The sequence below is a fragment of the Erythrolamprus reginae genome, chromosome 2 (assembly GCF_031021105.1).
Source record: "Erythrolamprus reginae isolate rEryReg1 chromosome 2, rEryReg1.hap1, whole genome shotgun sequence".
Taxonomy (NCBI): Eukaryota; Metazoa; Chordata; class Lepidosauria; order Squamata; family Dipsadidae; genus Erythrolamprus; species Erythrolamprus reginae.
In genome coordinates this window covers 10,450,658-10,570,123 of record NC_091951.1, presented here as the reverse complement: position 1 = coordinate 10,570,123, position 119,466 = coordinate 10,450,658, and the positions used below count along the sequence as shown (strand labels likewise).

At 43.0% G+C, this 119,466-nt stretch overlaps 4 protein-coding genes and 1 pseudogene across 5 annotated transcripts; all 5 read right to left on the bottom strand.

Annotated features, from left to right (window-relative positions):
* Positions 1–2,669: 2,669 nt before the first annotated feature.
* Positions 2,670–18,977, bottom strand: LOC139159654 (major histocompatibility complex class I-related gene protein-like; annotated as a pseudogene).
* Positions 18,978–20,571: 1,594 nt separating this feature from the next.
* On the bottom strand, positions 20,572–38,948 carry LOC139159689 (zinc-alpha-2-glycoprotein-like). Of its 2 annotated transcripts, XM_070737016.1 has the most exons (6): positions 38,845–38,948; positions 30,263–30,508; positions 28,988–29,254; positions 25,245–25,529; positions 22,098–22,169; positions 20,572–21,027 (listed from the first exon to the last, which is right to left on the bottom strand). In XM_070737016.1, exons 1-6 carry the CDS (start codon positions 38,915–38,917, stop codon positions 20,894–20,896), a joined length of 1,077 nt encoding a protein of 358 aa, XP_070593117.1. In that variant the 5' UTR covers positions 38,918–38,948; the 3' UTR covers positions 20,572–20,893. The 2 variants fall into 2 exon arrangements, with proteins under 2 accessions (XP_070593117.1, XP_070593118.1); XM_070737017.1 differs by lacking the exon at positions 22,098–22,169 and having other exon boundaries at positions 38,845–38,938.
* A 9,716-nt stretch (positions 38,949–48,664) lies between these two features.
* Positions 48,665–59,252, bottom strand: LOC139159133 (major histocompatibility complex class I-related gene protein-like). Its single transcript, XM_070736490.1, has 4 exons — positions 59,064–59,252; positions 57,280–57,525; positions 52,758–53,033; positions 48,665–48,987 (listed from the first exon to the last, which is right to left on the bottom strand). The coding sequence occupies exons 1-4, from the start codon at positions 59,149–59,151 to the stop codon at positions 48,665–48,667; spliced, it is 933 nt and encodes a 310-aa protein (XP_070592591.1). The 5' UTR covers positions 59,152–59,252.
* Positions 59,253–68,996: 9,744 nt separating this feature from the next.
* LOC139159682 (major histocompatibility complex class I-related gene protein-like) lies at positions 68,997–101,088 on the bottom strand. Its single transcript, XM_070737008.1, has 8 exons — positions 101,048–101,088; positions 94,263–94,532; positions 89,823–90,098; positions 85,970–86,251; positions 76,668–76,742; positions 73,666–73,701; positions 72,890–72,921; positions 68,997–69,229 (listed from the first exon to the last, which is right to left on the bottom strand). Exons 2-8 carry the CDS (start codon positions 94,489–94,491, stop codon positions 69,116–69,118), a joined length of 1,044 nt encoding a protein of 347 aa, XP_070593109.1. The 5' UTR covers positions 94,492–94,532; positions 101,048–101,088; the 3' UTR covers positions 68,997–69,115.
* Positions 101,089–106,025: 4,937 nt separating this feature from the next.
* On the bottom strand, positions 106,026–113,889 carry LOC139158320 (major histocompatibility complex class I-related gene protein-like). The gene is made up of 6 exons (XM_070735623.1): positions 113,486–113,889; positions 112,353–112,628; positions 111,538–111,825; positions 110,008–110,079; positions 107,449–107,577; positions 106,026–107,059 (listed from the first exon to the last, which is right to left on the bottom strand). The coding sequence occupies exons 1-5, from the start codon at positions 113,577–113,579 to the stop codon at positions 107,462–107,464; spliced, it is 846 nt and encodes a 281-aa protein (XP_070591724.1). The 5' UTR covers positions 113,580–113,889; the 3' UTR covers positions 106,026–107,059; positions 107,449–107,461.
* Between the last annotated feature and the right edge of the window lie 5,577 nt (positions 113,890–119,466).

Genomic DNA, 119,466 nt, shown 5'->3' with positions numbered 1-119,466 from the left:
TGCCCCAAACTTACGACCACAGTCGAGAACCCCAAATTTAGATCGCTGAGTGAGACATTTGTCGAGGGAGTGGTGGTCCCGTTTTATGACTTTTCTCCCCACCTTTGTTAAGTGAATCGCTGCTGCTGTTGAATTAGCAACACGGTTGTTAAGTAAATCTGGGTTTCCCCATGGACTTCGCTTATCAGAGGATCATACAAAAGGGGGTCGCATAACACAGGACGCTGCAACCATCTGTTACCAAGAATCTGAACCTGGTTGGCTTTCCCATGGACCACATATTTTCACATGGCAAAAATCTTGGGAAGCAGGTATATATGTATTTGTACGTTTATGTTTATTAATGTGTTGCAAAATCAAAACCAGAAGCACACACAGATGACTAATTCAGCTGGATTCAATAACTTCTTTATAAACATAATAATATATATATTTATAATACCACAAGTAGAATTCTTCTTCAATGAGTTACAGATAAACACAAGCAGGAGAGTTAGTTTCATTTCAGCAAAGTTCACAGTGGAAGAGTACAGAGTGTGAACAGAGTGCAGAGAGAAGAATGAGCTACGCCCAGCTTTAAGCTTCTCAGTTTTGATTCTCTGCACAGGCTCAGATATGTTTAGCTCCCATTGACTGACTTAGTTGCTATGTCTATTCATTGGCTGACCTTGTTAACACTGGGTATCCCAGTCATCAATATTCTAACAATATTCTAACACAAACACACACACACACACACACACACACATTCTGGCAACTGCAAAATGCTTTCTTTTGCCTGTTCCTACTGCTGAAAGAGAATGACTGGCCTCAGATGGGACTGGAATCCAGTGTCTTCCCATTTCTAGCCTGCTGCCTTCACCATTATTTGTTTATTTATTTATTTATTGGATTTGTATGCCACCCCTCTCCGTAGACTCGGGGCGGCTAACAACAATGATAAAAACAACATGTAACAATCCAATCCAATACTAAAATAACTAAAAAAAACTTAGTATAAAAACCAATCATATATACAAACATGCCATGCGTAAATTGTAGAAGTCTAGGGGGAAAGAATATCTCAGTTCCCCCATGCCTGACAGCAGAGATGGGTTTTAAGAAGCTTAAAAAAGGCGAGGAGGGCGGGGGCAATTCTAATCTCTGGGGGGAGTTGGTTCCAAAGGGCCTGGGCCGCCACAGAGAAGGCTCTTCCCCTGAGTCCCACCAAACACATTGTTTAGTTGACGGGACCCGGAGAAGGCCCACTCTGTGGGACCTAACTGGTCGCTGGGATTCGTGCGGCAGAAGGTGGTCCCTGAGATAATCTGTCCGGTGCCATGAAGGGCTTTATAGGAAATAACCAACACTTTGAATTGTCACCGGAAACTGATCGGCAACCAATGCAGACTGCGGAGTGTTGGTGTAAAATGGGCATATTTGGGGAAGCCCATGACTGCTCTCGCAGCTGCATTCTGCACGATCTGAAGTTTCCGAACACTTTTCAAAGGTAGCCCCATGTAGAGAGCATTGCAGTAGTCGAACCTCGAGGTGATGAGGGCATGAGTGACTGTGAGCAGTGACTCCCGGTCCAAATAGGGCCGCAACTGGTGCACCAGGCGAACCTGGGCAAACGCCCCCCTCGCCACAGCTGAAAGATGGTTCTCTAATTGGAGCTGTGGATCGAGGAGGACACCCAAGTTGCGGACCCTCTCTGAGGAGGTCAATGACTCCCCCCCCCCCAGGGTGATGGACGGACAGATAGAATTGTCCTTGGGAGGCAAGACACACAGCCACTCCGTCTTATCTGGGTTGAGTTTGAGTCTGTTGACACCCATCCAGGCCCCAACAGCCTCCAGGCACTGGCACATCACTTCCACTGCTTCGTTGACTGGACAAGGGGTGGTTCGTTCATTCCTAACTGGTTCTCTTTAGTTTTAGATAAGACTTGTTAAATGCATATCCCACATTTTATTTAGGGCATATGAGGCATTCAACACAAGGCTCCATGTTTATGGAGATTCTCAGTTATCCAGGTCATGGTGGTTCCCAAAGGTGCTTTTTTTTCAAGAGGCAACTTGGCTTTTCTCTTAAGACATTTTGCTCCTCATCCATGAAGAGCTGAAGAAGCTTCTTGGATGAGAAGCGAAATGTTTTGAAAGAAAAACAAGAAAGTCTAGTTGCCTCTTGAAAAATAAAGCTCAATTGGAACAAGGCTCCATGCTTCAATTTTTCTCCAGGACAACTCTGAAAATTGGTCAGGTTGAGTGAGAAAGTCTCCCGGAGAATTTCCACCACTAAAGAAGGACTTGTTCATGGATCTTCCTGCTTCCAGGTTGAGGGTTTAACCACAATGGCTCTCTTCATCCCTCTTTGTCCTTGTCCAACTCAGCATGTCACACAATCCCAACATGTTTGGCTATATTTCTTTGAATGCTGTTAGGAAACAGGCTAACAGTACCTCAAGGTAAGTATGTAAACAATCTGAGCTCTTCCTGATTAGTAGGACACACCAACAAGTTCCAGCTACACACCAGATCCTTCAGGAGCTACATAATGATTCACAGCATGTCCTCAGTGGAGATCCCCTTTGCTTTGTTTTGACCTGTCAAGTGGACCTCATGAGATAGGCAGGTGAGAGAGAAAAGTATGTAAACTTCAATAATGAAACAATAGACGTAGGTAACAGACTGGTAAACTGCTTGGGTCGTTTGTTCAAACTTTCACCTAAGGGTAAAAACTGCTTTAATTGGAGATAAAATGTATACACTTCAGCTCTGTGGAGAAAAAAAGACAAAAAACAATTAAAACAATAAATAATGGGACAGGGAAAATACTAGAGCACGACCATTCTGTGCCAGGCGGAGTTGTTTTCAGTGAGATGGGTGACTACAGGTAATGAATGGATGATGAATGAATGAATCTATGAATGAATGAATGAACGAACAAACAAACAAACAAACAAACAGTGAAATGGTTGACTAGGCATTTGATGAATGAACAAATGAATGAACGAACAGTTAGATGGGTGACTAGGTGTTTGATGAATGAATGAATGAATGCATGAATGAATGAATGCATGAATGAATGAACGAACAGTGAGATGGGTGACTATAGATATTTGATGGATGAATGAATGAATGAATGAATGGTGAGATGGGTAACTATAGACATTTGATGAAAGGAAGGAAGGAAGGAAGGAAGGAAGGAAGGAAGGAAGGAAGGAAGGATTTAGACTTGTATACTTCATCGTGCTTTCCAGCCCTCTCTTAGAGGTTTACAGAGTCAGTATATTGCCCCCAATAATATGGGTCCTCATTTTACCCACTTTGGAAGGATGGAAAGCTGAGTCAACCTTGAGCCTGGTGAGAATCGAACTGCCAAATTGCAGGAAGTCGGCAGTCAGCAGAAGTACCCTGCAGTATTGCATTCTAACCACTGCACCACCATGATTCAGGAAGGAAGGAAGGGTGGGGAGGGAAAGAAGGACAGGAAAAGGGAAAAGGAAAGGAAAGGGACATTTTGTTGCAGAGCTGGAAATTTTATTTTTTCCTCTCTGATGAAAGATGTATGATCTTATAGCCCTGCATGACCTACTTACCATTTGAGGAATTTCAAAATCTTGGCTGGTGGCTGTAAGATAAAAAAAAAGTCAAGATTCAGGCCACAGTGGAGCTTCCTCCTTAGCCAGACAATATATCAAATGGGGCACACTCACACAACAAATGCAAAGTCCCGGATATCTCCCATATGCATACTTTTTTTTTTCAAAACCAGAGTGTTTCCTTTTGCCGTTAGTCACCACAAACCAATCATCAGGTAGAACCGGGTTTTTCAAAATATGTTCTGCAAGAACTTAGTGAACATATTTCTTTTTAAAGTGCACTCAAACACAGCTGGATCTGGACTATATTTTATATAGCAAAAAAAATATTAGATTTATTAGATTTCTATGCTGCCCTTCTCGAGGCGAAAGGCCAAACTAATGGTCACTATCATTGGCTATCAAAATATCTTCTAGTTGGAATCACGTGAGTCCTCATGCCCTAGTGCTCTTTCTTTTTCCTTGAACAAGCTCTTATGGAAGGTTTCAGGGGGATTGTTATGCACAGTCGACAATTAGTTTCATATAGTGTCAGTGTTCTATCTTTAGAGCTTTGCCTCTTCAACAGCCCTCAGGGGAAAAGAGTTAACCACACTGTGGTTGAGCAATGGGGCCTAACTTTGGCGCAGCCTGTATACGTTTCAATTTTTAAAAATGTGTTTTATTTAACACACTGCCATCGGGTCAGTTTAGAAATTTTAATTAACATACTCTATACTCTGTATAGTATATTAATTGTTGGGATAGGTTTTACGATTGGATGGAAAAAAGGGGAAAAAAGCAAAAACAGAGAGTTAATAAATGTTAGAAAATTTGGAGAGTAAATGTCAGAGGTCATAAAAGGAAAAAAAGAAAAAGCTTTATCTGAATAAGATCATTGCTAAGACTTGATGTATATTATGTAAATTTAGGAAAAGCAAGTAGGATGCTTGACTGCACAGCTAGAGGTATAACAAGCAGGAAGAGGGAGATTGTGATCCCTTTATATAGAGCGCTGGTGACACCACATTTGGAATACTGTGTTCAGTTCTGGAGACCTCACCTACAAAAAGATATTGACAAAATTGAACGGGTCCAAAGATGGGCTACAAGAATGGTGGAAGGTCTTAAGCATAAAACGTATCAGGAAAGACTTCATGAACTCAATCTGTATAGTCTGGAGGACAGAAGGAAAAGGGGGGACATGATCGAAACATTTAAATATGTTAAAGGGTTAAATAAGGTTCAGGAGGGAAGTGTTTTTAATAGGAAAGTGAACCCAAGAACAAGGGGACACAATCTGAAGTTAGTTGGGGGAAAGATCAAAAGCAACGTGAGAAAATATTATTTTACTGAAAGAGTAGTAAATCCTTGGAACAAACTTCCAGCAGACCTGGTTGGTAAATCCACAGTAACTGAATTTAAACATGCCTGGGATAAACATAGATCCATCCTAAGATAAAATACAGAAAATAGTATAAGGGCAGACTAGATGGACCATGAGGTCTTTTTCTGCCGTCAGTCTTCTATGTTTCTATGTAAATATAATCTGTGCAATAGAAAATAAGCACTGTTAGAGACACAACAATTGAATTTACACCTGATTTTTTAAATTAGGAATTATGAGAGGAGCTGATGTTAAAAATGTAAGATATTTAATATTACACATTGTAACAGTGCCAAGAATTGCGTTCACGCAAAAATGGAAGAGCTCACAGATACCTGAAGATAAAGAAATAATTTTTAAAAATTACAAATGCGCAGAAATGGACAGATTAACCATCAAAAGGACTCGGACTATTATTCAATCTGGACTAAATGGTACACTTGGACTCAAAAAAGGAACAAGAACTTACAACAAGAGATGGAATAAGATATTCATAAATGCAAATATAATTAAAGATAACAGGATGAATCTCTCTATATAAGATGTTGATCCACTTGTAAATATCAACATGTAAATGTTTAGAAAAACAAAACCAATAAATATATTATTAAAAAAAAGAAATGAAAAGAAAATAAGCACTGTTAGAATTGTATTACTGTTATAGGCACGTCACAAATTGTCCCACTCTTATTTTAATGGTTTTTTTTGTTTTGTTGTTTGTGTTTTGTGTGTTACAAATAGTCTATTTTTAATTTTTTTTTAAAAAGAAATTTTAATTAACAAATCAATCAATACACCTACAGGCAGTCCTTAAATTACAACAGTTCATTTAGTGACTGCTCAAAGTTACAACGGCCTTGAAAAAAGTGACTTATGATCTTTTTTTTCACCCTTAAAGCCATGTTAGCATCCTTATGGCCATGTGATCAAAATTCAGATGCTTGGAGAATGACTCGTAGTTATAACGCTTGCAGTGTCCCAGGGTCATGTGATTCCCTTTTGTGACCATCTGATAAGCAATGTTCAGATTCAATTAATGATCATATGCTGCTAATTCAGCAAACTGCAATGATTCGCTTAACAACTGTGTCAGGAAAGGTTGTAAAACAGGACTATGCGCATTTAACAAGTGTCTCACTTAGCGACAGAAACGTTAGGCTCAGTTGTGGTCATAAATCGAGGACTACCTGAATACTGTACATACAAGCCTATGCTCAGCAGGAACCTCTAAGACCAGGGAAGTATTAATACCATTGTACTACGCCCTGGTCAGACCACATCTGGAGTACTGCATCCAGTTCTGGTCACCACACTTCAAAAGAGACATTGAAACTCTGGAGAAGGTGCAGAAAAGAGCAACCAAAATGATTAGGGCACTAGAAACCAAGACATACGAACAGAGATTGTGGGAACTGGGCATGGATAGCCTTGAGAAAAGGAGGGCCAGAGCGGACATGATAGCTGTATATAGGTATATGAGGGGTTGCCACAGAGAGGAGGGGGCCACTCTATTCTCCAGAGCACCAGAGGACCGGACGAGGAACAACGGCTGGAAGCTGACCAAGGAGAGATTCAACCCAGAAGTAAGGAAGAACTTCCTGACGGTCAGAGCGATCAACCAGTGGAACAACCTGCCTCTGGAGGTTGTGAACTCCCCAACTCTGAACACTTTCAAGAGGAGATTGGACTGCCATTTGGCTGGGGTGCTTTAGGATTCCTGCTCAGGCAGGGGATTGGACTTGATGACCTGCATGGTCCCTTTCAACTCTAAAAATAAACAAACAAACAAATAAATAAATAAATAAATAAACAAATAAATAAACAAATAAATAAGTAGTTGAGGGGAAGATCAAAAGCAACATGAGAAAATATTATTTCACTGAAAGAGTAGTAGATCCTTGGAACAAACTTCCAGCAGACGTGGTTGGTAAATCCACAGTAACTGAATTTAAACATGCCTGGGATAAACATATATCCATTGTAAGATAAAATACAGGAAATAGTATAAGGGCAAACTAGATGGACCATGAGGTCTTTTTCTGCCGTCAGTCTTCTATCAATCAATCAATCAATCAATCAATCAATAAACAAACAAACAAACAAACCCATATTTTTTGTCACAGGGAAGCTATGAATCTGCCACAGCTGGATCGTCCCCACTTCTGCTCCCCCAAAGATGGTACCAAAAATTACATTTGGGGGTCGCTCACCTGATGCTGTTCTGTAGGCATTTCTGCCACGTTTTTCTGCAAGACAGAATCAAGAAATTAGAGAGGATGTTTCTGCTCAGAGATCCCTCAGTTTTCTCTCAGCCTTTGGTAGAGCTTCAATGCTTCAGCACTGCAGAAAAAACAATTACTGTACTGCCAAATTACCTTCCATTGAGGACCTGTACACTGCATGAGTCATAAAGAGTGCTGTGAAAATATCTACAGACCCTTCAGACCCTGCACATAAATTATTTCAACTCCTACCCTCAAAAGGATGCTTTGCCAAGTTCACCTTAGTGCCACTACCAGTTAGGCAAAAGATCTCCCAGATCCCAGGCTAAAGTGACCACATTCAATCAACATCCCCACAAGCAAATCAGTCTAAATATACTGCTCAATAAAATAAACACATGCTAGATCTGAATGAATGAAATATTCTCATTGAATACAGTACTTCATTCTGTACAAAGTTGAATGTGTACAACAGCATGGGAAATTGATTGTCAATCAATGTTGCTTCCTAAGTGGACAGTTTCATTTCACAGAAGTTTAATTTACTTGGAGCTTTATTATTATTATTATTATTATTATTATTATTATTATTATTATTATTATTTATTAGATTTGTATGCCTCCCCTATCCGCAGACTCAGGGCGGCTCACGGCAACAATAAAACAATGTACAACAAATCTAATAATTTTTTAAAAAAACACTAAAAACCCCTTATTAAAAAACAAACATACACACAGACATGCCATGCATAAACTGTATAGGCCCGGGGGAGATGTCTCAATTCCCCCATGCCTGACGGCAGAGGTGGGTTTTAAGGAGTTTAAGTGTTCCTTTTATTAATTTTAGCAGTGTATTACCACTTAAGGCTGGGTTTTGGAGCCTTGGCAGCTTGAAAGCACATGGACTTCAATTCCCAGAATTCCCCACCCAGACATCCATGCATTTTTAAATGCCAAGGCTAAGAAACACCAGCTCATATGGACCAGTTCTCCAAGACCTTCGGAATTGGAGATTGTGTTCAAGGAAGCTTGTGGGAAACGCTAGGTTTGGGGGCACTGAGGTTGACAGCATGTTGGCTGGGGGGTTCTGGAGTTAAAGTTCTTAAATCTTCAAACTGCCAAGGTTGAGAAATACGATTTTAGGATATTGTGTAGACCAGGTCCCCGGGACCTTCAGGAAATTTAGAAACCATGTTCATCGTGAACCTGATAAAGGCTGCTTGTGGAAAACACCAGATTTGGAGGTATGGAGATTGGCAGCACCTCCCACGTGTTTTGAGCAGTGTTCCCTCTAATTTTTTTTCGGGGTGAGCGGAAAAGTATAGTGTCTGAGCGGCAGTCCCTTTGGCACTGGGCAGCATGTAAGTATAAATAAATAAAGAAATAAAGAAAGAAAGAAAGAAAGTGTGGGCGTGCGCTATCACACATGAGCAAGTTCTTGCATCCATAATTCTATCCTTTCTATCTCTCCCTCCCTATTTCCTTTCTATCTCTCCCTCCTTCTTTCCTATCTCTTCCTCCCTCTTTCCTATCTCTTCCTCCCTCTTTCCTTTCTATCTTTCTCCCCCCTGCCTTTCTCCAAGCCCTTCCTTTTCCCTCTCCCTATCCTACTACCCCCCTCTCCCGCCTTTCTATCTCTCTCTCCCTCTTTCCTTTCTATCTCTCCCTCCTTCTTTCCTCCCTCCCTCTTTTCTTTCTATCTCTCCCTCCCTCTTTCCTTTCTATATTTGTCTCTCCCTGCCTTTCTCCAAGCCCTTCCTTTTCCCTCTCCCTATCTAACTACCCCCCTCTCCCTCCTTTTTATCTCTCCCTCCCCCTTTCTCTCTCCCTTCCTTCATCTTTCTTTCCCGCTCTCTTTCCATCCCTCTTCCTTTCTCTCTTCCTTCCTTCCTTCCTCTCCTTTTTGCTCTTTCTCTCTCCCTCCTTGTCTTTCCCTCTCCCTCCTTCCCCCTCTCTTTCTCTCTCTCTTGCTTTCTTTCCCTCTCTTTCTCTCTTGCTTTCTTTCTCTCTCATTCTCTCTCCCCTCCTTTTTCTCTCTCTTTCTCTCTCGTTCACCACACCGGCAACAGAGAGAAAAAGAGAGAGAAAGAGAGCCAGAGAGAGAGTGGAGGGCGCTGTTGTCTTCACCTCTGCCCGGCGGCTCTGCAGCGAAGAGGAAGCAGCCATGCACCCCCTTGCTCTCTCAGGCATCCCCGGCGCCCGAACACATTCCGCCTCCCGGTATCCCGGACGACTTTTGGAGCTGTTTTGTTTTTGGCTGGGCGGAGGCGGCGCGCGGAGGCGAAGACACAGCGCCCGAACACGCTCCGCCTCCTGGGAGCCCGGCCAACTTTTGGAGCCGTTTTGTTTTCGGCTGAGCGGAGGCGGTGCACGGAGGCGAAGACACAGCGCCCGAACACGCTCCGCCTCCCGGGAGCCCGGCCGACTTTTGGAGCCATTTTGTGTTCGGCTGGGCGGAGGCGGTGCGCGGAGGCGAAGACACAGCGCCCGAACACGCTCCGCCTCCCGGGAGCCCGGCCGACTTTTGGAGCCGTTTTGTTTTCGGCTGGGCGGAGGCGGCGCGCGGAGGCGAAGACACAGCGCCTGAACACGCTCCACCTCCCGGGAGCCCGGTCGACTTTTGGAGCCGTTTTGTTTTCGGCTGGGCGGAGGCGGTGCGCGGAGGCGAAGACACGGCGGCTGAACACGCTCCGCCTCCCGGGAGCCCGGCCGAAAACAACGGCTCCAAATGTCGGCCGGGCTCCCGGGAGGTGGAGCGTGACCGGGCGCCGTGTCTTCGCCTCCACGCGGCTCTGCAGCGAAGAGGAAGTAGCCACGCACCGCCTCTGCCCGGCCGACTTTTACCTGCTCTGGAGCCGTTTGTCTTCGTGGCGCAAAGCCACACAGTCCCAGATCCCGGATCGCTCGCTTCTCCGGCCAGCAAGCCGGCTGCCCAGGAAAGCATCGTGCTTTTTCAACGCATGGCGCTTTCCTGGGCAGATGACTTTGCTGACCGGAGAAGAGAGCGATTTGGGAGTTCCGGGACTGTGTGGCTATTCGGCAGCAGGTAAAAGTCGGCCAGGCGCCGTGGATGCCTGGGAGGGCGAGGGGGTGGATGGCTGCTGTCACTGCTGGGCCTGGCTCGCGGTGCACCTCACACAAGGGCCCCCGCAGAGAAGAGGCCCGCTCGTCGCACCCCACCCGCGCCACCAGCCCTTTTCGTCGGCACCCCCCCCCCCATGGAGGCTTAGAGGCCTAGCGGCAGAATGGCCACCAGCCCTCTTTGTCAGCAGTCCCCCCACCCACCCAGGGAGGCTTACCGTTTGGCTGCCGATGGGCATGGCCGGGGAGGGGAAAATCTGGAGTTTAAGGGGTGGGAAGAAAGCGGGCCTGCAATTGGCCGGCCCCTTTCTTTCCCGCCTTTCCTAAGGAACTGTTGCTGCCCTATGTTGTAGAGCAGCAGCAGTTCTCATTTCAAATTTCAGCGCGGAGGTCAGTCCTCCACGCTAAATTTGAAATTCCCTGGGCTGAGAGGTAAAAACCTCTGCGCTATAGCGCACTGCGCAGCTTAGAGGGAACTATGGTTTTGAGAATGACACACCCTGTATCACCCAATAATTACTTACTGATGTAGACAGTCACTCCAGCAGCAATGAGGACCGTGGCCACAACAATCCCTATTATTCCAGCGATGAGTCCAAAGTTGGATGTGAAAGCTGTGTTGGAGAAAAGGCAAAATGACTAGGGAAGGAACCGGAGTGGCGCAGCAGATAGAGTGCTGTACTGCAGGCCACTGAAGCTGACTGTAGATCTGTAGGTTCAAATCTCATCACTGGCTGAAGATTGACTCAGCCTTCCATCCTTCCGAGGTGGGTAAAATGAGGACCTGAATTGTGGGTGCAATATTCTGGCTCTGTTAAAAAGTGCTATTGCTAACATGTTGTAGGCCGCCCTGAGTCTAAGGAAAAGGGCGGCATAAAAATCAAATGAATGAATGAATGAATGAATGAATGAATGAATGAATGAATAAATAAATAAATAAATAAAAAATAAGTTCCAGGTTGCTTAGGGGGTTTCTCTTCCCTGTAATTTCCTGGACTTGCTGAGAGGGCAACCAAGACTGAGTTAACCTATTCACTCTTTCTACACAGCAGGCAATTGCTGAGCCATCAAACCACACCCAGCCACCAGTATTTATAGAAGGAAGGCAGCTCAGGTCTCGCTGTGTTCGCCCTAGAACAAGGACAGAAGCACCAGCCCGAAGATGACGAGTGGGACCTCGTCGAAACGTCGCCAGAAATTTCCGAATCCTACACGGGAAGAAACCTGAATATGCCAAGACTGTCATACCTGTACCCGTGAAAATCTACATATATATATATTTGTAGATCATTGTGTATTGGACAAAATAAAATAAATAAATAATAAATTTTTCCACTGCTCGCCAAACCAGGAGCAATCACCGATTACCCATGCCCTTGAACTGGCTCTAATGGCAGCACCATAGATGCTGCCATCTTGTTTTTTTGCTTCTCTGCATGCTCAGAAGCTAGGTTTTCAGCACTGCTCATGGTGAGTAAATTACAACCCATCCCTGGTGAGGTTTCAGGGACACCTTTGTTTATAACTGGCGACATCCCCACCCCCTTTCTCTCACCAGGCTCTACCCAGGCCAAGATAAGAGGCTCTTGCAGTCCGGCGTGGTCCACATAGCACCGAAAACGGTCCCGCTCCTTCGGATCAATTTCGATGCTCAGCCAGGCATGGTAGGTCCCATCTGAATTTGGAAGAATACCACCCCGGAAAGTGTCCTGCTCCCAGACTTCTCCATCTTTCCTCCAGGTGGCATCTATCTCTTCGGGATAAAAGCCATAGACTCGGCAGACAAGGGTCTCCATACTGTTGTACTGGATCCTGCGAGATACTTTTGCCAATGGGGGCTCTGTAGAGAATACAAGACTAGCGTTGTTCTGACCCAGTTCCCCAAACAGGACCAACCCTCTGAAATTAACTCAAATATTCCTTATTGAACTCACTGGAAATCAAGAGTGCAATCACCCTGGGGGGAGGAGTCATTGACCCCCTCAGAGAGGGTCTGCAACTTGGGCGTCCTCCTCGATCCACAGCTTACATTAGAGAACCACCTTTCAGCTGTGGTGAGGGGGGCGTTTGCCCAGGTTCGCCTGGTGAACCAGTTGCAGCCCTATTTGGACCGGGAGTCACTGCTCACAGTCATTCATGCCCTCATCACCTCGAGGCTCGACTACTGCAATGCTCTCTACATGGGGCTACCTTTGAAATTCGGAAACTTCAGATCGTGCAGAATGCAGCTGCAAGAGCAGTCATGGGCTTCCCCAAATATGCCCATGTTACACCAACACTCCGCAGTCTGCATTGGCTGCCGATCAGTTTCCGGTTACAATTCAAAGTGTTGGTTATGACCTATAAAGCCCTTCATGGCACCAGACCAGATTATCTCAGGGACCGCCTTCTGCTGCACAAATCCCTGCAACCAGTTAGGTCCCACAGAGTGGCCCTTCTCCGGGTCCCGTCAACTAAACAATGTCATTTGGCGGGACCCAGGGGAAGAGCCTTTTCTGTGGTGGCCCCAGCTCCCCCCAGAGATCAGAATTGCCCCCACCCTCCTCGCCTTTCGTAAGCTCCTTAAAACCCACCTCTGTCATCAGGCATGGGAGAATTGAGATATTCCCTTCCCCCTAGGCCTATACAATTTATGCATGGTATGTTTGGGTGTATATTTGGTTTTTAATAAGGGTTTTTAGCTATTTTAAATATTAGATTTGTCCTATGCTGTTTTTATTCTTGTTGTTAGCCGCCCCTAGTCTACGGAGAGGGGCGGCATACAAATCTAATAAATAAATAAAATAAATAAATAAAGAGAAAATAATTGAGAAGCACTGGCCCACGCTCTGTCTCTGCCTGCTCCATTCCCTCTTCCCCTTGCAGCTCTCAGGTTGCCCTAGTGCTGATTTTGATGCTCTGCCTCTGCCTCCTCTGATTTGACTGCCCTGGGGCCAATGGCCAAGAGGCCACAACAGGTATGTTTTAGGACTGCATTTCTGTAGGGTGGGGACCTTGCCCCACAAATCGATAAGGTCCCACAGAGTTGGCCTTCTCGGGGTCCCGTCGACCAAACAATGTCATTTGGTGGGCCCCAGGGGAAGAGCCTTCTCTGTGGCGGCCCCGGCCCTCTGGAATCAACTCCCCCCAGAGATTAGAACGGCCCCTACCCTCCTTGTCTTTCACAAATTACTCAAGACCCACCTTTATCACCAGGCATGGGGGAACTGAGACATCCTCCCCCAGGCTTTTATATTTTATGTTTGGTATGTATGCGTCGTATGGTTTTTAATTGTTGGGGTTTTAGATATGTTTTACTTTAATATTAGATTTGTCTCACTGTTTTATTGTTTTTGTATTACTGTTTTGAGCCGCCCCGAGTCTTCGGAGAGGGGCGGCATACAAATCTACTTAATAATAATAATAATAATAATAATAATAATAATAATAATAATAATACCCAATGTTCTCCTGCAACAGCACCAACCCTTGCCTCCCTCCTTCCTTTCTCACCTTTCCTTAACAAAGAATCTTTTCCATATGACATGCACGTCTGAAGTAGCTGGATACATTCCTTCTCCAAAAAGTTATTTGTGTTCTGGGTGATGAAAGGCTCCGCTTCCCACCTCCTCTTGGTCACCTGAGCACGGACATCGACCGCGGTCCAGGTGAGGGTCTTCTGATCCAAGCTGATGAAGTCCTCTCCATCGTAGCCGTACTGGAAGTACCCCCCGTCTGTGGCCGTCTTTGCTCAGCTGGCAGCCGATCATGCGCTGCCAGCTGTGAATCCCTGCAGAGAAAAAGTCGTACAGTTCTTGACTTACCACCCTTTTCCTCAGTTACGATGGGACTGAAATATTGGGACTTCGGACCATTCGTAGTTACAACCTTTGCAGCTTCCCCATGATCATGCGATCAAAATTCAGATGCTTAGCAATAGGTTCATAATTATGACCATTGTTGTGTCCAAAGTCATATGATCCCCATTTGTTTGTTTGTTTGTTTGTTTGTTTGATTGATTGTTTGATTGATTGATTGATTTCTATGCTGCCCTATTCCTCAGACTTAGGGCGACTCACAACAAAAGTGAATACATAGCATATAGAAATCTAAAATTAAAACATACTGGTCCAGCTGCACATATACTTGCAGCACATGGAGTTAAAGTTGTGCATAAATCTGACCAAACACTGAGGTGGAATGTGCTCAAAAGAAATTCTATGGAGGAAACTTCCTCAGTCATTTACTGTATAAACTGTAGAAATTGCGCAAGCCACTATGTAGGAGAAATGGCTAAACAATTAAAAACCAGGGTGCACAAGCATAAACTAGCGGTTCAATGCCAAGAACTGTGCTCCCAGTTCTGAACCCATATGTAGGAGCAGGGCCATGAATTTAACTTCCAGGAGACCGAGGTTCTGGCCCATGACGAAACAAAGGGATTTTCTGTAATTTTTTTTTAAAAGATGTTTCACTTCTCATCCAAGAAGCTTCTTCAACTCTGAAGACCTGAAGTCCAGTTGCCTTTTGGGGGGAAAAAGGTCACTTTGGGGGCAACATTGACCTGGATAGCAATAGCATTTAGACATATACTGCTTCATAGTGCTTTTACAGCCCTCTCTAAGCGGTTCACAGAATCAGCCTATTGCCTCCAACCATCTCAGTCCTCATTTTACCCACCTTGTAAGGATGGAAGGCTGAGTCAACCTTGAGCCCGGCAGTGAGATTTGAACTGTTGAACTACAGCTAGCAATTAACTGAAGTAGCCTGCAGTTCTGCACTCTAAGCATTGCGCCACCCTGAATGACTGAGAATCTCCATAACTTTAATAAATATTGTTCTTTTTTTAAAAGCCATCTATTCATTCATTCATTCATTCATTCATTCATTCATTCAGACTTCTATGCCACCCAGTCCCTGAACTACAAATACAGTGGTGCCTCTACTTACGAACTTAATTCGTTCCGTGACCAGGTTCTTAAGTAGAAAAGTTTGTAAGAAGATGCAATTTTACCCATAGGAATCAATGTAACAGCAAGTAATGCATGCGATTGGGGAAACCACAGGGAGGGTAGAGGCCTTATTGATTTGATTTGATTTGATTTGATTTGATTTGTATACCGCCCCTCTCCGAAGACTCAGGGCGGCTAACAACAATAAAAAAGACAATGTAAACAAATCTAATATTAAAAATAATCTTAAAAACCCCAATTTAAAGAACCAATCATACATACAAGCATACCATGTATAAATTCTATAAACCTAGGGCGAAGGGAAAATTTCAATTCCCCTATGCTTGACGACAGAGGTGGGTTTTAAGGAGCTTGTGAAAGGCAAGGAGGGTGGGGGCAACTCTGATATCTGGGGGGAGCTGGTTCCAGAGGGTCGGGGCTGCCACAGAGAAGGCTCTACTCCTGGGTCTCGCCAAACGACATTGTTTCCTCCCAAGAGATTCCTAGAGAGGCCCCATGGAGTATTCTCCCCGCCTTTTCCAGCCCTGTTTCCTCCCAGAAGATCCCTAGAGAGGCTCCACAGAGGCTTCTCCCTGCCTTTTCGGGTTACAGTTTTGGAGGCTCGGGTTTGTAAGTGGAAAATGGTTCTTGAGAAGATCTTGAACACCCAGTTTTTATCTAGAAAAGTTCATAAGTAGAGGCATTCTTAGGTAGAGATACTACTGTAATTCCTACCTGTTCAGGAGGAACAGCGATATGGGGAGGCCAAAATCCATGGTTTTCAGCCCCCCCCCCTCCACCTGCCTTACCTCTGCTGGAGTTGTGATAGCTGTGCAAGATGGCGAGGTCGCTTTTGAGCTTCCGCTCCGTGGTGCTGACTCTCTGAGATATAAAATCCCAAAAATGCAAGTCCTCCTTCTTCACGTTGAGGAGCCAGGGCACTTGGGGTAACATTCTTCTTGTGCCGGGGTCAAAGCGTGAAGCCAGCTGGTTGTCCAGGTACCCTACTACAATGTACTCGGGCTCATCCTGATTGGGGACCAGGACCAAGGTATAGAAAATACGCAACGAATGGGAGGAGGAACCTGGGGGGGGAAAAGGGGGGGGGGAGAAACAGGAAATTTGGGAGAGAGGTGTCCAAAGGCACACTTTTAAACCCCAGCCCCAGCCACATACCCCTCCCCCATTTTGCTTTGGAATCAGCCCCCTTCCTAGCCTCAATACTCTAAAACAGTATCAGGACCCCTTTGGGGATCAAAAGATCTTTTCATAGGGACAAATTCCCCATGGTGTTAGGATCTAAAGCTTCTATTCTGGCACCTTGGAACATATTTTTACAATTTGACCAATCATAGAAACATAGAAGTCTGACGGCAGAAAAAGACCTCATGGCCCATCTAGTCTGCCCTTATACTATTTCCTGCATTTTATCTTAGGATGGATATATGTTTATCCCAGGCATCTTTAAATTCAGTTATTGTGGATTTATCTACCATGTCTGCTGGAAGTTTGTTCCAAGGATCTACTACTCTTTCAGTAAAATAATATTTTCTCATGTTGCTTTTGATCTTTCCCCCAACTAGCTTCAGATTGTGTCCCCTTGTTCTTGTGTTCACTTTCCTATTAAAAACACTTCCCTCCTGGACCTTATTTAACCCTTTAACATATTTAAATGTTTCGATCATGTCCCCCCCTTTTCCTTCTGTCCTCCAGACTATACAGATTGAGTTCCTGAACTCTTTCCTGATACGTTTTATGCTTAAGACCTTCCACCATTCTTGTAGCCCGTCTTTGGACCCGTTCAATTTTGTCAATATCTTTTTGTAGGTGAGGTCTCCAGAACTGAACACAGTACTCCAAATGTGGTCTCACCAGCACTCTATATAGCGGGATCATAATCTCCCTCTTCCTGCTTGTTATACCTCTAACTATGCAGCCAAGCATCCTGCAATCAGGTGTTTACAGTGGGGGTGTCCGTCTGACAGCAACGGGGCACCATTCACGGCGCCACCGGAACGGGCCGGCGTGCTAGCATGCGCAAAAGCTGAATCTTGCACGAGGATGGGGGGGGGGGTTGCTTCCATGCATGCACAGAAGCAAAATGTCTCAAAAACCTTTCAAAATAAGGTAAGTGACAGCCACCCATCCGCTTGCCCGCCAACAGCGCTGCTGCTGTCAAAGGCCACAGGGCTACATCGTTGCACTGAGAGATGCCTGAGGTGTGGGAGAGAATAGAGCAGGCTGCGCAGCCATAGCTCGGGCAGGACACTATTGCTGCTGGCCCCAGCTGCTGCTCTAGGTGCAGCAGCTGAAATCTTGTGTAAATGTCCTTCTAGCAGCAAGATTTGGGCAAAAATCGCCAATTTCTTTGCTTCTGCACATGTGTGGAAACAAAAAACCCAGCGATTTTTACAGGAATCGCACCAGCTCCATTTCCACTCCTGGAACAGCATCCCCCACTCTTGTATAGGGCAGGGCATACCCCTGCCCTCTGCCCTTCCTGCCAATCAGCTTAAAGCTATGTTGGGAAAATTGGCGCTAGACTTATGGTTGGGTGTCACCACAACATGAGGAACTGTATTAAGGGGTCGCGACATTAGAAAGGTTGAGAACCACTGCTCTAAAACAAGACTCTCAAAACTCAGTCATTTTAAGACTTGTGGACTTCAACTCCCAGAATTCTCCAATCAGTATGGTGGGCTAAGGAATTCTGGGAGTTGAAGTCCATGAGCCTTAAAATTGTCACGTTTGGCTTGGCTCCCTGCTTTAAAATTCTTGAGTGCCTAGGGAGGCCTATTAGGAAAGACATCCTGTAGCCATGGTACTCCAAACAGGGTGGACTAGATGCTCTCTAGTAAGCCCTTTCTTTCCACAGGATATATAAAACTATGCAAAAAGGATATTGAGACTCTAGAAAAAGTGCAGAGAAGAGCAACAAAGATGATTAGGGGACTGGAGGTTAAAAACATATTAAGAACGGTTGCAAGAACTGAGCATGGCTAGTTTAATGAAAAGAAGGACCAGGGGAGACATGATAGCAGTCTTCCAATATCTCAGGGGTCACCACAAAGAAGGAGTCAACCTATTCTCCAAAGTACCTGAGGGTAGAACAAGAAGCAATGGATGGAAACTAAACAAGGAGAGAAGAAACTTAGAACTAAGGAGAAAATTCCTGACACTGAGAACAATTCATCTGTGGAACAGCTTGCCTCCAGAAGTTGTGAATGCTCCAACATGGGAAGTTTTTAAGCAGATGTTGGATAACCATCTGTCTGAAGTATTGCAGGGTTTCCTGCCTAAGCAGGGGGTGGGACCAGAAGACCTCCAAGGTCCCTTCCAACACTTTTTGTTGTTGTTGTTGTTGTTGTGGTGTTGTTGTTGTTGTTGTTATTATTATTATTATTATTATTATTATTATTATTATTATCCTACAGAAGATTTTACAAGGTGTATTTATTTCAGATTGGTAGGGTGGGGCTCTCTAACGCGACTCCCCAACTGGGCGAAGCCCCTGGAACTCCTGCCACAAGAAAACCAGGCTGACCAACCTTCATTTTTAGTCTACGGAGAGGGGCAGCATACAAATCTAAGAAATAAATAAATGAATAAATTTTTAATCCCACCCCTTCAGCAACTCACCTGCGCATCCTCCCCACAGCGACAGGAGGGCTGTTGCGCACAGAAACCCCAAACGCGCAACCGGGAACTCCATCTGGGTCCAGTCCCGATCAGCTGTTTGTGAAGGATCGGAACGAGACTTGACCGCGAAGGAAGTTTGTAAAAGGCGCTGGTGGGCCTGAACGCTGGAAAATGAAAACGAGAGAGGATCGTCTCCCTTCGGAGTAAAGGAAGAGGGGCGCGAGAGAATCGAGAAAGGGAAAGAGCCGTAGGGAAAGTCTATCCGATCCCGTTTAGATAGGGGGCGAGGCATCGTGAGAATTTCAGCAGTTAGTTAGTTAGTTAGAATTTCCGCAGTTAGTTAGTTAGTTAGTTAGTTAGTTAGTTAGTTAGTTAGTTAGTTAGTTAGTTAGTTAGTTAGTTTGTTTGTTTGTTTGTCTAATACACAATAATACACAATGAAGGTAATAGAGGACATCTTCGAGGAAAATATATTAGATAAATAATAGAAGAGAGAATATAGGAATAAAATATATCAATGTGAGAATAGAAGAAAAGATATAGGAATAGAAGATATATGGGATATAGGAGAGACAATAGGACAGGGATCGGAAGGCACTCTAGGGTATTTATGAACGGGTCAGCTCAGCTTCCCTGGTTCCCCAAGACAGAGGAAACCCTCCTGCTCGCTTCACGGGTGGATGATACCACTCCAACCTCCTTCCCCTCGGGGGACTACACTCCCCATTGCCCCCCTGGTGACGACGGTAGTTCTAACACCTGTGAAAAGCGCCCGATCGCCTTTGGCAAGTGGATCGGAGTTGGCTGTGCTTTAGACCAGTATTTCCCAACCTTGGCAACTTGAAGATATCTGGACTTCAACTTCCAGAATTCCCCAGCCAGCATTCGCTGGCTGGGGAATTCTGGGAATTGAAGTCCAAATATCTTCAAATTGCCAAGGTTGGGAAACACTGCTTTAGACCGATTAAAAAATGAAATCCGTCCCTTTCTCACCTGCCAGCCCTTCCCGCTTCTTGTCTTCACTTTTGCTGACTTCTGAGGCTGGTAGCCCACCAAAGGCGAAAACGTACCCAGGAATGACAAAAACGAAAGCAAACTGTGTATTGTGGCTTGAACCGTTCCTGACCTTCAGTGTTAAATGCCAGCCCCTCCCACAGGCTCAGGCGTCTTTCGCTGTCTGAAACTCAGAAGGAAGAGGGGGGGGGGGAGAGAGAGGAGGAAGCAAGGGAGGGAGGGAGATAGAAGGGAGGGAAAGAAAGAAAAAAGAAAGGGAAGGAAGGAAGGAAGGAAGGAAAGAAAAGACTGGCTCTCTCCTCTCCCTTATTACTCCTTCTAGGCTACCTTCCCTCCTCCTTTGTTGATCCTTGTTTAACAAGTTTTGCTGGGTAATAAGTAACCAATTCTCCTTTGTATTTCTGAGCCGAAAGTGAAAGTAGAGTAATTCAGAGCTGTGCTCTCCCCACCTCCTTCCCCCCATTCCTGGTAAAGGCTGTGCCTCCCCCCAGTCCCATCCCCCCCCCATTAGAAACATCTCCTGGACAGGAATGTGATGGAGAATGGCTTCTTCCAAATGCCAATGATTGGAATGCATGCTTGATTGTATGAATGAGATTACTGGATTTAGAATATTGTTACTGGTTTTTTAATATGCTGTAAGCCACACTGAGTCCTCAAAAAGAGGTGGCATATTGAATGAATGAATGAATGGAATGAATGAATGAATGAATGAACAGACAAACAATACCAGTATTTGGGAGAGTGCCAAAAATAGGAGGTGGTCAATTTATTTTCCAAAGCACCAAAAGGCAAGACAAGAAGCAATGGATGGAAACTAATCAAGAAGGGAGGCAACCTGGAATTAAGGAGAAACTTCCTAACAGTGAGGACAATTAACCAGTGGAAGAGATTGCCTTCAGACATTGTGGGTGCTTCATCACGGGAGGTTTTTAAGAAGAGTCTGCACAGCCACTTGTCTGAAATAGTATAGGATTTCCTGCTTGAGCATGGGGCTGGACTAGAAGATCTCCAAGGTCCCTTCCAGCTCCATTCTGATTCTGCTATTCAGTCCCGGTTAGACATCTCCAACTGCCTTGCTCAAGAGTTCCACCTTTTGAGGCACTGCTGATTCCTTTCTTGCCTGTGTCATATTAGCAGAGCAGTTTCCGGAACCTTCAGGAGCCTCCAGCCGCCATAGGATGCCTTGTGCTGCACGGAGAGAAAATTTATTCATTATATATTTATTTATTTATTGGATTTGTATGCCGTCCCTCTCCGCAGATTCGGGGCAGCTAACAACAGTGATAAAAAGCAGCATGTAACAATCCAATACTAAACAACTAAAAAAAACCCCTTATTATAAAACCAAACATACATACAAACATACCATGCGTAAATTGTAAGGCCCAGGGGGAAAGAATATCTCAGTTCCCCCATGCCTGACGGCAGAGGTGGGTTTTAAGGAGCTTATGAAAGGCAAGGAGGGTGGGGGCAGTGCTAATCTCTGGGGGGAGATGGTTCCAAAGGGCCGGGGCCGCCACAGAGAAGGCTCTTCCCCTGGGTCCCGCCAAACGACATTGTTTAGTCGACAGGACCCGGAGAAGGCCAACTCTGTGGGACCTAATCGGCCGCTGGGATTCATGCGGCAGGAGGCGGTCTCGGAGATATTCTGGTCCGATGCCATGTAGGGCTTTATAGGTCATAACCAACACTTTGAATTGTGACCGGAAACTGATCGGCAACCAATGCAGACTGCGGAGTGTTGGTGTAACATGGGCATATTTGGGAAAGCCCATGACTGCTCTCGCAGCTGCATTCTACATGATCTGAAGATTCCGAACACTTTTCAAAGGTAGCCCCATGTAGAGAGCATTACAGTAGTCGAACCTCGAGGTGATAAGGGCATGAGTGACCGTGAGCAGTGACTCCCGGTCCAAATAGGGCCGCAACTGGTGCACCAGGCGAACCTGGGCAAACGCCCCCCTCGCCACAGTTGAAAGATGTTTCTCTAATGTGAGCTGTGAAATGGAGACCTCAATCCAACACATCCCCAAATATTAGGGAGGTGTGTTTACTCTCCCCTCCTTAAATCTCCCCTCCTCCTCCCCAGCAACCTCAACAGGTCAAAGAAGAAACAGCCAAAGAAGAGAAAGGTTTACAGTTCTCCATGTAAACTTCTCCTGATCCTTCCTGGAGAGAGGAATTCCTGGAGAACAGTCCACATTGACTTCTACACAAAAAGACACAGGGGTGACTTTCAGAGGTTGTGTTTCACTCACATCTCAGGAAGAGAATCCAAATTCCAATGTTTATGGCAGCCACAATTGCCACAGGGATCCACCACATTGTAGCTAAAGGAGGAGAAATTCAGAACTTCTGATTAGACAAAGGCTGGGGCTCCTGAAGGACAGGAGAGAGGAAAAGAAAGAGGAATGGAAAGGAAAGAGGAGAGGAGATGAAAGGAGAGGAGAAAAGTAAAAGGAGAGGAGAAAAGAAAGATGAATGGAAAAGAAAGAAGGAAAGGAGAGGGGAAGGGAGGAGAGAAAGGAAAAGGAGAGGAGAGAGGAGAGGAGAAGAAAGGAAAGGAAAAGAAAGAAAAGGAAGCATTTCCAACAAAGGAAGCATTTCCCAACCCCTCCTGGCCTCCAGGCTGTTGTCCCATCTGAAGGAAGCTACCTGTTTAACTTCTATCTGTCAAGAAAGATCTCCTTAGTTCTAGAACCAACCTTTAATTTATAACTGCCAGGAAAATTCTTCTTAGTTCAAGAAGCTAACTCTAACTCCTGTCAGGAAAGTTCTTAATTCTAGAACCAACCTCTAACTTCCAATGATCAAGAAAGTTCTCCTTAGTTCTAGAACCAAACCTTTGTCTACCCACTGCCGGATGACGGACCATATATATTAAGCATCCATGAAAGAGACCTAAAACAAGATGGCGCAACAACACCAGCAACGAGCCGGGGTGGCACAGCAGGTAGAGTGCTGTACTGCAGGCCACTGAAGCTGACTTGTAGATCTGAAGGTCAGCGGTTCAAATCTCATCACCAGCTCAAGGTTGACTCAGCCTTCCATCCTTCTGAGGTGGGTAAAATGAGGACCCAGATTGTGGGGACAATAGCCTTGCTCTGTTAAAAAAGTGCTATTGCTAACATGTTGTAAGCCGCCCTGAGTCTAAGGAGAAGGGCGGCATAAAAATAAAATAAATAAAATAAATAAAATAAATAAAATAAATAAAATAAATAAAATAAATAAAATAAATAAAATAATAAATAAATAAAATAAATAAAATAAATAAAATAAATAAAATAAATAAAATAAATAAAATAAATAAAATAAATAAAATAAATAAAATAAATAAAATAAATAAAATAAATAAAATAAATAAAATAAATAAAATAAATAAAATAAATAAAATAAATAAAATAAATAAAATAAATAAAATAAATAAAATAAATAAAATAAATAAAATAAATAAATAATTATGGGCCCAATTGGCAAAAGGAAGCTCAGGAACGTATTGGTTGGAAACATGTGGAAGAGGCCTTCATCCTGTAGTGCAGTGATTTTCAACCTTTTTTGAGCCGCGGCACATTTTTTACATTTACAAAATCCTGGGGCATACCACCAACCAAAATGACACAAATCTAATAAATAAATAAATAAATAAATAAACAAACAAACAAACAAACAAACAAACACATACATACATACATACATACATACATACATACATACATACATAAATAACCCCCTCATATATACAATCCCATGTAACATCCTCTTATAAATACAGTCAATCATCAATCATCCCTCCTCAAATTTATACCGCTCTCTCATTTCTGGGTACTTCTCCTGTCTTTCCCCCTTTTCTCTCTCATGTTTCTCATTTCTCTCTCTTCCTCCCTTTTTTCCCTCATTCCTTCTCCCTCTCACTTCTCCTCTTTTTCTATCCCTGTCTCTCTCCCCCCTTTATGCGTGTGTGTGTATACACACTTGAACCATTTCCAAAACCAGTTGAGGGCTGGGTTTTCTTCCTCTTTTATTCTTTTCAAAAACAGGTGTGGGCTGGGGTTTTTTTCTTATTATTTGGGTGCTTTTTACCATATGCTTCAAGAAGCACCTCTCTCTCTCTCTTTTGCTCTCTCTCGTTCTCTCTCTTATTTTCTTTCTCTCTCATGCTTTCTCTCTCTTGTTCTCTGGTGGGATTAGTCATGTTGTCCTCCTGATGCTGCTGACATGGTGCCAGGGACAAAACGCCCACCCACTCCTGAGGGAAAAGACGGACTGTTTGGGATGGGAATTAGCATCTCTCCCGCCGCATTAAGTAGGCAAGGCAAGGCAGAAACTCGCCGGACGCGGAGCCCCAAAAAAGCGCCTCAGGAAGGCAGAAGCGAAGCGCCCCCACCGCCCGCTCGCTTTCCAACGCTGCGCCCATTGCGCCGGGCTCTTTGCCTGAATCCGCCTCCTTTCTGAGGCTCGAGTGAACCTCCTTCGCCGGCAGCCGGGGGGTCGGCTTCGCCCCCTGCCCAGCCGAAAGTGTGCGTGTGAGGGGGGAGAGCTTGCTTCTGCAACCGCATGGCCAGAGAGAAGTGGGATAGCAAGCATTCTTCTGCCTGGCCTGGGCGCTCTGCTTGGTTTTCCCGGGCTTCCCGCAGCATGTAGGTGGCCGAGAAGACTGAGTGGGACTGTGAGAGGGGTGGGCATTCCCACAGCGCTCGGAGCGGCTAGCGGACGGATCGCCAGCGCCGCTGCAGCCACAGCTGTGGGAGGAGCCGCGCCCCAAGAAAGCCGGAGAGAAGGACGGATCGGGCGGGGACAGACACAAGTGGAAGCCTCAGCCCTGGAGCTCCCACTTGCAGAAGCCGCCTCTGCCCCGGCTATTGCCCGCCGCTATTAGCGAGGAGAAGACATGCGCGCGAGGGGGGTGACTTTCAAAACAACCTTTGCTGGCCTCCGCCTCGCGGCACACCTGACCATGTCTCGCGGCACACCAGTGTGCCGCGGCACACCGGTTGGGAAACACTGCTGTAGTGGATATACAATGGCTAAAATGATGATGATTTATCATCTATATTTTGACCTTTTCTCTCAAGTTACTACTTGTATTATAACCTTCTTGTCAGAAATCCCTTCTCTCCAGTGATGGACTCCTACATGAATGGTCAGGAACGCAGTTCTGGGAGCAAAATTTGGAGCTCCACCACCGAGCACTCAATTTGCACTGAAACAAAATGCATAAGCCACGCCCACGGTGTGGTAGTAAAACTTTTGGTAGCCCATCACTGCTTCTCTCCCATCACTAAATGTAGCACCACATTTGCTGTTTCCCCATCTGAGAATTCTGAGATGGTGCAGCAGCAGATTTTTTCATGCTTTCCAACATTGGTGAAAAATCTTCTACGCACCACAACCCCTCAGCCTCTCACCTGTTTCCTCCTTCCAAGTCAAGACCAGAGGCTCCTTCAAGCCCTCGGGCTGCAGGTAACACTGAAAACGGTTCCTCTCCTTGGGGTTGATTTTAGTGCTGAGCCAGATGTAATAGGTCACGTCTGAGTTGGGAGCCACGTTCCTACGGAGGGTCTCATTCCAGACCTCTTTGTCCTTCATCCAAGTGGCCCGGATATCCTTGGAGTAGAAGCCAAAGGCCTGGCAGATGATGATCTCCAGGCTGTCAATCGCCACTTTGTGAGTTATCTTCCCCACTAGGGATTCTGCAGAAACAGCAAAGCCAGAGTTCTTGGAATCTCTAATCTTTCTGTTAAGATGATTTAATAACAGGGAAGATCTCGTTTGGCCATCCTCTAGAAACATAGAAACATAGAAGACTGACGGCAGAAAAAGACCTCATGGTCCATCTAGTCTGCCCTTATACCATTTGCTGTATTTTATCTTACAATGGATATATGTTTATCCCAGGCATGTTTAAATTCAGTTACTGTGGATTTACCAACCACGTCTGCTGGAAGTTTGTTCCAAGGATCTACTATTCTTTCAGTGAAATAATATTTTCTCACGTTGCTTTTGATCTCTCCCCCAACTAACTTCAGACTGTGTCCCCTTGTTCTTGTGTTCACTTTCCTATTAAAAACACTTCCCTCCTGAACCTTATTTAACCCTTTAACATATTTAAATGTTTCGATCATGTCCCCCCTTTTCCTTCTGTCCTCCAGACTATACAGATTGAGTTCATGAAGTCTTTCCTGATACGTTTTATGCTTAAGACCTTCCACCATTCTTGTAGCCCATCTTTGGACCCGTTCAATTTTGTCAATATCTTTTTCTAGGTGAGGTCTCCAGAACTGAACACAGTATTCCAAATGTGGTCTCACCAGCGCTCTATATAAGGGGCTCACAATCTCCCTCTTCCTGCTTGTTATAGCTCTAGCTATGCAGCCAAGCATCCTACTTGCTTTTCCTACTGCCCGACCACACTGCTCACCCATCCTCTCCCACTGTTCCCTTCTCCACGTTTGAACCTGTGTGAGAGCCTCAAAGATGGGGCATTGAAATTCTTTAGTTTTGAAAGATACCTGTGTTTCACCAGAATTCCTATGAAAATCATTAAGTGTTGTACCTCCTGTTTCTTGACAAATGTATCTTTTCTTTTATGTACAGTGAGAGCATATGCACCAAAGACAAATTCCTTGTGTGTCCAATCACATTTGGCCAATAAAGAATTCTATTCTATTCTGACTTTGGGTTGAATGGTCTTTTAATGTTGGATTTTAAAAAAAATTGTACGGTCTTACTTTGAATGCTTTTTTATACCTAGAGTTTTTAAATTTGTCCGCTTAATGTTTAACATCTTGTTTATTAAGTGGATAATTACAAAAGAAATAGCGGTGTTAGTTAAACAAAGAGAACTGAGAGATTTTAAAGAAATAAAAACTGCAGCACTGGAAAGCGCTCAAGCAGTAGTGGTATTGGGTTGGAAAGAGGCTAAAAAATGGACATTACAGAATTGGTACTGGTACATGGTGGATCACACTCACTTTGAAATTATGGAAATAAGATTAAACAACTTTAATGAAAACAAACTGGAGAAATTGATGGAACAATGGGACAAGGTGAAAGACTATATGTTAAGTAAAATTTGTGACGAAAAGGTGAAAAATAAACTCCAGTCACTCTTTGAATTGTAAATAAATGCAAATCAGAGCTGAGGAAATAACAGAATATATACAGTGGTACCTCATGATACAAACTTAATTGGTTCCAGGAGGAGGCTCGTAAGGTGAAAAGTTTGTAAGATGAAACAATGTTTCCCATAGGAATCAATGTAAAAGCAAATAATGCGTGCAAATCCTTCAGGAAAATCCTAAACTTTAGAAGGGAGGCGAACAGAGGGCAGGGAGGAGCAGCTAAAGGGGGCGGGTGGAAGAAGCAAGGCTAGGCTAAAGGGTGAGTGGGAAGGAAGAAAGGCAAGGGGGGCGCCCCTCCCTTTTCTTTCTTCAAAAAAGGGGGAAAAAAGAAACCCCTTCATCCCAGCAGCAGCTGCTTGGGTTCATAAGGTGAAAATAGTTCGGAAGAAGAGGCAAAAAAATCTTAAACACTGGGTTCGTATCTTGAAAAGTTTGTTAGAAGAGGCGTTCGTAAGATGAGGTACCACTGTACTCGTAAATAATTGAATCCCCCCAATTGGTGGTGGGGAATATATGTTTAGTCGGGTGATGGGACACATGCACAGAGCACTGTTGTATGTTGTTTGTATTGTATTATGTATGTGCAAAACCCAATAAAATATATTTTATTTTAAAAAGAGTTTTTAAATTTGTATAGTTTTTACCTTGTACGCCGTCCTGAGTCCACTGGAGAAGGGCGGCCTATAAATGTAAATAACAACAACAACAACAATATTCTATTCTATTATTCTATATCAGTGATGGCGAACCTTTTTTCCCTCAGGTGCCGAAAGAGCATGGACGCATGCTATTGTGGATACACGAGTGCCCACATCCATAATTCAAGGCCTAGAGAGGGCAAAAACAGCTTCCCACAGCCCTCAGAACCCCTCTGGAGGCTGGAAACGGGCTGTTTCCCAACTTCTGGTGGGCCCAGTAGGATAATTTTTCACCCGCCCCAGGCTCCAGAGGCTTCCCTGAAGCCGGGGATGGGTAAAATCACTCTCCCCTATCCCCTCAAATAATCTCTGAAGGCAAAAACACCCCCCGAGTCTCTGTGTGAACCGAAAATCAGCTGGACGGCACATACATGCATGTTGGAGCTGAGCTAGGGCAACAGCTCGAGTGCCAGCAGATTTAGCTCTGTGTGCCACCTGTGGTACCCGTGCCACAGGTTCGCCATCACTGTTCTATATAGTCTATATATTCTATTCTTTCCTATTCCTATTTCTATTTCCATTATTTCCATTTCCATTTTCTACTCTGCTCTGTTCTACTGTATTCATTCTGTATAGAAATAAGGGACAAACTGATTTTTTTATTCTGATCCAATGTTCCAAAGTCCAAAACTTCAGCATTAATTTCTTAGTTGTTGTTGTTGTTGTTGTTATCATCATCATCATCATCATCATCATCATCATCATCATCAATACAACACAGCAAACAAGATCACTATGCTGGATTTCGTATTTCATCACCAGTCGGGCGCTTCCCAAGCCCCTAGGACTGCGTGATGTAGCAGCGAATTATATTTGCCGATCCCAGTAAATGGCCTTTTGCAAGTGACAGATGGAGATTTTGTCAATTCCGATGGTTTTCAAATGTCCGCTGAAATCCTTTGGTACTGCGCCCAGCGTGCCAAGTACCACTGGGACCACATTCACTGGCTTATGCCAGAGTCGTTGCAGCTCAATTTTTAGATCTTCGTATTTCACTCATTTCTCTAGTTGCTTCTCCTCCAATCTGCTGTCCCCTGGGATTGCAATTATTATTATTATTATTATTATTATTATTATTATTATTATTACTACTACTACTACTACTACTACTACTACTACTACTACTACTACTAATTAAATTTGTATGCTGCCCCTCTCCATAGACTCCGTAATTAATTTCTCTGTCTTTGAAATCCTTCTGTTGTGTGATATGGGATAGTGCCTGATATTTTTCTACAAAGCGTAGCCTGGCTATGAAAGGAAGAAATAATATTGGGAGGGGAGGAGCCTACAGAAACATGTTTGATGGAGGCCCCCTTTGCCACTCACCGTTCGGCAGAGTCTTGTAGGAGAGGTATCTCTGGAGCGACTCAATGCAGGTCTCCTCCAGGAAGACTTTCACTTTCTCTGACCACCCTGGGTCCTCCTTCCCCTTCTGCTTGATATTCTCAGCCTGGGGCTCAGCTGCCCCCCATCTGTGCGTCTTGTTCTTGAATTTGATGAAATCCCACCTGTTGGAGGCATAGTGCAAATACCCTGTGTGGCTCCCACCTTCCTGGAGCCCACAGCCCAAAATCGCCTGCCAGACGTGAAGCCCTGAAGGAGAACCAGAGAAAGGTGGGTGAGAAGGGCTCAGGAGTACTCTCCTCAACCCCCTTTCTCTCCAGAAGGGCCATTAAGGAGTCTCAGGCAAGGAGCCTTCCCTTCTGTTGTGGTTAGCTCTGGCCCAGCTCCTGCCCCAAGGACTGTGGATGTGGGGGAGACATCCACATGCTGCAGGCCTGTTTTGCCCCCGGTGGAATCTGATGATGAAGGCTCCTCTGACTTAGAAGACATGAGTGACAGGGAGGAGGAGAGTGAGGCAGACAGCTCAGAAGGAGATCGATTATCTAGCTCCTCCTTGGATTCAGAACAAGAGTTAATGATACAGCCACGCATGTGGAGAGCGATGCATAGGCAGCAACAACTCAGAGATTATTATCAAAGAAAATGAGGCCACCTGTGGTTGGGTGGGGCTGTGGTAATTAGTGAGGCTGCTATAAAGAGCAGCCTGTGGGTTTGACCATTGTGGAGGATTATCTGATCGTTGTGTTTCGTGACTGCTTTACTGACTTTGACCTTTTGTGTGCTGATTTTTCCCCGCTTTGAAATTAAACCAGGGCAAAGTGTGTTTCACTTTGTGGAAGAAGAAGGACTGTGAATTGCCTCACAGCTGCAAGCTAAGTATCACAGAACTGATAAGGGACTTGTACAAATTAGCAGTTTGTTTGGAGACGAGTGCTCTTTGCTATACCAAAAGAGGGCTTGGTTTAAGTGAATTTTCATTATAAAGAACATTGTTTTGAATTTTCAAACGTGTGTGTGTCTGAAATTTGTACCTGTGAATTTTGGGGAGGAGTCTACCTGAGAGCCCGACAGAACACCTTCTTTATCCCACAAGGAGCAACATCTTTTTGGGTTGAGAGAGGGTATAGTCAAACCATGAAGAATGTCCAGGTGAGGGAGAAAATTCAAGTTATGGATGTGTTTGTGTCTTTCCTTTGCAAAGCAGGGGATGTAACGCATGCACTGGAGGCCAAAAGTGAGGTCACTGCCTTTGCTCACCTCCACCCTGGTGGTCCTGTTTTGATAACTTCTCCAGGTCAGTCCTGAAAACCCACTCAGGGGCAAGAAAGGTCTGGTCCTCTACCTTCTCCACCCAGGGCATCAGAGGCTTCATCTTCTTGGTGAGGTTGTCAAAGTGAACGATGGGCTGCCCATCCAAGTAGCCTCTAATGGAGAACTGAGGTGGCCCTTGGCTGGGCTCTACTAGCTGGAGGTAGGTATAACAAAGGGAGTGTGAGAGAGAGCCTGGAGAGGGAGGAAGAAGAAGGGCAGAATTAAGAAATCTGTCCCTTCCAATGTTCCATTATCACCCAGCACCTCCAACAATGCAGCTACCCTCTTTCTGCTCTGCTTGAAAAGGCTCCTCCATTCAAACCTGAGGAATAATAATAATAATAATAATAATAATAATTATTATTATTATTATTATTATTATTATTTAGATTTGTATGCCGCCCCTCTCCGAAGACTCAGGGCGGCTCACAACAATGATAAAAACAATGTTATAATGGCACAAATCTAATATTAAAAAACTAAAAACCCTATCATAATTAAAAACCAAACAGCACATACATACCAAAAATAAATTATAATAAGCCTGGGGGAAAGATGTCTTAAAACCCCCATGCCTGGTGGCATAGGTGGGTCTTAAGTAGTTTACGGAAGACAAGGAGGGTGGGAGCAGTTCTAATCTCCGAGGGGAGTTGGTTCCAGAGGGCCGGGGCTGCCACAGAGAAGGCTCTACCCCTGGGGCCCACCAGACAACATTGTTTAGTCAACGGGACCCAGAGAAGGCCAACTCTGTGGGACCTTATCGGCCGCTGGGATTCGTGTGGTAGTAGGCGGTTCCGGAGGTACTCTGGTCCAATGCCACGTAGGGCTTTAAAGGTCATGACCAACACTTTGAATTGTGACCGGAAACTGATCGGCAGCCATTGCAGGCCACGGAGTGTTGTAGATACGTGGGTGAATCTGGGAAGTCCCACGATGGCTCTCACGGCCACGTTCTGCACGATCTGGAGTTTCTGAACACTTTTCAAAGGTAGCCCCATGTAGAGAGCGTTGCAGTAATCGAACCTAGCAAATAAAATTAGAAATGATAAGGAATGGAGAGGCTATCAATTAGGAAAACTTGAATTGAAATTAAATCTGTTTGCAGATGATGCTATAGTGATGTCTGAAACCCCAATTGAAATGATGAAAAGAATAATGATCTTGCTCCAGGTATTTAAAGACCAATCGGGACTTATGGTTAATATAGAGAAATCGGAAATAATTTGTTTAAATATAGGCCCTAAAGAGCAAATTGAGATACAAAAAGTATCAGGATTGAAACTAGGATGTAAAAAAATGAAATATTTAAGAATTTGGTTGTTTAAGAATCCGATTAAAATTGCGACAGCCAACTATAATTTAATATGGAAGAGAATTCAGAAGCAGATAAAAAATTGGAGGGGAAAAAGGCTGGGAAGAATTGCTAAGATCAGAGCCCTTAAAATGATGATAATACCAAAAATGATGTATTTATTTCAGGTTTTACCAGGCACCTTCCCTGGGGCAAAACTGAGAGAATGGGATAGTAAATTAAATTTTTGGATTGAAGGAAATAAAAGGCCTAGAATAAGAAAAAAATGGCAGTTTGCCCACGAGAAAGAGGGGTGGGTGGGGGAACCCATGCTTAGTACTATATAGAGAAGCATTTCAAATAGAAAGATTAATGGAATTACAGTTATGGGGGGAAAAGAAGTGGGTGAAATTGGAAAAGGAAATTAATAATATAAATAATAAAGAGCTATTATTTAAAAATTGGAGTAGAATAGAAATCAGTAATTTAACCGACCCTCTGAAAGCATGCTTAGAAATATGGTTTAAATGGCAGGGAAAATGTGGAACTAGAAATTCCAAATTATCAACGTTACACGTATTGAACACAGGTTATGATGTTAATTTAAGCAGAATTATAAAAGCATTAAATAGCAAAGGGATAATGAGAATTGAACAATTATATGAGAAGGACGGAAGAGTTAGCAGAACTCGGTTGGAATGGTGGCTAGGTCAACAGAAATGGCTGCAGATTAATGCAATAAGTAAATACTTAAATAAAAGTGAGAATAAAGAAGCTTTCTTACGAGAAGAAAATTGTTTAGAAAAAATAATAAAAGAAAAGATTAATGAGACAAAAGCCCAAGCCAGTAACATATATAGAATGTTATTGCAGGTGGAAGAGGAAGTAACTAAAAGTTTAACAAGATGCTGGCAAAATGATTTACAAATAGATGAAAGTGAAATGAAAGAAATAGTAGAAAATATATATAAGATTAAAAATACAAGAGTTAAAGAGATGAGAAGGAAAATCTTACACAAATGGTATTACACACCGGCACAACTTGCACACTTCCAGGGGAAAGAGAAGGGTAATTGTTGGCATGGTTGCCAAAAGAAGGGAATTTTTATGCATATGTTCTGGGAGTGTGTAGAAATTCAGACATTTTGGAAAGAAGTACAGAACGAAATTAATAAAATGTTAAATATCAACTGGATAATTACAAAAGAAATAGCGATTTTAATTAAACAAAGAAAATTAGGAGAATTCAAGGAAATAAAAACTGCAGCATTGGAAAGTGCTCAAGCAGTAGTGGTATTGGGCTGGAAAGACTCTACAAAATGGACATTACAGAATTGGTACTGGTACATGGTGGATCACATACATTTTGAAATTATGGAAATAAGATTAAACAATTTTGATGAAAATAAATTGGAGAAGCTGATGGTACGATGGAATAAGGTGAAAGGTTATATGTTGAGTAGAATCTGTGATGTAAATGTGAAAAATAAACTGCAATCACTCTTTCAGTAATATCTAATGCGAGTCCGTGGAGAGGGGTGGCATACAAATCTAAATAAATAAATAAATAATAAATAAATAAATAAATAAATAAATGTAGAGCCAAGGAAATACAGACAAACAAACCAGAAAAATTTTGAACCCCTTGTAATGGGTGGTGGAGGTGAAGGGGGGTGTTTTGTTTGTTAGGTGATGGGCACACGCACTGTGCACTGTTATATGTTTGTTTTATGTAATCATTTTATAAAAATCAATAAAATTATATTAAAAAAAAAAGAGGTGATAAGGGCATGAGTGACTGTGAGCAATGACTCCCTGTCCAAATAGGACCGCATCTGGTTAAGATCCCCCTCCCAGCTCCACCGGGTTCTTGGAATTCTCCATAACTTGAAGGACCTAAGCCCTAAAAGGGCTTCGGATTCTCAGGCACAGAGAGTTCAGAGCTGACTGCAGAGGTCGCGGTCCCACCTTCCAATCCCACCAAAGGAAGAACCGGAAGAGGCTCTTGGGAGTCTCAGCCAGCTGCTTGTGCGCCTGACTCAGATCACAACTCCCCTGTCAATTGTAGGGGACTGATTGACTTGGGACAGGACTAACCGCATGATTGATCACATAATTATGGGGAACTTATCAAATTTGCAGATGACACCAAACTGGCAGGAATAGCCAACACTCCAGAGGATAGGTGGAAAATACAGAAGGATCTTGACAAACTTGAACATTGAGTGCTATCTAAGAAAATTAAATTCAATGGTGAAAAAAGGTAAGGTTCTACTTTTAGGCAAGAAAAACAATATGCATAGGTGCAATATATGTGGTACCTTCAGTGAAGGGCTACCAAAATTTTTACTACCACATTGTGGGCATGGCTTATGCATTTTCTTTCAACATCCTTCCATGCAAATTGGGTTATCTTGGGTGGAGCTCCATTTTTGCTACCCCACTGCATGCCGCCCCCCCCCCTGTCCAGGCAGTAGTCCACTCCTGGGTACACTGCTCAACAGTAGTAACTGTGAGAGGGATCTTGGAGTCCTAGTGGACAACCATTTAAATATGAGCAAGCCGTGTGCAGCAGCTGCCAAAAAAAACAACACAGTTCTAGGCTGCATTAAAAGAGGGATAGATTCAAGATCACATGAAGTGTTAACACCACTTTATAAGGCCCTGGTAAGGCCACCCTTGGAATACTACATTCAGTTTTGGTTGCCACAATGCAAAAAGGATATTGAGACTCTAGAAAAAGTGCAGAGAAGAGCAACAAAGATGATTAGGGGACTGGAGGCTAAAACATATGAAGAACGGTTGCAGGAACTGGGCTAATGAAAAGAAGGACCAGGGGAGACATGATAGCAGTCTTCCAGTATCTCAGGGGTTACCACAAAGAAGAGGGAGTCAACCTATTCTTCAAAGCACCTGAGGGTAGAACAAGAAGCAGTGGGTGGAAACTAAACATGGAGAGAATTAACTTAGAACTCAGGAGAAATTTCCTGACAGTCAGAACGATTGACCAGTGGAGCAGCTTGCCTGCAGAAGTTGTGAATTCCCCCACAGTGGAAGTTTTTAAACAGATGTTGGATAACCATCTGTCTGAAGTAATGTAGTGTTTCCTTTCTAAGTAGGGGGTTGGACTAGAAGACCTTCAAGGCCCCTTCCAACTCTGTTGTTGTTGTTGTTGTTGTTGTTGTTGTTGTTATTATTATTATTATTATTATTATTATTATTATTATTATTATACAGTTAAAATTGCCTCACCCCAATATATCTTACTCATTCCTACATCTGCCAATAACGCATCTTCACAGTATAAGAGAGTTGGCCTTGGTGATAATCAAGTCAACCCTCTGCTTGGGCAGGAAACTCTATAACACTTCAGACAAATGGTTGTCCAATCTCTTCTTAAAAACCTCCAGTGATGGAGATTTCATAACTTCTGAAGACAAGTTGTTCCATTGATTAATTGTTCTAAGTCTCAGGAAATTTCTCCTAAGTTCTAGGTTGCTTCCCTCCTTGTTTAGTTTCCACCCATTGCTTCTTGTTCTGCCTTCACTGCTTTGGAGAATAGCTTGATCCCTCTTCTTTGTGGCAGCCCCTGACATACTGAAAGATACTGATATCATGTCTTCCATAGTCCTTTTTATCAATAAACTAGACATACCAAATTCCAACAATCATTCTTTATATGTTTTAACCTCCAATCCCCTAATCATCTTTATTACTCTTCTCTGCACTCTTTCTAGAGTCTCAACATTTTTTATTATATCTTGGTGACAAAACCTGGATGCATTATTCCAAGTATGGCCTTACCAAGGCATTACGAAGTGGTTTTAATACTTCACGTGATCTTGATTCTAACCCTCTTGTTTATGCAGCTCAGAACTTTGTTGGCTTTTTTGGCAGCTGCAGTACATATTATACCTTTCTTCTATTCCTATATCTCTTCTTCTATTCTCTCATTGATATGTTCTATTCCTATATCTTCTTTTCTATTCTTTCTTAGATATATTTTACTATGAGTATCTCCTCTATAACCTTCATCATGTATTTTACTATGTGTATATATGTATATATATATACCCACTAAAACCCTCATTGTGTATTGGACTAAATAAAATAAAATAAAATAAAATAAAATAAAATAAAATAAAATAAAATAAAATAAAATAAAATAAAATAAAATAAAATAAAATAAAATAAAATAAAATAAAATAAAATAAAATAAAATAAAATAAAATAAAATAAAATAAAATAAAATAAAATAAAATAAAATAAAATAAAATAAAATAAAATAAAATAAAATAAAATAAAATAAAATAAAATAAAATAAAATAAAATAAAATAAAATAAAATAAAATAAAATAAAATAAAATAAAATAATAAAATAAAATAAAATAAAATAAAATAAAATAAAATAAAATAAAATAAAATAAAATAAAATAAAATAAAATAAAATAAAATAAAATAAAATAAAATAAAATAAAATAAAATAAAATAAAATAAAATAAAACAAAACAAAATAAAATAAAATAAAATTTAAGTAGTTGTCCTTCCTTTCATGATTTGTAACACACCATTCCTGCTCCATGAGTGTAGGAGTTTGTTTTTCTAAAAGTTACGCTTTTCTTTCTCAGCCATTGCTGAAACATGTTAAGGAATATTTATAACTGGCAATCCCTTTGATTGACCTATAGTTTCCTTGTTAGAGACCTGGCTGCTTGCCAGAGAATCAACCCAACCCTTTCCAATCCCTCTAGCCCTTCCCTGATGACTCTCTTTTCTGATAAGGTGAACTTCATAGCAAGTAAGGGAAGGAAAGAAATGGGAGAGACAGATTCGGTTCTGAAGGTTCCTCTGTGATGGAACAACTTAAGAAAGAATAAAATAAAGCTGCAAACTCTTCTACAAAAAGTGCCCACTTTTCTGTGCCCCTCCTGTCAACCCTACCACCCATCTCTCCTGCTCCAACCTCTTTTCCCATGGTCTGTTGACCCTATCTTTCTCCCCCTCCCACTTACATATGTAAATTAGGCCAGTCCCAGGATAATATATAAACTCAGCGCAGGGTGTGTTTTTGCTGCCCAAGTAGCCATGTGCTCTCAGTTTTGATATCTCCCCAGAAATATCAATGGAATTGATTGCAAAGAAACACCAAGTGTTCTTAACCGAGGGTTGGTGAAGCAAAAGGGAAGGAGGATGTTTCTGTTTTGGAAATCCTCCCTCCTTCCCTCCTTCCTTCCTTTCCACCCTTTCCTCCCCTCCCTTCCCCTACCCCCTTTAGAATCTTTTCTTTCCCTTCCTTCCTTCCTTATTTATTTATTTTTCATTCATTCATTCATTCATTTATTAGATTTGTATGCCGCCCCTCACCGCAGACTCTTTCTTTCTTTCTTTCCTTCCCTACTTCCTTCCCTTCCCCCTTCCTCTTTCTCAACCCCTTCTAGAATATTTTTCTTTTCCTTTTCTTTCCTTTCTTCCCTTTTTCTTCTTTCTTTCCTTCCTTTCTTCCCTTTCCACTACCCCTTTTAGAATCTTTTCTTTCTTTTCCTTCCTTCTTTCTTTCTTTCCTTCCTTCCCTACTTCCTTCCCTTCCCCCTTCCCTCTTCCTCAACCCCTTCTAGAATATTTTTCTTTCCATTTTATTTCCTTTCCTTCCTTTTCCTTCCTTCCTTCCCTTCCCCTTTCCCTTTCTTCTACCCCTTTTAGAATCTTCTATTCTGTTCTTTTCTTTCCCCCCCTTCCCTTCTCTCCTTCCTTCTATTTCCTTCATTTTCCTTTTTTCCTTCCTTCATTTCCTCCCTCCCTCCCATTTATCTAGAATAGCATAAGGTCTCCTGCTTGAGCAGAGGGCTGGCTAGAAGACCTCCAAAGTCCCTTCCAACTCTGTCATTTGGTTGTCCCAAGGGGCTTGTTCAAGACTTTCCAGTTTTATTTATTTATTTTGTTCAATACACAATAGTACACAATGAAGGTAATAGAGGATACCTTCAAGTAAAATATATTAGAGAAAGAAAGAGGAGAGAGTGTAGGAATAAAATATATCGATGAGAGAATAGAAGAAAAGATATAGGGATAGAAAAGATATATGACACATAATTGGAAAATAACTAAATCAGTCTCCTTTAAAGAAAATCAAATCAAGATGGTTTATAGGTGGCGCCTGCCACCTAATAGACTTTCAAAAATGTTTCCAAATACATCACCTAATTGTTGGAAGTGTAAAAAAATAAATTGGTTTTTATTATCATCTATGGTGGACCTGTCCAAAAGCAAAGAATTATTGGAATAAAGTGGAAAGATAGTTAAGGGAAATTACACAACAAGAAATTAGGAAAACTCCAGAATTCTTCTTATTAGGCATCACAAACAACAAATATAAAAAAAGAAATATATTATTTAATAACTCAAATCTTAGTAGCAGCTAGGATTGTCTTTGCACAAAGATGGAAAGAAATGGAAATACCTAAAGAAGATGAGGTATTTAAGAAAATCATAGAATGTGCAGAGTTATACAGTATATGATGATGATGCCGTTGAATAATCAAAAAGAATTAGAATTTTATTAAATTTGGCAGATGGTCTATATTTGGTGGAATAAAAAAAAATACCTAATGATTTTAAAATAAACAATTAAAGAGTTAAATTTATTAGATTGGATTATAAAATGATAGTGTTTTGCTATGAATGTGTAAATTTCCCTGAAATGATCTAATCTATAATAGTTTTTCCTTTTTGTATTAATAACACTTCTATTTTGAGCGGAGCAATTGTAGCTCCTTTTCATGTTTTGTGTTCTGTATGGTCTTTTTATATTTGTTTGTAACGTTTGTCTTTTTAAATTTGAAAATAATAAAAATATTATAAATGGGAAAAGAAATATATATGAAATATATATGAGATAGGGAAAAGATATAGTAGAGACAATAGGACAGAGATCGGAAGGCACATTTGAAGACTCATCCAAGAAGCTTGAGAGCCGGAGAAATTTCTTGGATGAGAAACGAAATGCCTTCGAAGGAAAAAAGAAACCCCCAAGAAAGTCCAGTTGCCTCTTGGGAAAAAAGCATCTTTGGGACAACCGCGACGGGGATGACTGAGAAACACTCCTAGGACTGTTGTTCTGTTGTAAATGAGTTTAGAGAGGGAGAGGTCTAGCCCAGGACACGGCTCCCCCTCCTTTCCTGCTTCCTCCCCACCACCACTTTCCCCGCCCCCCAGGTGGCAGGTCCTTCCAGGAACTCACCGCAGCAGCTCCCCGGCCCGAAGGTCCCCAGCACCGCTCCCAGGAACAAGAGGGGCGCCCGTTGCAGAGCCATCGCTCTCCAGCCACGCGCGCCTTCCCGCCCGCAACCCGAGACACTGCTTCCAGCTGCCCAAACAACCAGCAGACGAAAGCCCCGCCCCCTTTGCCCCCGCCCCGCCCCTCAAGCTCCAGAAGGATGAGTCTTCAGGGCTGTAAGGTGTGCAAATCTGCGAAGGAAGAGAGGAAAGTGAGCCGTGAGGTTTATGGTTTTGTGGATTGAAGTGCCGTGGTTTAGAAAGATTAGATTAGATTATCAGAGTTTGAAGGGACCTACTTGTAGGTCATCTAGTCCACCACCACCACCCCGCTCAAGCAAGAGTGCCTACACCATTTCGGTGGTCCAACCTTTGCAAGTCTCAAGTGTTGGAACCTCACAACCTCCACAGGCAAGCTGTTCCACTGTTTGATCGCTCCCACTGTCAGAAAATTTCTCCTTTATTTATTTTTTATTTTATTTATTTATTTTGTCCAATATACAATACATATTGAGGAGAATAGGCATGAAATATTACATATAAAGAAAAGATATGAAAATAGAGAAGATATATGAAAGGGTGGAAAGATATATGATATATGGGAAAAGGGGAGACAAATTGGACAGGGGACGAAAGGCGCCCTAGTGCACTTATGTATGCCCCTTACTGACCTCTTAGGAACCTGGAGAGGTCAATTGTGGATAGTCTAAGGGAGAAATGTTGGGGGTTAGGGGTTGACACTACTGAGTCAGGTAATGAGCTCCACACTTCGACAACTCGATTGCTAATGTCATATTTTTTACAGTCAAGCTTGGAGCAATTAATATTAAGTTTGAATTTGTTGTGTGCTCTTGTGTTGTTGTGGTTGAAGCTGAAGTAGTCATTGACAGGCAGGACGTTGTAGCATATGATTTTGTGGGCAATACTTAGATCCTTGTTTCCAGGTTGAACCTCTCCTTTAATATAATTAGTTTGTTAAGACTTTTGTTCCTTTTGTATAACATTAATATTTTTGTATAACATAAACAGAGGAAGGAATAGACAATAATAGACAATAAAATATTAATTATATTAATGGGGGAATTGAGACCCTCTTCCCCCTAGGCCTTTACAATTCTATGCATGGTATGTATGTATGTATGTTTGGTTTTTTATATTAATGGGTTTTTTAATTGTTTCTAACATCAGACTACTATTGTACACTGCTTTATTGTTGTTGTTAGCCGCCCTGAGTCTCCGGAGAGGGGCGGCATACAAATCCAATAAATAAATGAATAAATAAATTGTAATATAAGTCTAGGCAGAGTCAGCACATTGCCTCCAGCAATTGGGTTCCTCATTTTACTGATCTCGGAAGGGTGGAAGGCTGAGTCAACCTTGTACTGCTCAGGATGAAATTCTGCTGCCAGCACAAATGGATCTCTTTAGCAAATCTGCTTCCTCGCACAACACATGGGGCGATAAAGGGAGTGGGAGGAGGAGAAAGGATCAGGGGGGTATAATAATAATAATAATTAATAATAATAATAATGATAATAATAATAATATCATCATCTTCCTTCTATAAGTAGTTCTCTTATTGTTTTGTGTAAATTATTTTATTCTTATTTAAGTAGTAAATGAACAATAATAAATTACCCTTTTTTATATCTTTTTGTAGGTCATCCAGTGGGGCAAAGAATTCAGTGACATTGATTTGGCCACTCCAACACAGTCACATGACCACCAAGCCACTCCCACCTGGTCACATGACCACCACACCATGCCTACAAAATTATGCCACGCCCACAGAACCAGTAGTAAAGCAAATTAGAACACCCGCCCCCCCAGTGCAGACAGCTGGTCATTTGCTTCCTTTTAGTAAGTCATTGAGACCACTTGGAGGTTTAGCTGTGTCCTCAAGACTCAGCTGAGTAGTGCAAATGGATGTAGAGCTTCTTGGCTACAGGATATTTTTTTACTTGAAAGCACAAATACTGAGACTTCAGAACACTGGAAGTGCGATCCTAGGTTCCCCATGGGCTTTCTGCTCATTCAACTTTCTTCTCTTCAGAGTCTGTTACTTCTGTTTCAAGCCAGGGCCTGATTACACACATTCAACTGCCCCTTCACCTTCTGTGCTTCACTTGATTTTCCTTTTTTTAAAATATTTTTTTATTGATTTTCAAAGTAAAAGACAAAACAAAACGAACAAACATTAAATTGACAAGACACTACATTTAACACAAAAAGGAGGTACAACTGCTCCGCTCAGTATAGAAGTCTTCTTGATACAGAAAGAAAAAAACCCTAATTATAGTTTAGATCAATACAGAAAAGTAAACATATCAATAAAATATCTCTATATAGTAAATGCTGTCATAAAAATTTTAACTTTTCAATACACCAACTATATAATTGTGATTTAAACCAATTCAGAAAAGTAAATTTATCTATAAAATATCTCTATGTGATATATTCTGTCTAGTAAATGTAACTATTTAACACTTTACTTTGATATCTTTAAAAGTCATTTTTTATATTCCACCAGTTATAAACCTTCTGCCAAGTTTTATAAAATTCTGTTTCTACTTGGTTATTCAACTGTCTCATCATCATATCTAATTCTGCACATTCCATAATATTCCTAAAGACCTCTTTGTCTTTTGATATTTCCTTTTCTTTCCATTTTTGTGCAAAAGCAATCGTTGCAGCTACTAAAATATGAATTATTAAATAATATGTTTCTTTTTTGTACCTGGTATCTGTAATACCCAATTAAAAAAATTCTGGGGTCTTCCTAATTTCTTTGTTTGTAATTTCTCTTAACCATCTTTCCACCTTATTCCAATAGATCTTTGCTTTTGAACATGTCCACCATGTATGAAAGTATGTACCAATTTCTTTTTTGCATTTCCAACCATTGGGTGAAGTGCTTGGAAACATCTTTGAAATTCTATTAGGTGGCAAGTGCCATCTATAAAACATCTTGATTTGATTTTCTTTAAAAGAGATTGATTTAGTTATTTTCCAATTATGTATCCAAATCTTTTCCCACGTGTCTAAATCTATTTCTTTTCCTAAGTTTTTACACCAACTAATCATATTATCTTTTAATATCCAACCTATTGTCTTATAATTTATTAAATATATATATATACACTTTCCCAATCAGCCATCAAACCACACCCAGCCACCAGTATTTATAGAAGGAAGGCAGCTCAGGTCTCGCTGTGTTCACCTTAGAACAAGGACAGAAACACCAGCCTGAAGATGACGAGTGGGACCTCGTCGAAACGTCGCCAGAAATTTTCAAATCCTACATGGAAAGAAACCCGAATATACCAAGACCGTCATACCTGTACCTGTGAAAATCTACGAAAACATATATATATATACACTAGATATAAGAGTATTGATAAATATTAGTGATTTTATTGAGGAGGTTTTAATTAGATTAAGTGATAATTAATTAATTATATGTTTTCGTAGATTTTCACGGGTACAGGTATGACGGTTTTGATATATTCGGATTTCTTCCCGTGTAGGATTCAGAAATTTCTGGTGACGTTTCAATGAGGTCCCACTCATCATCTTCAGGCTGGTGCTTCTGTTCTTGTTCTAGGGCGAACATCGTACTGCAAATTAATCCCAAAGGTTAATATTCCCAAAGCAACTCCAAAATAGATGTCTTATTAGTATAAGTTTAATTATATTCGAAAAGGTATTTCCAAACCGATGACAACAATCCAAATTGTTCTTCTATTGCAAAACTTTAAAAAGTCAATTAATTTGTCAATATCCAGATGCAATTATTATAATCCTATAGTTTAAACCATGATGAAAAAGTTAATTGTAATCCAGTTCCGAGTTGTAATCTATTTTTTAGAGTATATCCTTCCGATCAACAAAGATGACAAAGAAAAACCTTTCCTTTTGCTGGTGATATCACGAATACTCCACACGATCCAGAAGAGAGCCAAGGCAACAAAAAGAGAGTCAATCAGTGTAAAGTTTTTCTTTATTCTTTATTCCTTTGGCTATTATAATCACAAATTCTGTTCTTTTATTTTTTCCTGAAAATGAGGACATGGAACATAATCCTTCCGCTGCAAACACAAGAAAATAGAGCCCGGGTTTTCAGCTTCGTTTTCTTCTCACAGCGAATTTGAGGATTTTTAAGTTTTAAAACCTTATAGTACTTTCACTCCCGCCCCCTAGAAGCCTCTTCAGGGGTGAGGTTATGATGTTTAAATCTTTAATTCAACTTAGTATTCGGAGAAACGAAAGTAGAAAATTAGTTCCGGCCACAAAGTCTCATGGGTGTAAGGATATGGTTTTTCTTTCCTTACAAACTGTCCTTTCGCCTTTTATTTTAACGTTTATCTTTACTCTTTCTTTCTGGAAAATTTTCGTATAGAAAAATTTGTACCTTATTATTTATTTATTTATTTACCTTGGATTCTTCTTTTCTGTTGTCTCTTTTTCTGCAATATTGAAATTATTTCAGAGTTTAGTTCTTCTTCTTCTTATCTTCTATGCTTCCCACTGGTGAGGTCGGGCGACAGTGGCTGATGCCTCTGGCGTAGAGGCTTAGTTCTCCGCTCTCCAAAGCCGTGGGGTGGTCCTTTCCCTCTGGAACCTCAGCATCAACAGAGGGATACACTCCAAGACCAGGGAAGTGTTAATACCACTATATAATGTCCTAGTCAGACCACACCTGCAGTACAGAAGAGAGAAACCAAAATGATAAAGGGACTAGAAACTAAGACATATGAAGAAAGGTTGCTGGAACTGGGCATGGATAGTCTAGCAAAAAGGAGGGCTGGGGGGGACATGATAGCAGTTGCCACAGAGAAGAGTTATTCACACTATTTTCCAGGGCACCAGTGGGCCAGACCAGGAGCAACATATGGAAATTGACCAAGGAGAGATTCAACATGGAAATAAGGAAAAACCTCCTGACACTAAAACATATTCAAAAAGAGATTGGACTGCCATATGACTGGGATGGTATAGGTCAGTGATGGCGAACCTAAGGCACAGGTGCCACAGGTGGCATGCGGAGCCATAACTTCTGGCATGTGAGCCATTGCCCTAGCTCAGCTCCAATGTCCATGTGTGTGCCAGCCAGCTGATTTTTGGCTCACACAGAAGTTCTGGGAGGGTGTTTTTGACTTCCAGATAGCCACGGGATGGGGGTGGGGGTGGAGGAGGGCGTTTTTGCCCTCCGCCAGCTCCTGTGAAGCCTTTGGAGCCTGGGGAGGGTGAAACATGAGCCTACTGGGCCCACTAAAAGTTGGGAAACAGCAGAGGGCCTCCAGGGAGTAAGGGAAGCTGTTTTCACCCTTCCCAGGCATTAAATTATTGTACATGCATGCTCTTTCAGCACCCAAGGGAAAAAAGGCTTGCAGTCATTGGTATTGGGTCTTCTGCTTGAGCATGGGGTTGGAGTAGATGACCTGCAAGGTCCCTTTCAACTCTAATAAATAAATAAAGCTCCAAGACAGGAGAGGGAGGCAGGGAAGAGGGTAGAGATTGGGTGTCAAAAATGTTATCAAAGGGTTCTCTGCGTGTCTTAGTCAGCCTCCTGCACCACAGTTGTGGATGTGTGTGTGCCTTCTCTGGCTCCAGAGTCTCCTCAAGTTTCTGGGAGGGCTAAAATAACCACCCCAGACTCTGGGGGCCCTCTGGAGGCTAGAGATCCCTCCATGGTTGCTTTTGGTAGACTCTGAGAATGAATTCCCACACCCCAACCACCCCAAAGATTTTGGTTCTCAGGTATATTGAAGCCAAGAGTTTTGTCTAAATAGACTTTAGACTTTAACTTCTGATGTTAAATTTATATTTACTGACAAAGAAATATATATAATGTAACATGATAATATAATATAGTATAGTATAGCATGTAATGTAATGTGATGTGATGTAATGTAATATAATTAATATAATATAATATAACATAACATAACATAACATAATATAATATATAATTAATATAATATATAGTATAGATCTATTTCAATTCATTTAGCTCTTATCAACTAGCCATACCCTTCTGGGATTTGAACCTGGGCTGCTTGCATATTAACTCCTAAACCACAAGACCCTGACATTTTGTCAGCTGCACCAGAGGAGAGATTACCATAAGTATTTTTTTCTATCAGGGCAACCTGGTCTACCCAAAAATATGGAAAGGAGCATACTGCTCCCCTTTTGCCTTTCAACCCCAATCCAGGAGCCTTAACAGGCAGTTGCTTTCACAACAAACTATATGAATAGACCAGGTTGTCCTGATAGGAAAAACACTTTAAGTCACCTCTGATGTTATTTTGAACTGGAGGATCACCTGTGACTGAATCCCATCTTCTGTACCATAAACAGGGAGAAAAGGAACCATTTCTAGAAAATTCTGTTCAGGAGAAGTTGTCACTTTCTGGAAGAGATTTTCCTTGTTTCTCTCCTGTTTTCTGGGATTTTTCATGTATCTCTCCCACTTTCTGTGACAGATTTTCCATGTGATTTTCCACCAGCAATCTGTTAGATGGCAAAAAAAGGAGAAGGTTGCTAGTTAATTTTTGGGGCAGCAACTCCTTTGTGGGATAGATGTGGATTTGTGCTGAAGATCACTTAAGGGCCCAAATGATCATCCTAGCCCAGAATCTTAAGAAAGAGGCATGTGAGCCTCCCATTTAATTGTTGTGGACAGGTGAAAACTGTTGGCTTTTAAGAGGTGGTGAGCATAGAGAAATAAAAAGGAACATTTGTGAAGGTAATTGATAAGGTGACCAGACATCCCGGATGTCTGTGGGGTGCTTTCTGGCTGCAATTCTCAGGGAGACTCTGCCAGCCACACTTGGTCAGTCAACATAAAAGAACACAGGGATAGGGCTTAACAGATGAGTTTCACTTACAGAACAGGAACAGACTCCCCGAGGTTAAGGACATCACAGTTCCCACAGGAATACACCACACTGTAGTTAAGAAAGGAGAAACATGGTTCTAATTAGACAGATGATAAGTTTCCTGAACAATGGAAGTCATTCCCAAACTGCATTGGCTTCCAGGAAGTGTCCCCATCTGAAGGGAGTCCCTGCCTTTTCCCCAAGGCTGAAGGGGGAAGAATGAATGGCCCTGAAGGCCAAAGGGAAAGGCCACAACCAAGGCAATGGTCAGATAATGGAGAATTCAGCCCGGGCCAAAAAATCAGGTTAAACAAACATGCAGAGTCCCTCCCTAGTTCACTTGAAGATAAATGAAAGGAGGGGGAAGTACATTCAGATTCTATCACTGTACTTTTATAACAAAAGTCGTACTGATGTACATGACTCGGATTCTTCTCTACCTGGTGGATTGACACAGACTGCAGAAAAGAGCATTGAATGACAAGGTATAACTTGTCCCATCAGATAATTCTACCACAAAGATAAACAGTTTTTCAGTTTATTATCACAAGTCATATTTTCTATCTCTGTATATATCCTATCCTATCTAATTCTTCAGATCATCTCTATATGTCAGCATATAAGTCTCTATTAATTAATTAATTAATTAAATAATAAATAAATAAATATGTTGGTATGTCTCTGTATAGCTAGGCTATGAGACCTTCGACATACACCGAGCAGAGATTAAGAAGAGTTTGGTGTGTGTGATATAGCCAATAATGACACAGACTTAGTTATGCTGATTAAGTACTATTTACATATATACATAAAACAGAAACAATCCCTAAACTGCACATAGCAAGCACTAAGCAATACCATATAAACTGCAGATAGCAAGCACTAAGCAATACAATATAAACTGCAGATAGCAAGCACTAAGCAATACAATATAAACTGCATATAGCAAGAACTAAGCAATACAATATAAACTGCATATAGCAAGTATTAAGCAATACAATATAAACTGCATATAACAAGCACTAAGCAATACACACTCCCCCCTCAAGGTAAAGACAAAAGTGAATGAGCAATTCAGCATCATTGTAGGAGAAAGTGCTGGCGCCCTCTTATGGCGAACCAGCCAAAACTCTTAAAGTGATATTACTACTTAAATACAGTACAAGAAACTGCAATAGGTAGTTTAACATGGCAATCCCAAACAACCATGTACCATGTACTAACATAATAAATATTAATTTATTTATTAATTAGATTTCTATGCCACCCTTCTCCACAGACAATACAATTGTTGTTGGCTGTGCGGCTGTGCATGTTGTAAGCGGGCAGGAAACACAAGGACTGGCTGTGATTGGCCATGCATCCTGCTTGCCAGTGATTGGCCAGCCGGACGCATGGCTGTGATTTTCAAATTCAGCAAAAAAAAATGTGACATATATATGTGTGTGTGTGTTTGTGTCATATGTTTTTGCTGAATTTGAAAATTAAGGGAGACTAGGATAGATCTATTTTGGCCTTATTTTGGCTTCATCAGCTAGCCATACCCTCACTGGGACTTGAACCTACAAACCTTTGCCTTGTAAGGCAGAGAATTAACCTCTAGGCTACAGTATCCAATCCCTTCAGCTCTGTACCAGGGAAGGGTTACATTTTGTGTCAAATCACCCTGGTATATTGAAGGAACATCACAGCTCCTTATTTGCCTCTCGGCCCAACCCAGGGCCATTTCCAAGGCAGTTAAATTTTATTGATAGCCGACAATTCTGTCTGTATGTGTCATATATATATAAAACAAAATAAAAGGAAAGTGCTCAGAGTGAGGCCCAAATCTAGGCATCCAAGACAAAAAAAAAAAGACATTTTGTGTGGGGGGGCATTCTCCCTGCATCTGGTGGTGGTTGCCACTGTAAGGGGATATATCTCAACTGTACCTAAGGAAAGTGCTCAGATTGAGGCCCACATCTATGTGGCCGTGGCTTTTGCAGGACGCTCTGCATTTTCTTTCAACATCTTTCAGTGCAAATTGGGTGCTCTGGGGTGGAGCTCCATTTTCACTACCCCACTGCATTCCCCTCCCCCGGTGCAGGCAGTAGCCCACCCCTGGGAACCCCACCCACCCACTTCATGATCTGTTTCTGTTGCTCCCCTCTGGTAAGTGGTTTCAAACTATTTCTAACAGGAATACTAGATTATGACAGCTTTGTTCCTTATGTCACATTTGTCTTGTAAATTCTTTGCGATGTACATTTGAATTAGACTGTGATGTTCCTCATATGTGTGTGTATCTGGGTATATGCATTTTTTTGGTCATGTTTATATAGTGTATATTGGAGGTGGTTATTCTTCAGGAGTTGAATGCAATGAAATTTCAATTGAATGCATGCTGATTAGTATACATTTAAAGTGACAAAGATTTTATCCTACCCTACCCTATTGGATAGAAATTGTGGGTGCTTCAATATTGGAGGTTTCTAAGAAGAGATTAGATATCCATTTGTCTGGAATGTTATAAGGTCTCTTGTTTGAGCAGTGGATTAGACTAGAAGACCTCCAAAGTATCTTTCAACTCTGTCTTCCATTATTCTATATCAGAGGTTTTCAAACTTGGCAATTTTAAGACTTGTGGACTTCAACTCCCAGAATTCTCCAGCCAGTATAGCTGGCTAGAGAATTCTGGGAGTTGAAGTCCGCAAGTCTTAAAGTTGCCAACTTGGGAGACCCCTGTTCTATATTGTCAATCATCTTTATACCTTTGTCCTCAGGTTTCCACTTCCAACTCTCCTGTAGAAAATTGTTTATCCCTCATTGCTAAATGCAGATATATAGTATGCCATATATTTGCTGCTGTCCACGTGAAAACTCAACATGGGATAGCAGAAAGCTTGCTTCTCCCTTCATTTTTCAATATTGGTGAAAAGATATACTTTTATCTTGTCTCTCACCTGGTTCCTCTTTGAAAGCCAATATCAGGGGCTCCTGCAAGCCCTTATGCTCCATGTGACACTGAAAACGATTTCGCTCTTTGGGGTCAATCGCAATGCTGAGCCAAACATAATAGGTCCCATCTGAGTTGGGGGCCACGTTCCCAGGGAGGATCTTGCAGGCTTCTCCGTCCCTCATCCAGGTGACCTGTATCTCCTTGGGGTAAAAGCCAAAGGCCTGGCAGATGAGGACCTCCAGGCTGTCATCAATCACCTTGTGGGTCACCTTCCCCACTGGGGGCTCTGCAGAAACAGCAACAGCAGAGTTCCCAGGAATTCCAGTCAGATGAATAATTGCAGGTTCATCCTCAACCTACTGTTCCCTCTAATCTCCTGAACCCATGGGACCTGGAAAGATGGGGCACTGAAGTTTTTTATATTTATTTGGAATAAAGTTTCTAGTCTGGCCCAAATAATGCTAATGCTTGGTTTGGATTGGCTGAATTTTGATTCAAATTTTATATGTTGTCCCAGATAATAATAATAATAATAATAATAATAATAATAATAATAATAATAATAGTAGTAGTAGTAGTAGTAGTAGTAGTAGTAGTAGTAGTAATTTATTAGATTTGTATGCCGCCCCTCTCTGAGGATTCGGAGTGGCTCACAACAGATGTGAATAAGGAACAGATTCATCTTTTAGTTCTGCCCCAAATGCAGTAAAATCTTTCTACTGTTTTGCTCAGAAAGCATTTGATAATGTGAACTGGAAATTTATTACATTGCAATTAGAGATGATGAAATTTGGTTCCAGATTCACGAAATTAATTAACTCAATATATTCTAATCAGACCGCCAAAATTATAGTAAATAGAGAACAAACTGAGAAATTTGTAATTGAAAAAGGGGTGCAACAGGGATGCCCCACTATCTCCTCTTCTATTTATATTAACTCTAGAAACTTTATTAATAAAAGTAAGAGAGGATAAGGATATTAAAGGATTAAAAATAGGAAAAAACATTATAAAGTGCAGGCCTTTGCCAACAATTTGGTATTCATAATTGAAGAACCACTTGAAACAGCCCCAAAATGAATTAAATTGATTAAAGAATTTGGTAAAGTAGCTGGATTAAAAATTAATAAAAGCAAAACAAAAATTATAACCAAAAACCTCACTAAAAACCAGGTAAAACAATTCGAAGAAATAACAAACATGCAAATGGTTAAAAAAGTAAAATATTTAGGAATTTGGATCATGGCAAAGTGCTCAACATTAAGAGAGGATAATTATACTAAATTACTATTTCAAATTTTAAAAGATCTACATGTTTGGAAAAATTTAGTTATCATTACTAGGGAGAATTTCCTCCATCAAAATGGATATCCTGCCGAGGCAGCTATTTCTATTTCAGGTTATTCCCATTAATCCAGATAAACAATTTTTATCTAACTAATTTTTATCTGACTCAAACTATAACAAATTATATTTGGCAAAGTAAAAAATCAAGAATAAAACAAAATTCATTGCAGGATGTAAAAGAAAGAGAAGGACTTGGATTACCAAATTGGAAATTTTACTATTATGCAATGGGACAGAGGGGCGGCATACAAATCTAATAAAATAAATAAATAAATAAATAAGGAATGGCTTATATTAGAAAATGAAAGAATTTTGACAATAGAAGGGCATGACCTCCTTTTAAAATGGCATGCTTTTATTTGGTATGAAAAATATAAAATACATTCACATTTAAAAAAACACCTGCTCAGAAACTCCCTGATACAAATTTGGCTGGCCATCAAAAAACACCAAAGATAACAGATTGGCCCTTGCCAGTAGAATCAATTTATCATCCAAATTTAATACAATTTGATACTATAATAAAATATAAAGATTTACTGAATGAACAACATTAGAATTAGTGGAAAGCGGTATACTTCTAGACTGGTGGACCTATGTCCAGATACAAGATAAATTTCAAAAGGATAATATCAAAGATATTTCCAAATACATCACCCTTATGTTGGAAATGTAAAAAAGAAATCAGAACATTTTATCATTTATGGTGGAGGCAAGTATGTATTGGAATAGGGTAGTTATTTGGTTAAAAGAAATTACCTGTATAAAATAAGAAATTGAAAAAAAACCCAAGTCAATTCTGTTTGGTATTTTCAATAAGGTTTATAAAAAAGAAACTCAGTACCTCATCATTCAGATTTTGACAGCAGCCAGGATTGTTTACACGCAACAATGGAAAAAATAAAGAGATACTGAATGAGGGAATGATAATTAAATGAATTATGGATTGTGCAGAAATGGATATGCTTACAAGGAAAATGAAAGGAAAAGAGGAATCTGATTATTATAAAAAATGGAATAAATTTTATAATTGGCTAAAAAAAGAAATGATAAATGAAGTAAAATTACATAGGGATACTGTCTAGTAGTTTAATAAGGTTAAGAAACATAGAAACATAGAAGACTGACGGCAGAAAAAGACCTCATGGTCCATCTAGTCTGCCCTTATACTATTTCCTGTATTTTATCTTAGAATGGATATATGTTTATCCCAGGCATGTTTAAATTCAGTTACTGTGGATTTACCAACCACGTCTGCTGGAAGTTTGTTACAAGCATCTACCACTCTTTCAGTGAAATAATATTTCCTCACGTTGCTTTTGATCTTTCCCCTACTAACTTCAGATTGTGTCCCCTTGTTCTTGTGTTCACTTTCCTATTAAAAATACTTCCCTCCTGAACCTTATTTAACCCTTTAACATATTTAAATGTTTCGATCATGTCCCCCCTTTTCCTTCTGTCCTCCAGACTATACAGATTGAGTTCATTAAGTCTTTCCTGATACGTTTTATGCTTAAGACCTTCCACCATTCTTGTAGCAAGCATCCTACTTGCCTTTCCTACTGTCCGACCACACTGCTCACCCATTTTGAGACTGTCAGAAATCACTACCCCTAAATCCTTCTCTTCTGAAGTTTTTGCTAACACAGAATTGCCAATGCAATACTCAGATTGAGGATTCCTTTTCCCCAAGTGCATTATTTTACATTTGGAAACATTAAACTGCAGTTTCCATTGCTTTGACCATTTATCTAGTAAAGCTAAATCATTTACCATATTACAGACCCCTCCAGGAATATCAACCCTATTGCACGCTTTAGAGTCATCGGCAAATAGGCAAACCTTCCCTACCAAACCTTCCCCTATGTCACTCACAAACACATTAAACAGAATAGGACCCAGAACAGACCCTTGTGGTACACCGCTTGTAACCTGTCTCTGCTCAGAATACTCGCCATTAACAATAACTCTCTGATGTCTATGCTTCAGCCAGCTTGAAATCCACTGAACTATCCAGGGATTAAGTCCAATCTTCACTAATTTATCTATCAGCTCTTTATGTGGAACCGTATCAAAGGCTTTGCTGAAGTCCAGATAGGCAATATCCACGGCACCACCTTGATCCAACACCTTTGTGACATAGTCAAAGAAATCAATGAGATTAGTCTGACATGATTTGCCTTCAGTAAAGCCATGCTGATTTGGGTCCAATAAGTTATTGTTTTTTAGGTGCTGATTTATCCTCTTTGAGTAGAGTCTCCATCATTTTAACTACAACTGATGTCAAGCTAACTGGCCTGTAGTTACCAGCTTCTTCTCTACTGCCCTTCTTGTGTATAGGCACAACACTTGCTATTCTCCAATCCTCAGGAACATCTCCTGTTAACAGGGATTGGTTAAACAAATCAGTCAGGGGGGTAGCAATGACGGTTCTTCAAGTAATTTAATTTATAGTATAAATAAATATATGAGTGTGAAAACAGAAGCAGGTGGGGGTGGATATTTGACCTCCGGTTTGTTGTGAACGGGATGCCTTGCCTGCCGGGAGGAAGAGGGTCGCTGGGATAGGGTTGGGATCTCTGGAACTTTGGAGAACCAGAGTATCATGGTTACGACTAGTATTTAGATATCATGTTATATCTAAATACTAAACAAACAAACAAACAAAACATACTGTTGCACAATGGAAATTCTCCTCCCACCCCTTACCTATCATCTCCAGAACTTTCTTTCTATACAATAGGTATGTCTGCAGCCATTCAATGCAGGTCTTCTCCAGAAAGACTTTCATTTTTTCCGACAACTTTGGATGATCCTCCCACTTCTGCTTGAACTTCTGGGCCTGGGGCTGAGCAGTCACCCATGTCAAGTTCTCTTTATTGAAGCTGATGAAGTCCATCCCATCATAGCCATAGTGAAAAAATCCTCCTTTGCTCCCATCTTCCCTGAGCTCACAGCCCCAAGTTACCTGCCAGGTGTGAAGCACTGAAAGTGACCAGAAAGAGGTGGATGAGAAGGACCCAGAACTCCGCTCCCTACGCACAGACTATCTGTGTCCCAGAAACCTCAAGTCATTTTACCTGGTGTGTGGGTCCAATGAACCACACCAGATAGGCAGAAAGGGGGAAAAGCTTTTAATTGTAAATAAAAGATTACCTGGAAGCAAGTTGGAGTAAATTTTATGCAATTTTCAAAAGCATACATTTTCATGAAGCAACTATAGACTAATCATTAAGTGTCAACCATCCAACTCATAGACCCAATAAAGGCAGGCATCTTCAAGAACTTTAAAATCTCCAAGCAAAACTTTACTGGATACATCATTCTAGCACAAAAGAAAGCAAAATCAACTCTATACAGTGGTACCTCAAGATACGAACCCCTCGTCTTACGAACAACTCATGATACGAACCCGGGGTTCAGAAAAATTTTGCCTCTTCTTACGAACTTTTTTCGAGTTATGAACCGGTGTTCGGGAGGCTGCTGGGAAGCCCCACGGCTGTTTTAAAAGGTGACAGCCGGGCGGCGGGGCTTCCCAGCAGCCTCCGAACGCCGGTTCGTAACTCGAAAAAAGTTCGTAAGAAGAGGCAAAATTTTTCTGAACCCCGGGTTCAGTTCGGGAGGTTGCTGGGAAGCCCCCCAGCCCGGCGGGCACCTTTTAAAACAGCCGCGCAGCTTTCCAGGAGCCACCGAACGCCGAACGCGGAAGTTCGGGTTTGGCGTTCGGCTTTGGAAGGCTCCTGGAAAGCCGTGCGGCTGTTTTAAAAGATGCCCGCCGGGTGGGGGTGGGGCTTCCCAGCAACCTCCCAAACCCTGAACATTTGCCGAACTTCCGGGTTCGGGGTTCGGGGGGGTGCTGGGAAGCCCCCCAGCCCGGCTGTCACCTTTTAAAACAGCCGTGCGGCTGTTTTTTTGCGGGGGGTTTTTTGGTTGCACGGATTAATTGACTTTACATTGTTTCCTATGGGAAACAATGTTTCGTCTTATGAACCTTTCATCTTACGAACCTCCCCCTGGAACTAATTAGGTTCGTAAGACGAGGTATGACTGTATTTTCCTGCACGACCCTGCATAAGTTCTGTTCGGGCCTGTGAAGCCTGAAATAAAAGTTTGAGACCCTGTAAAAAAATTTCCCTGCATATCTGAAACTTGAAATTTCATGGCTTTGCATCATTTCAGGGGTTCTCTCTATGAGAATTTTTGGGGGGTGGGGGGCTTCTTTCTTGCTGAAAAAAAATAGTCCCTAGAGGTCTGTTCCCCGGGTCACCCTGACTCGGACTGAAAATTCTTCATTTGAAGTGCTTATGTTTGGTCAATTTGAAATCTTTTTTCACTTGGAAAGAATTCTGAACATTTCTGCACACAATGATATGAAAATTGAACTGAAAAAAAATATGCATATTGGTTTATTTTGATTATAAAAGGCAGACCCCCCTTTATTTGTGAACTTTTTTTTCAATTTATAGATAGTTTAGTTTGCAAAATGCATTCAATTTTACTAACGTTGGTGTGGGTTTGTTAGTTTGAACATTTCTGAACATAAGAAAAATATAAATGAACTGAAAGAAATGGTGCTTATTGGTTTTTTAAAATCAAAAATAAGGCCTCCCCCCCCCCCGCTGCTTGCAACCATTTTCACTTTTCGAAATATTTTAAATATATTAGGCATTCATTTACTCAATTTAACATTGCTGATCATCATAAAAATATTTGTGGGGGGTGGGGGATAATTCTTTTTCTGGGCAAAGAAAAAAATCACGTTGAGTCTGTTTAGGGTCGTATACGACCCGGACCAAAAATATTTTTTTTAGGTACTTGAATTTGGTCTTTTTGAAAACGTTTTTCACTGGGAAGCATGTTTGAACATTTCTGAATGTAATGATATGAAAATTGAACTGAAAAAATTGAGGCTTATATTTTTATTTTGATCAACCCCCCCCCCCATTTTTTCTGAATTTCGTGTCAATTTATATTTTTTTAGGCTACAAATCTCTAAGGAATTTCCCCCCAAAAGTTTTGATATACTAAATTGAACATTCCTGATCATAAGAAAAATAGAAATGAAATGAAAAAAATAATTCTTATTTGTTTATTTTGGCCACAAAAGGGCCACCCCCCCCCTTGGCCTTACTGCTTGCCATTATTTTCACTTTTTATATATATTTGGCTAGAAATATTTGGAATATCCTTTTGAAAAGCAAGCACATGATAGCCAGACAACTACTTTTATGAAAGAAATCCATTTTACTAAAAACAAGTATGTAAGTTTGAAATTAACAGCATAATTTTTATATAAATTGATTGAACATGGGGGGGAGACATTAATGTACAAAATAAACAAATATGCATCAATTTTTCCAGTTCAATTTTCATATCAGTATGTTCAGAAATGTTCAAGCTACCAATCCCACACCAACTTTAGTAAAATAGAAGCATTTTGCAAGCAAAACTATCCATAAATTGAAAAATATTTCACAAAAACGGGGAGGGCGCACACTTTATCAGCAAAATAAGCCAATAAGCATTAATTTTTTTCCTTTCAATTTTCCTTTCAATGTGTGCAGAAATGTTCAAATTTGTTTCCAAGCGAAAAAAGCTTTCAAAAAGACCAAATATAAGTACCTAAAATGAACAATTTGCAGTCTGGGTCAAATAGACCCGGGAACATAACATTAGGGTGTGTTTTCAAACAGAACACCAGGGTTAAAATGAGTTTTATCCCCTCCTCCCATGGAACAGGTCACATGGTTCAATTAGTAATCAGCCTGTGCTTTGATTACAATCAATCTTGGTCGACACCTCCAGATGTATCCTTGGCTCTCATGGTTGAAGATTGTAGCCCATCTGAAGTCAGGTCTCAATTGGTATTTCACCCTTCCCTTCCCCCCAGCAATTATTACAAGTAGCTTACACAGTTTTCAATCTTGACATTAAGACCAAGATGGGAGGTACCTCTTCAATAGTAACAGGGTTCAGTTAAAGGTTACAAGGTATGAAAAGACTTTATGTTAGCAATAACTTTCCTCATCACTAAAACATCCCTAAGCAATTTGGTACCCAGTGTCAATTGACGAACCCAACTGACAAACCTAATCCAGCAAGCACTATTGAGATGAATCGATCTTTTAGTGCAAAACTTTATAGAGTACATTATTTCGGCACACAATGAAAGCAAAACCAGCTCTAGCTAATTCCCAGACAGTTCAATATAATTAAAGTATAGAATCCTCCCTCACTTCTATTAGTGCAGGTCATGTTGTCCAATTGAGTGTCACAATATTGTTGTGAGATGATGTCTTGAGGGTCTGGCCAGCACCTGCTGAAGTGACCTTGGATGTCTTGAGGGTCTGGCCAACATCTGCTGAAGTGACCTTGGATGTCTTGAAGGTCTGGCCAACACCTGCTGAAGTGACCTTGGATGTCTTGAAGGTCTGGCCAACACCTGCTGAAGTGACCTTGGATGTCTTGAAGGTCTGGCCAACACCTGCTGAAGTGACCTTGGATGTCTTGAAGGTCTGGCCAACACCTGCTGAAGTGACCTTGGATGTCTTGAAGGTCTGGCCAACATCTGCTAAAGTGACCTTGGATGTCTTGAAGGTCTGGCCAATACCTGCTGAAGTGACCTTGGATGTCTTGAAGGTCTGGCCAACACCTGCTGAAGTGACCTTGGATGTCTTGAAGGTCTGGCCAACACCTGCTGAAGCGGCTGATTGATGTTCAAAATTTACATTACAATCCCCTCCTTGCCTCCCCCATAATTTGTTGGCAAGCTGAGAAGCAGCAAAAGTAAAAGCAGTATCAACTTGTCCATCAATTTAGTAGTCTGGCATTCCTTAACAGGAAGATAGAAGATCTATTGCTGCCATCCCTGCCTACCAAAACGATTTAATTCCATACCAATAGATACAAGATGTCATGACCACTTCTATATGCTAAATAATACCACATCAATACACAAATAACAAATTATCAATACATGCATAAAGCTTAATGGATTGGGGCTGGCTATCTTATCTTCTTGGCAGCAAAATCTGATTTGTTCTTTATTTTTTTATTCTACAAAGAGCAAAGTCTAATTAGGTAAATTAAACCTTGGGGTGGAGCAAGCCACATAAAGCTTAAGGAAGGAGAAAGAGCCTGATGCAACCTGACCTGAGTGGTGTATTTGTTTAAGGAAAAAAAATACTGTTGGCAGCCATTGGAAGCCAAAGATTGCACTGGCTCTGCTCACCTCCAGCATGATGGTCCCGTTGTGATAACTTCCTCAGGTCAATCCTGAAGACCCACTCAGGGGACAAAAACATCTTCTTTTCTGCCTCCTCCATCCAGGGCACCAGAGGCTCCATCTTCCTGGTGAGTCTGTCAAAGCGAGCAATGGGCTGCTCATCCAGGTAGCTCCTAATGAAGAACTGGGGCAGGTGTTGCCTGGCCTCTGACAGTTGCAGGTAGAAGTAGCACAGGGAGTGCGAGAGAGAGCCTGGAGAAGGTAGGGGGAGAGGGGGAGAATTAGGCGGTCTGCACTGCAGTTCTATCCTCACCAACATTTTAATGTTATCTAGCTACCATCTGGAGGGGAAGAGGGAGGAAAAGGAGGGCAACCTAGCCTTTAAAAAAAATAATCACACTCTATTTTCTCATCAATATGAATGGAAAACACCAACATTTTAAAAGAAGGCTCAGCTGTAGCGTGAAGGAATTCTTTACATCAAGGACCTTTGTGATCTCATTACCAGCAACGGTGCTTTCTTCGCAGATGATGTAAAACTCTTCAACACCACCGATAACACAACTACTCTCCAAAAAGACCTAGACTCTGTTTCTGATTGGTCTACTGCATGGCAACTCCAAATCTCAACCAGCAAATGCTCTGTCCTACACATTGGCAAAAAGAATCAGAACTCCAAATCCAAACTGAATCAACAAATTATTATAGATAACCCCCATTCGGTTAAGGACCTCGGAGTACTAATTACAAAAGACCTAAGTGCCAAAGCCCACTGCAACAACATCGCCAAGAAGGCTTCAAGAGTTGTTAATCTAATCCTACGTAGCTTCTGCTCTGGAAATCTCACACTACTTACCAGAGCATACAAAACTTTTGCCATACCCATCCTAGAATACGGCTCATCTGTTTGGAACCCATATCGCATCTCAGACATTAACACCCTCGAAAATGTCCAGAGATACTTCACCAGAACAGCCCTGCATTCCTCCTCCCATAACAGAATACCATACGAAACTAGACTTACAATCCTGGGCCTAGAAAACTTAGAACTAAGATGCCTTACACATGATCTAAGTATTGCCCACAAGATTATATGCTGCAATGTCTTGCCTGTCAACGACTACTTCAGCTTCAACCACAACAACACAAGAGCACATAACAGATTCAAGCTCAATATTAACCGCTCCAAACTTGACTGTAAAAAATATGACTTTAGTAATAGAGTTGTTGAAGCATGGAACACATTACCGGACTCCGTAATATCATCCCCTAACCCCCAATATTTTACCCTTAGACTGTCCACGGTTGACCTCTCCAGATTCCTAAGAGGTCAGTAAGGGGCGTGCATGTGCACTAGAGTGCCTTCCGACCCCTCTCCTATTCTCTCTCCTATATCTCCTATATCTTCTCTTCTTTCCCTATATCTTTCTTCTATTCTCTCACTGATTATTTTATCCTATTCTCTCTCTTCTATTCTTTCTCTAATTCTCTATTACCTTCATTGTGTATTATTGTGTATTGGACAAAATAAATAAAATAAAAATAAAAATAAAAATAAAATATAATAAAATAAAATAAAATAATAAAATAAAATGAAATGAAATAATAAAATAAAATAAAATAATAAAATAAAATAAAATAAATAAAATAAAATATATATAAAATAAAATAAAATAATAAAGGGGTTTCCTTCTGGGAAAGGAGCTCGGGAAGGAAAGGAGGGGAGAAAGACCCAATCCAGGATGCTGACTCTCTCCCCCACCCTCCGTCCTCCCTCCCAGAAAACTCACCGCAAAAGCCCCCCGGCAGGAAAGTCACCAGCGCCACCCCAAAGGACAGGAGGGGTCCAGGGAGCGGCTGCATCACACACACACACATACGCGAACAGGGAGGGCTTTCCACCTGCGGCCGCAGCTCCCAGTTTTCACGCAGCGACTGAAAGCGTCACCAGAATCCCCAAGAACCAAGTCCGCCTCCCCTCCCCTCTGAGATCAGCTAGTTAGCCATTGGGTGAAAAGTTTGCGAGAGAAAACAGTTCCGCCCTGGCGTTCTTCGGAGTCCGAGCTAGGAAGGGGTGCGTGTGTTCTCTCGAAGAGAGATAAGGAAATGTTTTCTCAGGGAGAGAAAAGCGAGGCTAACCCGCCTCTCTACTGAATAGAGGTACTGAACACCTCCTCCGCAGCCCAGAATACGAGCAAACTCCTCAAGACCTCCAGTGAGGTGCAGATGGGAGGACAGGATAAAGGATGGATAGGGACAGTCCTTGATGGTCCCAGAGAAGATTAACTTGTCTTCTATGTTCTATGTACATTGGGAGCATATGCACCGAGACAAATTCCTGTGTCCAATCACACTTGGCCAATAAAATTAAGTATGTGTGTTCTGGAACGCCTCTAGCATTTCCAACCAAACTTGGTACACAGATGGCTTACTCTCTGGAAAAAAATGTGTAGGGGTAAAACAACCTTAACACCCCTCAGGGTGTGTTTATGTGTGTGTTTCAGCATAACTCTGGAACACCTGAGCTGCTGAAATGAAAAGTAATAGAATAGAATAGAATAGAATAGAATTCTTTATTGGCCAAGTGTGATTGGACACACAAGGAATTTGTCTTTGGTGCATAGGCTCTCAGTGTACATTAAAGAAAAGATATGATAATCCGGGTACAAATTAGCAATCAAGTCATATTAGGAAACAGTCTATATAAATAGTAAGGATACAAGCAACAAAGTTACAGTATTTTTAGAATAGAATAGAATGGAATAGAATAGAATAGAAAATAGAATAGAATAACAGAGTTGGAAGGGACCTTGAAGGTCTTCTAGTCCAACCCCGTGCTTAGGCAGGAAACCCTGCACCACTTCAGACAAATGGTTATCCAAGATCTTAAAAACTTCCAGTGTTGGAGCATTCACAACTTCTGGAGGCAAGCTGTTCAACGGATTAATTGTTCTGTCAGGAAATTTATCCTCAGTTGTTTCTTCTCTCCTTGATTAGTTTCCACCCATTGCTTCTTGTTCTACCCTCAGATGCTTTGGAGAATAGTTTGACTCCCTCTTTTTTGTGGCAACCCCTGAGATAGTGGAACATTGCTATCATGTCTCCCCTAATCCTTTTTTTCATTAATAACCTCCAGTCCCCTAATCAGCTTTGTTGCTCTTCTCTGCACTCTTTCTAGAGTCTCAACATCCTTTTTGCATCGTGGCAACCAAAACTGAATGCAGTATTCCAAGTGTGGACTTACCAAGGCATATAAAGTGGTATTAACACTTCACATGATCTTGATTCTAACTTTCTGTTAATTTATTTTATTATTTATTTATTAATTGGACTTTCATGCAGCCTAGAACAATAGTTGTTAGTGGGACAAGGTGGGTGATGGGAATGATGAGATTAATAGTAGTGCAGCTTTAGTGAATAGTTTGACAGTGGTGAGAGAATTATTTGTTTAGCAGAGATTATGGCATTTGGGAAAAACTGTTCTTGTGTCCAGTTCTGTTCTGGTGTGCAGTGTTCTATAGCAGTGATTTTCAACCTTTTTTGAGCCGCGTTACAAAACCATGGGGCACATTGAGGGAGGGGGGGGGGGGCTAAAAAAAGTTTAGACAAAAAAATTATCTCTCTCTCTCTTCCTCCCTTTCGCTCTATTTCTCTCTCCCCCCCCTCTTTCTCTTCCTTTCTCTTTTTCTCTCTCTCTCCATCCCTTTCTTTCTCTCTTCCTTCCTTCCTCTTTTTTGCTCTTTCTCTCTCCCTCCCTACCTCCCTCTGTCTTTCTCTCCCACCTTCCCTCCCTCTCTTTCTCTCTCTCTTTTTCTTTCTTTCTTTCCCTCTCTTGCTCTCTCTCTTGCTTTCTCTCTCTCTCTCTCGTTCTCTTTCTCTTTCTTGCTTTCTTTCTTTCTCTCTCTTTCTCTCTCTCTCTCTTGTTTTCTTTCTCTCTCTCTCTTGCTTGCTTGCTTTCTCTCTCTCTCTCTTTCTCTCTCTCTCTCTTTCTTTCTCTCTCTCTCTTTCTCTCTCTCTTGCTTTCTCTCTCTCTCTCTCTCTTTCTTTCTTTCTCTCTCTCTCTTGCTTTCTTTCTCTCTCTCTTGTTTTCTTTCTCTCTCTGAGCTTCGCGGCACACCTGACCATGTCTTATGGCAAACTAGTGTGCTGCGGCACACTGGTTGAAAAACACTGTTCTATAGTATCATTTTGAGGGTAGGAGTTGAGGTAGGAGAGTAGGAATTATATCTATAATGTTAAATCACAGTACGTTTGACAGTGGTCATGCGCATTTTGGATTCAGGTTGGGGGTTTGTTTCCCACCTGCACAATATTAGCATAATGCTTATAGGAGCACTCCGGGGGCTCGATCTGGCCTAGAGGTGGAGCTCTTGCCTCATAATCAGGTAGTTGTAAGTTCGATCCTAGGTAGAGGCAGACACAGGGTCTCCCACTTGGGCAGGGCTTTGGACTAGATGACCTGCAAGGTCCCTTCCAACTCTGTTAATCTGTTAAAAACTTCCAGGAAGTTCTTAAATGCAACTGTTCTCAGAAGTTCTGGAGATGAACATCTGTGCTATCTCTCCATCCATTGCCCCCTTTTTCTTGTGGTTCAGGTATTTTTCTTTGTGGTTGCAGGTTCTGAAGTTGGTGCAGCAGCAACAGATGCAAAATTGTGGTGGTGTGCAAAGCTGGGGGAGGGGGAGATGGTGTCCCAGACAAAGCACAAAGCAATGAACACCAGGATGCCCCACCCCCAATCCTACAAAAAATAAATCCACCAAAGAAAGAATTTATCTAGATTTTAATTTCCTGGCACCAGGACCTTTCCATTCTTTGGTTCTCTTTCAATTTTCAAGCGCAGTGGTGGGCCGGGGAGACAGAAACCCTTTGAAGAAGGTGGCAATGTATTTTCATAAACAATCTAGATCAGTGGTTCTCAACCTGGGGGTCAGGACCCCTTTGGGGGTCGAACGGCTGTTTCACAGGAGTCTAAGACAAATTTCCCATGGTGTTAGGAACTAAAGCTTCTATTCTGGAGCCTCGGAACCTGTTTTTACAATCCGACCAATCGGGTATTTACAGTGGGATTGTCCCTATGACCTTCCTGCCAATCGGCTTAAAGCTCTGTTGGGAAAATTGGCGTTAGATTTATGGCTGGGGGTCACCACCACATGAGGAACTGTATTAAGGGGTGGCAGCACTAGAGAGGTTGAGAACCACTGATCTAGATGAAGAAATAAGATTTGCAGATGGCACCAAACAGGCAACCCAACACCCCAGAAAATAGGCTCAGGATTCAGATGGCCTGGACAGACTTGAATACTGGGCCCTATCTTATGAAAATGAAATATAATACAAGGTGGATAGGGGTGAAGGAAGAGTCAGAAGGTAAAAAGCATTTAGACAGAAAGTTTAGAATTTACTTTTATGAATTGATATATTAATTTTTCTTTGTTGAAATGATAGAGACTATATGTACAGAATAATTAGTATATGAGAAAAGTATAATGATTGTAAAGTTAATAATATATGTCGATACAATGATGCAAATAAAGATGTAACTGCTCTTCCTTTCCTTTTTTATTTTTGTAACATAATAAAAACTACTTTTTTTAAAAAAAAGAAGAAAATGAAATACAATATAAAGAAAAGTAAGGTTTCATACTTAAGCAAGAAAAACCAAATGCACAGGTACAGATAAAGTGAAACCTGGCTTAGTAGCAGTAACTGTGAGAGAGATTTTGGAGTCTTAGTGGACAATCACTTAAATATGAGTCAGCCATATGTGGCAGCCACCAAAAAAGCCAATGCAATCCTAGGCTGCATTAACAGAGGGATAGAATCAAGATCACGTGAAGTTCTGTATCACTTTATAAAGCTTTGGAAAGGCCACACTTGGAATACTGCACCCGGTTTTGGCCGCCACATTTACAGTGGCCAAAGCCCACTGCAACAACACAGCCAAGAAGACTTCAAGAGTTGTAAACCTAATCCTATGGAGCTTCTGCTCTGGCAATCTCACACTGCTTACCAGAGCTTACAAAACTTTTGCCAGACCCATCCTCGAATACAGCTCATCTGTTTGGAACCCATATCGCATCTCAGACATTAACACCCTTGAAAATGTCCAAAGATACTTCACCAGAAGAGCCCTTCACTCCTCCACTCGAAATAGAATACCCTATGAGACTAGACTTTCGATCCTGGGCCTAGAAAGTTTAGAACTAAGACGCCTTAAACAAGATCTAAGCATTGCCCACAAGATCATATGCTGCAACGTCCTGCCTGTCAGCGACTACTTCAGCTTCAACCACAATAACACAAGAGCACACAACAGATTTAAACTAAATATTAACCACTCCAAACTTGACTGTAAAAAATATGACTTCAGTAACCGAGTTGTCGAAGCGTGGAACTCCATAGTGGCATCCCCAAACCCTCAACACTTTACCCTTAGATTATCTACGATTGACCTATCCAGATTCCTAAGAGGTCAGTAAGGGGCGAGTACAAGTGCACTAGAGTGCCTTCCATCCCCTGTCTTATTGCTCTACTATATCTCCTATACCTTTCTTCTATTCCTATATCTCTTCTTCTATTCTTTCATTGATATGTTCTATTCCTATATCTTCTTTTCTATTCTTTCTTAGATATATTTTACTATGAATATCTCCTCTATAACCGTCATCATGTATTTTACTATGTGTATATACCCACTAAAACCCTCATTGTGTATTGGACAAAATAAATAAATAAATTACAGAAAATTGGTATATCTAGTGAAAAGAAGGACTAATATAATAGTGTTGCAATATTTCAGAGGCTGCCACAAAGAAGAGGGAATCTAGTTACTCTCCAAAACATCAGAAGGCAAGACAAGAAGCAATGGATTGAAAATAATCAAGGAGAGAAACAATCTAGAACGAAATTTCCTGACAGCATGAACAATTAATCAGTGGAACAACTTGCCTCCAGAAATTGTGGGTGCCTGGACCACCTTTTGTCTAAAATGGTACAAGCCAGTGATGGCGAACCTGTGGCACGAGAGCCAGAGGTGGCAGGCAGAACCATATCTGCTGGCACACGAACTGTTTTTATTTATTTATTTATTATTAGAGTTGAAAGGGACTTTACAGGTCATGAAGTCCAACCCCCTGCCTGAGCAGGAATCCTAAAGCACCCCAGCCAAGTAGCAGTCCAATCTCCTCTTGAAAGTGTCCAGAGTTGGGGAGTTCACAACCTCCGCAGGCAGGTTGTTCCACTGGCTGATCGCTCTGGCTGTCAGGAAGTTCTTCCTTACTTCTAGGTTGAAACTCTCCTTGGTCAGCTTCCAGCCATTGTTCCTTGTCTAGCCCTCTGGTGCTCTGGATAATAGTGGCCCCCTCCTCTCTGTGGCAACCCCTCATATACCTATATACAGCTGTTGTCCCAGCTCAGCTCCAACGTGCATGTGTGTGATGGCCAACTGATTTTTGGCTCACAGAGGCTCTGGGAGGGCATTTTTGGTTTCCAGAGAGCCTGCAGGGGGACGGGGAGCTTCAGGGAAGCCTTTGGAGCCTGGGGAGGGTGAAATATGAGCCTATTGGGCCCACCAGAAGTTGGAAAACAGGCCGTTTCCAGCCTCCAGAGGGCCTGGGGGGGGAGCTGTTTTCACCCTCCCCAGGAATTGAATTATTATTTATTTATTCATTAGATTTCTATGCCGCCCTTCTTGAAGCGACTCAGGGTGGCATATCATATTATAAACTGCCTTCTACCGCACGAATCCCAGCGGCCGAATCTGGAACCGCCTACTATTGCACGAATCCCAGCGGCCGATAAGGTCCCACAGAGTTGGCCTTCTCCGGGTCCTGTTGACCAAACAATGTCGTTTGGCGGGCCCCAGGGGAAGAGCCTTCTCTGTGGCGGCCCCGGCCCTCTGGCATCAACTCCCCCTGGAGATTAGAACAGCCCCCACCCTCCTTGTCTTTCGCAAGTTACTCAAGACCCACCTATATCGCCAGGCATGGGGGAATTAAGACATCTCCCCCAGGCTTTCTTATATTTTATGTTTGGTATGTATGTGTTGTATGGTTTTTAAATTGTTGGGGTTTTTTAATGTAATTTCATTATTAGATTTGTTCCATTGTTATACTGTTTTTATTGTTGTTGTGAGCTGCCCCAAGTCTTCGGAGAGGGGCGGCATACAAATCTAATAAATTGAAATTGAATTGAAATGCAACAATATATAAAAGAAATCTAAATTACTTTAAAAGAATTATATAAAAACCTCATATACAATCATATGCATTCATCCAATTCAATCATTCATAATATCAGTCCGAGACACTCTCATCACTCACAGCAATTATGGGTGTGGGCATGCTCTTTCAGCACCCAAGGAAGAAAAGGTTCGCCATCACTGATATAGGCCCTTAAGAGATTTTCTTCCTGTGGCTCAAAGATACCTATGTTTACAAATATTAAAAAATAGAGGGGAGGGGACGTTCTCAGATTTAAGCTACTATAAGAATACAGTAATCCCTTGTTTTTCGTGGGGGATGAGTTCCACTGTTCGGAAACTCGAGATCGTGCAGAATGCAGCTGCGAGAGCTACCATGGGCTTTCCTAAATATGCCCATGTTACTCCAACATTCCGCAGTCTGCATTGGTTGCCGATCGGTTTCCGGTCACAATTCAAAGTGTTGGTTATGACCTATAAAGCCCTTCATGGCATCGGACCAGAATATCTCCGGGACCGCCTTCTACCGCACAAATCCCAGAGACCAGTTAGGTCCCACAAAGTTGGCCTTCTCCGGGTCCCGTCGACTAAACAATGCCGTTTGGCGGGACCCAGGGGAAGAGCCTTCTCTGTGGCGGCCCCGACCCTATGGAACCAACTCCCCCCAGATATCAGAGTTGCCCCCACCCTCCTTGCCTTTCGTAAGCTCTTAAAAACCCACCTCTGTCGTCAGGCATGGTGGAATTGAAATATTCCCTTCCCCTAGGCTTATAAAATTTATGTATGGTATGACTGTATGTATGACTGATCTCTTAAATTGGGGTTTTTAGATTTTTTAATATTAGATTTGTTTACGTTGTCTTTTTATTGTTGTTAGCTGCCCCGAGTCTGCGGAGAGGGGCGGCATACAAATCTAATAAATAAATAAATAGATAGATAGATAGATAGATAAATAAATACCACCCGTGAAAAACGAATTTCTGTGAAGTAGAGAAAGATATTTTTTAATGTATTTAACAAGTATTTGGACTTTTAAAACCCACCCTTTGCTTTAAACAATCATTCTATAATATTTCTCAGCTGGAACTACATGTGATATCTTACCAGTTTCTTGAATAGAGTACAGTAGTACTGTAGAAGAATTTTATGAATTTTTAATAAATTTAAAATTTTTAATGAATTTAAAGGGTTTAAGCCCCTTTTGAAAACCCGTGAAGTAGTGAATCCACGAAAGATGAACCGCAAAGTAGCGAGGGATTACTGTACTCTGTTCTTTTCTTGTCCACATACAAAAATTCAAATTCAGTGTAAATATTCAAAGGTGCAAATACAGCACAGAATTTTGGTTTTTTTTGTTTTTTGTTTACTTTTGTCCTTTGGTGGCTAACCCTCAATGAGACAGTCAGTGGGAGGAAAGATCACCTGTAACATTGAGCAAATTATGATTCACTGGGGTAACAATCGGACCAATCAGTCCATGCAATACAACTGTAGTCATTGGAAAACAATCTTATGATGATGGTGTCCATTGAGTTGTGTCCGTCTTTTGGCAATTCTGTAGGCCAGGTCTTTCCACGGGTTTCAAATTTGCTTTAAATCTTTGAGTGGTTCTACGCTCCGGCTGGTGTCAGCTTTGATGGTATCCATCCACTGTGTTCTTTAGAAGCCTGGCTTCCTTTTACCGCTAACTCTTCCAAACAGAATTGCTTTCTCCAGTGAACACAGTGCGTTTGAAAACAGCTCTAAAATTTACCTTCTTTTTTTTCCCCAATTTTTTTTATTAATTTTTTCTCCAAATTCAAAATACAACTTCATATACATTTAATACATTTTAACATACATATATCATTATTTAAATACAATAAACTAGATCACATTCTGGGTTAGCTTTATATTCGACTACTGTAATGGTTCGACTACTGTAATGCTCTCTACATGGGGCTACCTTTGAAAAGTGTTTGGAAACTTCAGACCGTGCAGAATGCAGCTGCGAGAGCAATCATGGGCTTTTCTAAGTATGCCCATGTTTCACCAACACTCCGCAGTCTGCATTGGTTGCCGATCAATTTCCAGTCACAATTCAAAGTGTTGGTTATGACCTTTAAAGCCCTTCATGGCATTGGACCAGAATATCTCCGAGACTGCCTTCTGCTGCACAAATCCCAGTGACTGATTAGCTCCCACAGAGTGGGCCTTCTCCAGATCCCGTCAACTAAACAATGTTGGTTGGCGGGCCCCAGGGGAAGAGCCTTCTCTGTGGCGGCCCCGACTCTCTGGAACCAGCTCCTCCCAGAGATTAGAACTGCCCCTACTCTCCTTCCCTTTCGTAAGCTCCTTAAAACCCACCTTTGTCGTCAGGCATGGGGGAACTGAGACATCTCCCCCGGGCATATACAATTTATGCATGGTATGTTTGTATGTATGTTTGTTTAGTAAATGGGTTTTTTAAAAATATTTTAAATTATAATTTAGATTTGTCATGAATTGTTTTATTTTGCTGTGAGCCGCCCCGAGTCTGCGGAGAGGGGCGGCATACAAATCTAAATAATAAATAAAATAAATAAAATAAATATTGTTTCGTTTGTATCCAACTTTCTTCACTTCCCTCCTTCTATCTCAGGCGGCTATTCTGCCTCTACTATCTATTTTCTTACTCCTTCTCCCTCATTCTACTACTACCCTTTGCTTCTCCTTCCCCTTTCTCTCCTTCCTTCCTACTTCCCATCCACCCTCTAAATCCTTCCCTGAGAAATTTAGCTGCCTTTTGATGCACTACATTATCCTAGTGGGGAAAGTTTTTTGTAGTTATCACATCTCCTGAAACCAATTTACAACGAATACCAAGGTACCATTGTAAGCCTTAATTTCACAGTGTCTGCACTTTGCAGGTGTAAAAATAGAAACAGAGTGAAATTGCTCAACAGTAATAACTGTGAGAGGGATCTTGGAGTTCTAGTGGACAACCATTTAAATATGAGCCAGCAGTGTGCAGCAGCTGCCAAAAAAGCCAACACAGTTCTAGGCTGCATTAACAGAAAGATAGAATCAATATCATGTGGTGTTATAAGGCCTTGGTAAGGCCATACTTGGAATACTGCATTCAGTTTTGGTCACCATGATGCAAAAACGATGTTGAGACTCTATAAAAAGTGCAAAGAAGAGCAACAAAGAGGATTAGAGGACTAGCGGCTAAAACATATGAAGAATGGCTGCAGGAACTGGGCATGGCTAGTTTAATGGAAAGAAGAACCAGGCGAGACACGATAGCAGTGTTCCAATATCTCAGGAGTTGCCACAAAGAAGGAGTCAACCTATTCTCCAAAGCACCTGAGGATAGAACAAGAAGCAATGGATAGAAGTTGAACAAGGAGAGAAGCAACTTAGAACTAAGGAGAAAATTCCTGACACTGAGAACAATTAATCAGTGGAACAGCTTGCCTCCAGAAGTTGTGAATGCTCCAACACCGGAAGTTGTTAAGAAGATGTTGGATAACCATCTGACTGAAGTAGTGTAGGGTTTTCTGCCAAAGCAGGGGGCTGGACTGGAAGACCTCCAAGGTCCCTTCCAACTCTGTTGCTATTGTTAAATCTCAGCTTGAAAATAAGCCACAGGGAAGTTTAAGGCAGAATCAGTAAGAATTACAAAAAGGTCCTAGTGGCCCAGCCTTCATTCGCGTTCTTTAGAAGTCCTCCATTATCATCCGTCTTCTGCTTCTGGTCCTGGCCTTGCTGCCTCTGGTCCTGGCCTTGCAACTAGTAGGCAAAAGACAAAAAAACTTTGAGAGTCCTCGGGAGGGAGGTAGACCAACAGGAGGAGACAACAGGAGAAAAATTGAGCCAACCACCTAGAACTGAGGACTATTCTTATCAGAGACATAGCAGTCAGCTAACCACATTTCCCTCCCCTTTTCGGCAAACCTCTGAGCTAGGAAAGTAGTTTCCAAAATAGTGAAAAGAAAAATCTTGCAATCGGTTACTTTACATACTTTTCCCAACATGAAACACACCACACCACACCACACAAGCAAAAGTCTTGTAGCCTGTCAGGTCCCTGCCCCTTTGTTGTATATACTCCTGGTCAGTTGGAGGATGGCGAAGAGTTTGATGACTCTGATACAGATAGTGTTTATGAATTAATGGCAGGTCCTGGGTTACAGGTGTCAGAACAGGTGGGAGGCCAGCCACAGGATGTTGCTATGAGTCCAGACTCAAGTGAAGAAGAGACAGACAATCGATGGTTAAATCCGCATTTCAGAAGGGTCCAAAGGCGCAGGGAACAAGTGTTAGGGAAGAGATATTAAGGGGAGGAACGGGTTAATTACTGAAGTGATTTATTCGTCAGGTCCGGGTGACAGTGGGGAAGAAGGGCGGAGTTTTCAATGTTGTAAATTCATCATGGACATGTACCGGTATGGCTACGAAGTAAGTAAGTTATTCTCTGCTATTTAACAACTGTTCTTAGTGCTTTGAACTACGCTGCATAGACATAAATCTTAAGATAAGGGAGGAGGTCTGGAGGAATGCTTTGGTGTGCTATAATCGTTAAGATAAGAGAGGAAGGAATTTGGCTGCCTGTAATGCATTTTGAATACGGAGGAGAGGAGAAATAAAGAGGGAGTTTTTGTTTATGAAATCCTGCATTCAGTAAGCGTTATTTCCAATTTAACTAAAGTTCTAACCAGAATCCATAACACCCTCCAGCAGCCAAATCAGAGATGGAAGTATGGGAGTCAGAATCAGCATCAAAGCATTCTGAAAGCTCCTAGGGGAAAAAGGGAATGGACCTGGGAGGAAGGGAGGGAGAGACGGGGGGGGGGGAGGTGGAGCCTGGGCCATTCATCAGCCCTCAGATGGAGTCAACAGTCCCCACATCTGGAGGTGGCTGATGAGGAAAAGGAGGAACAGCTGGGTCCAGTGCCTGATGGGTGGATGCACAGAAGGCAGAAAAGAGGAGAGCAATGGAAATCTATGTTTCCAAATGTAAAATAATGCACTTGTGGAAAAGGAATCCTCAATCTGAGTATTGTATCGGCAGTTCTGTGTTAGCAAAAACTTCAGAAGAGAAGGATTATGGGATAGTGATTTCTGACAGACTCAAAATGGGTGAACAATGCAGTCAGGCGGTATGGAAAGCAAGTAGGATGCTTGGCTGCATAGCTAGAGGTATAACAAGCAGGAAGAGGGAGATTATGATCCTGCTGCATAGAGCGCTGGTGAGACCACATTTGGAATACTGTGTTCAGTTCTGGAGACCCCACCTACAAAAAGATATTGACAAAATTGAACGGGTCCAAAGACGGGCTACAAGAATGGTGGAAGGTCTTAAGCATAAAACGTATCAGGAAAGACTTAATGAACTCAATCTGTATAGTCTGGAGGACAGAAGGAAAAGGGGGGACATGATCGAAACATTTAAATATGTTAAAGGGTTAAATAAGGTCCAGGAGGGAAGTGTTTTTAATAGGAAAGTGAACACAAGAACAAGGGGACACAATCTGAAGTTAGTTGGGGGAAAGATCAAAAGCAACATGAGGAAATATTATTTCACTGAAAGAGTAGTAGATCCTTGGAACAAACTTCCAGCAGACGTGGTTGGTAAATCCACAGTAATTGAATTTAAACATGCCTGGGATAAACATATATCTATCCTAAGATAAAATACAGAAAATAGTATAAGGGCAGACTAGATGGACCATGAGGTCTTTTTCTGCCGTCAGACTTCTATGTTTCTATGTGCTGGTCCTCAGGACAGAAGAGCCACCACTAATAGCAAAGGCCCTCTCTAGCTCTGGGGATAAAAGGCAGGGGGCAGAGATGAATAAATGCGGCAGACAACTATTCATCTCCCTGATCGACGGACCTTTTAGCCTGAGGTGAAAGATAAACTTTTTACTGGGGTTGCTGGCACTCCTAATAAAATAACCATTGCTTCAACTACAGAGGAGTTTTTGGGAAGCTGGATCAGAATAAAAACATATATGGCAAGAAATCCCAAACATCCCCCCCCCCAAAAATACCAAAAACAAAATGGCGACGCCACACACAATGCCAGAAACTCAGCTTTTGCACATGGGCAGAAGAGAAGGGGGGAAAAAACTGAGGGGGGAAAAAATTAAAAAATCCCCCCTCCCAGAAGTTAAAAAGAAGATGGTGTCACAATAATGTCATGGAACCAGTTTGGTTAATTCTGGTCTGTGAGGGAATTTTGAATTTTTTAAAAAAAATCCTGATTTTTTTTTCCTTCTGCACATGCGCAGAAGCCGAGTTTCTGGCAATGTGTACACATCGCCATCTTGTTTTCAGATTTTTTTGGGGGGGGGGGGGGGTCTGATTTTTCAGCACAGCGAAGTGAACTAGCAGTGAGGTAAATTAGAACCCACCCCTGCAGTGCAAGGAGCCAGGGTGGCGCAACAGGTAGAGTGCGGTACTGCAGACCACTGAAGCTGACTGTAGATCTGAAGGTCAGCGGTTCAAATCTCATCACCGGCTCCAGGTTGACTCAGCCTTCCATCCTTCTGAGGTGGGTAAAATGAGGACCCGGATTGTGGGGGCAATAGGCTGGCTCTGTTAAAAAGTGCTATTGCTAACATGTTGCAAGCCGCCCTGAGTCTAAGGAGAAGGGCGGCATAAAAATTGAATAAATAAATAAATAAGTTCTGAGGAGCAGTGCAATATGTTGTATTTAGGCTGACAAGGGGTCCCCATAAGGCAATGTAGCTGTGGATGGGGTGATCTGAGAGATCGCAGCCCCTCCCTCCTGGGAATCCAGACTACTGTACATTCCAAGGTAGGAGAATATTAAAACATGATTGTTGTGTATTGCCCAGAATCACTTTCAGTTAAGATGAGCAGCTAAATAAATTTCATTTTCAGACAGACAGACAGACAGACAGACATACTTTACCCTTAGATTATCTACGGTTGACCTATTCAGATTCCTAAGAGGTCAGTAAGGGGCGAGTACAAGTGCACTAGAGTGCCTTCCGTCCCCTGTCCTATTGCTTTCCTATGTCTTCTATACCTTTCTTCTATTCCTCTATCTCTTCTTCTATTCTTTCATTGATATGTTCTATTACTATACCTTCTTTTCTATTATTTCTTAGATATATTTTACTATGAGTATCTCCTCTATAACCTTCATCGTGTATTTTACTATGTGTATATAGATATATACCCACTAAAACCCTCATTGTGTATTGGACTAACTAACTAACTAACTAACTAACTAACTAACTAACTAACTAACTAACTAACTAACTAAATGCATACATACATACATACATACATACATACATACATACATACATACATACATACATACGAATGTACAATATTTTGCTCCAGTACCAGAGATTTTATTTTTTCCCTCCAATGAAAGAGAGATAATCTTATAGCCTTGCACTCCCTACTTACCACTGGCTGCATTTGAAATTCGTGGCTGGTGGCTGTAACAGAGAGATGAGAAAAATTAAGATTCAGGACAAAGCAAGGTATCTTCTTTAGTCAGACAATATATTGAAGAGTTTGCACACAAGCAACACAAGGTCCTGGGCTTCTCTCATGTGTATTCCTCTTTTTTAAGAAAAAAAACATCAGCCATTTCTTTACTCTCTCTGTTTCTTTCTTTTTATCTCTCCCGGTTTCTCTCTCTCCATTTACCTCTCTTTCTCCCTCTTTCTGTGTATGTGTGTGTTTGTATTTTTCTGAACCGCCCAGAGAGATTTGGCTACTGGGCAGTTAAGAAATTGTAATTTATAAATCAATAAATATACTGATCCATAACAAACTTTCTTCTATGTAGCAAGATCCTATATTTCCCATTGCTAGGAAGCCATACATACTGCTCAGAGTTCCCGGAGAGGGGCGGCATACAAATCTAATAAGTTGTTGTTGTTGTTGTTGTTGTTGTTGTTGTTGTTGTTGTTGTTATTATTATTATTATTATTATTATTATTATATTATTATTATTATTATTATTATTATTATTATTATTATACATTGCCACAGCTTCATTTGGGCTAATCTGGATTTTTCTCCCTTCCATCTGACCTGTACCAATTTTCTTTCTTTCTTTCTTTCTTTCTTTCTTTCTTTCTTTCTTTCTTTCTTTCTCTCTCTTTCCCTCCCTCCCTCCCTCCCCAGAGGCTCCAGGCAGCTCACACCCAAAATTACATTTCATGGTCACTCACTTGATATTTTTCTGCCCTTGTCTCCAACACATTTGGCTGCAAGACAAAATCCAGAAATTAAAGGTTCCCACTTCAGAGATCCTCATTTCCCCCTCGGCTTTTGGGTGCCGATCGGTCACAATTCAAAGTGTTGGTAATGACATTTAAAGCTCTACATGGCATTGGGCCAGAATACATCCGGAACCGCCTTCTACCGCACAAATCCCAGCGGCCGATAAGGTCACACAGAGTTGGCTTTCTCCGGGTCCCGTCGACCAAACAATGTCATTTGGCGGACCCCAGGGGAAGAGCCTTCTCTGTGGCAGCCCCGGCCCTCTGGAATCAACTCCCCCCAGAGATTAGAACAGCCCCCAAATTACTCAAGACCCACCTTTGTCGCCAGGCATGGGGGAGTTAGGATATTCCTTCCCCCTAGGCCATTACAAGTTATATATGGTATGTTTGTGTGTATGTTTGGTTTTTATAATAAGGGTTTTTAGTTGTTTTATTAAATTGGATTGTTACATGTTATTTTTTATCATTGTTGTTAGCCGCCCCAAGTGGGCGGAGAGGGGCGGCATACAAATCAAATCAAATCAAATCAATTAATTAATTCAGAGCCTCAGAATGGGCCTCCTGGAAGAATGGAATAGGCCCTAAATCCATGGGTGTGATCATTGGTTGATGGCTTTAAAGCTTGATGGCTTTAAAGAAGCTAAGCAGATTCAATGCTGATTAAAACTTGGGACTTACCACTTTCAGCCTGCAGGCCTAGGATTTCTTAGTGGCCTCCCATCCCAGCACTAATGAAACCCAGCTCTATTTGTTTCTTAAAGCCTCCCAAATTTGGCTCAGTGATGCTACCAGTTAGGCATAAGAGCTCCCAGCTGGCAAACCAAAACAACCAAGCTAAAAGCAAGCCAAACATAATGTTCTGACTTAAGTTGACAATGTTTCTCAACCATGGCAGCTTACATGCATTTCAACTCCCAGAAGTTCCCAGCCAGAAATCTACTCATCTTCAAATGCCCAGGTTGAGAAACAACAATTTAGGGCAGGGGTCTTCAAGCTTGGCAACTTTAAGACTTGTGGAGTTCAACTCCCAGAATTCTGGGAGTTGAAGTCCACAAGTCTTAAAGTTGCCAAGTTAGAGGACCCCTGATTTAGGGTCTGTAGAAGTTCTCAATCATCCAGGTCATGATTGTCCCAAAAGTTTATTTTTTCAGGGGGCAACTGGACTTTATTATTTTTTCTTTCAAAGGCGATTCATTGTCTGCAAGGAACATAAATCCTTCCATTCCCCACTATCTTGTCAGAGCTGAAGAAGTTTCTTCGATGAGAAGCGAAAATCTTCAAAAGGAAAAACAAGAAAGTCCAGTTACCCCCTGAAAAAACAAACCTTTGGGATAACTATGACCTGGATGACATGAGAACCTCTAGATTTTTAACTATACAATTTGGGATGAACACCCGTTGAATGTATCAGAGCTGCATTTGTGGAGATTAGTCAGTTTGTGCCCAAGCAGCAAACCAGTCCAGCCAGCCCACCAACCCAACCAGCCAGCCACAGACCAGTAGAAATTGAATTGATGTCTTCAATGAAACACAGCAGCAGTAGAAAGTTGTGGAAAAATATATATTTAAAAATATATTTACTCTCTTATACTACTACTACCCACAGCTCACATTAGAGAAAAATCTTTCAGCTGTGGCGAGGGGGGTGTTTGCCCAGGTTCGCCTGGTGCACCAGTTGCGGCCCTATCTGGACCAGGACTCACTGCTCACAGTCACTCATGCCCTCATCACCTCGAGGTTCGACTACTGTAATGCTCTCTACATGGGGCTACCTTTGAAAAGTGTTCGGAAACTTCAGATCGTGCAGAATGCAGCTGCGAGAGCAATCATGGGCTTCCCAAGGTATGCCCATGTTACAGCAACACTCCGCAGTCTGCATTGGTTGCCGATCAATTTCTGGTCACAATTCAAAGTGTTGGTTATGACCTATAAAGCCCTTCATGGCATCGGACCAGAATATCTCCGGGACAGCCTTCTGCCGCACGAATCCCAGCGACCGGTTAGGTCCCACAGAGTTGGCCTTCTCCGGGTCCCGTCGACTAAGCAATGTCGTTTGGCGGGACCCAGAAGAAGAGCCTTCTCTGTGGCGGCCCTGACCCTCTGGAACCAGCTCCCCCCCAGATATAAGAGTTGCCCCTTCCCTCCTTGCCTTTCGCAAGCTCCTTAAAACCCACCTCTGTCGTCAGGCATGGGAGAATTGTAATTTCCCTTCCCCTTAGGCTTATAGAATTTATACATGGTATGCTTGTATGTATGAGTGGTTCTTTAAATTGGGGTTTTAAAGATTATTTTTAATATTAGATTTGTTTACATTGTCTCTTTATATTGTTGTTAGCCGCCCTGAGTCTTCGGAGAGCGGCGGCATACAAATCTAATAAATAAATAAACAAACAAACAAACAAACAAATAAATAAATAAATCTATACTATACATACAATAAACTAGTATCTTACTAGTACCTTGCTACAACTATCTTAGTTCAATAACTCACAGGAACCAACTTATACAGCATTACAGCTTCTTCAAAGCACACTTCTCATGAACAGCAACAGAATACAGCTAACAGCGAACAGAGAGAAAGAGCTCCACACTCAACTGCCTCTGAATGACTCAGCATTCTTAACTGAGACCTACTTTCTGCATTATGATATTACCTCAGGCTTTTTAATTCCTGACAGAATGGTGTGGGAGTAGGAATGGATTTCCAGAGGAAAATGATAATCTTTTGTGACTTCGACACCCACAGTCAATGGGGAAGGACAGCTGCGAGACGAAAGGGCGTGCAATGGGACAAAACTGACTTAACAAATGTCTTGCTTTTCAAGACAAATTTTGGGCTGAACTGTTGTAAACCAAGGACTAGGTGTATCTGGTTTGGGGGCCTGGAAGTTGGCAGTCTGCACTTTTTGTGAATGGTGTACCCCAAGCCCCACTCAAGAGTTACTTACCAATGTAGAAGATCACCACTCCCGTGAGGGCTACCACAGGCACCATGACTGCAGTCAAGATCCCCAAGATGCTGGCTGTTTGGGATAAAGGGTAAAATTACTGGAGGAGCCCTGGGATTTCTCTTCCCTTGGAGTGAACCAAGGGACAGCACTCTACAATTATCTTAATAGTAGGTGCAGAACTTCTGATCCAAGGAGATGGTGGATTTGCCCATAAGGAGCCACACAGCCATCTTTCTGGGATGGTTTAAATTGGATGACTGATCTGAGCATGGGGTGGATTGGGTGAGCTCAAGGGACACTTCTAACTCAAAGATTTTGACATGCAATCAAAATATACTTGCCTTTCCATACTATATCCAGAGGCCCCAGCCCTCTGGAGTCAGTTCCCCAGAGAGATTTGTACTGCCCACACCCTCCTCGCCTTCCGCAAGAATCTGAAAACCTATTTATGCCATCAGACTTGGGGTCATTAAACTCTAGCCTCTGGCCAACGAGTATGTTGTACGTTTGTTGACTGAATCTGAAGGAATGATTTTTAATGATTACAGTGTTCCCTTGATTTTGCAGGTTCGAACTTCGCGAAAAGTCTATACCACGGTTTTTCAAAAATATTAATTAAAAAATACTTCGTGGGTGTTTTCCCTATACCACGGTTTTTCCCACCCGATGACATCATATGTCATCGCCAAACTTTTGTCTGCCTTTAATAAATATTTTTTTCAATAAACTTTAATAAATAAACATGGTGAGTAATAATTTGAATGGTTGCTAAGGGAATGGAAAATTGCAATTATGGGGTTTAAAGTGTTAAGGGAAGGCTTGTGATACTGTTCATAGCCAAAAATAGTGTATTTACTTCCGCATCTCTACTTCGCGGAAATTCGACTTTTGCGGGCGGTCTCGGAACGCATCCCCCGCGAAAAGCAAGGGAATACTGTATCTCCAAGACCACCTTCTGCCGTACGAATCTCAGTGTCCGGTTAGGTCGTACAGAGTTGGTCTTCTCAGGGTCCTGTCAACCGGACAATGCCAGCTGGTGGGGCCTAGAGGAAGAGCTTTGTCTGTGGGAGCCCCGGCCCTCTGGAATCAACTCCCCCCAGAGATTAGCACTGCCCCCACCCACCTTGCCTTCTGTAAGAATTTGAAAACACATTAATGTCGCCAGGCTGGGGTCATTAAATCCCAGCCTCTGCCCAATGAATGTATCTGGTGTGATAGTATGCGTGTGACTTTTTGATTTTAAATGTTTAGTTTAAATAAATTTTTTAAAGTTATTATCCCATTACTTGGCCTAGAATGTTTTATTTATTGTATTTTTTACTAAAATGTTGAGAGCCACCCCAAGGCCACGGAGAGGGGCGGCATATGTTCAATTAATAAAAAAATATATAAATAAATGTTTTATGGATTTTACAATGGTTTTTAGATTAGTAATTTATATTAATTGGATTTCAGATGTTTCATTGTACAGTGGTACCTCATCTTACGAACGCCTCTTCTAACGAACTTTTCAAGATACGAACCTGGTGTTTTAAGATTTTTTTACCTCTTCTTCCGAACTATTTTCACCTTACGAACCCAAGCAGCTGCTGCTGGGATGAAGGGGTTTCTTCCCCCCCCCTTTTTTGAAGAAAGAAAAGGGAGGGGCAGCTTGGAGGAGTAAAGATTTTGCATGCTTGCAAAGGCACTGAAACGGTGTCTTTTTAAGAAAGAAAAGGGAGGGGCAGCTTTGAGGAGTAAAGATTTTGCATGTTTGCAAAGGCACTGAAACAGTGTCTTTTGAAAAAAGAAAAGGGAGGGGCGCCCCCCCCCTTGCCTTTCTTCCTTCCCACTCACCCTTTAGCCTAGCCTTGCTTCTTCCACCCGCCCCCTTTAGCTGCTCCTCCCTGCCCTCTGTTCGCCTCCCTTCTAAAGTTTGGGATTTTCCTGAAGGATTTGCACGCATTATTTGCTTTTACATTGATTCCTATGGGAAACATTGTTTCATCTTACAAACTTTTCACCTTACGAACCTCCTGGAACCAATTAAGTTCGTATGATGAGGTACCACTGTACTTTTTTGTGTGTATATGTTGAGCCACCCCGAATCCTCGGAGAGGGTGGGTGGATGGATGGATGGATAGATACTCATTCTTCTGGCATCCCACCAGAGTCAAGCTTTACATACCACTCTTTATGTCAAGGGTCACCAACCTTTCTTGCTCCATGGATCGATAGGAAAAGAGGTGGCAGCGGCAAGGGGGATTGGGATGGTTTCGCATGCACAGCTTAGCTCACACGCATGCACAAATGAACCTTTGCACACTCGCTTGCAGCTTGCGTAGCCTGGTTTCCAACAGGCCATGGGCCAGTACTGGTCTCTGATCAGGGGTGGGTTCCTCTTACCTTTTGCTATCATTGAGCATTGCGACATTTCGTGGGTCCCTTTGCATGATTTTACTTCCGCACATTCATTCATTCATTCGAGGGATGGATGGATAGATGGATGGATGGATATGACTTCTATGCCTCCCAATCCCGATGGGACTCAGGGCGGCTGAGGGCATGCACAGAAGGGATGATTTTACTTCTGTGCATGGTCAGAGAACCAAAAAATTGCTGAAAATTACAGAAATAAAAAAAAATGGCAGTGTGCACAGACCGGCAAAGACAGCACCGGAGCCATCGTGCCAAAACTGCATCATTGGTGGGCCACTATCGGAGTTAATGCACCAATAGGAAACCACATCTGTCTGCAATCCGGGTATTAGGGAACCCTGCTCCGAACTTTTTTGTTCTTTCAGATGGCCTTAACCCACCAGCTCAGATTTACACAAAGGTCTGAATGGCCGAATACACTGGACCTGGTCAAGGGTTCAATTTAATGTAGGATAGGGTCTTTCGGGGCTTGGCCTGTTGAGTGAATTCAACCCATGGCCAAAATAATAGCAATAGCACTTATATATCGCACTTGTACTGCCCACACCCTCCTTGGCCAGAGGCTAGGGTTTAATGAGCCCAAGCCTGATGGCATAAATAGGTTTTCAGATTCTTGTGGAAGGCAAGGAGGGTGTGGGCAGTACAATATGTTTTTACAGTCATCTCTAAGTGGCTTAGAGAGTCAGCATACTGCCCCCAATAATCTAGGTCCTAATCAATGTTCCCTCAATTTTTTTTCCGGTGTGGGCAGAAAGGTATAGTGTCTGAGCGGCAGTCCCCTTGGGACTGGGCGGCATAGAAATAAATAAATAAATAAATAAATAAATAAATAAATAAATAAATTCTCAGAGGTGTTACTGGTTTGTGGCCAAGAGGATAAAACAACGTGTATCAGAGAGTTTAATGTGTGGTTAAGGCAGTGGTGTAAAGCTGAAGGTTTTGGCTATGTAAGTCATGATGTCAGTAGGTGGTCTAATTGGGAGTTGTTTAAGAGGGATGGTTTGCATCCATCATACAGAGGTACCCAGGTGCTCGGTGAGGAATTCAGAACTTTTTTGGACAGGCATTTAAACTAGGTAAAGGGGACAGAGATGTAACTGATGTGGGTGATTTCTGTCCCCGACCAATGAGGATAAAGCAGTTTTTGGAAGCTTATGAAAAGGGAGCTGCAAATAATATAGATGTAGTTGTTGATGATAAGGGGCAAACTAATAACGAAAATAATGTTCTTCGGGTAATGTGCACAAATGCTCGAAGCTTGAGCAACAAGCTCTGTGAATTAATGGCCATAATATCTAGAGATAATTTGGATCTGGTTGCCATAACTGAGACATGGTTTAAGGATTCTAATGAATGGGAAATATCCATACCAGGATATACACTGTATAGGAAGGATAGAATAGAGAGAAGGGGAGGTGGAGTAGCCATTTATATTAAAGAAAGTCTAAAAACAACACTAATTCAAAATACGTGTCAAGATCTAGAGACTCTCTGGATTTGCATGCAAAATAAAGAAGGTTCTGTCATTAGAATTGGGGTGATCTATAGGCCTCCAGGGCAATCCGAGGAATATGACAACAAGATGGTGGATGAAATTACCCAAATGGCAGTAAAGGGAGATATTGTGGTTATGGGTGATTTCAACATGCCTGATGTTGACTGGAATATCCCCAGTGCCCTTACATGCAAAAGTAAGAATATAGTAGAGGCCTTTACAGGAGCAGCTCTGGCACAGCTGGTTAAGACACCAACTAGAGGGGAGAATATTCTAGATTTAGTTTTTACGAATGGGAATTGGGTTTCAGATGTCAAGGTGGGAGAAAATTTAGGTTGCAGTGACCATCTATGTTTGTGGTTTGATGTAAAAACTCATTGTGAGCAATCCTATAATGCAACCAAAGTATTGGATTTCAGAAAAACAAATTTTAATGCAATGGGAGAATATTTAGATAATGAATTAAAGGGGAGGGATAAAATGGCAGGAGCGAGCATCCAGTGGACTGTATTAAAAAAGGCCATCTTAAAAGCCACTGGACTGTATGTAAGACAAATAACTAAAGGTAAAAGGAAGAAGAAACCGCTATGGTTTAGCAATGATGTAAGGGCTATAGTCAATGAAAAAAAGGCTGCCTATAGGAGGTATAAAGAGTCTGGAAGTATAGCTGATAGGGAGGTATATAAAATGAGACAGAAGGAGGCGAAACAGATAATATATGCTGCTAAAGCCTCAAAAGAGGAAGAAATTGCCAAATCTGTAAAGAAGGGGGATAAAACCTTCTTCAGATATATTAATGATAAGAAGAAGAAAAACTGCGGCATCACGAAGCTTAGTACCGGGAATAATACATGCATTAATGGGAATAAGGAGATCGCTGACCATTTCAATAGCTACTTCTGTTCAGTTTTCTCAAAAGACACCTTACAAAATAATACTATAGAGGGATATAGCATTGCTTCCAGCTGTACGGATTCAGCTCCAGTGATCTTAGAAGCCGATGTCTTAGAAGAACTTGAACGATTAAAGATAAATAAGGCAATGGGTCCAGATGGCATCCACCCCAGAGTTCTTAAAGAACTCAGATCTGTCATTGCTACCCCCCTGACTGATTTGTTTAACCAATCCTTGTTAACAGGAGAAGTTCCTGAGGATTGGAGAATGGCCAGTGTTGTGCCTATTCACAAGAAGGGCAGTAGAGAAGAAGCTGGTAACTACAGGCCAGTTAGCTTGACATCAGTTGTAGTTAAAATGATGGAGACTCTACTCAAAAAGAGGATAAATCAGCACCTAAAAAACAATAACTTATTAGACCCTAATCAGCATGGCTTTACTGAAGGCAAATCATGTCAGACTAATCTCATTGATTTCTTTGACTATGTCACAAAGGTGTTGGATGAAGGTGGTGCCGTGGATATTGCCTACCTGGACTTCAGCAAAGCCTTTGATACGGTTCCACATAAAGAGCTGATAGATAAATTAGTGAAGATTGGACTTAATCCCTGGATAGTTCAATGGATTTGCAGCTGGCTGAAGCGTAGACATCAGAGAGTTATTGTTAATGGCGAGTATTCTGAGCAGAGTCAGGTTACAAGCGGTGTGCCACAAGGATCTGTTCTGGGTCCTATTCTTTTTAATATATTTGTGAGTGACATAGGGGAAGGTTTGGTAGGGAAGGTTTGCCTATTTGCCGATGACTCTAAAGTGTGCAATAGGGTTGATATTCCTGGAGGCGTCTGTAATATGGTAAATGATTTAGCTTTACTAGATAAATGGTCTAAGCAATGGAAACTGCAGTTTAATGTTTCCAAATGTAAAATAATGCACTTGGGGAAAAGGAATCCTCAATCTGAGTATTGTATTGGCAGTTCAGTGTTGGCAAATACTTCAAAAGAAAAGGATTTAGGGGTAGTGATTTCTGACAGTCTCAAAATGGGTGAACAGTGCAGTCAGGCGGTAGGGAAAGCAAGTAGGATGCTTGGCTGCATAGCTAGAGGTATAACAAGCAGGAAGAGGGAGATTATGATCCCACTATATAGAATGATGGTGAGACCACATTTGGAATACTGTGTTCAGTTCTGGAGACCTCACCTACAAAAAGATATAGACAAAATTGAACGGGTCCAAAGACGGGCTACAAGAATGGTGGAAGGTCTTAAGCATAAAACGTATCAGGAAAGACTTAATGAACTCAATCTGTATAGTCTGGAGGACAGAAGGAAAAGGGGGGACATGATCGAAACATTTAAATATATTAAAGGGTTAAATAAGGTCCAGGAGGGAAGTGTTTTTAATAGGAAAGTGAACACAAGAACAAGGGGACACAATCTGAAGTTAGTTGGGGGAAAGATCAAAAGCAACATGAGAAAATATTATTTTACTGAAAGAGTAGTAGATCCTTGGAACAAACTTCCAGCAGATGTGGTAGATAAATCCACAGTAACTGAATTTAAACATGCCTGGGATAAACATATATCCATCCTAAGATAAAATACAGAAAATAGTATAAGGGCAGACTAGATGGACCATGAGGTCTTTTTCTGCCGTCAGACTTCTATGTTTCTATGTTTCTATAAATAAATAAATAAATAAATAAGAAAAATATCCCTTCTTTTTTATTAAAAGAAATTAATAATTTATTAAAACTAAAACAACCAGCAAAACCAAAAGCATAACTATTAATAAAAACAGGTGAGGGCTGGGGTTTTTTTCTCTGTTATTATTTAAGTACTTTTACCATATGCTTTAAATCAAGAGTCACTTCTGTCTCTGTTTCTCTCTCTTTCCTGTCATTCTCTGCCTCAATCATTTTCTCATTTCTCTTTTTTTCTCCCCTTTTTTCTATCATTTCTCTCTCTTCCTTCCACTCTTCTCTCTCTCTCTTGCTTTCTTCCGCTCTCTCACTCTCTTCCTTCCTCTCTCTCTCCCCTCTTGCTCTCTCTCTCTTTTTCTCACTTTCTCTCTCTTGTTTTCTTTCTCTCTCTCTCTCTTGCTTTCTCTCTCACACACTCTTTCTTGTTTTCTTTCTCTCACTCTTTCTCTCTCTCGTTCTATCTCTCTTGCTATCTCTTTCTCCCCCTTTCTCTCTCTCTCTCTTTCTCACTTTCTCTCTCTCTTGCTCTGTCGCTCTCATTCTCTCTCGTTCTCCGGAGCCCAGCGAAAGTGATTTTCAATGTCGGCACCCGCTGTGAGAACGCCTGCCCCGGCGAAGGTTTTTCTTACTTTGAATGTTCCGGGCAAGCTGGCAGGGGGATGGGGAGAGCGCGCGCTGGCCCGCGCGCCCGACATTGAAAATCACCTTTGCCGGCCCACGCTGTAAGAATGCCTGCCCCACCTCTCCTGCAGTCCCCTCACTGAGAGCCTGGGACAAAAGCGGGAGGAGCCGCGCCCCAAGGCGGGAAGCGGAGGAGAAAGAGAGGCGGATCGGGCGGGCAGGCGAGGGGCAGCGGCGAGTAGCCATGGGCGCGAGGGGGCTAGAGGCGTGGAGGAGGTGAGGGGCAGCCGCAGCTCCGTGTGCGCCCTTGGAAAAGGGTATGCGGGGGGAGGCGTTTTGGGGTGTACTGGCACAGGCGTGCGCAGCCTACAGGGAACGGTGGTCCTAATTTTACCCACCTCAGAAGTATGGGAGGCTGAGTCAACCTTGAACCTGGTAAGAATCAAACTGCTGATAGCCGGCGGTCAGCAGAAGTAGCCTGCAGTACTGCATTCTAACCACTGCCCCATCATGGCTCTTAATTTAAGAACCACAGCATCCAGAGGAAACTCCATTACCTCGTTCATTATGTTGTATAACCATTCAAAGGACAAGTTTTCTCAGGTTCAACTGGTATCCCCTCCTCTTAGTAATGGGCAGCCAAAAGTTTTACTGCCACACTGCGGGTGTGGCTTATTTTGAGGGTGTGGCTTGATGGTCATGTGACTGGGTGGGAGTGGTTTGAATGATCAACATCGTTCAAGTGAACTGTTAAGTCCTCAACATACAACCTCACCACTGTTGCTTGCTGAAGTGACAATTTGTTTCACATTTCCCATGCTCTCTTTCATGGGTTGCTCTCCACCTCAGGCTGGGTAGCTAGGCAAACAGGTGCCAATCAGCTGTTGAGAAAAGATGGGGAAGGAAAAGGAACCCCCCACAAATCCTGCTGGTGCTTGTCTCCCAGCCGCTTTCTGAGAAGGAGGAGGAAGACGGGAAGGGGGGATTTAAAAACATCGGAAAGCCGAGGGAGCATCACAAGGTTATTATTGCTGCATGATGCCTTTTTATCTCAGCTGCAGGCGGAGGCTTCACGAGGGGAAAAAGACCACAGCCCAGACTACTTTAGCACAGCTCAGCTCTCCTTTTTCCCCCTGCTGCTGCTGCTGCTGCACGCTCCTCGCTTTTTTCCTCTTTCCTCCTTCCTGGTCTTGGGAGGTGCCATGTGAGGCTGGAGGGGAGCCGGGCAGGAGAGAGGTAAGCTCATCCAAGGCCAAGAAGGAGGAAAGAGGGAAAAAGCAAGGAGCGCACAGCAGCAGCAGCAGCAAGGAAAAAAAGGAGAGCTGATCCAAGACCTGTACTCCAGGAAGTGACTGCTGCTGGTCAGCTGGAGCTGTGCATTCATAGAAACATAGAAGGCTGACAGCAGAAAAAGACCTCATGGTCCATCTAGTCTGCCCTTATACTATTTCCTGTATTTTATCTTAGGATGGATATATGTTTATCCCAGGCATGTTTACATTCAGTTACTGTGGATTTATCTACCACGTCTGCTGGAAGTTTGTTCCAAGGATCTACTACTCTTTCAGTAAAATAATAATTTCTCATGTTGCTTTTGATCTTTCCCCCAACTAACTTCAGACTGTGTCCCCTTGTTCTTGTGTTCACTTTCCTATTAAAAACACTTCCCTCCTGGACCTTATTTAACCCTTTGACATATTTAAATGTTTCGATCATGTCCCCCCTTTCCCTTCTGTTCTCCAGACTATACAGATTGAGTTCATTAAGTCTTTCCTGATCCGTTTAATGATTAAGACCTTCCACCATTCTTGTAGCCCATCTTTGGACCCGTTCAATTTTGTCAATATCTTTTTGTAGGTGAGGTCTCCAGAACTGAACACAGTATTCCAAATGTGGTCTCGCCAGCACTCTATATAGCGGGATCATAATCTTCCTCTTCCTGCTTGTTATACCTCTAGCTATGCAGCCAAGCATCCTACGTGCTTTTCCTACCGCCTGACCACACTGCTCACCCATTTTGAGACTGTCAGAAATCACTACCCCTAAATCCTTCTCTTCTGAAGTTTTTGCTAAGACAGAACTGCCAATATTCAGCTTGATTTCCACTGGTGGAACTGCGTTCCACCCCCATCCTGCCTGCTGCCCACCCCTGCCTCCTCCCCTTTCTCTCACCAGATTCGACCCAGGCCACGATCAGAGGCTCTGGCAGCCCAGCATGTTCCACGTAGCAGCGATAATGGTCCCTCTTCTCCTCCGGGTCAATTTCGATGCTCAGCCAGGTATGGTATGTCCCATTTGAGTTAGGAAAAATTCCTGCCCAGGAAATATTTTTCTTCCAGACTTCTCCATCTTTCCTCCAGGTGACGTTCACCTCTTTGGGATAGAAGCCATAGACTCTGCAGACAAGGGTCACCAGCTTCTGGATCCTGCAGGTTAGCTCAGCCACTGGGGGTTCTGTAGAGAGAACAACTCTGGAATATTTTAACACTGCACATGTATAGCCTGGGGGACACTGTACCACAGGTTGAGCACTGTTGTTCTGACCCAGCTTCCAAACATGACAAACCTTCTGAGTCTACGGAGAGGGGCAGCATACAAATCTAATTAATAATAATAATAATAATAATAATAATAATAATAATAATAATAATAATAATAATAAAATTAAAAAAAATCAATTATTCCTTTATTAGGAGCGCCAGCACCCTGGGAAAAAATTCTCTATCTCTCACAGTGGGCTAATAAGTCTGTCTGGCAGGGAAATGAATAGTTGTCTGCCACACCTATTCATCTAAACAATGTCATCTGGCGGGACACAGGGGAAGATCCTTCTCTGTGGTGGCCCCGGCCCCCTGGAATCAACTCCCTCCGGAGATTCAAACTGCCCCTACCCTCCTCGCCTTCCGCAAGACTCTGAAAGACCTACCTATGTCGCCAAGCATGGGGTAATTGATGCATTCTCTTGTTGACTATCATAAACTCCTTAAAACCCACCTCTGTCGTCAGGCATGGGGGAATTGAGACTCTTCCTCCACCTAGGCTTATAAAATTTATGCATGGTATGATAGTATGTATGATTGGTTTTTAAATAGGGGTTTTAAATTAGCTTAAATATTAGATTTGTGTACATTGTATTATTATTGCTGTTAGCCGCCCCGAGTCTGCAGAGAGGGGCGGCATACAAATCTGATAAATAAATAAATAGATAAATAAATAAATAAATTTATATGTGGTATGATTGAGTAGTATTGACTGTTTTTAAATAACAGTGGGTTTTAGCTTTAGTTTTTGATTATTGGATTTGTACTAAATTGTTTATTACTGTTGTGAGCCGCCCCGAGTCTTTGGAGAGGGGCGGCATACAAATCTGAGCCGGGGGTGGCGCAGCAAGTAGAGTGCTGTACAGTGATCCCCCGCTCGTTGCGAGGGTTCCGTTCCAGGACCCCCCGCAACGAGCGGGTTTTCGCGAAGTAGCGCTGCGGAAGTAAAAACACCATCTGCGCATGTGCAGATGGTGTTTTTACTCCCGCAGCGCTAGCGAGGAGCCGAAGATTGGGGGCGGCGCGGCTGTTTTAAAACGTCGCCGCCGGCATGGGGGGCTTCCTAGCAGCCCCCCAAACCCGGGTTGGGGGTCCGGGGGGTGCTGGCAAGCCCCCCATGCCGGAGGCGACATTTTAAAACAGCCGCGCCGCCCCCAATCTTCGGCTCCTCGCTAGCGGGCAGGCAGGCGTCGGACAAGCCGTTCGCTGGCGCTGGCTCTCGGCGCTTTCGAGCTGAGTCCTGGAGCGAATTCGCTTCAGGACTCAGCTCAAAAGCGCCGAGAGCCAGCGCCAGCGAACGGCTTGTCCCCGCTGGCTCTCGGCGCTTTCGAGCTGAGTCCTGGAGCGAATTCGCTTCAGGACTCAGCTCAAAAGCGCCGAGAGCCAGCGCCAGCGAACGGCTTGTCCCCGCTGGCTCTCGGCGCTTTCGAGCTGAGTCCTGGAGCGAATTCGCTTCAGGACTCAGCTCAAAAGCGCCGAGAGCCAGCGCCAGCGAACGGCTTGTCCCCGCTGGCTCTCGGCGCTTTCGAGCTGAGTCCTGGAGCGAATTCGCTTCAGGACTCAGCTCAAAAGCGCCGACAGCCAGTGCCAGCGAACGGCTTGTCCCCGCTGGCTCTCGGCGCTTTCGAGCTGAGTCCTGGAGCGAATTCGCTTCAGGACTCAGCTCAAAAGCGCCGACAGCCAGCGCCAGCGAACGGCTTGTCCCCGCTGGCTGTCGGCGCTTTCGAGCTGAGTCCTGGAGCGAATTCGCTTCAGGACTCAGCTCAAAAGCGCCGACAGCCAGCGCCAGCGAACGGCTTGTCCCCGCTGGCTGTCGGCGCTTTCGAGCTGAGTCCTGGAGCGAATTCGCTTCAGGACTCAGCTCAAAAGCGCCGACAGCCAGCGCCAGCGAACGGCTTGTCCCCGCTGGCTGTCGGCGCTTTCGAACTGAGTCCTGGAGCGAATTCGCTTCAGGACTCAGCTCAAAAGCGCCGACAGCCAGCGCCAGCGAACGGCTTGTTCCCGCTGGCTCTTGGCACTTTCGAGCTGAGTCCTGGAGCGAATTCGCTTCAGGACTCAGCTCAAAAGCGCCGACAGCCAGCGCCAGCGAACGGCTTGTCCCCGCTGGCTCTCGGCGCTTTCGAGCTGAGTCCTGGAGCGAATTCGCTTCAGGACTCAGCTCGAAAGCGGCGAGAATGAACGGCGTGGGCGGGCGAAGGGCGGGGCGGCAGCGAGGAGTTTGCGTGGGCGGTGGGGAAACTCCTTGCTGATGCCCGCTGCTCGCCCTCCCGCCAGCAAGAGGGGGAAGACCCAGGGAAGCCGCCCAGCAGCTGATCTGCCGGGCCCCATCTACGCATGCGTGCCCATAGAAAAAAAGGGCACGCATGCGTAGATGGTGTTTTGACTTCCGGGTTCAAAAATCGCAAATTACCCTGTTCGCAATGGTTGGGGACGCAATAACCGGGGGATCACTGTACTGCAGGCTACTGAAGCTGACTGTAGATCTGTAGATCAGGGGTTCAAATATCACCACCGGCTCAAGGTTGACTCAGCCTTCCATCCTTCTGAGGTCGGTCAAATGAGGACCCGGATTGTGGGGGCAATAGGCTGGCTCTGTTAAGAAGTGCTATTGCTAACATGTTGTAAGCTGCCCTGAGTCTAAGGAGAAGGGCAGCATAAAAATTGAATAAATAAATAAATAAATAAATCTAATACATTATTATTATTATTATTATTATTATTATTATTATTATTATTATGTCAGTACAACACAGCAAACGAGATCACTATGCTGGATTTCGTATTTCATCACCAGTCGGGCGCTTCCCAAGCACCTAGGGCTGCGTGATGTAACGGCGAATTATGTTTGCCGATCCCAGTAAAGCGGCCTTTTGCAATTGACAGGTGGAGATTTTATCAATTCCAATTCATTTTCAAATGTCCGCTGAGATCCTTTGGCACTGCGCCCAGCATGCCAAGTACCACTGGGACCACTTTCACGGGCTTATGCCAGAGTCTCCGTTATTAATAATAATAATAATAATAATAATAATAATAATAGTTGTTGTTGTTGTTGCTGCTGTTGTTGTTATTATCTCCGCCCTCTATCTTTTATCCCCAAAGCTAGAGTGGGGCTTTGCTAGCAGTGATGGCTATTCCATATCAAGGATTGGCTCATAGATTTCTACTTTCCCACCTCTCATCTGCCCTCTATGTATCCACACCTCAGGCACAGGACCCAGCTGTTCCTCCTCTTCCTCATCTACCACCTCCAGATCCGGGGACTGTTGACTCTCCATCTGAGAGCTGATGGACAACCCAGGCTCTTCCTCTGTCTCTGACAGCTCCATTCCCCACCCCCAAAAGTTTCCAGTTGCCTTGATGCTGGCCCTGATTCCCACACCGCCTCCTAATCCGATTTGGCTGCTGGAAGGACCAGCAGCTGACAGGCCAGAACAACTATCCTGCGCCATCGTCAACCCTTGGCTCCCTCCTTCCAGCCTCACCTTTCCTCAGAAGGGAATCCTTTCCATACGTGACACACTTCCGGAGGAGCTCAATGCAATCGTTTTCCAAGCAGTGATTCATTCTATGGGCGAGCAAAGTCATATTTTTCAACCGCCTCTTGATTTTTTGAGCGGGGACACTGTGTGTGATCCAGGAGACAGTCTTCTGATCCAAGCTGATGAAGTCTTCCCCATCATAGCCATACTGGCAAATGCCCTGCTTCTGGCCTTTGTCACTCAGCTTGCAGCCCAACACGTTCTGCCAGCTGTGGAACCCTGTTGAGAAAATGGGCACAGGGCTGAAATGTGACATCTATCTATCTATCTATCTATCTATCTATCTATCTATCTATCTATCTATCTATCTATCTATCTATCTATCTACTATATCTATCTATCTATCATCTATCTATCTATCTATCTATCTATCTATCTATCTATCTATCTATCTATCTATCTATCTATCTATCTATCTATCTATCTACTATATCTATCTATCTATCTATCTATTTATCTATCTATCTATCTATCTATCTATCTACTATATCTATCTATCTATCTATCTACTATATCTATCTATCTATCTACTATATCTATCTATCTATCTATCTATCTATTATCTATCTATCATCTATCATCTCTCTCTCTCTATCTATCTATCTATCTATCATCTATCTATCTATTATCTATCATCTCTCTCTCTCTCTCTCTATCTATCTATCCCTCTCTCTCTCTCTATCTCTCTCTATTATTATTTATTATTATTATTATTATTATTATTATTATTATTATTTATTAGATTTGTATGCCGCCCCTCTCCACAGACTCAGGGCGGCTCACAGCAATAATAAAAATAATGTATAACAAATCTAATAATTAAAAGTCACTAAAAACCCCTTATTAAAAAGCAAAACATACACACAAATATACCATGCATAACTTGTATAGGCCTGGGGGGAAAGGAATATCTATCTATCTATCTATCTATCTATCTATCTATCTATCTATCTATCTATTAGATTTGTATGCCGCCCCTCTCCGAAGACTCGGGGCGGCTCACAACAACAGAACAATACAAATCCAATGGTTAAAAACAATTTAAAACTCAGCTGGTCATTTGTAGTCTTTTAGAGAGTCATTGAGGCCACTTGGAGGTTTGTCTGCATCCTCAGGATCATCTGAGCAGTGCAAATGAATGGGGAGGTTTCTGACTGCAGAAAAGTGCAGCTCCGCAACACAGTCCTTTCAGTAGTCCCAGAAAAGCTCCACGCACTTTTGCACTACTCAGATGACCCTGAGGACACAGACAAACCTCCACCACTCAGTCACAAATGAAGAACCTTCTTGGATAGGAGGCGAAACATTTTCAAAGAAAAACAAGAAAGTCCAGTTGCCTCTTGAAAAAAACACCCTAGGGAGATCACATCCATGTCCCTATTTTTGACTCTTATTATACTTTTATTATAACTATTATCCTTTTCACAGAAACATAGAAACATAAAAGATTGATGGCAGAAAAAGACCTCATGGTCCATCTAGTCTACCCTTATATTTTATCTTAGCATGGATATATGCTTATCCCAGGCATGTTTAAATTCAGTGACTGTGGATTTACCAACCACATCTGCTGGAAGTTTGTTCCAAGCATCTACTACTTTTTTCAGTAAGATATTTTCTCACGTTGCTTCTGATCTTTCCCCCAACTAACCTCAGATTGTGCCCCCTTGTTCTTGTGTTCACTTTCCTATTAAAAGCACTTCCCTCCTGGACCTTATTTAACCCTTTAACATATTTAAATGTTTCGATCATGTCCCCCCTTTCCCTTCTGTTCTCCAGACTATACAGATTGAGTTCATTAAATCTTTCCTGATACGTTTTATGCTTAAGACCTTCCACCATTCTTGTAGCCCGTCTTTGGACCCGTTCAATTTTGTCAATATCTTTTTGTAGGTGAGGTCTCCAGAACTGAACACAGTATTCCAAATGTGGTCTCACCAGCGCTGTATATAGCGGGATCACAATCTCCCTCTTCCTGCTTGTTATACCTCTAGCTATGCAGCCAAGCATTCTTCTTGCTTTCCCTACTGCCTGACCACACTGTTCACCCATTTTGAGACTGTCAGAAATCCTATTCCTATTAAAAATACTTCCACCTTTTAACATATTTAAATCTCTCGATCATGTCCCCCCTTTCCCTTCTGTCCTCCAGGCTATACAGATTGAGTTCATTAAGTCTTTCCTGATACGTTTTATGCTTAAGGATCAGTAATAGGGGTGGGGTAGGAGGAAGAGAGCCCAACTGTCTGTTGGTGGAAAAAAGCAGGATCAGGGGAAAAAAATACCTATGGGACAACTAATGTGTACCTTATAAGAAAGGATAATCCTTTATTTTGTATTTTTTGTATTGTATTTTTTTACTGTTTTTTATTGGGTTTTTTTTGTAATTTATATTGTTGTAAGTCACCCTGAGTCCTTCGGGATTGAGCAGCATAGAAGTCTAGATAGATTAGATAGATAGATAGATAGATAGATAGATAGATAGATAGATAGATAGATAGATAGATAGAGAGATAGATAGAGATAGAGAGATAGATAGAGAGAGAGAGAGAGACAGAGAGAGATAGAGAGATGATAGATAATAGATAGATAGATGATAGATAGAGATAGAGAGATAGAGAGATGATAGATGATAGATAGATGATAGAGAGATAGATAGATGATAGATAATAGATAGATAGATGATAGATAGATAGATAGAGATAGACAGAGAGATAGATAGATGATAGATAATAGATAGATGATAGATAGATAGAGAGAGAGAGATAGACAGAGAGATAGATAGATGATAGATGATAGATAGATGATAGATAATAGATAGATAGATAGATAGATGATAGATAGATAGATAGATAGATAGATAGATAGATAGATAGATCAGTGTTTTTCAACCAGTGTGCTGTGGCACATTAGTGTGCCGCGAGACATGGTCAGGTGTGCCGCGAAGCTCAGCAAGAGAGAGAAAGAGAGAGAGAGAGAGAAAGAAAGCAAGAGAGAGGGAGAAAGAAAGCAAGAGAGAGAGAAAGAGAGAGAGAAAGAGAAAGAAAGAAAGAAAGAGAGAGAAAGAGAGAGAAAGAAAGCAAGAGAGATGGAGAAAGAAAGCAAGAGAGAGAAAGAGAGAGAAAGAGAAAGAAAGAAAGCAAGAGAGAAAAAGAGAGAGAGAAAGCAAGAGAGAAAGAGAAAGCAAGAAAGAAAGAAAGAAAGAGAGAGAGAGATAAAGCAAGAGAAAGAAAGCAAGAGAGAGAGAAAGAGGCAGGGAAGGAGGGAGAGATAGAAAGAAAGCAAAAAAGAGAGGAAGGAAGGAAGGGAGAGAGAGAGAAAGAAAGAGGGATGGATAGAGAGGGGAAGGAAGGAAGAGAGAGAAAGAGGGAGAGAAATAGAGCGAAAGGGAGGAAGAGGGAGGAAATTTTTTTTTGTCCAAACTTTTTTTAGCCACCCCCACCCCTGCTCAATGTGCCCCATGATTTTGTATATGTAAAAAATGTGCCGCAGCTCAAAAAAGGTTGAAAATCACTGAGATAGATGATAGATAGATAGATAATTTCAGAAAGTTAACTTCCGATTTATTGATTTTTTTTTTAAAAAAACCCTCAATGTTGTCCTTAATTTTGTCCATTTGACTTTCACCATATAAAGGGCACCCCTTAATTCAGTCTTTCGCATTCATGTGAAAAATAGGGAAAGCCGTTTTTTAATATACAGTAATATAATATAAATATAATATAATATAAAAAACAATTGCTGCCAATCTGCCTTCCATTGAGGACCTGTATACTGCACGAGTCAAAAAGAGGGCGGGTAAAATATTTACTGACCCCTCACATCCTGGACACAAATTGTTTCAACTCCTACCCTCAAAACGTCGCTACAGAGCACTGCACACCAAAACAACTAGACACAAGAACAGTTTTTTCCCGAACGCCATCACTCTACTAAACAAATAATTCCCTCAACACTGTCAGACTTTCTACTAAATCTGCACTTCTATTCTACTTGTTTTTCTCATCATTCCTATCACCCATTTCCTCCCATATTGACTGTAACTTGTTGCTTATATCCTAAGATGTTTATTAATATTGCTTCTTCATTGCTTATTTGACCCCTATGACAATCATTAAGTGTTGTACCACATGATTCTTGACAAATGTATATTTTATTTTATGTACGTTGAGAGCATATGCACCAAGACAAATTCCTTGTGTGTCCAATCACACTTGGCCAATAAAATTCTATTCTATTCTATTCTATTTTGATTGGGATAAGCACAAGCCCATTTTCTTTGCCACTATTTCCTACTCATCCAAACTCCTCTTGGAGAGGAAGGGTAACCTGGGATGGTCGAGTATTCATGGTCCCCCCCCAACCCCCGCCTTTGCACTTTACCTCTGATGGAGTTGTTGTGCAAGAAGTGGAGATCATTCCTGAACTTCAGCTCCATGCTGTTCACTATCTGAGATGTCGTGTTCCAAAAATGAGAGTCCTCCTCCTTCACATTATGGAGCCAGGCCACTTGAGGCAACATTCTTCTGGTGGTGGTGTCAAAACGTGCTGCTAGCTGGTCATCTACATATACCACTGCAATATATTGGGCCCTGTCTTGGCTGGAGTTCATGAACAATGTGTAGAAAATGTATAATGAATGGGAGGAGGAACCTGGAAAGAGCAAGGTGGGGAAGGAGGAGATTTGGGAGCGGTTTACAGAGTCAGCATTATTTATTTATTTATTTTATTTTATTTTGTCCAATACACAATAATACACAATGAATGTTATAGAGGATATAGTAAAGAAGAAATACAAGATATAAGAGAGACTATAGGACAGGGGACGGAATGCACTCTAGTACGCTTATGTACGCCCCTTACTGACCTCTTAGGAATCTGGAGAGGTCAACCATGGATAGTCTAAGGGGGTTGGGGGTTAGGGGATGATACTACAGAGTCCGGTAATGAGTTCCATGCTTCAACAAATTGATTACTAAAATCATATTTTTTACAGTCAAGTTTGGAGCGGTTAATATTAAGCTTGAATCTGTTGTGTGCTCTTGTGTTCTTGTGGTTGAAGCTGAAATAGTCTTTGATAGGCAGGACATTGCAGCATATGATCTTGTGGGCAATACTTAGATAATAATTAATAATATTAATTTATTAGATTTGTATGCCGCCCCTCTCCGAAAACTCGGGGCGGCTCACAACAGTAATAAAAAACAATATATATATCATATTTCAGGGATCGTAGTTCTAAGCTTTCAAGACCCAGGAGTGTAAGTCTAGTTTCTTAGGGAATTCTGTTTCGGGTAGAGCAGTGAAGTATCTTCTGGTGAAGTGAAGTATCTTCTGGTGAAGTATCTTTGGACATTTTTGAGGGTGTTAATGTCAGAAATGTGGTATGGGTTCCAAACAAATGAGCTGTATTTTAGGATGGGTCTGGCGAAAGTTTTGTAAGCTCTGGTAAGTAGTATGAGATTTCCAGAGCAGAAGCTACGTAGGATTAGATTAACAAATCTTGAGGTCTTCTTGGCGATGTTGTTGCAGTGGGCTTTGGCACTTAGATATTGCCCCCAAAAATCTGGGTTTTCATTTTACCCACCTTGGAAGGATGGAACCCACTCCCTCTCTTATTTGGAACGAACTCCCTAGTTAGAAAAATCCACAATACTCTAAAAACATAGAAGATTGATGGCAGAAAAAGATCTCATAGTCCATCTAGTCTGCCCTTATACTATTTCCTTATACTATTTCTTAGGATGGATCTATGTTTATCCCAGGCATGTTTAAATTCAGTGACTGTGGATTTATCAACCACGTCTGCTGAAAATTTGTTCCAAGGACCTACTACTCTTTCAGTAAAATAATATTTTCTCACGTTGCTTCTGGTCTTTCCCCCAACTAATCTCAAATTGTGCCCCCCCTTTTTTTGTGTTCACTTTCCTATTAAAACTACTTCCTTCCTTCTCTCTAAAACAGTGAGATGCCGAAAGAGTGTGCATGCAGGTTTTTGTGCATGCGCGACTGCCCATACCCATAATTCAATGGCTGGAGAGGGCAAAAACAGCTTCCCCCGCCATCTGGAGGCCCTCTGAAGGCCAGAAACGGCCTGTTCCCCAACTTCTGGTGGCCCCAGTAGGCTCGTGTTTCACCCTCCTCAAGCTCCAAAGGCTGCCCTGGAGCTGGGGGAGGGTAAATATGCCCCTTCCCCAACCCTTCAGAGGCTCTCTGGCAGCCAAAAATACCCTCCCAGAACCTCTGTGAAAGCCAAAAATCAGCTGGCCAGCACACACATGCACGTTGGAACTGAGCTTGGGCAACAGCTCCCGTGCCAGTAGATATGGCTCCACGTGCCACCTGTGGCACCCGTGCCATAGGTTCCCCATCACTGCTGTAAAACCTTGGGTACCTACGGAGATGTCTCAGGAAAGATGTTCTGCAGAGATGGTACAATGTGAGGATGGACTGAGGGATCCTTGGTGCTCTCTGAGCTGAGTTGTTTTCTTGAAAATGTTTCATTATCTGAACTAGGTTACTTCATCAGTGCTACAGGGTTTCCCTGAAAATACAACTGCTTGTGTGCCTGATGCTGAACACAACCTTCCTTCCTTCCTTCCTTCCTTCCTTCCTTCCTTCCTTCCTTCCTTCCTTCCTTCCATTTTTATGCCGCCCTTCTCCTTAGACTCAAGGGCGGCTTACAACATGTTAGCAATAGCACTTTTTAACAGAGCCAACCTATTGCCCCCACAATCCAGGTCCTCATTTTACCCACCTCGGAAGGATGGAAGGCTGAGTCAACCTTGAGCCGGTGATGAGATTTGAACCGCTGACCTGCAGATCTACAGTCAGCTTCAGTGGCCTGCAGTACAGCACTCTACCTGCTGCGCCACCCCGGCTCTTTTTGGCTCTTCCTTGCCAAGCGCAGGAAGTCTCACCAGCAATGGAAGATTGATCTGGACTGGAGCTTCGTTTTGGAGTTAAGAGACCTGGCTACTCCCCAGAGAGGCATCCCAGCCCCTCTTCAGTCCTTGGGGGCCTTTCAGGGTGACCTGGTTTTCTAATGGGTGTGGAGATCCAAAATAGGGAGCCCTGCCCCTCTGGCAGCCCAGCAGAAGACCTTATTCCACCAGACTTGAAAGTTTGGGCTTAGGTAGCTTAGAGCTACGTCGCCTTTGATCTGATCTAAAGGTAGTTCATAAAATCATCTACCACAATGTCCTACATGTCAATGAATACTTCAGCTTCATCCGCAACAATACAGGAGCACACAGTTGATTCAAACTCAACGGTTACACAACATTTGCTTAAACATTTCCAGTGTTGGGGCATTCACAACTTCTGGAGGCAAGCTGTTCTACTGGTCAAGCGTTCTGACTGTCAGGAAATTTCTCCTGAGTTTTAAGTTACTTCTCTCCTTGTTTAGTTTCCACCTATTGCTTCTTGTTCTACCCTCTAACCTTTGGAGCAGTGTTTTTCAACCGGTGTGCCGCGGCACACTAGTGTGCCGCGAGACATGGTCAGGTGTGCCGCGAGGCGGTTCGCCCCCCCCCGCTATTGCCCCCCCCCGCCGCTGCTATTGGCACCCTCCCACGGGAGGCCGGCAAAGGTTGCTTTGAAAGTCGGCCCCCCTCGCGCCCATGGCTTCTCGTCGCTTCCCCAAAGCACCGTCGCTTCCCCGAAAGCGCGCTCCTCATCTCCCTTCCAGCCCGCGGGGGGGGGGGCGGGGGCGGGGAGGCGCCGGCAGCAGAAGGGAAGGGAGCCGCGGCCGCCCCTGCCTCCCCACGGTGCCTCCGGCCCCCTCGGCCTTTCGGCGCTGCCCCCCGCCCGCCCCCCTCTCCTCCTCTGCTGTCTCCTGCCTTTCGGCGTGGCTCCTCCTGCACCCGGAACGCAGGAGACAAAAAATGGCCCAACTCTCGTTCTCTCTCCATTCTCAGCGGAGGCCAGCGAAGGTAATATTCAATGTCGGGAGCGCGCGGGCGGTTGCGCGCGCTCCCTACCCCCCTGCTAGCCGCTCGGAATATTCAAAATAAGAAAAACCTTAGCCGGTGAAGGCTTTTCTTATTTTGAATATTCCGAGCGGCTAGCAGGGGGGTAGGGAGCACGTGCAACCGCCCGCGCGCTCCCGACATTGAATATCACCTTCGCTGGCCTCCGCTGAGAAGAACGGTGAGAGAACGAGAGTGAGTGACAGCAACAGACAGCAAGATAGAGAGAAAGTGAGAAAGAGAGAGAGAGAAAGGGGGGAGAGAAAGAAATAGCAAGAGAGAGAACAAGAGAGAGAAAGAGTGTGAGAAAGAAAACAAGAGAGAGAGGGAAAGCGAGAGAGAGAAAACAAGAGAGAAAGTGAGAAAAAGAGAGAAAGAGGGAGGGAGAGAGAAAGAGAGAGAGAGAGAAAGAACAAGAGAGAGAGAAAGAAAATAAGAGAGAACAAGAGAGAGAGAGAGAGAGAGAAAATAAGAGAAAAAGAGATAGCAAGAGAGAGAGAAAGCAAGAGAGACAGATAGGGAGAGGAAAGGAGAGAGAGAAATGAGAACAAAAAGGGGAGAAAAAAGGAGAAATGATTGAGGCAGAGAATGAGAGGAGAGAGAAACAAAAGAGAGAGAGAGGGGTGATTCTTGAAGCATATGGTAAAAAGCACCCAAATAATAAGAAATGCCCCCCAGCCCACACCTCTTTTTGAAAAGAATAAAAGAGAAAAAACCCCAGCCCTCAACTGGTTTTGGAAATGGTTCCAGTGTGTATACACACACACACACATAAGGGGGGGAGAGAGACAGGGATGGAAAAAGAGGAGAAGTGAGAGGGAAAAGGAATGAGGGGAAAAAGGGAGGAAGAGAGAGAAATGACAAACATGAGAGAGAAAAGGGGGAAAGACAGGAGAAGTACCCAGAAATGAGATATAAATTTGAGTAGGGATGATTGATGATTGACTGTATTTATAAGGGGATGTTACATGGGATTGTATATACGAGGGGGTTATGTATGTATGTATGTATGTATGTATGTATGTATGTATGTATGTATGTATGTATTTATTTATTTATTTATTTATTTAATTTGTGTCATTTTGGTTGGTGGTGTGCCCCAGGATTTTGTAAATGTAAAAAATGTGCCGCGGCTCAAAAAAGGTTGAAAATCACTGCTTTGGAGAATAGGTTGACTCCTTCATTGTGGAAATCTTTGATACTGGAAGACTGCCATCACGTCTCCCCTGGTCCTTTTCATTAAACTAGCCATGCCCAGTTCCTGCAACCGTTCTTTATATGTTTTAGCCTCCAGGCCCCTAATCATCTTTGTGGCTCTTCTCTGCACTTTTTCTAGTCTCAACATCCTTTTTGCATTGTGGTGACCAAAACTGAATGCAGTATTCCAAGTGTGACCTTACCAAGGCCTTATAAAGTGGTATTAACACTTCACGTGATCTTTATTTTATTTATTTTTATTTATTTATTTTGTCCAATACACAATACACAATGAAGGTTATAGAGGACATAGTAGAGAAGAAATATGAGATATAGGAGAGACTATAGGACAGGGGATGGAAGGCACTCTTTTTATATATATATTTTTATTGAATTTTATAATATAAGAGAAACACACATAACCGCTGAGTGATTGTGCCCACCACCAGACAAACATTCGTACCCCACCACCAATTGGGGGTGTTTCTTATATAAATTGTTTTAACCCAAGAGCGAAATATTTATTTACATATTATAAAGTGATTCCAACTTGTTTCTTATAGCTTGGTCTCGGGTCCTACTCGCCATATATCATCTTACCTTATCCCATTGCCCCGTCAGTTGTCGCAATTCAGTTTCATTAGTCAAATTCATCCTTTTGTCCATAATCTCAAATTGAATGTGGTCCACCATGTACCTATACCAGTTTTGCATTGTCCATTTTGTCGCGTCCTTCCAACCTAAGACTATTACCGCCTGAGCGCTTCCTATTGCTACTTGTTTTATTTCTCTGAATTCTCCCATCTCATTACTTTTAACTAATACTGCCATTTCCTTGGCAATTATCCATCTTATATTTAATTTCCTATTAATATCCTCTTTCATTTTTGCCAAAAATTCTGCACTACTGGGCATTCCCATAGCATATGCATGAACACTCCTTTATCTTGGCACCCATGCCAACAAATACCTTTAACATTCTGCTGAAAATGTGCAAGTTGAACGAGTGTGTAATACCACTTATGTAATCGGGATGGAAGGCACTCTAGTGCGCTTATGTACGCCCCTTACTGACCTCTTAGGAATCTGGAGAGGTCAACTGTGGATAGTCTAAGGCAGACCTGGGCAAGTGGCAACCTGGGGGCAGCATGCAGCCCGCCCACTGTCTGTGACTGGCCCGCGGAGGCCGGTCCAGCCTGCGTGCGCTGGCAAAATCCAAATGCTACATGGTAGAATCGGACAGCCTCACCACCTGCAAAATCCAAACACCGCACACCGTTTCCAAACCCTGTGCAGGTGGAGTCAGATGGCCTTGCCACCTATGAAAATCCAGGCAATATCCAAACACCGTGCACCGTTTCCAAACACCGTGCGGTGGAGTCGGACGGCCTTGCCCCTTGCAAGGGGAAAAAGACGGTTGTGTCGTGCCTGCCTGTTGCTCGGCTGAGTGCCTACAACGGAGCTCTCACCTCGCCCTCTCCACCTTTCGCGTAAGTTGGCTTAACCTTCTTTGGGCATTTGCGACAGAGAGAGAGAGAAAGAAAGAAAAGGGAAAGAGAGGGAGGGAAAGAGAAGTGGAGAGGAAGGAAAGAAGGAGAAATGGAGGGAACAAGGAAGGAAGGAAGGAAGAATGGAGGGAGGGAGGGAGGAGAAATGGAGGGAGGGAAGAAGGAAGGAAGGAGAAATGGAGGAAGGAAGGAAAGAAGAAAGAAAGGAGAAATATATAATATAATATATATAATATAATATGTAATTATAATTTATAATTATAAATATATAATTTATAATTATAATTTATAATTATAATATAATTAACTCAGTTCTACCCAATAATATACAGTATTGGGTAGAACTGAGTTAATTATATTAGTCCGGCCTTCTAAAACCATCCCAATTTCTAATGCGGCCCCCTGGCAAAATTAATTGCCACTCCTGGTCTAAGGGATGATCTTGATTCTATCCCTCATATCTGTATATAAATGCAAAACAACAGAAACTCACCGCAGCAGCCCGGCCACACGAAGACGCCCAGCACCGCTCCCAGGAGCAAGAGGGGCGCCTGTTCGAGATACATCGCCCCCCAGTTACCTGGCCTTTTACATCCACGCGTTTCACCTCAAACCGCAGCCGTCGCGATTACAGTATTTCAAAGAAGCCGCCAAGGAAAGCCCCATCTCCCTTCGCCCCGCCCCTTGAGCTCCAGAGCCAGAACGTGCTTTGCGTACGCGCACAGGGTAAAATGGCGGCGCCCGGCCGGATGGGCGGAGCCTCGCCTTCCTTTCACGACAGACTCTCCGACGACAGATTTGCTTCAGGGCTGAAGGTTTTTAATCGCTTCCGACGGTCTGACTCCGCCGCTTGGTTGTGTTTTGGCGCCCAGGAAGGGGGAGCGGGCTCCCAGACAGACGCTGCCCTTGGCCAGCAGCAAGGTTGGCTGGCAGCCGATATGATAACGCTTTGTGTGTAAGCGCCCTTCTTGCCAGTTCGTCTTGCGATGCTCCTTCCAAAAACCGCCCCGCCCCCGACGTCTTTTTGATGGAAGCTGGTTGTAGCTTCCTGGTGCATTTTTCTTTGCAATTTTCTCCAAGGACTCTGGACGGTTAAGATTGTATTTCATGAAAGGATTCTGTGAGCTGATAATGGGAATGTTAGTTGTGACAACTCTGCTTTTAAGGGGTTTAATGAGTTGCCGTAAGAGCCTTCAAGTGAGTCAATGGGTCCAGACAATGGGTCCAGATGGCATCCACTCTAGAGTTCTTAAAGAACTCAGATCTGTCATTGCTACACCCCTGACTGATTTGTTTAACCCAGTTTTTCCAAACCTTGGCAACTATCTATCTACTGTATCTATCTATCTGTCCTTCCTTCCTTCCTTCCTTCCTCCCTCCCACCCACCCACCCAATAAACCAGTGTTTCCCAACCATTGGCAAGTTGAAGATATTTGGACTTCAACTCCCAGAATTCCCCAGCCAGCGGATGCTGGCTGGGGAATTCTGGGAGTTGAAGTCCAAATATCTTCAAGTTGCCACGGTTGGGAAGCACTGGTTTAACCAATCCCTGTTAACAGGAGATGTTCCTGAGGATTGGAGAATGGCCAGTGTTGTGCCTATCCACAAGAAGGGCAATAGAGAAGAAGCTGGTAACTACAGGCCAGTTAGCTTTACATCAGTTATAGTTAAAATGATGGAGACTCTACTCAAAAAGAGGATAAATCACCTAAACAACAATAACTTATTGGACCCAAACCAGCGTGGCTTTACTGAAGGCAAATCATGTCAGACTAATCTCATTGATTTATTTGACTATGTCACAAAGGTGTTGGATCAAGGTGGTGCCGTGGATATTGCCTATCTGGACTTCAGCAAAGCCTTTGATAACGGTTCCACATAAAGAGCTGATTGATAAATTAGTGAAGATTGGACTTAATCCCTGGATAGTTCAGTGGATTTGCAGCTGGCTGAAGCGTAGACATCAGAGGGTTGTTGTTAATGGTGAGTATTCTGAGCAGAGCCTGGTTACAAGCGGTGTGCCACAAAAGTATGTTCTGGGTCCTATTCTTTTTAATATGTTTGTGAGTGACATAGGGGAAGGTTTGGTAAGGAAGGTTTGCCTATTTGCCGATGACTCTAAAGTGTGCAATAGGGTTGATATTCCTGGAGGCATCTGTAATATTTTATTTATTTATTTATTTATTTATTTATTTATTTATTTATTTATTATTTAGATTTGTATGCCGCCCCTCTCCGCAGACTCGGGGCGGCTCATAAAAAATATGGTAAATGACTTAGCAGATAAATGGTCAAAGCAATGGAAACTGCAGTTTAATGTTTCCAAATGTAAAATAATGCACTTGGGGAAAAGGAATCCTCTGAGTATTGTATTGGCAGTTCTGTGTTAACAAAAATTTCAGAAGAGAAGGATTTAGGGATAGTGATTTCTGACAGTCTCAAAATGGGTGAGCAGTGTGGTCGGGCAGTAGGAAAAGCAAGTAGGATGCTTGGCTGCATAGCTAGAGGTATAACAAGCAGGAAGAGGGAGATTGTGATCCCGCTATATAGAATGCTGGTGAGACCACATTTGGAATACTGTGTCCAGTTCTGGAGACCTCACCTACAAAAAGATATTGACAAAATTGAACGGGTCCAAAGACGGGCTACAAGAATGGTGGAAGGTCTTAAGCATAAAACGTATCAGGAAAGACTTAATGAACTCAATCTGTATATTCTGGAGGACAGAAGGAAAAGGGGGGGACATGATCAAAACATTTAAATATGTTTAAGGGTTAAATAAGGTTCAGGAGGGAAGTGATTTTAATAGGAAAGTGAACATAAGAACAAGGGGACACAATCTGAGGTTAGTTGGGGGAAAGATCAGAAGCAACGTGAGAAAATATTATTTCACTGAAAGAGTAGTAGATCCTTGGAACAAACTTCCAGCAGACGTGGTTGGTAAATCCACAGTAACTGAATTTAAACATGCCTGGGATAAACATACTATATCCATGCTAAGATAAAATACAGGAAATAGTATAAGGTCAGACTAGATGGACCATGAGGTCTTTTTCTGCCGTCAGTCTTCTATGTTTCTATGAGTCCTTCTTTTCTTATTGGACCCTCTCCTCTCTTTCCCTCTTCTGCTCTTTCCATTACTGCTTCCCTCCTCCGTTCAGTTGCTTCTTTCCATTTATTGCCCCAAAACCACAATCTCCCATCCAGGCTGGGAGAGGCTCACTTGGATCTCAAGGTTTCCAGTTCAGGGAAGGCTCTCAGCTCAGTCCGATACAGATTTTTCACAAGGTCTTGTTGCTTCTCCTGAAATTAAATTGCAGAGAGTCCCTATATGAAGAAACAGTCCTTGACGGGAGGGGTGTGTGGCAGATGAAGTAGTGACGGCTATGTGGGTGGATGAAATATTTTGCACTGGTGTACAACACAAAGGGCACATCATGCAAAGCTGAATTACTGCTTATCACACAGTTGTGAGGCTTGAGAAAAAGAAGCAGGAACAGAGGTTCTTGGGCTGGAAGATCCCCAGATGCTTAGGCTGCCAGCCAGGGCTGTTCTTGAGGCTGCTAGCCTAATACTATCCTGGCTCCCAGGTGCCCAGAAAGGGGTGTCTCCTTACCCTTCCTGGAAGCATGAAGGAGAAATGCCAGGTGTGCAAACCAGCAAGCGTGGAACAAAAGCGTGGAACACCAACACTCCGCAGTCTGCATTGGTTGCCGATCAATTTCCGGTCACAATTCAAAGTGTTGGTTATGACCTATAAAGCCCTTCATGGCATCGGAACAGATTATCTCAGGGACCGCCTTCTGCCGCACGAATCCCAGCGACCGATTAGGTCCCACAGAGTTGGCCTTCTCCGAATCCCGTCGACTAAACAATGTCATTTGGCAGGACCTGGGAAGAGCCTTCTCTGTGGCGGCTCCGTCCCTCTGGAGCCAACTCCCCCCAGATATCAGAGTTGCCCCCACCCTCCTTGCCTTTCGTAAGCTCCTTAAAACCCACCTCTGTCGTCAGGCATGGGGGAATTGACACTTTCCCTTCCTCATGGCTTATTTAAAAAAAAATATGCATGATATGTCTGTCTGTATGATTGGTCTCTTAAATTGGGGTTTCTTTTTAAAATTAACTTAAATATCAGATTTGTTTATAGTGTTTTATTACTGTTGTTAGCCGCCCCGAGTCTGCGGAGAGGGGGGGCATACAAATTTGATTAATAAATAAATAAATAATAAATGAATGAATGAATGAATGAAATAAATAAATAAATAAATAAATAAATAAATAAAAGAGATCTCAAACGCTCCACTGGACCTTGGAAAGAAACCATGGGCGTCCTCTGAGTGTAGGATGGGCAATTTCCTTCCAAAGCCCTTTATAGAGCAGTTCCATGTTCCCTAAGGGGACACAGCCTCTTCCTAGAGGCCTGGGTTTCCCCCCAAACACTCCATCACAGAACCCACTCCAATACCACCACCACCATTTTGCTAGATCTCCTTACTAAAAAGCAGTTCTTCCCCTTTTTCCACATGACAACCCTGTGAGGAAGGCTGAGCTGAGAAATGAGCTTCTAGGGCACAGGGTGAACTTTACCCTCCCAGGATGTGCCCAGACCAGCGTTTGGTTCCTCCTGGGTTCCTGGACCACATCAACGGAACCATTAGCGACCTGCTGCTGCCATGAAGGTGGCATCAGGGATCAGGTTCTGTTTGCTGGTCCGTGCGTGCTGCCATTTTTTTTAATTTTTGGTGGTTTTTTCCTCTTTGGGTGGCTTCACTCCTCTGCTTTCAAAAAAGCTGACCCACTCCTCCTTGGGTTAATACAGACATTTATGATTTGATTTGATTTGATTTTTATGCCACCCTTCTCCTTAGACTCAGGGCGGCTTACAACATGTTAGCAATAACACGTTTTAACAGAGCCAGCCTATTGCTCCCACAATCCGGGTCCTCATTTTACCCACCTCGGAAGGATGGGAGGCTGAGTCAACTTTAAGCTGGTGTTGAGATCTGAACCGCTGACCTCCAGATCTATAGTCAGCTTCAGTGGCCTGCAGTACAGCACTCTGCCTGCTGTGCCAACTCGGCTCAATTTCTTCCCCCAAGCACATCCGAGCAGTTCATCAGCTGTGTTTTGGGCTGAAACCACTTTCTTAGCATGCACGGCAGTGAATTTTGCATAAGGGGACCTGTGCCATGCAAACACATGGCGAAGGTAAGTGGAATTCCTTTCCCTCCCCCAGGCCAATGCAGCAGCCTCTGACAGGCATGGCCTGGGACAGGAATCTAAACCAGATCGGGCTTGTCTCCTGCTTGAAGAATCAGATCTCTTTCCATCTTGTGGGAAGGAAAAAATATTCTTGGGACCTGCCCTTTTGTTCTCCAAGGGGAATGTGAATGGGGAGGAAAATCCCCGTTTCTTTCTTACAAGAGGAAATATTGAGTCCCATCCATGCCAGTGAAAGATTCATTGATGTGGGTTTTTCTAATTTATTTCTTTGAAAGTTAAATACAAAATTAAAAAGGGGAAAATGACAAAATGAAACAAAAAACTCTGCATTAAAGGAAACGACAGATATACAAAAATTGCCCTCTCCGGTTTAATACTGATAAAGATATTTCAACAATAGTTTCTCCTGCCCCTTGCAAAGCAGCTCCATGATTTATGAACTTCTTCCCGCTCTATTTACTCAACCACTTCAACCTCCCAACTGTCTCCTGTAAAAAAAGTTCTCTATCCATTTGTTCAAGCGAAAGGCTCTTTCAGTGGGAGGAAGGAACCCTCTCTCCCCATCATTCTCGCTGGGCGCGGCCAAAGCCTGAAGGTACTCTGCTTGGAGTCTCCTCGCAACTCCAATGCCCAGCCCGGCGCCTTTTCCCTTTTTATCTGATGCTGCAATTTCAGCATCTCTTTGCAGCTTCCGCCTCCATGCCCAGGCTGCTGCCACCTGGAATTTCCCGGGAATCTTGGATATCCCATCAGGTCACCGCCCTTCTCATTCATTCATTCATTCATTCATTCATTCATTCATTCATTCATTCATTCATTCATTCATTCATTCATTCATTTGAAAGGGACCTTGCAAGTCATCTAGTCCAACCCCCTGCTCAAGCAGGAATCTTTCACCACCTCACTCAGATGGTACTCCAAACTCTTCTTGAATATGTCGAGTGTTGGGGCATTCACAACCTCCGCTGGCAAGCCATTCCATTGATTGATTACTCTCACCGTCAGAAAATTCTTCCTTATTTCCAGGTTGAATCTCTCCTTGGTCAACTTCCATCCGTTGCTCCTGGTCTGGTGCACTGGTGCTCTGGAACATAGTATGACTCCCTCCTCTCTGTGGCAACCCCTCAAGTACCTGTATACTGCTATCATGTCCCCCTTGGCTCTTCTTTTCGCTGGACTATCCATGTTCAGTTCCGGCAATCTCTCTTCATATGTCTTGGTTTTTAGTCCCTTTATCATTTTGGTTGTTCTCTTCTATACCTTTTCCAGCATTTCTATGTCCTTTTTGAAATAAGGTGACCAGAATTGAATGCAAACCCAAAGCCCAAAGAATCTCCACCCTCCAGGTGACAACAATCGAGTCTACGGAGAGGGGCGGCATACAAATCTAATAAATAAATAAATAAATCCATCCCGTTTCCCCTCCTCCTTCTGGCTCCTCCCTCCCTCCCTCCCCCTCTCTCTGTGTGTGTCTCTCTCTCCTTCCCTCTCTCTCCTTCCTTCCTTGGAGCTGATGGGCCAAAGAAGCTGAACTTAACTGGGTTTTCTGTGGCAGAGCAGCCCACCAGAAGAACCCCAGGAATCTCACAATTCCCACATTATTAGCTTGGAAAAAATTAACTCCCCACCCCACCCAGGCCAGAGTTTTGTCTCTTAAAATTCAGACTCACCTCTGATGTTACTTTAGGTTGGGACAAGCTCTGTCATCTCATGTTCTATAGGAGGAGAGAGACTGTTTTCTGAAAGATTGAAGGTTGTCACTTCCTGAGAAGGATTTTTCCTGCATCTCTTCCACAGGCCTAACAGATGGCAAAAAGAGAAGATGGCTACTTTATTTTATAGGAAACAACTCCTGCCTGAGCTGGAGAAGGATTTTTTCTGAACACCTCCGTAGGAAGTTGCCCTGAATCACCATCAATTATTTTGAAACAATGATGCCAAACCAAATTAGTTGCTGGTACAGCACAGCTGGTATTTCCATGTATACTCCGAGTCAATAGTTTTTAATATAACTGTCACAACTTTTCTGACCCAAATGTAGCCTATCCAGATCTAAGAACCTGCAACTCTGGTTGATCTTGGAAGGCTAAGCTGGATCTGGCTGGGTCAGAGAATCACAAGCAAGTCCCATCCTGGAAAAAGGAAATGACAAAACACTTCTAAATTCTTGCTGAGAAAATTACCAGGAAGTGCGGTGACACAGTTGATGAACCTCTATTGAGGAGACATGTCCTACATCCTTCTCTTGCTCTGGGAAGGAGGAAGAGGACACAAAGAAGAAGAAGGAGGAGAAGAAGCTCCCCCCATGGACTTTCCTCCCTCTTCTTACCTGTCCCCAGGTGTGATGGTAAGCAGGGGCAGAAGCAGACTCAAACTCAACCCGGATAAGACTGAGTGGCTGTGGGTTCTGCCTCCCAAGGACAATTCCATCTGTCTGTCCATAACCCTGGGGGGGGAATTACTGACCCCCTCAAAGAGGGTCCGCAACTTGGGCGTCCTCCTCAATCCACAGCTCACATTAGAGAAACATCTTTCGGCTGTGGCGAGGGGGGGCGTTTGCCCAGGTTCGCCTGGTGCACCAGTTGCGGCCCTATCTGGACCGGGACTCACTGCTCACAGTCACTCATGCCCTCATCACCTTGAGGTTCAACTACTGTAATGCTCTCTACATGGGACTACCCTTGAAAACTGTTCGGAAACTTCAGATCGTGCAGAATGCAGCTGCGAGAGCAATCATGGGCTTCCCCAGGTATGCCCATGTCACTCCAACACTCCACAGTCTGCATTGGTTGCCGATCAATTTCTGGTCACAATTCAAAGTGTTGGTTATGACCTATAAAGCCCTTCATGGCACCGGACCAGAATATCTCCGGGACTGCCTTCTGCCGCACGAATCCCAGTGACCGATTAGGTCCCACAGAGTTGGCCTTCTTCAGGTCCTGTCGATTAAACAATGTCGTCTGGCGGGACCCAGGGGAAGAGCCTTCTCTGTGGCGTCACCGGCTCTCTGGAACCAACTCCCCCCAGAGATTAGAATTGCCCCCACCCTCCTTGCCTTCCGTAAACTCCTTAAAACTCACCTCTCCCATCAGCCATGGGGGAATTGAGGCAGTCCCGCTCCCTCCCCCAGGGGCCTATATAATTTATGTATGGTGTGTCTGTGTGTATGCCTGGTTTAATAATGGTTTTTTTTAATGCTTTCTAAAATTATTAGATTTGTTATGAATTGTCTTATTGTATGCTGTGAGCCGCCCCAAGTCTACGGAGAGGGGTGGTATACAAATCTAATTAATAATAATAATGATGATGATGATGATGATGATGATAGGCCCTTCACTCCATGGACCTCCCCTTCCATCAGAGCTTCCCTTTGTCAGGTGACATGGCAAATAGATCTTCTTCAGACACAGGATTATAGGTTTTCTAGCACTTCCCAGATCATTAATGAGATTGTTCTTTGATTCCTGAACACCTGGTATTTGCTCCTCTGAAGGAAGTCCACTGGGGCCCAAGAGGAAGGAGGAAACCTCTAAGAATTTGGATAGAATGGCAAAAAGGGCAACTTAATTTCTACTTCCTTCCTGACTCCTCTTCCAAATGCTCTTTGTGGGGAAGGGTCTTGTGGGGACCAGTGTTCCCTCTAATTTTTTTTTGGGGTGGGCAGAAAAGTATAGTGTCTGAGCGGCAGTCCCTTCGGGACTGGGCGGCACAGAAATAATAAATAAACATACAAATAAACAAACAAATAAACAAACAAACAAAGAAAAAACCCACCCTGTTTTGCCTCAGAGAATTTCAAAATAAAATACTGCACTGTGTGTCTATAACTGTGAGCTCATAATAGGGCAACTCTATCAATATCAAAATGCCACTTAAATAGTTGAGCTAGTTTCAAACTAGATTTTGATTTTCTTTCTCTCTTCCTTACTCCCATTCTTTTTCTTTCTCTTTTCCTTCCTCTCTTTTTTCTATCTGTTTCACTCTCTTCCTCTCTTCCTCTCTCTCTCCTTCCCTCTCACTCTTTCCCTCTCGGCTTCTGGGCAGGTTTGGAAAACTCTGAGTTGATGATGATTTTTAAGTGAGCGATTGCTCACTGCTCAGCTTAGAGGGAACTATGGTGGGGACCCTGGATGAAACTCTCAGGGAGGCTCTGCCATCTAGACCAGTTCAGTCATTGCAGAAATACATGGGGGCGCAGGGGTAGAACCAGTAGAGGAGGTTTCACTTACAGTTCAGGAAGAGAATCCCAGCTCCCAAGACTGCGGCAGCCCCAATTCCCCCAAGAATCTTCCATGTTACAGCTAAAGAAGAAGAAAAAAGCATGGTTCTGGTTAGACAGATGTTGAGTTCCCTAAAGAGGAGCTGCTGAGCAGTGCTAGCATTTCTCAACCACCATTGGCCTCCAGAAAGTCCTGCCAGCCACCTCCCTTCCAAGGTTGAAGAAAACAGAGCAAATGGCCCCGAAGGGCAGAAGGAAGAGCCACTAAACAAGGCGGGAGTCAGATAAGAAGAGCTTCAGTCTGGGCCAAGAAATCAGGTCAACTAGTAAAGATGGACACCTTTAGAATGGTGTGGCAGTGTGAATGGATTTCCAAAAATAGTTGCAGGTTACAGGAACCATTTATGCTTCAGTTTGAGATGCAGACAACAGGCTCATCCCCAACATCCTGTGCCTATTTTCAAGATTGAAGAAGCACAGGGCAGAAAAACACTCTGCAGCCAAAAAGGCTCCACACTCATTTGCACTACTTAGGGGATCCTGATGGCACAGATAAGCCTCCTAGTGGCCTCAAAGACTCACTAAAAGAATACAAATTACCAACTGTCTGCAAGGAGTATAAATCCTTCTATTCCCCAACCAGAGCTGAAGAAGCTTCTTGGATGTAGTAGTAGTAGTAGTAGTAGCAGTAGTAGTAGTAGTAGTAGTAATAATAATAATAATAATAATAATAATAATAATAATAATCCAAAGTGCAGACTCTGTAAAGAAACGGATGAAACAATCAATCACATACTCAGCTGCTGCAAAAAGATTGCACAGATTGACTACAAGCATAGACATGATGCTGTGGCACAGATGATCCACTGGAACTTGTGCCGGAACTACCATTTACCAGTGGCAAAGAACTAGTGGGATCATAAGCTCGAAAAAGTGGTCGAAAATGAGCAAGCAAAGCTACTGTGGGACTTCCGACTGACCGAATTCTGTAGCAAAACATACCAGACATCCTGATTGTGGAGAAAAAGAAAGTATGGATCATCGACACTGCAATCCCAGGGGACAGCAGAATTGAGGAGAAGCAGCTAGAGAAATTAGTGAATGTCGTTTGGCGGGTCCCAGGGGAAGGGCCTTCTCTGTGGCGGCCCTGACCCTCTGGAACCAGCTCCCCCCTGAGATTAGAACTGCCTCCACCCTCCTTGCCTTTCGTAAACTCCTTAAAACCCAGCTCTGCCGTCAGGCATGGGGGAACTGAGATAACTTCCCCAGGCCTATATTGTTTATGTATGGTATGTTGTGTGCATGTTTTTTAAATTATGGGTTTTTAGTTTTAATTAGATTTGCATTGTACATTGTTTTTCTACTACTGTTGTGAGCCGCCCCAAGTCTGCAGAGAGGGGCGGCATACAAATTAAATAAGTAAGTAAGTAAGTAAGTAAGTAAGTAAGTAAGTAAGTAAGTAAGTAAGTAAATAAATAAGTAAATAAGTAAATAAATAAACAAACACACAAACAAACAAACAAACCCCTCAGCCTCTTACCTGTTTCCTCCTTCAAGGCCAAGACCAGGGGCACCTTCAAGCCTTCATGCTCCAGGTAACACTGAAAACGGTCCCTCTCCTTGGGGTTGATCTCAATGCTGAGCCAGACATAATAGGTCCCATCTGAGTTGGGGGCCACATTCCTAGCGAGGGTCTCATACTTGCAGACTTCTCCATCCTTCATCCAGGTGGCCTGGATCTCCTTGGGGTAGAAGCCAAAGGCCTGGCAGATAAGGACTTCCAGCCTGTCATCAATCATCTTGTGGGTCACCTTCCCCACCGGAGGCTCTGCAGGAAAAGCAACACCTGAGTTTGCAGGAGTTTGAGATTTTCGGTCAAGGTGGTTTAACGGTAGAGATTTGGCCATCCTTCTCCCCCCTCCCTTTCCTCTCCTGAACTGTAGGCCCCTCAAAAATGAGGGCATTAGATTTACTTTTGAAAGGTACACATGGACCTGGGTAAAGTTCTCACTCTGACAAAGGTAATTGTAAATGGAATTTGATTCTATTTTGACACCTTACCTTCAAATTTGCTCAAATTGTTCTTGATGGAAATCACCGGGGCGGGGATCAATTGCAGGATGTGAGAATTAAACATTCTCATGAAAATGGATATTAGCCTTAATATCTTGCTACTTTGGTTTCCAAAAGGGGGGGGGGGTCATTGGAAATTATTTTCCCTACTGTCCTTGTGTGGATTGTTTTTGGTAAATGCCCAGATCTCTTTCTGCCAGGGATGTGAAGAGCAGAAAAATTTGAGGAGGAGGAGAAGGAGTTTTTAAAAAGTGGACAACAAGGATGTATTGTGTCCCTCACCTGTCTTCTTCAGAGATTTCTTCTGGTGGGACAGATATGTCTCCATCATCTCAATGCAGGTCTCCTCCAGGAAGGCTTGGTTTCCTTGGGACCACTTTGAATCCTCCTCCCACTTCTCCTTGACCACCTGGGCCTGGGGCTGAGCTGCCACCCATCTGAGGGTCTCCTTGTCGAAGCTGATGAAGTCCCTCCCATCGTAGCCATAATGGAAAAACCCTCCTTTGTTCCCGTCTTCCTGGAGCTCACAGCACAAAATCAACTGCCAGGTGTGAAGCCCTGAAAGAGACCCAGAAGGGGTGGAATAATCCAGAGTTCTTCTCTTCTTAAGGCTGCCATTCCAATGTTTATCTCCCACCCACCAGCTGAAGCTGAACTATTTTGGCCACCAAATGAGAAGAGGCGACTCAGTGGAAAAGACCCTGATAAAGGTGGGAAAGACAGTAGCCATCTATACAAAGAACATGAACTTGGGGAAACTTTAGGAGACAATGGAGGAAGGGGGAGGTCTGGTGTACTATGGTAGGGTTTAGGGATTGAACCATATCCCACCAGCAGAGGAAAATGGATATTATCTGCACTCGTCTTTCAATTGGAAGTGGGTGGGGGAGGTTACGATCATGGACAATTGAACTTTCAAGAAGAGATTGGACTGCCGTTTGTCAGAAATAGTGTGGGATCTCCTGCTTGAGCAGAGGGTTGGACTAAATGACCTACAAGGTCCCTTCCAACTCTGTTAATCTGTAATCTGAATGGAGCGGAACAGAACATAATTTTTTATTGGCCATGTGCAATTGGACACACAAGGAATTTGTGTCCAGGGATTCAGATCTCAGCATACATACAAACAACAAAGTAATATAGTCATAAAATACCAGTAACAGAAAGTAATGGGAAAGATGTCATGAGGGCTACGAATGCCCTTTGCATTTGCCCCTTGCAGCCCTTAGTAGTCATGCAATATTTTCCTTTCCTGGAATGGGACTCGTCTTCTCATCCACCTGACCTCTAGCCACCCATTTCTACTCTTTGACTGCTTCCCTCTTCTTGGGGTAATCAAAGTGACCACTAGTGTCCAACCGTGAATCTTGAAGGAGACTTGAGGAATTCTTGAAGGCAGACCTGCCACTGCTCACCTCCAGTCTGGTGGTTGAGGTTTGATAGCCACTCCAGGTCAGCCCTGAACCGCCTCTCGCGCTCCACGATGATCTGTGCCTCCTGCGCCTCCATCCAGGGTACCAGAGGAACCCTCTTCCTGTTGAGGAGATCAAAGCGAGCGATGGGCTGGTCATCCAGGTGGACCACGGAGAGGAACTGGGGCAGCCCCTGGCTGGGCTCTGACACCTTCAGACCGGAATAGCACAGGGAGTGTCTGGAGGAGGCTGGAAGGAGAAAAGAGTGAGGGAGAGAATTGGGAGGGGTCTCAAGACTTTTGTGAAAAACCAACAGGGAGACTAAGGAGGCTTCTAGCTCCTAGAGGCTGCTCCACACCCAGGAAAAGCGACCCCCACTCTTTAAAGATCCTCCCAAAAGTTTTCTCATCAGGTGGGAGCTGATTGGAGGGAAGACTTGGGCAGATTCATCTGAACAGAATGGGCCAATTTATTATTTTATTTATTTATTTTGTGCAATACACAATGAGGGTTTTAGTGGGTACACATAGTAAAGTACAGTACATGATTAAGGTTATAGAGGAGATACTCATTTAAAAACTCCATTACCTTGAGTTTTTTAAATAGCCTTTCACTCTGGATTTCATAATTTTCTCAAAAATGAAAATGGAAAGAGAAAGACCCAGCCCAGGGTACAGTTCCCCCTCCCCTTTCTGCTTCCTCCCCTCCGGGTCGCCAGTCCCTCCAGGCACTCACCGCAGCAGCAGCCTTGCAAGGAGGCAGCCAGCACCGCTTCCAGGAGCAGGAGAGGACCCGGTGTTGGCCGCATCGCCCTCCAAACAGGTGCGCTGTTCACCTGGATCCAGAGAGGGATGGCAAGATATACCAAATAAAGCCACGCCCCTTTTGTCCAGCGCCCCGCCCTTCGCGCCCCGCAGCGGTGAGCTTCCAGAGGTGTCCTCTTTAGCCTCCTCTCAAAGTCTGTGTGTCGGCCCTTTTTCTGTCTTCCGACGCCCAGGAAGGGGAACCTGAAAGTTTAGGACTCTCAGGGAGAAAGAGGGAGCTAAGGGCCGCCTTCTCTCTGGAGGGAGCTGCAAAGGCGAGAGATGGGAAGGGGGGGCAACCAGGCGGGATCTCGAGAGGTTCGCGGGACTTTCTCTGTGATGAAGAGGCTGGAAAGAGATCGCGAAATATCAGGTTGGGTAAAGAAGAAGGACCGGGCTGGACGTCGGAGTTGCGAGGAGGCTCCGAACAGGCGGAGGAAGCCGGACAGAGCGAGCGATGGCGGCCGGAGAGCCTGCGGGGAGTCCGGGTCCCGTCTCTCGGACCTTCAGGCTTTGACCGCGCCCGGCGGGAGTGACGAGGAGGGGGAGCGTCTCCCTCCCCCTAAAAAGAGCCTTTCGCCTGAACAAACGGATCGCGAATTATATGTATGTGTGTGAGTGTATGATATAACTGGTGATATCTATCTATCTGCCTGCCTGCCTGCCTGCCTATCTATCACCAGGACAGGATTGTTCTGGTTCCACACCACAATGAAAGTATTAAGGGGCAGACATAAGTGCACTAGTGTGCCTTTCATCCCCTGTCCAATTGTCTTTCCTTTATCTCATATATCATATATCTCATATATCATATATCATATATATTTTCTTCCTTTCATATATCTTCTCCTCTATTTTTACATATTAGCTTTATATATATTACTTCATGTCCATTCTCTTCCATATGTATTGTGTATTGGACAAATGAATAAATAAATAAATTAATAAATAAAATATTTCTACCACTATGTGAAACCATTGCCTCTTACAACTCCCAGGTGTTTGTTCCACAGAGCCCACGCCCCCAACTGCATAATTTCTGTAAGCTTTTCCTCCCATTCCCTGAGTTCTAATGGGATCTTTTAGAGTTCCAGTGGGAATTAAAGGCCACACTGGATGCATAGCATCATTTGAAGGATTTTCTTTCTCAGTTCCATCCACCAGTGTCCAGACTCCAGACCCATCAGAGCAAGGAGGTAGGCTATCTTACTGGTCCCCTCTCTTAGAGGTCCATTTAATGGACCTACCTGTGGAACATCATCCTCATGGAGATAAAATTGGCTCTCACCTTGGTAATCTTTGCAAAGGCCCTGAAGGTTTGATTTCTTTTTTTCTTCTTTTTATTAAATTTGTATGCCGCCCCTCTCCGTAGACTCGGGGCAGCTCACAACAGTAATAGAAAAAACAATGTAGAATACAAATCTAATAATTAAAACTAAAAACCCATAATTTAAAAAAACATGCACACAACATACCATACATACAACAATATAGGCCTGGGGAAGTTATATCAGTTCCCCCAAGCCTGACAACAGAGGTGGGTTTTAAGGAGTTTACGAAAGGCAAGGAGGGTGGGGGCAGGTCTAATCTCTGGGGGGAGCTGGTTCCTGAGGGTCGGAGCCGCCACAGAGAAGGCTCTTCCCCTGGGTCCCGCCAAACGACATTGTTTAGTCGACAGAACCCGTGTAGAGAGCATTACAATAGTCGAGCCTCACTGACAGGAAATTTCTCTTTAATTCTAGGTTAGATCTCTCTTTGTTCTAGCTAAAACTTATGATTTAGGACATCTTAATTCCTTTTTGTTGACCAAGCTAGTGTTCAGCAGCAGCAGCAGCAGCCAAAGGCCTGGATCCCCCAGTCCAGGCTCTGGGCATGAGCTCAGAGGGTCAAAACAGCCATTGTTATTAAGGAATCTTGTGTGTGTGTGTGTTCCCCTGTAATCGCTTTTGCTTAATTGTGTCTTGTATGTTACTTGCACTCATTCCTAGATCAAAGAGCTCTGCTCACAATCACTGATGTTCTACTCGTAGTCACCTCCTGGTAGGACCACTGTTATAGACTATATGGGGCTGCCCTTGAAGAGTATCAGGAAGCTTTAGCTGGTGCAAAATGAAGAGGCACAGAAAGTGATGTGTGTTTCCAAAAGAACACACATTATAACTCTACTCTGCTCATTGTATTGGTTGTCAGGTTGCTCCTGGGTCCAGTTCAGAGCATGGTAAGGTAGAGGAACAGTTCTGACATCACCTGGTCCAAATAGACAAGAAGAGCCAGGAGGAACCTGGAAAGAAAAGAAGGTGAAGGGCAGAATGTTGGGTTTAACCACTCTACTACATGCTTGCACTGTCTTGTAAACATATCTCTATGGTCAGGTCACAATTAACTGACCAGTGTGTCACCTTTTGATGACCAAAAGGAGCAGGTACTCTACAGACTATATAAACTTCTGCAGAGTAGATGCTCCCCCCTTTTGATCTTCTTTTGGCCTTGATGACCCTTTTCCTTATAATATATACAAGTATAAACATGATTATGAATGCGTGCAATGGATAAGAACAAAAGGGAATATTAGGCTTCTAATGCTTATTCCCCTCACCCCGTTGCAAGACTCTCGCCGAGGGGCCCCAGAACCTGCAGGGAAGGGCTGGCACTTAACACTGAGGATCGGCAGAGATCCAAAGCCCCAAACCACCAAAGTTTGACTCATTTTGTGATCTTGCCCAGATTCGTTTCTGCCCTTGGTACCGACTGTAACCCGGTAGGGTTTTATTTTTAATTACCTGGATTTAAAGAATGCCTGATTCCAGTCTGCTGTTATTTACCCAGGCAAGCCAGCACTTTCCTCGGGCGTTCGAGACATCGCCTATCATCCTGTAAGAAGGCAACTCCTACCCAAAAAAATTCCCCTTGAAAAGGAATTAACAAGAAAGCGCGCCTCTATCAAAGAGACGCGCTATTTGCTCTCCGCCCTGAAACACTGACCTGATCCGGCCATGACCGATGCATCCCTCGCTAACAGCGACAGTCGCTAGTAAATCCCAGGAGGAAGAGGGGCACCCGGTGCAGCTGCATCGCCCTGCAGCTACCTGGCCTTTTACACCGGCAGCCAAAGACTCCAAGGCACAGCCCTCAGAATTCAGGCAAAAATATCTCCCCCTTTCTCTGCTCAGAGCTGAAATCTGCTCTGAAATCGTTATTCGCCCGCTCCTGCTTTTCATTTGCAAGAAAAAAACCCCACCCCAGCTGACATCCACTCCCGCATGCAAAGTCTGACCCCTCCCCTTGGCTGTTTTTGGGGGCTCAAGAAGGGGGAACTGGGTCCCAGCCAGACGCTGCCCGCAGCAAACAGAAAAATGATCCCCAGCTATTTTTACCTAGCGGCCTGTTACCTACAGAGATAAGTGCCAAATTAGAATTACCTACAGATGTACGTGCCAAATTAGAAATAGTTTGACTAATTGAAGCGGCGGCAGAATTGAACGTCTGTCACTGGCCGACATAGCTGCCGGGAGCCAATAAAAGCGGCTTCCCTGCAACTCCAGTCGCGGACAGTTCCTGCTCAGAGCCTACCCTTTCAAATAAAGTGCTGAACTCACTTCAGGTTCGTCTTTCATTGTTCCACGTGCCAATTTAACACAGCCGATCTAGTGACGCCTGATGTGTGAATGCCCTTCTAATTTGTCTTGCGAAGCTCCTCCCAGAGACCCCCCACCCCACTCACCAGCCTCCCTCACTCCTTTTTGGCCCAAGATGGTTGCAGATTCCTTGTGCAGTTTTATTTCCCATGTTCTCTAATGACCCTGGACAAGATTAGATTTAATGAAGGGATTTTATGAGCCAATAATGAGATTTTAATCCCCACAACTCTGCGGTTAAGGGTGTGAGAAGAAATATTCATCTGGTTGAGTTCCAAGCCCGGAGACAAAATGGAGGCTGGAGGCAACTGGTGGGCCAGATGAGTGACACCCTGGCCACACCTGGTTTAACAAAGGGGGAGGAGTCACAATATGTCACGTGACACAATAGTAGGGATTTATATTCCTCGCAGACAACTGGTAATTTGCATGTTTTAGAGGGTCTTTGAGGCCACTTGGAGGTTTATCTGTGTCCTCAAGGTCACCTGACTTGTGGTCCTAATTCCTGCAGTCAGCAATTTTTCCTCTGGAAATCCATTCCTACTTTCTCTGTGCTCCTGATTGTTGCCTCCCTTCTAAGTGGTCTATAAACCCTAGAAACTAACAACCTATTTTCAAGAGACCAACATCACAGAGCAAGGACCAAGAGCCTAGAGTGTTGCCATCCTTGCCTCCCTTCAGTTCCCCCAACTCTGCCCTCCATGTCCCACCTCGATTTTTGGACAGCCTCAGTTTGTGCAACTGGAGCCTCTTTGAACCTAGAACAGGGGACGGTCTCCTTCATGCTTAGAGAAAGGGAGGGCCTGGGTGACATGATAGCAATATTCCTAGAGGAAGAGCCTTCTCTGTGGCGGCCCCGACCCTCTAGAACCAGCTCCCCCCCCCCGAGATCAGAATTGCTCCCACCCTCCTTGCCTTTCGTAAGCTCCTTAAAACCCACCTCTGTCGTCAGGCATGAGGGAATTGAGATATTCCTTTCCCCCCAGGCCTATACAAGTTATGCATGGTATATTTGTATGTATGTTTGGTTTTTAATAAGGGTTTTTTAGTTATTTTAATATTAGATTTGTCATATGCTGTTTTATTATTGTTGTTAGCCGCCCCGAGTCTACGGAGAGGGGTGGCATACAAACAAACAAACAAATAAATAAATAAATAAATAAATAATAAACAAATAAATAAATAATAAACAAACAAACAAACAAACAATCCAGTATGCCACAAAGAAGAGGGCATCAACTTATTTTCCAAAGCACCTGAGAGCAGGACAAGAAACAATGGATGGAAATTAATCAAGGAGAGACGCAAACTGGAATTAAAGAGAAACTTCCTAACAGTGGGGACAGTTAACTACTAGTGGTTTAGTTTGGCTTCAAAGGTTGTGGGCATTTAATCACTGGAGGCTTTTAAGAAGAGACTGGGCAGCTACCTGCTGTAGTTGGACCATTATTGGGTCGTGGTCCATTATGTCCGCAAAGCCCCATTCGTGGGAGCCTTGTCGCAGATGCTCAGGGCTCCACTCGCACTTATGTCACCCAAAAAAATT

What these genes read in the sequence shown, in the direction of transcription:
- LOC139159689 (XM_070737016.1), bottom strand. Translation starts at nt 38,917, where the DNA reads ATGGCTCTGCAACGGGCGCCCCTCTTGTTCCTGGGAGCGGTGCTGGGG. An exon ending in CGGGCCGGGGAGCTGCTGCG is followed by an intron (nt 30,509 to 38,844) that starts GTGAGTTCCTGG and finishes CTCCCTCTCCAG; the next exon opens with GCTCTCTCTCACACTCCCTT. An exon ending in CTACAAGACTCTGCCGAACG is followed by an intron (nt 25,530 to 28,987) that starts GTGAGTGGCAAA and finishes CTGTTTCTGCAG; the next exon opens with AATCCCTAGTGGGGAAGATA.
- LOC139159133 (XM_070736490.1), bottom strand. Translation starts at nt 59,151, where the DNA reads ATGTGTGTGTGTGTGATGCAGCCGCTCCCTGGACCCCTCCTGTCCTTT. An exon ending in ACGGGACCATCATGCTGGAG is followed by an intron (nt 53,034 to 57,279) that starts GTGAGCAGAGCC and finishes GGTCACTTTCAG; the next exon opens with TGCTTCACACCTGGCAGGTA. An exon ending in GAAAGTTCTGGAGATGATAG is followed by an intron (nt 48,988 to 52,757) that starts GTAAGGGGTGGG and finishes CTGTTTCTGCAG; the next exon opens with AGCCCCCAGTGGGGAAGGTG.
- LOC139159682 (XM_070737008.1), bottom strand. Translation starts at nt 94,491, where the DNA reads ATGAACTCCAGCCAAGACAGGGCCCAATATATTGCAGTGGTATATGTA. An exon ending in CGTGGCCTGGGTCGAATCTG is followed by an intron (nt 76,743 to 85,969) that starts GTGAGAGAAAGG and finishes TATCCCAAACAG; the next exon opens with CCAGCATCTTGGGGATCTTG. An exon ending in AGTGGTGATCTTCTACATTG is followed by an intron (nt 73,702 to 76,667) that starts GTAAGTAACTCT and finishes TTTGTCTTGCAG; the next exon opens with CCAAATGTGTTGGAGACAAG.
- LOC139158320 (XM_070735623.1), bottom strand. Translation starts at nt 113,579, where the DNA reads ATGGAGGCGCAGGAGGCACAGATCATCGTGGAGCGCGAGAGGCGGTTC. An exon ending in GAAATCTCTGAAGAAGACAG is followed by an intron (nt 111,826 to 112,352) that starts GTGAGGGACACA and finishes CTTTTCCTGCAG; the next exon opens with AGCCTCCGGTGGGGAAGGTG. An exon ending in TGGGATTCTCTTCCTGAACT is followed by an intron (nt 107,578 to 110,007) that starts GTAAGTGAAACC and finishes GCCATCTGTTAG; the next exon opens with GCCTGTGGAAGAGATGCAGG.